We start from the raw sequence: 133,549 nt of genomic DNA, 5'->3' as shown, positions 1-133,549 counted from the left end.
TTCAACATGTCGTAAAAACGTGTCATATGATGAAATAATGTAAAGGAGGCCGTGAAAAACACTCCAGAAAGGTTTTCTTTGAAAAAAATTATCATGAATTTTGGCACAAAAAAACGCCACAGTATACTATGACGAAAAATAAATGAGATTTTTCAACATGTTGTAAAAAACGTGCCATATGATGAAATAATGTAAAGGAGGCCGTGAAAAACACTATAGTAAGGTTTTCTTTGAAAAAAAAATGATGAATTTTGGCGCAAAAAAACGCCACAGTATACTATGATCGAAAAATAAATGAGATTTTTCAACATGTTGTAAAAAACGCGCCATATGATGAAATAATGTAAAGGAGGCCCTGAAAAACACTCCAGAAAGGTTTTCTTTGAAAAAAAAATCATGATGAATTTTGGCGCAAAAAAATGCCACAGTATACTATGTCGAAAAAAAAATGCGATTTTTCAACACGTTATAAAAATGTGCCACACGATGATATAATGTAAAGTAGGCCGTCAAAAACACTATCTATACTATGACGTTTCTTGAGCGATATGCTATCCTATGACGTTTTCAGAGCGACATGCTATACTGTGACATTTGTTGGACGACATGCGAAACTATGACATTTTTTGGACGACATGCTATACTATAACATTTTTTGGACGACATGCCATGCTATGACGTTTTTAGAGCAACATACTAGACTATGACATTTTTTGGACGACATGCTCTACTGTGACCTTTTTTGAGCGACATGCTATCCTATGACGTTTTGAGAGCGACATGCTATACTATGACATTTTTAGACCAAAGTCTATACTATGACGTTTTTTGGACCAAAGACTATGCTATGACATTTTTAGAGCAACATGCTATACTATGACATTTTTAGACCAAAGAAATTACAATACTTTTACTTGTGCAATGAAATATTATTCTATGGCATTTTGTAGATGACATATACTCTGATGTTTTCTTGAATAACATACTATTTTGACAATATACTACACTATGACATTTTTTGAACCACATATCATAGATGACAATTTTAGGCAACATCCTATCATTTTGCACTTTTTTGAACCACATAATAATCTATGGGTTTTTTTTTGCCGACATGCTATACTATGAACTACAGGCCATACTATGTTGATCTTTAAAAGTATACTATACTTTGACATTTTCTGAACTACATCCTATACTATGACGTGATACACAGAGTGCTTTGGTTACGTCGATTTATAATCTAGATTTTTTTCTGTTTTGTTGTTTGACGGGATTACCACAGACCTGACCGTGAACACCGTTGACACCCACCTGAGGGAGACGCTGCCTAAGATCTCAAGGCTGCTTGGTCATGGTCTTTCTAGCCCTGCTCCAGAACGCCTTCTTCAACTACGTCTTCTTTTGAAGAGGCCCTCAGATGCTGCAATCTCTGACCTTAAGGAGGAACTGCTACTTTCACTCTGTAACGAGACAGCGGTTATTTTAAAGACCCAGCTCCTGGCGGCTTGAAGTGAAAGTTTAACACCCATCAAAACGGAACTACAGACAGTTAAATCTGAGCTGTTGGTCAGTATTTCAAACATCAAGTCCGACCCAGGCGCCCTAAAACACGCTGTGGGTGAAACGGAAACTTCACTCTCCACATCACCGACGACATCATCACACTCCAAAGCAGAGCACCTGTCTGCTGAACTTTTAAAAGTGGACTATAAATGTGAAGAATGTGAGCAGCAGCAGCCCGTGAGCAGCAGAACAGATGTGGTCAGAAAGAAGTCATTTTCTTTTTTCTTTTCTTTCTGGTTGACTTGATGCTGTCAGATGCAGATGTTGGAGCTGATTCTGATCTTTCAGGACAAAAAGCTGCTTTTCCTTTCCTTCACAGACTTTTCAGGAAATTAGTCTCTCAAGTTCTCTCTGCTATTTATATTTTTATTATCTGTGATTATTTCATTATTGTAAAATAAAGTTTTAGGCATAAAGACTCATTTAGTTATTTTATTCCTGAAATCTTTGACGTAGCAGAACTAAACTTCTATTTTCCTTCTTGTACTTCTGATACTAGAACTAAACGTATCTTCAACAGATGTCATTTAAAACTATCAGAGTCTGTTTTAGTGTCACATTAAAGCTGATTACTAACAACTAGAACATTAGCATTACTGTTTTAATCACATTTAAGTTTCCTGAATGTTACATTAACGTCAACCAGCCACAGTTTTATGAACTTAATAAACCACATTACAGCAACACAACACAGTTCAGCTGTTGACAGGAAACAACACAAACATCGTTAGCTTGATGCTACATGTAGCTGCTAATCAGGACTGGTCAGCTAACTTGGTTAGCATCGCTAATTCACATTGAAGCTAATATTCACTGGATGCTAACTCTCTTCTCTGGTCAGTACACACAAATAAACTCCACCAACTCCTGGGGTTCACTGCTCACATTATATCTGACTCTGAAGTTGAACATAAAGTTCATTAAAACCGGCACCGATCAGTAAATGATCATTTATTACCAACCAGCTGTTGGAGTCCTTCAGTGTCTGTTGGTGCAATCAGCCGAAGGACTGAATTACTGAACTGAAAACTGATTAAAACAAGACAATGGACAGTAAAACTGTCTTTGGAAAATGTGCTGCTGCTCCACCGATAAATATCAACAAACTAAAACAAATTAGGTGGAAGTGCTGCTTTTAGTGATTTTTTAATAAATAGCAAATATGAGGCTTTTATTTTTCTGGAAGTAAAAGGAAACGTTGCTTATCTGTAGTTTCGCTAGCTTAACTTTAGCTGCACTTTAAAGGGATAGTTCGGGATTTTTGACATGAATCTTTATGGCATCCCTATCATTAGTAACGTACACTCTCACTGTCTTACCCCCGACAGTGTCCCGTGAGCCGAGTTCTGGTCCGGTTCTGGTCGCGGCGAAAGTAGTCCGGCAGGTTTCCAGGGTCACTTAAATAAAACGTATTTCTTCTAAAAACAGCATGTGTTCAAAAGAGTGATTTATTTGCATCACAAAACCCATTTCCACGAAAAAGTCACACCACGTAATCACTTGGCACTACTTCCTGTCCCGTCGTATCAATGCACGCTGTCGTCCAGCTGACTGCTGCTATATGTGTTGATATCAACAACACATGTATCAATGCGCGCTGTCCTCCAGGCAGCGCGCAGTCTATGCACCGTACTGTTTGGCTCCACACTTGCTGATGACCACTTCCAGTCTCAGAAAATGAAAACACTGACCTTTTTTCTTTTCTGTCTCTTACTGATTTTACTTTTTTGTTATTCTAAATATAAAATGAAAATCAAAGCATTTTTAAAATTTTGTATATCCCTTTTTGATCATGAAAAGGAAAAACGCCTTGTATTTCAATTTTAATTTTTGTATTTTAAAACAAAAATCAAATAACCACTCGTTTTTTGCTTTTTCCAACACCTGTTTCAGAACGGAAAATCCAATTGCCAAAATATACACGGACCATTAATGAAACTGACCTGAACTGATCAGAAGGGGAAAAAAGGGGAGATTTGTGCTGAGAATGATGACCATTTTTAAAATGTGATTTAGTGCCAGAAGCAGAACCAAGAGCCAGTAGTGATGATGGGATTGCTCCTGTCAGCAGGGTCGGATCGAGAGAAAAACTAATAGGGTGGCAAAGGGGTGCCAGATACATTTTAGGGGGTGGCATATATATGAATATATATACTCTGCCAAGGAGGCAGAGCCTTGGTGTTATCAAATTGATGCAAATACTGCTGAAATAAGTATGTTAAATAAGTAAATATCGTTTGTATTTGTCAGCCAATCCTAAACATGAGTTGTTCTTATTAGCTGTCAATCACAATATGTGATTTGATATGTCTAGCAGAAAGAGGAAAAGATTTAAACTGAAATAAAGTCAACCTTATACACTTTGAAGAAACCAAATGCTAGATATGTTAAAAATGTTTCTTAAATTTAGCAACAAATTAGATTAAGACTAGACAATGTCTCTCTTATGCACTGTTTTGGGAAATCTGCATTTGTGTGATCTATGCTTATGTTCGGCCTGCCTCAATGATTACATTATCAACTCATTGTCTTAGATTTGTGGTTGTATTTTTTGATGCTCTTTATTTGAGACATTTCTTACAATAATTCTATAATTCCAATATTTGGAGTTTCTTAAGAAGTAATGATCTACTTATCATCTTAAAATTAAAAGACTAACTACATCAGATAATAATTTGTCCAAAAAGGTAATTATTGCGACAGGTGTACCTCTTCCTCAGATATATAATACTAAAGCAATATTCATACCATGTTGACCAGTTGGACCAGAGATAGTCTGATTTACCTTTCGCTGTCTGAGCTCTGCATGCCTTCATTTCTTTCTCTCTCTCTGAACTCTTCCTCCTCCATCTCCTCTCTGGGATGCTCTTCCTCCTCTCTTCTTTTAGGCTGGGAAAAGCTGCTGGTGGTTCCCTTCCTCTTCATTCTTTACCGTCTCCTACAAGAATCACACTGACTGAACTATGTTTTTTCCTTTGATAATTTTCATTATTAACTATGATACAATCTGATGTGTACAATTTAAACCTTTAAAGAGATACTTAACATGCAAACGTTTTTTGAGCTGTAAACTAAATGATATGACTGTACTATAATGAAACACATCAATGTTGGTGTTATTATGATCTTGACACCAAAATTCTAAAAAAAAAAAACAGCATTAAACAAGCAGGATGTAGTTTTCAAACAGTGCATGAAAACCTGGTGTGACTGGGGGTTTGGTTACACTTTAATGTCATGTAAAGTCTGAGTGAATGTGTGATTCTTTTAACTTACAGTCTGTTGTCAGAACCACAGGATGTAATTATCAAAATAAGAGAAAAAAACTTCCACAGACGATCCCCCACCATCCTTCTGTGGCTGTTCTCTAACATTAGCTAGCTACATAATTAAAAATTAGCAAGGCCCAGGCTCACTGGAAACCGTGGCTCGTCTCACAAGCAAACACTTTATGTGAATTTCGACACTGTTAGCATTTAATACATTGTGAACAGTTATATTACCATGTAGCCTAACCCAGTCTAAGTAGCGTCTTACTGTCACGTTTTGCCGGCCACACCGAAGTCCAGCTGTCATCCACATGAGTGAGGTCTAAGAGCAGCTCCCTCAGGGGGGCGTGTCGCCTCGTATCTGTAGCAGCATAGACTGTACAGGACGTTACGTCTACATGGTGCATTCGAAAGCACTCGGACATCGGACCTTCACTCGTTATTCGTCTTTCCTGGACTTTTGCTCTTTACGGCCGGCCACAACCTTTCATATACATATTTTTGAATTAGATCGTTCAGAACTGGGGTGGCAGCCGGGGTGGCAAGGCATCTTCTAGGGGTGGCAGTTGCCACCCTATGCCACCCCAGTAGATCCACCCCTGCCTGTCAGTAAAGGAACAGGTGAGCTGTTGTAACAGAGTGAACAAGCAAGCATTAGTTCCAATATAACCACTTTCTATGCCCAAACGATAGTAGTGACCCGTTTTATTTTTCATCATTAAAAGATAGTAAATACACAAAGCTCACAACTGAAAGGGAATAGGATGAAAGCAATATGAAATAAGCCTGCAAATTTTGCCATTGAAAATATCTTAATAGGCTCAGTCAAAATGTGTTTTCCATATCAAATGTGCTCAAGCCTTACAGATGATTAATATTTATTGTGATACAGGTGCAGGCGAGTCTAGGGAAACTGGAGGAAGTATAAAAGGAGAGCAGAGTCTACTCAGGGACCGAGCACCGAGGCAGCAGCTCAGCAGCAGAACCCTGGACCACAAGTTCGGGATCAGACAGATGAAGATGAGTCGGTTGATAGTTTTGATTACTTTGCTCTGCTCAGTCACGGGATACACACACATACATTCTGATGTTGTAAAGAATGGTGTTGGAGATTTGCCCTTTAACTGATGTTCTCATATTTGTGAAATCTAAGTCGTCATGTAACTGTTTCCTTGCAGAGGAAAAAGAGATGATAGTGTTATTAGAAAGTGCAACATTCTTTATTTTATTTGTTATTTTTGAAATTTATTATTTTTATTTATTCTTTTATTTCGTTTTCACGGTTTGGTTATCTGTGAACACTTATTTGAACAGAATATAGATTCTGATATTGTTGCAAAGAATAATGTTGGAGACGTGCACTCATGTTGAAATAAATCCACGTTGTGAAGCAACCCTCACTTGCATTGAATTGGAAATATTTTAGAAAAATACACTGAATTACAGGCTTTACAGAACAGTGCGCTATTGTAGATTTAACATGTAAGGTTATAATTACAAGATTATAGTAATAATAGGTTGTGATCAATGTTCCCTCTAATTTTTCATGAATCTTAGCAAACACACAAACTCCCTGAGCGTCCCTTGGACCACTGTGAGCAACATCAGACGTGTGCACTGTGGTCACACCAGCATCACATCCATTCAAGTTACATGGTTCATTAAAAGAATCAAATTACAGCATTTACATTTCTGTTAAAACACTTTGTCAACAGGAGCCAGTTGAAGGCTGCAGTGATTTTAGTGACACTACAATGTATAAGAGTGAAGTTATTGAATATTTGTCTCTCTTTACTGTTGCAGTGGTTTTGCAAATTGCAGACGGACCCTGTTCACTCCATAGACACCAATGTTATTCCTGTAGCTTGAAAGACAGCTACTTTTGATCAAACTGGGCTTGTAGCACATTGTCTGCCTTGCAACAATGGGAAAGAGGCACCGTTTATGTTTTGACAACTTATATCTAATGAGTTATTGATGCTGGAAGTCCGAATCTGTGAATATCTTTCCAACTTTACTGAACTTGGGGCCACTACCACCTAAGGAGTGATATATTTAATTATGAAAAAAAGCATTTAGCCATACTTAAAGCTTTAAGTGCTTTATTAACACAGAACAAAAAATTTTGTATTGTTTAATTATCACAGGTTCTGTCTGAAAAGAGGTGGCATCATTTTAAACAGTGAAATCAAACTTAAAAAATGTAATGACCAACCAGTGAGCAATACTGGATTCTGCAAAAACATAAACAACTTTTTTTTAATCTAAATCTTATCTTAACACAGTTAATGTATTAACTTGTTTTTGTGTGTATGCATGTATTTATTGATTTATTTAGTACTGTTAACATATCAGAGTTCTGAGTGAGTTTTTCTTAAGATAGACAAAGGCCATTTATTGATTACATATAGGCTCTTAAATGTTTATTAAAAACTAAAAAGCACTTTTAAAAAAAACAACTTAGGCATTTATTGAGTCACTAAAATACTGTAGAGTACAGACCACATCAGCATGATTATAAGCATCCTCTGGTAAATTAACAACCAGATACTGATGTCTCTCACCATATGGACTTCAGGAGATGACTGGGGGATGATAAACTGTGACCTACTGGTTGGGTTCTCTCTGTTCTCATGTTTCTTATATGTTTGTCCCCTGACAGCCGGGTCCTAATGTTTTTTGAGCAACACACCATACTATGACGTTTTTACAATGATGGTTCTACTATGAAACCAATTTGACATGTTCAGGTGTTCTTTGTGTGAAAACTCAGAGATTTCAGGTATCAGAAGGTGGTTTTCAACTTTCTTTGGTATCTTTTTGCTTCAACTTTAAACTAAATTTCCTTCACTAACCCAGCCCTCTGGACTTCCAGGAAGCTGTGTTCCTATTGGCTGTCCAGGTGGCTGCTTGGTGTTATCAGGAACACCTGAGCTGCTTGGTGTTATCAGGAACACCTGAGCAGCTCAGTGTCTTCCTACTTTATTTAGCTGCAGACAAACATTTCCTCTGCTTCTCTTCACCACTGAACCGGGTTTGACTCTGTTGCTTTAGTTTGTTTTTTAGGCGTTGGCTTGCAGCTTCCAGCAGTAAAATCGTCTTTAATGTGTCTCTTGGTGTGTTTCAGGGCTTTGTACTGGATAGCTGTCTTGGTAAATGTGGTTCTTTAGCCACAGTTAGCACATGGTGCTGATGTTTGCAGTGATTAGTGGATTTGGTCCAGCTGAGTTGTGTCTTTATCTTGGCTGTAGTGAGTCTTCAGAGGTTTTTGGTCAGACACATTCTGTATTCTTGTTTGAGAACCAATGTTGGTTGTCCAGAAGGTAAGAGTTCCTGTCCTGATTCTCTGTTCTCAGAGGTTCTCTGGTAGGCTGCAGGAGACTTTAGCGTTTGGGTTGTGCTAGTTTGGTTTTTGTATGGTTTCATTTGGACGACTATCTTGAGGCCCCTCCATGTGGTTTAGTGAGGTTTTCTGTAACAGTTCTACAAAGCAACCTGCAGCAGAAGAGACTTTGAGAGTTTTTAGGAAGTTCTGGAGACCAGACTTTAGAGCAGCAGAAACATTTGTCAGCAGTTTGAGCAGGAGAAGGTGAGCTTCAGAGTAGAAATGAGATGGAAACCTTCTTGACCCGTGTGGTGAGGTCCTGTACCAAGAGTTTGAGCAGGTTGTGAAGAGTCTGTAGTTCTTTGGTTTGAAAGCACAAGAAGAGTCGACTCATTAAAGGAGAAAACAGGAGATATTGTTGGTTCTTCTGTTGCTCTGCAGTCTCCTTAGACTGAATATCAAGTTTATATTTTAAATGATTTCCCATGTGAGCCCAAGAAGACTTCAATAAACTCCCTCCCTCCCCTGGACACAACATATTTTATTACCATGTTAAATTTTTTTTTTTTTTTTTAAATGTTTTTGAGCTTTAATCATAGTTTTAGCATAGTTTTTTCTCTTTGCTTGTTTAGTTTTGTCATCTGTGTAAAAGGTGCTAAACAAATAAAGTTGAATTGATAAACTGAATAACTGTTTAACTCATGATTGTGACAACAGAAGTGTTTTCATTGTGATTTAAGGGTTTATTTCATTTTTAAGGTTGGGGTTAAAATCTTGACAGAAAAAGAAGATTAAAGAAATAAACTACATAACAAAAAGCAATTAAATCAAAGGAAAAAAATTAATACAATAAAACTTTTTAAAAGTTTTCTTATTAAAAAGATTTAAGAAATTTAAGATGTAATTTTCTAATTAAACATTTAATTCTTTAATTAAATGTTTTGTGTTTTTAAGGGTTTAATAATCTAATCAAATGTTTTGCATTTTTTTAAATGTTTAATATTATTCTTGTTTAATTTTATTTTTTAAATGTTTAATTATGGAAAATACTTTATCTGTAATTTTTAATATTTGTATTTTAAAAATTTTGTTAAATTTCATAATGATATGTAGTTTATCTTGTTGAATTATCTAATTCAATATTTTGTCTGTTTAATAGAGTTAAACGTTAAATACAATTAAATTATATATACATATACCACCTTTTAATGTTTAGTTTTCTTTTTAAATGCTTCATTGTATTTTCTGTTTAATTCCTATTTGAAGTTTTATTGTCTTTAAGATGTAATTTTCTAATTAAACATTTAATTTTTTAATTAAATGTTTCGTCTTTTTAAGGGTTTAATAATCTGATTAAATGTTTTGCATTTTTTAAAACGTTTAACATTCTTCTTGTTGAATTGTATTTTTTAAATGTTTAATTCTGGAAAATACTTCATCTGTAATTTCTAATATTTGTATTTTAAAAATTTTGTTTAATTTCATAATGACATGGACTGTATCTTGTTGAATGATCTCATTCAATATTTTGTCTGTTTAATAGAGTTAAACATTAAATTACATTAAATGATATTAAACAGACAAATATTGAATGAGATCATTCAACAAGATACAGTCCATGTCATTATGAAATTAAACAAAATTTTTAAAATACAAATATTAGAAATTACAGATGAAGTATTTTCCAGAATTAAACATTTAAAAAATACAATTCAACAAGAAGAATGTTAAACGTTTTAAAAAATGCAAAACATTTAATCAGATTATTAAACCCTTAAAAAGACGAAACATTGGTGCCCATATAGCTCAACGGGTTAAGCAGGTGATTCATGTACAGGGGCTGGTCCCCGACGCAGCGTCCTGGGTTCGATTCCCGCTCGCGGCCCTTTGCTGCAAGTCTTCCCCCGACTCTTCTCCCCCATTTCCTGTCTGTCTCTTACTATCCAATAAAAAGCTGGAAAAGGCCAAAAAAGACAAAACATTTAATTAAAAAATTAAATGTTTAGTTAGAAAATTACATCTTAAAGACGATAAAACTTCAAATAGGAATTACACAGAAAATACAATAAAGCATTTCAAAAGAAAATTAAACATTTAAAGGTGATAAAACATTTAAAAAGAAAAACCTTAAAGATTTAATCGAAACATTAAATATTGGGAAAGAAAAAGAAACTCAAACAAGCCGATAAAACATTTGAAAAAACAATTAAACATTAAAAAGACAAAACATTTGGAAATCAAATCAGACATTAGAAAATAATAAAAGGTGAGAAAAGAGCAAAACTAAACATTTAAGAAGAATCAAACTAAAGATGAAACATTTGAAAAGACACCAGTTAGACTTTAGAAGATCAAATTAAACAGAAGAGACAATAAAACAATCAAAAAGAGCAAAAACTGTCTTAAAGCGTTTTCTATTCTGAAACAAAAACATCAAGTTGTTTCTTCAAACATTTCCTCTTTCTATGTTCTTGGTTTGATTGTGGACAGATTTACTAAGAACTCATTTCAGAAAACTGCTTTCCAGATAAAGTCTACTAGTAGTTGAAGGCATTTATCAAACTAATGTTACCTTCTGATCTCCACAAACTTTACTGTTCAGTGAAGAGAATCAAGGTTTGTTGAGGATTTCTCAAAAACCCACAGGTGAAGGTCTGAGAAGAACTCAGATGGATGGTCTAAATGTGAAATCAAGACTCATGGTCACAAGTTTTAAGGCTTCTGTTAACCAAAAAGTTCAAACTAACAGAGAAGTACTGAGAAACTTTTAAAATTTCAGTCCTCAGACTGTCTGAAGGTTCAAACTAACAGAGAACTACTGAAGAACTTTTAGGTTTTCAGTCCTCAGACTGTCTGAAGGTTTAAACTAACAGAGAAGTACTGAGAAACTTTTAAGATTTCAGTCCTCAGACTGTCTGAAGGTTCAAACTAACAGAGAACTACTCAAGAACTTTTAAGATTTCAGTCCTCAGACTGTGAAGGTTCAAACTAACAGAGAAGTACTCAGGAACTTAGAAGATATCAGTCCTTGGACTGTCTGGAAGTTCAATCTAACAGAGAACTACTGTGGGACTTAGAAAATTTCAGCCCTCAGACTGTGTGAAAGCTCAGGTCCTGAGGACTCGGGAGGTCTGGAGGCTTTCAAAGTCTTGGAAATGAGGGTTCAACCCTCCAGCACAAAGGCTGAAGCCCAACCTCCAGAGAAAAACGGTTGAGTCGAGATTCAAGTTAAAAAAAACCTCAAAAATGGCAAAAAAAATAGATGAGAAATGCGCAAAAAAAAGAAGAATTAGTATCTGAGCGAGAAGCTCAGGGGATAAGAAGACAGACTACCAAGTGGAAGGTAGTAGGTTCAAGACCCACCACTGGCATTTTTCTTTGTCTTTGTCAGGATTTTGATAAAATTTAAGAAGGGTCTGGTCTTGAACCAGCGACCTGCAGCTCTACAGGTAAACCCTTAAATCACTGAGCTACAGATCAGATAAAAAGAAGTAATTTCGTCGTCCCTTTGGCATCGTAGTTAATAAAGTGACCACATGGGTGGAGCCAAGGTGGAGTCTGGGTGGAGTCAGGGTAGAGAGTAGGCAGGGAGGTGGGTGGCGGCCTCCCACCTCTACAGACCTGACCGTGAACACCGTCAACACCCACCTCAGGGAGACGCTGCCTAAGATCTCAAGGCTGCTTGGTCGTGGTCTTTCTGGCACGTACTCTTCCAAGATGAGCCGGGAAGTTTAACACTGATGGAATGACACCAGGTCTAAGCCGACAAACTTCCAATTCCTCCTCAACCCATAGTCTCTGGGAAACCTACATGGAGTAAGAAAAGTAGACAGAGAAGTAATTGTCTGTACACAACATATTAAAAAGAAATCATGCTAATAAATTAAGTACAAATAACCGAATTCGCCAATATACTGGAGACCAGAGCTATTTAATTTGATAAGTATAACCTTGTTTAGTAACATTTCAATTATTTGACAGCAGTCCTAAAGAACTGCCTGTAATCCCAATCATAAAATGGGTTTGGAGGTACAACATAGATAGTAATCTGGATATACATGAGTAAGGCTTTATAACTACTATTGGTAGTATTGGTGGTAGTAATAGCAATGTGACTACTACTAGTAGTAGTGGTAGTACAGTAACTACTGCTTCTGATACTGGCACTGCTACTACAACTTGTAATACTATTACAAATGCTGATACTACTTCTACGACTCTGTCAGCTGTTTATACTACTACTGCTGCTTGTACTTTTAGTATTACTACTACTGCTTGTACAACTATACTACAGCTACTATTAATCGTCTGGTATTTGCTTGTCAAGCTGCTAGCTCGCCTTAGCGTTTTGCTAGTGGCTAACTAGTTAGCTCTCATAGACTGGAAGCTCTCAACAAGATTTCATCATGAAAAAAGAGCCAAAAACTATTCTTACCTATGAAAAGTCATTCCAAGTTTCCTTGTCTCAATCGTACGACGCAGTGTGCAATTGTATGCAGCACAGTGAGATGGCATACTTGTTTCCATTTTCACACCATCTACATCAACGGAATGCACTGAAACTTTGCCCCCACTAGCTTAGCCTCGCAGTAGCACGCAGCTCAAAGGGGCGTGTCCTATCTACTCATTCATATCTATGAGAACAGCAGTGGCTGCACATAAGGATACCTGACGATGATTAGCTGCGTAAATACCATTATATACAGTCTATGGTAAATACGTATGTGAATCGCATCATTGGCTGCAGCAGTCAGTCACCGTCATTCACTGACTCACATTGAAAAATATAACAGAATGAATTGTTACGTGTTTATTTTATTTACAATTTAAGTTGGATTTTTTTTTTGTGTGCAGCGCAGATTTTCTGTGCGCGGAGACCGTGTCAGCAGTGCGCAATTGCGCACGCGCGCAGCTTAGAGGGAACAGTGGTTGTGATCTAAAGTGGACCGGTCTGAGGCATGAAACTCCAGGGCTGAAAATGAGTCCGACTCTGGCCATGCCTGGTACGTGTGCGTCATTTACCTGGGGAACACATGGCACCAGGATGCACTATGTGAAGAAGGCAAGCTGGCGGAGGCAGTGTGATGCTGTGGGCAATGCTCTGCTGAGAAACCTTGGGTCCTGCCATCCATATGGACGTTACTTTAACACGTACCACCTACCTAAGCACTGCTGCAGACCATGTACACTCTTTCATGGAAACGGTATTCCCTGATGGCTGTGGCCTCTTTCAGCAGGATAATGCACCATGCCACAAAGCAAAAATGGTCCAGGAATGGTTTGAGGGGCACAAGTTTGAGGTGTTGACTTGGCCTCTACATTCCCCAAATCTCAATCCAATCAAGCATCTATGGGATATGCTAGACCAGTGGTTCTCAAATTTTTTCTGTCGGGCCCCCCTTTGGAGGACAAAAAACTTTCTTGCCCCCTCAATAACTTTGTGTGTGTGTGTGTGTGTGTGTGTGTGTGTGTGTGTGTGTGTGTGTATGTATGTATGTATACATATATATATATATATATATATATATATATATATATATATATATATATATATATATAAAAATAAAGATCAGGGGTGTCAAACTCATTTTAGTCCTGGGACCACATAAATCCAATCTGATCTCCAGTGGGCCCCACCAGTAAAATCACAGCATAATAACCTATAAATAACCACAGCTCCAACTTTTCCCCTTTGTTTTAGTTCAAAAAAGTACATTCTGAAAATATTCACATTTAATGAACTATCTTTTTACAAAATATTATGAACCTGAAATTTCTTAAGGAAAACAAGTTCAGTTTCAACAGTAGCCTATTATGCCTCAGTTCATCATTTACACATGCATTGTAACTGCCAGATAACAGTTTATCTACAAAAACACAAAACATTCAGTCACAGGTATCTGCAACGGAACAATATAGTATTTTACTTCATGATCAGAACAACTTGTCAAGTTCTAGAAATTATTTTAAATTTACAGTTTTACAAATTTACAGTTAATGTTGTTGTAATTTTTATCATTTGTAAAGTCGTCCTACGGGCCGAAATGGACCGTCTGGTGGGCCGGTTTTGGCCCGCAGGCCGTATGATTGACATTGCTGGTAAAAAATAATCGGAGGAGATGAGCCGAGTATGTGACGTGATCAAGTACGCTGGTGTTCCGACTGCACATTAACGATGCGTTCTCCCGTTCTCAGGAGTCTGTACTTCGGAGTCTGAACGGCCAGTGCATATACCATAGGTATATACAGAAGATCATTATTATTATTATTATTTTTATCTATGGCATATACAGTCTATGGGGCCAGCACAATTTCAGTATTGTTGTACGCCGCGAAAAACAGGCCGACGTTAAAACAATAGTTCAGCTAATTAGTTCCGTGATGAAGGACCTTTTCCTCCCAGTCGCCCGCGCCCCCCTTGACATGCCCCACTATTTGAGAAACACTGTGCTGGACAAACAAATCCGATCCATGGAGCCCCGACCTCGCTACTTAAAGGATCTGCTGCTAACATCTTGATGCCAGATACCACAACACACCTTTAGGAGTCTAGTGGAGCCCATGCCTCGTTGGGTGAGGGCTGTTTTGGCAGCGAAAGGGGCACCAACACAATATCAGGCAGATGGTCATAACGTTATGCCTGTAGCTGTTGCACAGGATTCTGTTTCTTAGTAAAGATTTTGTATTTTTGCAGAGAAAACCTTTGTTTTGAATGTATGTGAATTCTCTGGAATATTATTGGCGCCTAGTGGTCAAAATGTGTATTGCACTTAGTGAACAGCATGCGGTGTTCACATGATCACCTAGAAAAAACTGTGAGTTGGAAGGAGCTACTGGTATAGCAAGACACGGCAAAGAGGATGCTTTGTAAGTGGAAATAATAAGAGGACATTTAAAGACCTTAACAACTCCTAAATTTCTGGTCAGAAGGCGCACACGGTATGTGACTGTAATTTTATTTTGTATTGACATTTTGTTTAGGTTTGTGTTTTTATTTTGTGCTGATAAAATACTTTTGTTTGTATCATTAATTTCTATTAGTTTTTCACGGTGTTTGCTGGTGAAGAGAAGATTTGCTGTGGCAAAGAAAAGAATAAATACTGGACAAACATCAGTTGGAGCGTGGCTTATCTGTACCAGAAGAAAAACTTTGGGAGCAGTTACAATGCCTGATCAGTGTAGAGTAGGAGAAGTGGAACACTATAGAAATATTTCAGTACAAGCACATTGCAAATTGTAGTTTGCCACATTTCACCAACTCTACAACACAATACCAGCTACCTTGCCATAGACCTCAATGTGGGTTCTGTTTTATAACTCGAGGCCTTGTCTTTTAGAGTTCTGGGTTTCAAAGTTGTTTTTCCTTATTGACAAGACCTGAAGTTGATTCTGAAGTTTTGTTTGCTTGGTCTCATGCAAGAAAAATTGTACAACTACGAGAAAATGAGTAACAGAAACCTTGCATGTATCACTGGGTTAAACAGATAAACGTAACTGTAAAAGTAAACTCTGTTTTGTACACGACGTTAAGATCATCGTGTCAGTGGTGTAGTGTCAGTGTGCACTTACTGTAAGACAAAACACAAAAACACAGCCTTCTTCATGAAAATTTGACATTTTAATGGAAACTAAAATTGTGAACACTGGAGTTTTCTTTTTTATTGACTCTATTACATTGTTTGGAATTTGAGGGTTATTTATCATGCTTTAAAAAAAGAACAAACATTGTAATGTGACACTTGTGTTAAATTCAGAAAAAAAATTAAATAATCAGACTGCTCACTTAAAAACTTAAAATGCCAACCTGTAAGACATTTGAGAAAGAAATGCTATTGCCTCGTGTTTTAGGGGGGCAGGAGATGGAGAAGTTGTAAGAGGAGGAGCAGACCAGAAAAAAAAGAATAATAGTAATGCATCAACAAGCACAACAGCCATCTGAGATGACACAGAGAAACAAAACAAAAAGATGACTCGGCACAACATATCATCTCTTATCATGACTGAATCCTGTAAAGACACGTCGCCTTGTTGACTTTCCTCCTCGTGTGGAAGCAGAAACACTGTACCTCTCAGGTGTCACTGAATAACAACAAAAAATTTTTAAAAAGCGCCCCCTAAATTAAAACATTTCCACGAGAGGCAGTTTAAAGGAGGGACAGTTTTTAAGTCGAGCACAAACACCAAGTCCAGCATTTCCCATTGCAGATGACTGATTACTGGATGAAGAAGCAGCACTTTCGGCATTTGTTTATCTTGTTACAATTTCTCCTCACTCTATTACGATGCGCTCAAAGTGACATTCAGCTGCTACAGTAGTGACTTCTCATCTTCTTCATCGCCCTCCCTGTCTGTGCCATTCAGTAGCTGAATATCTGAGTAGTGTACCTTTGGCGAAAGCAGATTCAGAGTTGTTGAACTGCACGTTAATACCTCACTCCCCCTCACAACATGATCAACAACACGACAACGAAATAAAATATATATTACGAGGAACTCTGGATGCAGTGTATTTCAATGCTCATCACTCCATCACAACTATCTGCAGAAATGCAATAAAGTAAGTTGTATAAAATCTGCTGGAAAATAAAAAAGAAGAGTAACTTCAAATATATTAACATTGCTGCTATTGGGGGGGGGGGGGGGGAAATAGGTCTACATCAGCCTTAATCAAAAACTAAAACATCTAAAGCTCATCAAAAATGAGACGTCTTGATTTTCTTTATCCTTTATTTCCATTTAGTCTCATCCTACGTGTGCATCTACGGATAAATTAGGTTATAACTCAAATTTTTTTTTTAAAAACATATGTTAAAAGATTAATTTGTTAAATCAGTTTCAAATGAATTATGTGCTACTTCAGACATTATCTTGACAATGGACTGGCATGAGTATACACCAGCAAGCAGTTATCCATCATCCATCCCCATTCAAACCGATTTTGGCTTTTAGGTCACACAATTTCCAAGCCATTAAAAATTCCAAAAAACCTACGAAACACATAAAATTGCTTTCAGCTGCATCCATGTTGCTTAAAAGGAGGAAAATTAGGATTAGCTGTAAGAAAACTTAAACAGCATTGCAAATGTTACAAAAAAAGAAGAAGAAGAAAGAAAAAATGGCACGGATATATGCTGGAAGCAGATCTTAAACAATCAAAATTGCTGTAAAAGTTTTTTTTTTTTTTCCTTTTCCCACACAGGCACCTGAAAATGAAACAACAGAAGGGGAGGGACAGGGAGGACTTTTCTTTTTTTTGAAATATATGAGGAACTTGCATATAATAGGAAGAACTTGCTATGCACACACCCAACAAACAAACTTGCCACTCGCAACCTGGAAGCCTGCATCAGCATCCTTGAGGTGATTGCACATCCTGAGGGGGTGGAAATAGAAACTCCACATGATCAGGCTTTTTATTTTTAGTTTTTTTTCTCTGTTCTTTCTTTCTCAACAACACCAACAACAGTCAGTCGCCCCCACCCCTCAATCACTTGATTAACCATCTACTCAGCTTCAAGAACCTGTTTTTTGGTTTGCAGGCTACAATGCTAAATAATAGTTTTATCTCAAAAAAATGCATATTCAGCATAGCCTCGGTGCTGTATTAAGTGCTTGAAAAAGAGGATTCTTGGGGTGGGAGGTTAGGTGATTCGATTTTCCTGTACCAGGACAGTTCTCTCCAAAAAATAAAAAAAGCACAAGACAAAAAGAAAAAAAGTATTCATTGTAAGACTACAGTAACATTACATACTACTCATTTTGATCACCCTGTTTTACATTTAGAAGCCTAGAGATGCATCGCTGTCCACTGTTAATACTTTCAACAATTTGGCATATGGTCACCTGATTATGTCGCTTTCTTTGCGGATTATGGGGGAATCAGAGGAAATTAGTTTTTCGTGTAGCTTTATGCTAGATTAAATGTCACGTTCAACAACATAAAAATTCTAATGGACAGTATCTCCTCAATGGATTCCTCGTGGACCAGGTCTGACAGAACTGTTCTTATTCAGAGGGCAGCGTCTCATGATTCGCCTCATCCATCACACGCCGTACAACAGAAGCCAAAACAAAAGCATTTTAAATACCAGAGAGCTGACTGTGATTTGGACGCGGAAGTTAAATGTCAAGATGACTTGTACAAAAACATGGCTGCAGTTGCGGCTTTCCCTCTCGGCATGAGCTACGGTGCTGCCTAATCAGGACACAGTGGAAAGAAGCATACTTGAAAGCTCATATCCAGATTACAGCGACCCCCGAAGAACGCACCGCTGATGTTCAGTGTTAATAAATCAAGAGGTGCTTCGCTATGAAGACATGCAGGAGAAAATGAACCGTCAAAAAGATTGCAGGGAGATTACGGTCTAGTATACAAAGAAAACAGCGCATGGAGCAATGTGCTTGTTTTTGTTAAAGAAGGGAGGAAAATAAACTTATTTCAGAGCTCAAAATGATCAATGACAGCACCTCACATGCCATGACAGTCTGCCTCGAAAGTAATTATTTGGTGTGTTGTCACAACATCATATGAGACTCTGTATTGTAGGACTCCAATCCAACATTTCCAATGGGAGAACGTTACATGACAGGGGCCATTTGGCAAAAACAATATTCAACACAGTCATGGCTTTATCAACACTACCTGAGTTACATTTAATAATTCTGTATTTAGCAACTTTTTTTCTGAAAAGTAACAGCCCAGAGCCATTCTTTCAAGGAGTATTTCTTGTCAGTACATATAGATTTTTCTAGTAATTATAAGATAAAAGCAATTAGTTTACATAAAGTGCTATTAATCCACACATTAACCAAATCATAGCTTCTAGAGAAAAGAAACCCAAACAGTTCCTTTGTTATGTTGATTAAACCAATTTTGATTTGGAGATGGTGATAAAAGTGATGTCACAGCTGGCCAGTTAGCAGTTAGCAAATTTGGGCTCCCTAGACTTAAGGAAATCTTTCACCGTGAGCGTCTTTTTTTTTTCCCCTCACCAAAGAGAAAAACTAAAATCAATGTAGAATTTGTGCAACAAACTGAACACGCACCTTAAACATCCTGAACAAACTAAACTGAACTGCAGGCCACACCAGCATCGTGGGTGATGATTTTGTAGCTCCACATAACCCATTTCACACGCATGGATCACACGGTGTTATTGCACACTGGTTTGCAAACGTAAAATGTTATCCACAGTAAAACATAAAACTCTAACGCATCTTCACATTTCGACACAGTTTGACAAAGTGGCTAGTTGGGGAGCCTAGATTAGTATTGCAATGGTTGTGTTACTGTTATCTTTACGTGGCGATGAACCTCTGATTCATTCATTTCCACTAGTAAACATGCAAGAAATACAGTGCCGTAAGGCAGTAAAGACCAAATGCAAAAAATAAAATCAGAGTTGTAAAATGCAACACATGTTCCTTTGACAAGAGGAATTGAACAGAAATGTAGGCAAAATAATGTGTAGACATCCTGAGTCTTGCTGCTGAACAAAGAGCACAAGACACAGAAGACCTCAATGGAAGCAATGTCTCTTGTTCTTTCTGAGCTTATTCTGAAGTGCAGAATTCTTATATTAGAAAGCGTATGAACCTGAATTGAGGAACAGTCATGAAATGTATGAGAAGTTTCAAGATAAAAAGGGTTTTGAATTTAACGGAGACATGACTTTAAAATCATTGACACGACTAAAACAATGAAATGAAGGGGCGTGGCTTTCCTTCAGACTGGGCACTTCTGTACCTGTGCTCTGCGGTTCATACTACAATGTAGATAATACTCATGATGTTAGGTCATATGAAACAGCATAAAAGAAAAAGCGAACATTTCATTTCTGGGCTCTGATTTTCCCTAAAGGATTTAAGACAAGGTTCTCCCTTCCTGGATGGGGCCTCACCTATGAGCTTCCTCTTAACTTACAGTTTAACAGGACTCCAAAGATGTTTCTTCCACAACTTGAAGGCATTCTTTGCAAAGTGTCTTCTCCTTTCATTCACAATGAATTCAAGCTTGCACACAGATGTGTATGTATAACATCTAACATATCTACAATGAACTCATCTGAACGTGTGAAGAAAGAAAATGACTGAGGCATCCCATAGTCACGCTGACGGCTGCCGCAGTTCAACAGGATAAAGGCTTAGGGAGGTGCAGTCCAATACACCTTCCTTTGTTGAACTCCTGAACATCATCCCTAAAGAGCCGTGAGACAAACGACTATCACGGCTCAAAGTTGCAAGAGTCCATTCATCATGTTGGAGAGGCACCGATCAACTCCTTTAACGTCCATCCAGAACATGTGTTCATGTGTGCGTTTGTGTACGTTTGTGTTTTTCTGATGCCCCGAAAGAAGTCTGTTACTCCACTCAAGATTCCAAGGAAAATCTGACATGCTAAACTATCAAAGTTTTCACAGTTGTCACTTTTATCTATCCAACAGGATTTGTGATTTCCAAGGTAGATAACTGCAGCACCCAGAAGAGAAGAAGGTAAGTACTGTAGACGATCTACCTCACTGATCAGGTCCATCCTTGGTCTCATCATAAATCACTACTCTTTTTGGATCTGCAGCAGAGAGGGGAGATAGGAGGCAAAAAGTTACATTGTTTAACATGATCCCAGTCATGTCGGTATATAAAATTCATGACGACATTTGTCAGAAGAAGACAAACAACAAAAATGTCCAGCAAATACTCTGTACTCATTTTAAATTGAAAATGTAGAGAAGATATGTTTAGAATTTGTTATGTGTGAACAACTTTTAATGGCAGTTCTACTTGGTTATGACACTGAGACCAGTATCAGGATGCAATGCAAAAATCATACACAGCCGAAGAAATAATGGCATACTTTCCTTTAGCTTATGGTTGGATATTTCGCTAACACAGCCTCAAATATCACTGAACTCATGTCTGAGTCGATATCAACAGACTGTTTGGAATAATTGCTGTATTTCAGTTGCCAGCTGGCCCGACTGCAGTACCAGAGGACCATCCACCAGCAGTATGTCACACTCTTTAACAGTGTGTCTGCTGGCGATTACTCCGAGTGGCTTATGTTTCTGCGGTTTAATAATAAACAATAATAAAAACAAATGTCGTCTTTTGTCTTTTAAGCTGTTACTATTACGTGAACTTGGTTGATGCTACACAGTCAGTTGTCCTCGAGAGCCATTTTGGAGACTTTACTGCAGCTTTTGTGCACATTTCCAAACTAAAACCTTTTTTTTTCCATGCATGTCATCATCATTTATAATAAGAAGTAACACAGACACGCTTCAGGACCTTTGAGAACAGGTAACTGGTATTTATAACTAAAATACTGTTAATGCATGTACGCAAATAATTTCATTATTAACATTTGGGGAAAAAACATTATGATTACATGACAGTCATGTTACCAGGCTGTCTTACAGCTTAGGATGGATTGTCTGTGTTTTGAGATGCGACTATGTGCCGCAGTCGTAGTCGGTTCCACTTTCAACAATTCAACAATTTCAACGGTTCAACAATTACATTTGGATCAGGACTACCGGGTTTTTCCTGGCTCAGAAAGTGCCTTTGGGGGGTGATTACGAACGACAGTAAGAATGATCGGTCTGCGTACAGTTAAGGAAATGAGTCTGTGTTACCTTGTTTGACCAAAATCTATGCATTTTCCTGCCATTTATGCTTGGGCAACGCTAAACTGGTATGCTGCCTAAACATTTCTTAAAGCAGAGGTCAGACAAAAGTAACATCATAAAGCTCAGTTTACCTTGTTTTCGCAAGTTGAAAATGAATTCCATTTCTGTTGAAGGAAAACAAAACAGATATTACATTACAGATATTATTTCACAATCTGCAATAAGTGGTCATAAAGAATTATTTTGAGAAAATCTAAAACCGATCTTTCCAAAAGAATGGAGTATAAAATTATATGTAAACATTTCTCATTTTTTTTTCATCAGCAGACACATGAAATCATTTGAGATTTGACAGTGCTTAAAGTTAGAATGCATAAGAAAAGGACTGAATGTATCTAGAGTCGGAAAATATTTTTCTATATGTTAGTCCTAATTATCAGTGAAGGGGTTCAACATTCCTGCTCTGAACTGAAATTGCCACAACTGCCAAAACATAGCCGTCTTTTATTGCGTAGCTCTATCAAAATATGCAATATGTCTGCCACCATGGTGAGTTTTAAGCATTATGTTCATCAAAAATGAAATTTCAACATTTTTTTCCTAAGCAGATCATTTTTGATTTTTGTAAGGGAATCATGGAGCAAGCTGGAGAGTCGCAGGTGTATGCATTCAACTCCTCAGAAAGACTTTAAAAACAATACTGTTACATGCTCCTCTGTAAAGTGGAAACATACTTCCACATTTGTGCAGAATAAAATCAAATTACAGTTACTGCAGACCAACTTTGGTTTACCTGTTTGGTAGTGCTGAAACAGATAAACATGCTGCTCTTTTGTAATATGTCTGACAAAGTAGCTGCTCTTGTAATGTTTGTAGTATGCGCAGCAAAACAAACAGAAATTCAAGCTTATGGATTACAACTTTGATGGTAATACAGAATAATATGATTGAGAATGTAGTCAGTCTTACCTTTAGTGTGGTAAGTGACAGCAGCTTTAACATCAAAGGACCCCCAGCTACACCTCCTGCCAATGTCTTTAGAGTGAGCCTGTTCTTTAGATGAGCCAAACAACAAAGTGGTTAGCTGGCCCTGTGCAGGCTTAGCACCGTTGTCTTTACTAGAGGCCGACGCAGCAGAACCTGCACCCTTGGCCTCTACTTTTGTCTTGTCCTGGCCACATGGCTGCAGCTTGTTCTCCTCCTCAACGATCACACAAGCAGGAGAACAAGCATTAGACACATTGCAAGGGCTACAAGTCCTTTTCTCAGGGTCTTGAGCCAAAGTGCCAGGCTCTAAAAATGATGGGCTAACATCAAAGCAGGGCTGAGTAGCCTTGGCTGCTGCAGCCTCACACTCGCTTTGAGATGTGACCACAGTAGTCTTGTCCTCTGCAGGCGCCTGCCCATTTCCTCCTTCTGGCCCCAGGTTGGGCTCATTGATGAAGGAAAGCCCCCACTGATTCTGGAAGATGTCTCCCAGGGCTTTCTGATTTGTCTGAGCAGCCGGTGGGTCAAGGTGACGAGCGCTAGGGAGCACAGGTTGCATATTTAAAGGGTAAATTAAAAGAGTACACTTTCTAAGCTCATATGCTTCTCCATCTACAGGACTGGTTGTAGAGCTACAGTTACTTTCCAAAGGAGATGCTACATTCTCGCCACTTGGGATAGATGGGGCTGGTGGAATACCACTAGCAGCAGGAGCAAAGAAGGTACCCACTGATGGGCAGCCGTTTCCATTTCCAGAAACAGGACCATTAGTAAAGCTAGCTGAGGTGATAGTTTTCATAGCAGACATAGGGACCTGTGACAGTCTAACAGGAGGAGGCAGTGCCTCTCCTCCACCTTGAGCTACTTTGTTGAGGTTCTCTTTTACTTTACTTGCATAACTGATCTTGGGAACAATTTTAGCACTGCTATTGTCCACAGGAAATACTGGAGGGGGCTTAAACAAAGTCCACGAGTCCTCTTTTGAAGGTGAGGAAAGCTTGCCTTTGTGCCTTTCCTCAGATTTTTTACCAAAGGTGCCAACAGTTTTGCCGTCAGAGTTTTTCCTCTGAGATTCACCCACTGAAGCCTCTGACACAACAACCCTTCTAGCTGCTGACTGAGCTTCTACTTTATGAGAGGCTCTAAAGCCATCGAGTCTGGAGGTCATTCCTTTCTCATTTGTCTCGAGATTAAAAGCCCCCGGCTCCTGTGTACTGCTGCCCTGCTGCATGTCTTTTTCCTTTTCTCTTATCACATTATCAGAGTTCTTAGTGTTGTTACATCTGGTCTTGCGTTTCTTCGGAGTAGTATATCCACCTTCTGAGCCGCTGCCATCATTGTCCTTGCTAGAATAGCCATTTGTAATTAAGCCACAGTTTACAACGCCATTTTGAACCAACACAGAGTCCTTCTTATCCAAAGGCTGACCCTCATGATGAGTCAAATCCAGGGCCTTTTCCTTGTCATTTTTAAGGTCCATATTCTTCTTATGGTCCAATCCTTTGCTGCTCACTTTTGGAACAGTCGTGTACAGCTTTTGCGTTGACTTCTGCTTCACATTTGAATTACTTATGTGTCTGTTACCATTGCTGTTGGGGGGATGCGACATTCCCACAGTATCAGACAGATGTAGATTCTTCTCCCCCTCCTCGTCACTGATGTTTACTTTTTTATTGCCTGAAAGGGGAAACAAAATCAGTTCATTCTGAAATGACAGAACACATCAACCACCATCTACCAAGCATAAAACTGTCATGAGCACATCTACTGTCAGTTCTTCTAACCTTTCACAGAAAATAAAGGAAGCTAAGAATCTGCAGCACATGTAGGCATTAAATTAAATCATCTTGGTATACTAGAAATATCTATGAGCATGAATGGACACTGAAGTTCACATAATACTGTACCTGAAAAATCATTAAGACCATACAATCAGGTACGCAACATAATCAACCTTATTCCATATATTAAAGACCCATATTTTACTCACACTTGACATAAATAGCTTGTCTCTGATATCTACAGATTAAACTGGTACTTATGTCAAAAACAAAATGATACACAGAAAAATTTAAAATATAAACAAAGCTTGCTCAGAGGAGATCCAGGTAATTTTTGGATTTGTTGGGTCTTCATGCATATTTTTGCTGGGTCATGACTAAGTTCTTAATCTGTCAGATTAATCTCCCTGACTAATAACATGGTAGGCTCTACGCCTTAAAATGCATTACAGCAGGTAAAGCTGTATTTTATTTAATGTACTGGGGGGCTCGAAACCTTAACATTTAAACTGATGAAATCACACCATATATACCAAATGTGGAGTCTAAACTTCAATGTTCAAAATTGTTAGGTTAATTTGCAATGCCAGCATTCCTTTTATGTAGGAAACTGCTTCAGCTCAATTGTGCTATATACATAAACAATGACTTGATGTCCTACTTAAACCCCACCCACAGACTATAAGCTTGATAACAATCCATTTATTATCTCTATAGTGTTTCTGGAAAATTTACCTCCTGACATATGCCAAGATGACCCTTGTACTCACTATATATATGTATAAGCAGGTTAGAGACATGTAATAACTGTCACAACTGTCATCTGCAACAGGAATTTTAAGCTTCTTAACTTTCTGGAGAATATCTGATCTGACATCAAAGACCAGTTGTTAAAAGGTGTATAAGTAAGGCTCCCAGTAACATTTATGATGAACATATGGACTGGCAGTGAAACATAAATAGGCCTGTGCATTGCACTAAGGCATGGGAACTGCTGTGTCAACGTGGGGCTTCCCATTGAATGGTGCTGCCCCCATGTCTGTAAGCACATCATACAGCCTCTGTAACACGGGGCAGCTTCTTGCTCACTAGCACGTTAATACAGCAGTCAGCTAACAAAAGATCGATGCTCACAGTACCTGTTCTGCTGCAGAAATCAACATCAAGTGGTCACAATCGAGTGGCTGCGTGGCTTCAGTGGACAACATGCAACAGGCCTGTCAGAGACAGCTAGCGTTAGCTAATGTCAACTAACCAGCGGCTCGTTTGCCATTAACACGCCCTGGTACCGACAGTTGGTTCCGCAACAGCCACCCAACAGCTGCAGCCCATGTAGGCAAAACACGACAACGACATGCCACAACGGCAAAGTACCGAGGTTGTACAGCATTTCCTAAGCAGCCAGGTAACTATAGCATTAGCTCGCAGTGATATTCTAACATGGCCGACAGGAAACGGCAGCTCAGAACATTCCAGTGGAGCCGGCTCGGTTTCCTAAACTGGACACAAGCATGCTGATAGGAAAAAGATAAAGCTTTGACTACTGCTGAGGACGATTCGCCACGTAGTTACAGCACTTTAACAACACACCCGACAGGCTTTAACGAAACGATTTAGATGCATTTGAAACAGAAAAATGGGTGGCGAAACCGGCGCACAAGGTCAATCCCCGATATGTCAAACCACCACCAGCGACAACTGTCACGCAACGTCAGCTAGCTCACTAGCTAACATCATGGTTGGTTTCTGGTCCGACAGCGGCCAACTCAGCCGGCTGCTCAACAGCTCTAACGTGTCCTAAATTATCCCAAGCAACGACGTGCAGCTCGAACCGATAGCTAGCTAGCAAGCTAAACCCTCAATCACATTAGTTCACATTAGTTAGCAAATGCTAGTCGGCTCGTTGACATTAGCTGACCAAGGCTAGCAAGCATTAGCTAACTTTTCCGGATGGCCCAACCTGTTTTCTTCGTCTGCGTTTCCTGATGCTGGCACTGGAGGTGGCTCTGATCATTTTTTAGACAAGTTGTATGTTGAATAGAGTTCCTGTCCTCTCCGTGGTGGTGGTATTGCCTGTCTTGTGCCCGATCTTTGGGCTGTTCCTCCATTGAAGTGAAGAATGTCGGACTTGTACAGCCAGTATGTTAGCTCACTCAACTACAGGACAGTCCAATCACTACCAGTGTACAACGGAAGCTATTTGAAGCCTCTGTAAACGTCAGCAGTAAACGTCTAAAAATGGCACTGTTTTGGGTGGTAACCGCCACGAAAATCCATGTCTAGTGTTTGTGCTGAGTTATGCAGGAGCGATTTCGCAAGACTTGATGTGTCTGTGCATAAGTTTATACTGACATTTCATGCTGAAATAAGGAACAGCCGATGGTATAAAAAAAATTTAAAAAAAAAAAATCTTTGCAGGGTGGGCAATAACGGGGTGGGGTTCGAGTATGAACCAAAAATCATATGACCGGAGGCGCTGCCACGTCTCCAGCCAGTGGACACACAGTGGTGGAGGGTCACGGAGGGACCAACCCCACTCCCAAAATGGAATTTAGTGCAGATTCACTACAGATTCATTGTAAGTATTGGAGCCACGTTCAGCAATATTCCTGTTGCTAGTTTATGCATTTGTGCCAAAAAGAGCAAACAATAATATTACAATCAGGATACATGCACACATGTAAGTAATGTGCATCTCATTCATCTTCTACCATATTTATTATTATTATGATTATGATTATGATTATTATTATGATGATTATTATTATTATTATTATTATTATTATTATTATTATTTTGCACATTTTAATCAGACAATTAAACAATGATTACATTATATCACTAGGTTTGGGCTGCATCTCAACAACCAGCCGAGACACATTTTGCAGCATCTGAAGCAATTCAAAACAAAAGAATATTAATATTTATAATAATAGTATTGCATATTTAAATGTTGTGCAAAAACCTGCTAAACTGTAGGAAAAGAATGATTTGTTTGCCAACTACTGTCACATATATAAATGCCATGTAACTCAGTAGTTGCTTATCCTGTGGTCACAATCAGCAAGAGATCCTCACCTCACACTGAGTAAAAAGGAACGTTTCATGTGCTGTGTGTGATCTGGGGTGGGCAAAGTGTGGCACAGTCAGTGCACCGTTTCTTACATGTGACATGAACGAGCCAATAGCTCCCTCTTGTGCCAATAGGTGCAAAATCTCAGCTGTTCTATATGAAGTGCTAGCCGAGACTTGAAATGCAATCAATAAAAAATACAGTTTATGTACAGTGCCGCTGTCTCTGGATTGGTCTAAGCTCTGGCACACAAATAAAAATTGATGAGTTATGTGAAGATGAGTTTGATGTATGATTTATATGAAGCTGCATTGTGTGTTGCTGAAGATAAGGTTGATTTAAAGTACAGAATAGTGTACGAAAGCATGCAATACTCCAAATAGTATCATCTGACAGCAACTGCATTACTTGTAATATGAATAGTAGCTGCTTGTTTGCTGTCACGTAAAATTAAAAGCTAATAGTGCAAATTTGCTGTATTAAAAATACAGACATGAACTCAAACAAAAGCCTTTTATTGCTCAGATTCAAATCTTTTATTTTTTCAAAACTTTGCATGTCAGCATTTATTTTTGATGACACACTCAATCCTTCTTTGCATACGGGATACCAGTAGTACACAGATTTCTGCAGAGATGTTCTGCCATTGTTCAGAGACACTTCTTTCTGCTGCTTTTTGCCGGAGGTGTTATGTTGCTTTGGCTTTCATTTTAAAATACCCCAAAGGTGTTCTATTGGTTTTAAGTCAGGCGACATACTTGGCAAGGTCAGGTTTTTACTTGTTTCTTTTGTAAAGACTCCATTGGGATTTTGGCAGTGTGTTTTGGATCGTTATCATGCTGGAATATTCCTCTTCTGCCAAGCTTCTGCAGACTGGGAGTCTTCTTATCAGCCACTATTTTGGTATCTATTCAGGTATTTATGGTGCCATCTATGAATGTCATGTACACCGTTTGTACTCATGCAGCCACACATCATCACACTCCTACCCCTGTGCTTCACTGACAGGACTATGCATTCACTGTGGTCATCCTGGCCTGATTCACACCAAACACGTTGGACACCATGAGTGCTGAACACATTTAACTTACTCTCAAGACACTCTTTTTAGTGATACCATAGATAGTTCTATATCTCCTGATTACTGTTGCAACTGTGATCTGACAGATTTTTAAATGGTCTCCAATCTTCCTGTATCCTCTTCCCAGCTTTACTAAGAATCACAATCAGATTTTTCTGTTGTTCTGGCAATTCTTTTCTATGTGGAGCCATGATGCAGTGAAATTTCTGGTGTTCACATGTTATTTTATAACCAGCAGTTACGGAAATTAAAGCGGTACTAAATTTTGTTTCAGTGGTCACAGGTGTTTTCACTTTTGTTGCACTGAGTTTATACTTTGGGGATTGAATTTTCAGTGCAGCCTTTCTAAAGTATCTATTTTTTGATCGTTAATACTCAGAGAAATACTCAGCTTAGAAAGAATGATATTTTTGAGAGGATGCAATCTGAAATAATTTGACATTTAAGTAATTTAACAGTTCAGTATCAAGGATCCTCTGATCATGTCTTTACTGCTGTCTCGAAAAGAGGCCAGGCTTGTTTCATACATACTCCTATAGTGTTGATGTATGCAACCTTGCACCTTCTACTGTGCATGTGACAGCTACTTTTTTAAATGAAATATTCATGTGACATCTTCATTTTATGGCAAGATTTATTTTTAAAATGAGAGGTTTCCAGTGATGCACTGGTCTCCAGGTATAAGCACACAGAAATGCTAGTGTAGCAATAGCTTACAAATCCATACACTGTGAGCTACTGAGCGAAACATGGGAAGAGCTCAAGAGCCAGTTGTTGCAGTGGCATTTTTACCACTTGAGAGGAGAGTGAGGATTGATAATAAGCTTGACTGAGAAAGGTGTTAGAGGCAGGAGAAATGTAGGGAAAACTGGTTCAGTGTTGGTGAGATACTGTTGGCCTTACAGGGAGTTATGGTTTAAAAATGAAAATATCATAGATGATGATTAAGTATTCAAATGAAATGCAATCCTTAAGTTTGCTGTTACATTTTCTGTCATTGTACAAAAGGAAGGCTGCACTATTAGGAATTCAGTGTTCAAAATTAAAGCATCTCTTTATTCAGATGTACCAACAAAATGGTCCAGGGATATTTTTTTTCTTAAGAAACAAAGCACAGGGACAATTTACTCTTGCTATCAAACTTAGCTGGGCTATTTAAACACCAATACCACACCCATTCTGCAAGCTTGTACACACTAAGCAGTATCTTTAATAACCATCTCATAAGCCATTCCTGCAATCAAGTAAGCCAGTTTCCAACAAAGTGAATAAAACATTTTTTGATGTACACTACCATTCAAAGGTTTTGGGGGCAAGTTCATGTTTCCCATGAAAACTCACACTTTTATTCATGTGCTAACATATTTGCACAAGCGTTTTCTAATCATCAATTAGCCTTTCAACACCATTAGCTAACACAATGTAGCATTAGAACACAGGAGTGATGGTTGCTGGAAATGTTCCTCTGTACCCCTGTGGAGATATTCTATTAAAAATCAGCTGTTTCCAGCTAGAATAGTCATTTACCACATTAACAACGAACTGGATTTCTGATTAATTTAATGTTATCTTCATTGTTTTAAAAAAAAATGCTTTTCTTTCAAAAATAAGGACATTTCAAAGTGACTGGTACGGTTGATGTAAGTAGTTGATGTACTGTCAATGAAAGCTAATTGTCATAATTCACCACTCTCCAGAGCTCATTAGTGTCTAAAAATGCTATATTAATTACATCAGCATGTTGTTACTCTTATTGTTGTTGACTGATTGAATATTGATGATTCGGCTAATAATAATAACAATAATAGCAATTTTAAAAATTGATTATGTGCCTTCCATGGCATTATATCAATGTACAGTGATGGCAGTAAATATTTTTCTTTTAAGTTAATTTTAGGGATATTTTATGAACAAACACATTTCAAAAACATATAATTTCAGTCTCTATTACAGATAGGTCTTCTATTGGAAGGTTCTTAAACTAATAACTGCTATGAAAGATAAAAATATGTTTGTCATGAAAAAATAGCATTCAATCCTTGAGTTCTGCAGCCTAAAATGGACCTAAAATAATATATCAATCTCTTCCCTAGGACTATAAAACATAGTTAAGGTGAGAAACACTACAGAGATAACTGTAGTGATATACGTTTTACCCCTGTGATAATCTGTGACATGTAATTTTGGACTCCGTCAACTATAACACCTGTAAAATTAGTGCACAGTAGAAAGTGTGGACCTGGTAAAGATGCACTGCAGTCCAAATACAAGTGAAAGTACAGTAATTGCACATAGAGCAATGTTTCCATAAAAGTGTGAATTGACATCATTGAGATGCAAACTGTACACACACACACAGTAAACTGATGGAGTAAAGCATCAGAACTAATAAAAAGTGCATTTCTTTGAAAGTATTAAAAATTTAAAGAAACCGATGGACTCTCCCATGTCATGGAATTTCCCAGTGGCACTGGACATGCAGTCATAACGCATCTTGCATGGCTCAGCTGAGAACTCTCAGCCTGTAAATGTTTCAGTGAAGAGAGCAGAATTTAAAGAATCCACCGTGGTCGTAGTCCCCAGTCTGTACATTGTCACAGTGTGGCTTGGACGTCTTCATGTCGTAGAACTTTGTAGGTGAGCCAGTAGAGGACATTGAACATGAGGAAACTCATTGGGAAAACAGCTCGGGAGATGGTGTCGATCCTTTTCGCCCGATCCACGAAGCGCCTGCGTATGTCGTAGAAACCCAAACCAGGAGGCAAATCAGCAAACACCGGTGTTGCATCCATTTCTGGTGCACTACCTGTTGACAGTGCCAGTCCATAACTCTGGAAGAGAAAGCCCTGCTGTGCCAGCTCCTCCTCCTGAAAGACAAAGACACAGCAGAGCATAACTGCACTCATTGAGAATCACACAGTTAAACTGCTGACTTTCTTCTTTTGGAGCCAGTGAGTGGCTGTTGAACAAGGCTACAGTACTCACCCTGGCACAGGCGCTGCACTGCTGGGCTGCGTTCCCATGAGGAGCATTGTTTCCTGACATGTTGTTTCCTTTTGCCTTACTGTCACCGGTGCTTGCCTGCTGATGGGGAAAAACACAACCCATGAATTTAATCATCAAACAGAATGCTCTGAATGAACAGTTTGTAATCGTGACACAATTCTGCTGTGCTGCGTAGATGTTTCAAATTGGAGTAAATTTCAGCTGCATTACATGATCCCACTTATTAATAAATTCAAAGGACTGAAGCAGATGTTTTGTGTACCGTGGTATAAATATTAAAAGGTGTTAATGAATCCTGCAGCTTCTGTCACACTGATTCGTTTAAAAAGTGTGATATATTTTAAGACAGTCTGGCCTATTTTCTTTCCCCTATTTTTCTTCTTCTCATGGTATCCAAAGTGAGGCAGCAAGACATTGAGAACATTCAGCTAACAATGGAAAAAGGTGATGGCTTGGATTAATTACAGGTCAGTGGTGTCTGCGTTTCTCGGCCAGAATGCAGCATGCAACTGAGTTGTAGCTCGTGCAAAGCTGGGCGTAGGGAATAGCAGGTGACAGCTGCCCGAGGGGCTGAGTGGGTGGGCTGCACTCACAGCTCTCTGCCGCTGTTGCTCTTTGAGCTTCTTCCTCAGTCTGAAGAACTCCTTGTGCTGACGTGAAACGAAATTAACAGCTGCATACTCCAGGAGTGCAGCGAATACGAAGAGAAGACACACTGCCATCCAGATGTCTATGGCTTTGACGTAGGACACCTGCAAAACCGTGGAAATCCAATCATTCAGTTACATTTGCATGACATTTTTAGGCAGTGAAATATGCTATAGAATCCCAAACTCTATGTCTAGAGGTAAATGTCACGTTGACATTCAACCATGGGGGAAGAAAGTATCACATAAGAGAATTTAGAAAAGCTACAGTGACAAAGCACTTTAGACTATAAGTAAAAATCTCATTTTCCAAATTTTACTCAAGGTGCAATTATTATCAACAAAATGTACTTTAAGTACAATTTATTATGATATATTTATCCATCCTTTATCATGCAGAACATACTCTATTATTGTTATATTTTATATCATTGTTGTGCTCCATTAACGTGTAAGAAGCACTGGAACAATGGAGCTCAATGTAACTTTTAGCCGCATAGTTAAGTGTCATTATATATAAACTTATTATACCATGTTTTATATGTCCAATTTGTTAATTTTTATAGACACAAGATATAATCAGCTTCCTATATATGCTATGTAAGTAGTTTGAATTGAACAGTGCATGAAGCTCCTCATCTGGTGCTTTTATTCAAGCAAAATTGTCAGTGCTTTTACTTGTATCAAAATCAAAAATTTTATTTATAGAGCACTTTTCATACAGTTAAAAATGCAACGCAAAGTGCTTTACATTAGAAACATTAAAAACAAGAAAACCCATCCCTCCCTCCCTTCATATATACATGTATGCACACAACTGCAGAAGCACACACACATACCCCCGCTACATACACACCCGTACATACACAGACACACATGTCCACACACACACACACACACACACACTCTCACCACTGACTGTAGGGACACATGGCGTAGGGGAGTATTTTTACACTGTGATATCATTACTTCTATTTAAGCCCAGGATCTGCTTCTCCTGCTTTTTCTTTACCTTTTACACAGTCATTAAAAGGCCAATTAGTTCTTGGGGAATTGCCAATAAAATCTGGGATTGAATTGACTGGAACAAATAGCTTCATACCTGTTATCAAACGCTAACGTGGCTTAATTTAAAGCTGTTAACCAGAATTCTGGGTGTTGTAAATGTCTCCTCCTACTCGAAACAACATTGTGGGTTTAATTTCTCTAGTTTTAAAGGCTGAACTTTAGCTTTTCTGAAATGATTACAGACAGCTCTCACTAATGATAAATGATAAATATAGGACAGTGATCCAGTACCTCTATTTGTCCCATGTTGGTGTCATAAGTTTCTCTTTATGAGTAAAAACTATTTTAAAATAAACATTTAAAAGCTCTCTCTAGTTATTGACTAGACCCCTAATAACCCATATTTGTGTCCCAAAGTTACATGTTTATTAATCTTTTTTCCATTAAAAAATAATCCCTTCCTGCCTTTAAAAGATTTAGATGTAATGCTACAGTGTTACTCCCTCTAGAAGATGCAGATCCATGAAGTCCCGTCCACCCTTCGCTGCAGATCAAGCACAGCAGCACACCAGCTCACATTGTGTAACACTGTAAAGTGCTACACACTGGCAAGTTGTAATATTGGAGTAATTCAGCCATACACATGCAAAACAAGAAGCAATCTCTGAGGCTGAAAAATTATTCCTACACAAAAGTTCTTCGAATCCAAAAGTGAGACAATCCCCATAGATGCTCAAGGTAAAATGTCCAACTTTCCAGCCAAGGTATGTTTGCAGCCTGGTACAAAAACAGTTTTAGTCTCTACAGTTACTCTCCCCATTTATGACTACTGTACAGGGGGTAAATGTTATATAACTTAGTCGTTTAAATCTTTTTAAGGCTGAAAGTTATGCATAATTCAGGATGTGACCAATTTAAGTCCTAAGAGCTTCAGCAAAAACATAGATGCTGTGGTCAGTCCACAGGATTTAGGGGCTGCCAAGATGGTGGCAATTGGAACCACAACACTGAGCTTCAAAATCACTCCTCGGGAAATCTATGGGTGACAATGTGCAGGGTTCAACTGTCTTAATATACAGTCAATGGTTTGATCTGGAAATTGTTTCTGAAGAAGAAGCATAATATGAAGATGACATGATTGCTTTCATGGGTTGGTTACGTAAGAAAGTCTGGCTGACTGAATCTCTGTTTGTGAGACTAAGTAGTACACTCAGTTTTAACGTAGAAATGTTTAGTCATGGCGCTGATTGCTAATTTACTCATGATATGCTTTCTTTCTTATAAAAAAAACCCCACCATATAGACATCCATCCATTATCTATACACCGCTTAATCCTCATTAGGGTCATTGGGGTCTGGAGTCTATCCCAGCTGACTTAGGGTGAAGGCAGGAGACACCTGGACAGGTCACCAGTCTATCACAGGACTACATATAGAGACAAACAATCACACTCACATTCAAACTTACAGACAATTTAGAATCACCAGTTAACCTCAGTATATTTTTGGACTGTGGGAGGAAGCCGGAGTACCCGGAGAAAACCCACGCATGAACAGGGAGAACATGCAAACTCCCCACAGAAAGATCCCAGAAAGGCTGGGACGCGAACTGGGGATCTTCTAGCTGTGAGGCAACGGCGTTAACCACTGAGTCTCATATAGACATGTTAGGTTAAAAAAAAAAGTTTTTCATCACAGGAGGTCTTTAAAAGCCTGAAAAGGTTAATATAGACAATCATTCTGACTATTTTTCCCTGAAAGCATCACAGAATTCATGACAAACATAACTCCATTTCCCTCTGACCTTTGGCAGGGACGCCCTGGAGCCAGAGCTCTGCGTCGTCATGGTGAGCACCGTGGTGATTCCCAGTCCCACTCTGGCCGGTGCCGCGTCCATATTGATCCAGAACGACACCCAGGACAGGATGACGGTGAGCAGGCTCGGTATGTACATCTGGATCAGGTAGTAGCCCATTTGGCGCTCCAGGTAGAACTTGACTTCGATGCAGGTGAATTTACCTAACCACAGGAGAAGGTAGAGGTACACACTGACAGTCTTATTAGAAGCTGATTGGTCATGTGTATGGAGGACGTAGGACGGCAGGTCGTCATATGTCATATACCTGTGTTGTAGTGCTTGGTGCAGTAGCCGAGGCCTTTCTCCTCTTTTAGCACAAACTGAGGGAGCATCAGATCATCAGCAACCTGCACTGCTCCCACATCCAGCCACTCAAAAATGAGGTCATTCATAGTGTAGCCGACTAGAGGAAAGAGAGACGGTTTGCAATGAGTTTACAACAAAATCTAAAAGTGATGTTCTTTTAGCCTGCATTGAAACATGAACTCACAGCTTTCAAGCTGCATCGTGCACGTCTGGCTGTCCATGGGGAAGTTTTTCAGATCCATGGGACAGGAAAGAGTGAGCGTGAGCCTGGAAAAGAGATGCAGCAACACCATAATGGTACTGGAATGGTGTGTAAAATGAAGAGGTGGCACCCTCACTCTCTCTAACCCATGACTAGACAGAAAGGTGAGTGGATACCCAGCCAACCGCTACCTCCAAACCTCACAGCACCAGCTTTTTCTTGCTCCGGTGTCACTCAAACCCTTTTTGCACACTCACCCTACATTAAGGGTTATATCAGGCTGCTCAAACCTCTTTGGCACCTGTCCTCCTTTCCAATCTTTCTATTTCACTGCACCCAGTACGAGCTGCAGAAAGGACTGACAGGTGCTGACAGACAAACTGTCAGTCTCTATGGTGGGGCTGATGTAAAATGGGCTGAGAACACAGCACTATCATCAGTGAAAAAAAAGCTAAAAAAAAAATGGAGAGTGCTTCCTCTCCTCTCAGGACATAGAGATCAAGATAAAGGAAAAAAATCTGTACTTAGTACAGGTTTCAGCACTTTACTGATAATGCATTGAATTTCTTTAGCTGTCACAGCTTTCTTTGTCAAGTCACAATGCCTTTCATTTCACTTCTTTTCTTTATTCCAGCAAAGACAAAGTAAAACCTCTCACACAAATGAGCAATATTGCAGAGAGGGGGAGTGAATGAGTTCATAAATATTAATATTTATTGATTTAAGTTTTTATAACCCTGTTATTATATGGGTATGGGTGTATGGGTTTAAGGTTCAGTATCCAGCGGTGCAGCTGATGATCTGGTTCGTGTCGCTAATAGATGTTTAAACAGTGCTCCCCATTTCTTTCAATCTAATTATAACTCCTCAACATTACGCTACGATTCACCACTGCTTTAGTGCCACATTACTGACCTGATTCTGTTTTAGCCTGCAGTTATGGTTTAACATGAAGTTGTTCACAGCGTGTGCTGGACAACACAATTACAACTGAACTGAACTGGAGTGAAATAAACACGTAGTGGACCATATACTTCGAGTGTAACTCCTAGATGTAGAAGTTCCTATTCACTGGGCAACCTAACAAACCGCTCACGTGGCTTCATACTGTGAGATAGAGATACATTCTGGTGCATTAGCTCAGAAGGGACTCGCACTTTAAAAAACAGATCACCTGATGCTGTAGAGGACATTTCCATTCTGGAAAATCCGAAGCAGTTTGTTGTCTGTTGTGACCTCATGGAAGTTTGCTCCTTTTTCATTTGCAAAGAACAGGTCAGGCTTCCAAATGGAGTCCAACATCGAGGGGTCCAAGTCCAGGGAATCATCTGGGTACTCCTTATATGCCAGTCGGGGGTCATTCCACTGCTGCCGTAGAAATACGTTGAGCCGGTAGTCCTAACGCAAAATTAGAAATGACACTAATAGTTAGAAATACCTGAAAGTGGCAAATTGGAATTCATATTGTAGTAGAATTTTACTGAGACATACAGTGTTCTTTCACCTATTCTGCAACATTTCACTATTTTGCATATGTCTGCGCATCTTATTGGAGTGAAAGAAAGAAGTCACAAGCAAGAAACAAACAAACCTGCAGCATCTGTCAACACTTGAGGGGCACCATAACCACACAAACACTGACTGTGTGAGAAAACACTGACAAATGGAGCCAAGTGCTCATAATCTCAGCGACAGCAAACTCCACTTACAATCTCTTCAATTAAAATTTGATGTCTCTCTCTCTTAGTCATATTTTAGAAAAGTCTTCCCAACTCTAAACTTGAATAAATCAACAAAACACAGCCATCCTCAGACACCATACGTAAATATGGGTTAGCTCCTTATTTGACAGAGACAGAGAAATGAGGGAATCATTGCTGACACCATGTAATGAACTTACAAGATGGTGTTTAGAGACATTAATTAGTCATAATTTAATGACAGTATGTTTAGGCATCATGAAACTTGGCCTCTGCAAACAGCGAGAGGAGCCAGAAATGCTTCAGAGGAATAAACACTAAAGAGACTAATGTATCTGATAAATGAGCGTCAACAAGCCCTGTTATCCAAATAATATAAATTGAAACCCTTACACTGGCAACAAGTCAAACCAGAAGAGAATTTATTAAAACACAGTTAACGTATTTAACCTCCCAAGTTACTGGATTTTCCCAAATTCAGTCGGTAAGAGCTATAAAACTTGAGGAACAAAAAGAAAAACCTTGAGATCTATTGATGAGACGTACATTGCAGTAAGTCTCACCGTCTTTATCAACAGGCAGGAGTGAGATCCGACAAAACACAGCAAAAATGGTCAGTTTTACTGCTGCCTAATCAAATATGTGAATTGGAGACTAAATAACCGCCTTTTAACAATGAGTGAGTCGATGCTGATGTTCTGAAAAGCCTCAGCTGCTAGATTTGATGCAACAGAAATGGAACACAACAACCATTTTAATCACAGTGGTGTTACTGCTGTAGCAGCCTCTTCTGTGAAATGTGCCACGCTCAGCAACTTTTAAAAAATGGTGGCAGGCTGCATTTTAATAACAGCAACGGCTCGGTCCCACTACAGAGACCTCCAGAGACAGATAAGAAACCAATTAGGTTACTTTTACTGAACATTAATTCAAGATTTAGTACATTAAGATACTATTGACCTCACATACATTATCGGAGCTGGTGATGATGGAGCAGATCGGACATAGTTCTGCCTCAAATCTGAACATTTAGATGTTTTTTTAGAGGCTGTAATGGAGTAAATTACTACAAAATGCAATCAGCAAGAAACATTCTGATGTGTTATTATACATTACATATGTTACATGATGTCTGCACAAAAATGCATTAATAATTCTAATCTAGTTATGCCATTTTTTACCGTGAAATGGGCCATTCGCTGAGTACTTTAAGTATATTTTGATGCTAATATTTACATACGCTGACCTAAGTAAAGTAGTGAATCTGGGATTTTGACATGCAACAGTTTCTTTCCACTGTGCTGCTTCCATTTAGACTGAGGTTAAGGACGTTAATCTTCCACCACTCTGGTAAAACATAATTCTTCTGATCATATATTCAAATAGAAGCCTGAGTTGTGCAGTTTAAGGATCATGAGGGATTATTTTGAGTGGCAAATGTTGAGGATAACAACTCAGGGACAATAATATAAAATATTTATTGGACAATAATATAATATGTATATTATATACACTACCATTCAAAAGTTTGGGGTCACTTAGAAATGTCCTTATTTTTGAAGGAAAAGTAGTTTTTTTTTTCAATGAAGATAACATTAAATGAATCAGAAATACAGTCTAGACATTGTTAATGTGGTAAATGACTATTCTAGCTGGAAACAGCTGATTTTTAATGGAATATCTCCATAGGGGTACAGAGGAACATTTCCAGCAACCATCACTCCTGTGGTATAATGCTACATTGTGTTAGCTAAAAGACGAATTGATGATTAGAAAACCTTTGTGCAATTGTGTTAGCACATTAATTAAAGTATGAGTTTTCATGGAAAACCTGAAATTGTCTGGGTGAGCCCAAACTTTTGAATGGTAGTGTATATACAACAGACCTTGAGCACAAAGAGCATATCAGGGAGAAGTCCTTGATATCACCATCCTTTACAGTAAGACAGAAGCTCACTAGAGGACCAAGTCCCAAAGCACAAAGTTGTCCAGTCAGAGTAAAACAAATGCTAATACAGATACATGAAGAGAGCAGTTGCTGCTGAACTAAAATAAAACCTTAATTTAACTGTTGCCCATACACAGAAGAGCAAAATTTGATATCTTAATGTATACTGGCCTGAAGATCAGCATCACTTACTCAAGTACTGTACTGAAGTGCATGTTTGAGGTCCATTTTATGATACCTTATACTTTTACTTCACTGTATTTCAAAGGAAAATATTGCATTTTATTATTTGACAGCTTTAGTTACTAAGATGGAGATTTTACACACAAACTTTCAAAATACAGTACATTGGTAAAGATTAAACCATTGTTTTCCAACCTTTTTGGCTACTAATACAGTATCTTACAAAAAATGTGTAACATTTTAAATATCTATGAGTTGTGCAAATATCTCAGCAAAAACTTTTTCTTCTTTCGTTTTTCTTGTTTCTGTTTGTCAAACTGAATATAAAGTAGTTCAAACTAGCTCCACTTGCAGCAGCTACAACAGTAACATGCTGCTGACACACTGATGCTTCAGTAAAAATGATCTAATGATATAAAGAAAGTATGTCAGTCAAAGGAGCCAAACGCTAACTTTTACTTGAACGCTTTAACTTCATTTTGCTGCTAATATTTATGTACTTTAACTTAAGTATGATTTTTTTGCAGGACTTGTCATTGTAACAGAGTATTTCTACATTGTGATATTGATAAAAGTTCCAAATACTTCTTCCACAACTTGTGTTATCTTTAAAAACAAACATTTAACTTACTGGACATGTACCATAAAGCAGAAATTTCTCACCATAGTAGTTTCAGTGATGGATCCGAAGCTGTTGATGAAGATGTTACAGGTGACATTGACAGGAGGACCTGATAGGAACAGACTGTCATCACACATCGTAGTAACACTGATTCCTTAAATACCACTGATGATGTTTTCTCACAAGGCCATGCACATGAAGTATAGAGCAGGTAGAGAGCAGAGCACTAATGTAAAACAACATCTGCTTGTTCCCTTTTTAATGTGCCACACTGTGTCTTGATAAACAGACTCATCTAAGATAACCAGCATGAAATTGTGTTGTCATTTCTAGTACGCTCCCATTAGCGTGGTCCATCTGTCAGCCACTAAAACTTTAAATATTTCAGCGACTCATTTCCTAAGAGGCAATAATTTATTGATTCTGCTTTAGTTACATTAGTGTATTTATAGATAATCATCCGGGATTTACCCAGCATGCACCGAAAAAGGATGTGGAGCAAGGATGAAATATATATGAAACGCGACCCCAGAGGCTGAGGGGGAAGTATGTCAGAGAGAATCTGCTGGATTCACTCACTAAGGGGGATCAAGATTGGACTGAAATAGGCCTATGGGATAAAATACAAGGGTGGCTGCACATTTCTGTCAAGAAGAAAAAAACTGATCTGAAGGAGTGGTCTGTGTAAAAAGAAATAAATAAAAAAAGTCATAACCTCAGGCTGTGGGTCAATATACACACAGTAACTAAACATGACAAAGAAAAAAAATAAGACTTCAGTGTGAAAACATCTTAGCCTGCAGCATGTCTCACTTCTGACCCATCTGTGAGTGATTTGTGCCACTTCACCGCTCAGCTTGTTATGCAAATTGAGCGGCACACTTTCTCACACCTGTTTCTGAATTAGATCTTGCAGCTGCACGCCACCGTGTGTTACCTTTGAAATTTGGTCTGATGCGAGCGTCATAGCCAGACGTCCGTCCCATCAGTTTGTCCAGAAAGTCAGACGGAGAGGGGGGCTTCGGTGCCCTGCTGGGGAACTTCATCTCCTTGCAGAGCACAGACCTGCCAGGACAAGCAACTCTGGATGTGCTGACATTTTCCTGTGATTTGATTTTGCTGCTGCATATTTAGTAATTAAAGGTGTCCTGCTCACTCAGGAGAAGTATTTCTAAGTAGCCCTCAAACTATAAAATCATCAACAAAATCGTTTGAATCTTAGGTCTCTTTTTAAATCCTGCTTTTTTTACATCAATGCCCATTTTAACTTAGTAAAACTTGTCTTTTAAACATGAAATATTAAATGCACCTTCCCTCATACTTTAAGAGAACTGCAACATTTACAGTCTTAGTAAAAAAAAAAAAAAAGCAAGTATTATTTTATAGTTATGGTGTCAAATCATATCAGCCAACACACTGTCAAATAAACATGCAGTCTAAATAATATATTTACTAAAGAAAGGTTTCATATATTCCAACTTGAAACGGTCTTACCTGCCTTGTAGAAAAATTCCAAATGAAGTCCACAAATGGAAGATGTGCAGTAGCATTCTTAGTTGGCAGAGAGACAGTAAGAACTGAAATTGGAGAGAAAGAAATCGGAGATGCAGGGAACTTCTTGTTGCTCCTCCAGTCAGACTCAGTCTTCTGAACTCAGATGAGCCTCCCTCCCTCTCTGCAGGTGTAAAATACAGGAAGCTGCTGCTGTATAATTCAAAATCCCAGGGAAGTTTTTTTTTTCTTCTGCCCGTGTTTGTGTGGAGACTCCAAGCTTTATCTCTTTTTTATGGCCATATGCATGCTGAAGGAATTACTGCAAGAATATTTAAAGAGACAGCACCGTTTTCATAGCTGTGGCCACACATTGCTCTTCATCACAGCCACTGACTATTTGACTTTTCTTAAAAATTAGAATGTGTATAGAATTTATTTCATAAAGTTGCTATGAAAGGTTAAAAAAAAACATAAGGGACCATGTTTTAAATTTCTGTAAAAAAAAACACAGACTCCAACTGATGAAAGTAAAACCACAAACTTAAAGAACACCAATCTATATGAAATAAATTCTGTATTTATATAACTCTTCCTACATCAGAATAAAAGCATTTACAACCTTCACATTAAAGCGACCATGAAATCTTCTCTGCATCTATCAAGAGATCTTATCCTTTAAATCAAGACTAAATTGCATCAACCTGTAAGAATACATAATCAAAGCATCCAATAAGGATGCAAACAGAAGACACAGGGGGGAGAGAAAAAGGTAAACCACAAAATTGGCAAGACTGTCGGTGAATGCAAAAGAGAAATGAGACAAAGGCATTAAGTTCCAATTAATTGAAATGTAACACATCTCTGAAAGTGTCAGTAAACAGCCGGAGGTCATATTTAGCACTACTGTCTAAAGTTTCTGGTCTAATTATTTCATCTTCAAATCGCCAGACAAATTCAGATATAAATGTGGAAGCTCATGTTTATTCCTCCATACAGAGGGGGAGGCAGTGCAGCCATTTACTCATGTAAAATTAATGTCAAAGAAAGCGATGGGACGCTATGGCTGCACGTGTTTGACTCACACTTGAAAGGCCATTCCACACTTCGCTCTGGAGCCCACAGTGTCAAATAGGATAAGTAATGTGTGAGAGTATAAAACATGAATGCATTCCTAATAACAAGATGCCTTGAGTAAGAAAAAAAAAATTCTGCATGCTTGCGCATTTTTACCTCCGGACAGGATAAGTAGGCCAAGCTTCATTTTAATGTTATTTTGTTGGACTGCACATTGGATTTTCTTAATTAGATCATACTTCCACACAGTGTAAAATGAACTCATCAGGTGCCTTTATACAAGCCTGCTTGTCCCCATTTAATCTAACAATAAGTGCTTTTAGCTGAGGTCAGACCTTTGACTACTCAGTTTTCATGTCCAATCACTACAGTTTACATGTATGACCACAGCTAATCTGCCAAGTAGAACACATTATGCTTCAGGACAGATGAGCGCGGCTACACAGACTTCAACAACCATCAAAACAATCGCAGCTCAGAATGATGGTCAATTTGAGTCAGTGCTAATATCTAGAAGCAACTCCAATTTAAAAATAGCTTTTATTGCAGCTTTTCTCAGACCAAGCTGCTCTGATCACACAGAGGGAAACAATCAATGGACAGCATTTTCAGCCTGGTGGAGGGGAAAGCACATAGACAATCACACAAGTCTGGTGGTGGCAGGAAGATGATTTCTCTTGAAGAAAAAAAACAAACAAACAAAAAAGCGCAGCAGATACAAATTCCAAATATGAAAATATTTCAGCGACGTGACAGAATTTACATTGATACTCCCATTTGGTATGCATGACCAGTTGTGTCTTCGAGAATGTGGCAATGACTGCCTGAGTTCAGTCTTTACATGAAGAGCAACTCGCTCCCATGAACGTGAGCCTCCGTCATCTTAATCCTCATGAATGTTGAACAGCTTGGCCACTTCATTCAGATCTGCATGTTCCTCTCCATCCTTGATAATCTACAAATAACAGACACAAGCAGTTTTACAATAACCAAATCCATATTTAAATACAAACAATGTCACAAAGCATAGCGACTGTGCCCACCTTCCTTGCAATGGGCATCCTGTTGAATACATTCCACAGGATAATGCCCACCACCACTTTGTCTCTCAGGTAGAAGATGACTCCTTTGCCATAGTCGTCTTTGTGCGCCACAGGAGGAAGGGGTGTCACAGAGGCCACTGGGCTGGTGGCCGTGTCCTCTGTTTCACTTTCTGAGCGGATCCCAGTACCTGCAACACATGCACAGGTTTTAAAGAGAGGCTCAATCTGAACCATTGTCCATAAAGTCACCTTTTATTATTCATTGACAGGACTAAAGGGTCCCATACTGTGTCTCTTTTCAGCAAACTAATCAAAGTCTCACATATCCCACAAATGTGTCTTTCAATATCAAAGATGGTTCAACTATTCATTATAGCCATGGTTTAAATGGGCCGTTTCAGTGTCTGTAGCTTTAAATGCAGCTGAGCTGCTGCTGTCCACATCCCCTTCAGGAGGAAAATCTCTTTCTGTCGCTTCCAACTTTTTCTCCGAGCAATAATTGGTTATGAAAATATTGCAGAATACGCAGCAGTCGTTGCCATTAGCTTGTGTATAGAGTGGAAAATGGCTGTGAATGCCTGCTAGTCAATATGTAGCCTTTATGGGCTTCATTTCAGTCACCACTTCACACTCATTCTTATGTGTGTGTAATAACAGCTTTATTAGGAATTCAGCTGTATCCAAGAGCAGAATATGTGAGCACAGAGAGCAATAGAGAAGCAAACAGATGTAAATGTTAACCGAGTTGAGATTGCATGGAAGCTCAACTATCCACATGAAAACACAGTCAGTACTTGTTTACTGGTTTCACACCAGTTTCTGCCATCTCTGAATATCCCTTAGCATTACAGTTTCCACAGAGCTCTGCCCAGTGAGCATACAATCAAACCTAATGGTAACATTAGCCTCATTAGCTTCTCAACACACTAAGAACTTTCCTGCTGTTGTGTGACATTGCCAATATAAATTTAAGTAATCCACTCAGTATGCTGGGAGTGCATGAAGGCTCTGGTGTTCACTTTTGGGATTTTTTTTATTCTTTAACTTGCCAATGAATGTCCTTACCAGACTTTTCTGTAGCAGCTTTCGGTGTGTCCTTGGCAGTGGCTTTGGCAAATACGCCTACTGTTGGAAGACTGCTGTCAACGATCCCGATGGCCTCGTAGCCTACATCAGGACCCAGGTCACTCCTGTGAGAACAGACATGAGAGCTTGTTGCATTCTCTCTCCTGTGATTCCTGTTATTTTAACAACTTCCAATTCCACATGGAATTGGAGATTAACTCAAACAACATTGTTTAAAACAATGCCTTTTTCTGACATCCTAGTGATTGTTTTAAGTGTTAACGAATTCCAGTGTGTTTCAACCTGGTGTATTTCCCATTAATGTGTCTCCAAGTGTCATGCTAACTTTGTGCTTTTTGTCTTGATTGTAGAGATTCAGGGAAATATTGTTCAGCAGGGTAAAAATTGGTTTTCTTTAGAAGGCTGCAGGGAGCTCATGTTAATTGCCATGCTTTGTGCCATTCACAAGCTGTTTTGTGCAACTGCTCACTTCCTTGAATCTACCTCATCTGGAGGTGAAGAGTGCAAAGTCACATGACACTTAAAGCTGACACATTAATGGGAAATACATTAGGTTGAAATAAACAGGAATTCTCTTTTGCACAATATACTGTATACTGAAACTAGGCATACAGTTATTTTATGCCAAGAAGTTTTGCCTACATTTTCCAAGGAAAAAAAACATTTTTTTTTTACTGTTTTTTTTTCTTCCCAGTGTGAAGTACAGAAACTGCCAGCTTTTAAAACTTTACTGTCAAAACAGCTTCCCAAACACAGACTGTTCCTATTACAAACACACACACACATACACACATATATATACACACAAAGCAAACAGGGCTGAGAGGACACTTGTTAAAAATTAAGCTTTAAGCTTCACTGACAGCCCCCTAGAGCTGCTAACTGATGAGTTTCAAGATAGCTAATGACCTGAAGTTATGTTACAATTCGCTGACCTTCACAGATTACATGCTGCCCACAGAGCCTGTACACTAACTCTACTAATTCAGAGCAGTCCAGACCAATGGTTTGTGGGGAAATCTGCTGACACATTTTCAGCAATACTGCTCCAGCATCCCTATAAAACCTTGGAAAGCATTTTCAAAATTGTGTAGTCATGCAGAATCTAAAAATGAATGGTACATTTCATATACAGCATTTTACTGAAAAAATGCTTCTGAAATTGTTCAGCCTTTGATTTTAAACTGTTACAGGATATGGATAATGGTTTACAACAAGTTGTATACATGAAAGCAGTAATTTACAATGTGAAATGAACTAACAGATCACTGCTGCAGCAATGAATAAGTGTTTCTTGTCATTTACTTTAACATATGTTCCTCATGATTATTTTCATCCTGATTACTCTTATTAATAGAAACAGCAGCATACTGCCTGAGATGATCTGCTGGTGCGTCAGCTATGCTAATGTGTCTATTTTTTGGACAGCAATGAACCTTTGTTATCAGTGGAACGTGGTATTCTACCAACTATGACTAACATGAAGTCACAGCATTGGTCTGGGTAGTGAGAGCTGCATTCCACATTGTAGTTCAACTGTGGCAACTCCCTCATTATCTGGTAGACTCCTCCTGTGATCTTATCAGTAATGTTGACAGAGTTAGATCTTTTTCAAGACTATACTTAAAGTACCATCCGAGTAATACAGCCCTCTGCTGGCAACTCTTATATTAATGTCCTCTAAAGGCATTTTAAATATTTTAGACTTAAAGGTATTCAGGACTTCAAAGCAACCATGCATGCTCATCTGACTTCTAAAAGGATTACATCTCAGTCATTTGCAGAGTTGTACATGCTAACCCGTTGTTCAATTATTTAAATGTATTCAATGAATGTGGTCCTGTGCGGTCAACAATTTAGACGGACTCTTTCTTTCTTGAATACTTTCTTTAATTTCTACTTCAAACTGGTTTCATTGCTTGCAGCCACAGCCCTATTTTGGTTAACTGCTTAGAATCTGTGACCGATGAAAACCTCAAGTTTGCATTGTGAGCAAGAAACTAATACCCACCAGAACATAGACTGATGCCAGTAGGGTTTGCTGGCTCCTGTCATGTTCTCTCCTGCTAGTCGACCACTCACAACAGCGTGATCGTGGTGCTCCACTCGTCTGCGGCCGAGTCTGATGTCGTAGAAACATGCAGCATCTCCTGCCTAAATAAAGACAGAAGGAATTGATTACAGATTAGAATGTGTGCTTATCAGTCCATGCTAAAAGTAACAGAAAAGTTCTTATTGTTTAAATAAAGCACTAAACTCAGAGGAGTCGACAGACACTACTGACAATACAGTCCATTATGCGTGAACTGTGACCTGCTTTGGCCTGAGGAGGGCACTATAATAAAAGATCAGGCTTAAAATATCAAAAAAAAAAAAGCACAATTACTCATCACATACTATGAAAACCTTTCAATGAAAGCTGTTCAATGTATGCGTTATTGGTCTGATTTGGTTGAACGTGGCTGAGTTGCATTACTAAATGGCTGCGACCTCCATGACAGCAACTCAATCTATTTTGAAAGGAGATTCAGCCCTATAGGGTTGAACTGACAGTTAAACTGCCACAACTAATGACTAGATTCACTAAATTGCTCTAAAATGTCCAAAGTCCATCAAAATCAGCACAGTACATCTACTGTCACGACACTGAATCACTTTGCTACTGTTTATGGAATACTTTAACTTCCACATGAACATGAACTTACCACCCAAATATTGGACCTAGCTTGCAGTTCTGCATTGACCCGATAACCACCAAAGTCAGAGTCCACCTCCAGACCTGCTGACTTGGCAAGATCAACATTAGGCTCCAGGCCAACAGCTGCAACAATGTGATCAGTTTTCACCTGCAATATAAAGCACATGATGATCAGTAACTAATAAGCATTTTGTATTTACTGATTTAGGCTCCATTTGGGTAGTAATGTAAACTTACCAATCGGCCATCCTTCAGATGGATTTCTAACTTATCATCTTTGCAAGTGACAGATTTCACCAATGCTTCCGCGATGACTTTTACACCCTCTAGAAAACCAGGGACAGAGTATCATTACATATTATTTAAAAAAGAGAAAAGATGAGATTTTTAGGGAAAATCTTATTTCTAGTTGTAAGAAATGAAGTGGGACATGAACCTCTTTTGACTTTTTCCGTTGTCCAGTTGCTCAGATACTCAGGCAGCACTTTTCCCATGTTACCCTTCTCAGGGAACATCTGTATCACCTCCAGGCCAGACTCAGTTGCTGAAAAGAGAAAGCGGATGAGCGACGACTAAGCAACAAGTTAATTCTGTTAAACGTCAGCATTATCGTCTACTCTGTCACTTTCTCGGCTTGTCGGGTCGTCTTACATCTCCTGCCAAGGGCACAGGCCAGCTCGCTGCCCAAGAAACCGCCTCCGATGATTGTGATGGACTTCGCGTTTCTGGAGACGTTGTCAAGTGATTTGAAATCCTCAATCTGTGGTGAAAAACAAACTTTACATCAAATTTACAATTTTATGTGATAATGATATAGTGTACTTTACAAAAGACATGTTTCATTATTAAAAAAAACTATTTGCATTATTTTAGAGGGACTGCATGTTAGAAAGACTGTAAAAACATGTATATATGTTAGAGAAAAATGTGTTATCACCATTTGTAAAAAATCAATTTAAAATCAGTAGTATTTTCCATGATGCTGTGCCGTTCCTATTAGTCCAACAGCCAAAATACAGTAAATACAGGATACCATCAGTCAAACACATCCAAACTGATGCACAGCTAGCACCTCCTTGTGGCTGATCACTGACCTTGCGGAACAAAGTTGTCTTCTTCATCACCTCCTCTCCAGCTCTTTCGATGACTTGCAGATTCCTTGGAACGCCGCCTGAAAGCAGGAGATCACATTAGTTTGGGTCAGGTTCAAGCCACATGCTATAATTGAGAAAAGAAATATTTTAAGGCAGCTTGCCTGTAGCAATCAAACACTTGTCATATGAAATCTCAGTATCATCGTCCAGTTTTACTTTGTTTCCTCTCACATCCATGTGTACCACCTAAAGCGGAAGAAATATTTGTGTTTACAGGTTTACTCATCACTCATTTTAATGAAGTATATTTATTTTTTCCAATTTTCATCTTTTACTGAACAGTTCCAAAATAAGCACAGCTGTAGTGGCTGACTGAGAAACAAAAACACTTCTGAACAAACCTTTTTGCCAGTGAGAACAGCCACTCCCCCATTTTCTGCACTTGCCAATTCTTCTGAATTAATGTAGAATGATGGTGGCTGGAAGTAGATACTGAAAAATAAAAAATAGTAATAAAATGATTTAACAATTTTCTTATTAAAAACAGATTTTCGCAATGTTTCTACGACATTGCTGAAATGCCTCCACTACATATTGTACACATTCTAGTTGGTGTTATGACTTTGTGTCCATCAGGTCTCACTTGGTGAACAAAATGTTTGCAGTACAGGACAATTTGGATTGTGGCAAAACCCAAAAAATAAAGCAGATTCTGACAGAGTACAAAGTTATAGCCATGACAGTAGACTAAGCTTCAAATATGGATGCAGCTGCAAAGAAGCCACAATTTGTAACATGGATGCTTCACACACAGGGATGTCATGATACAAGATTCTTCCCACGCAATTACCATGACCAAACAAATTCTCCGTAATAATATTATTATTATTGTCATTATATTGTCAACGTAAATGCACTGAATGTTGTTCCTGTGTCAACCACATAGTTACTGGCGCTGCATAATTTACAATATTAGCATCATGATGTCAAAAATGTTAACTTTTTCACACAGCTTGTATGATGGACACCCTTAATGCCCAGACACTCCGGTTCACACTCATCTTCAACCTCGCAGCACAGAAGATTTGTACAATCACCAGAGTGGTGACCAGAATGCTCATGATCTCCCCTTCTGTTCCTGAGTTCTAGCATTGAAAAATGGCCAGAAAAGTGTTTCAGCAGAACATTATGTCATCACAGTGAAACGGACATTTGACCTTCTGGATATAAAATTTCATCACTTCATTATTTTATCCTATTAGACATTTCTGTGAAATTTTGTCATAATTAGTGTAGGAATTCTTGAGTTATCATCAAAGATGTGTGACCTCTGACCACCTAATTAATCCAAGTGGGCATTTGTGCCAGATGCAACGAAATTCCTTTTGGGCATTGTTGAGCTATTGGGCTGGATGGATGAACAAAGCTGTGGCCATAGACATTACAAAAAATAATAAAAAGAAGTTTCACAGAACAGGACAGTCTTATACTAATTGGGATAGACATAATGAGACAATAAAGTCTAAGGCAGACAGGAGGAACTCATGGCAATAAGGGTAAACAAGCTGAGAACATATTGGAACACTTCAAACACACCTTCTTTCTTTTCCATTCCATTGTTTGAAACGCAGTGTTTCAGTCACACTGGGATCATCAGAGAACCACAGCTCTTTTGAAAGAGGTGGTCTCATGTATGGAAGGTCTGGCTCATCAGTCACAATCAGTACCTGGAGCAAAAAATTAAAAGGGATTAAATGCTACTACATAAATGTAGCATGAGAAAAAAAACACACAAGTTTGACACAGAAGCTCAGGTCCAACTAGATGTATTCAAATCTGAATTTAGAATGAATACGGAGGGTTGACTGACCCTGGCGCCGGGGTCTCTGGCTCGAATAGACCGGGCAGCGGCGAAAGAGGCAGTGCCTCCACCAATCAGAAGGTAGGGGCTGTGTGAGGGTACTTTGAGAGAGGCAGGGGTGGAGTCCGCTGCTGGAATATGCATGAGACAGCGACAGCAAGCACAAGAGAGAGGGACAGAGAGAGAGCAAGACAGAGCAAGGCAAAAAGCAAAAGAGAAAAGAGAGACAGTCAGTAAATGATCTACTGGTATGCATGACTTACACAAACACACCTGGGAGAAGTTAGGGGACCTGGTAAACAAAAGGAATTCAACTTTTCACATGGGTGACATTAACCTTTATCATTACAAGAACCCAAACAAAGTGAAAAAGGCATGAACAGGGAGAGAGGAAAGCTGTAATGTGGAAAAAAGGTTAACATAAACAGGAGAAAATGTGTTTGAAATTAACATTATCAAAAAAGGGAGAAATTATAAGGTCATGTCTGCCCACTTCAACAGACGCTGGACTATGGTCTTACCACTCTCTGCCACAACTTCCGGCTGAGGCTCGGGTGGCTCTGCTGTGGGTGTTTCTGCTGCAGCTGCGGGTTCTGTTAGTATAACCGAATCATTAACCAGTCAAAATGAGACAAACGTTGCCCTCAGATGTGGTAAAAGTACATCACGGCTTCCATGCACAGCTCTGACTGAGTGCTTACCACTCTCCACAACCGGCGCCGGGTCAGATTCTGCGAGCTCGGCGGGGGAAGACTCTGCGGGCTCGGCCGGGGCAGATTCTGCGAGCTCGGCGGGGGTATGCTCTGCGGGCTCGGCCGGGGCAGATTCTGTGAGCTCGGCCGGGGCAGATTCTGCGAGCTCGGCGGGGGTATGCTCTGCGGGCTCGGCCGGGGCAGATTCTGCGAGTTCGGCAGGGGAAGACTCTGCGGGCTCGGCCGGGGCAGATTCTGCGAGCTCGGCCGGGGCAGGCTCTGCAGGGGCAGGCTCTGTGGGCCCGGCCGGGGCAGGCTCTGCGAGTTCTGCTGGTGCTGCTGGAGGCTCTGATGGCGGTGACGGTTCTGGTAGCATAGTGGTAAATTTCTATAAAAACCTCTAATGTGAACTTCAGCTAATCTGTGAAAGCAATTTGAACTGAGGTGTAGTCTGTGTCCACTTGAAACGCAACACAAAAGGAAACGCAGGACACCAGTGAGCAACCATTTAAAATGGTTGCTAATGGAACAAAACATTTTCATCGGTTTCACCGGTGCACCTGGCATTTAGCAAATCTGTCCGTGTGCATCTCTGGCTGACCAGGCCTGCCCTGGTCACTAATTTTCAAGAGAGAAGAATCCCACACTAAAACCTATTACTTCACTCGTTTCAAACACATTTGTGGCCACAGGCTTGTTTGAACTGCTGTCCTGTAGTTTCTGAGTGGATACTAGAGGCTCCTCTGTGCACTACTGCCTTATAGCCTCTACTTATCCAAGTGAGGTGTTTTAGGAACATAACTAAATTGTAAACAAACTGTAGCATCTACTGCCAGCATGGATATGCGGCATTAAGGAGACATTTGCAAATTGCAGCTACAAAAAAAAAAAAAAACCTGGGTTACACTGTCCTCCTTAAACTACAAGTCTATGCATGCACATCAGTCACAGCTGGCCATTCACTACCACAAAGAAATTTTCAACCCATGGAAAACACTGTGATATGATAACAGTCGGCATTAAGCATTGCATTTATGCAAGGAGTGCAGCATAAGCTTTGCTGTCAAAGCATGAACTTTCTGAATAAAAATAGCACAACTCGTCGTGGCTGGCTGAACAAATCTGCCTTTCCAAAGTGTTTCGACACCAGACACCAACAAACCCCATAGGTGAGGAGTCAGAAATAATACTGACAAAAAAATGACAATTAAATGTATTATTCACAGTGGGGGAAAAAAATCCATCCATCCATTATCTATACTGCTTAATTCTCGCTAGGGTCATATGGGGGGGGGGTTGGAGTCTGACTTTGGGTGAAGGCAGGGGACACCCACTCAGACAAACAATCACACTCGCACTCACAACTACGGACAATTTAGAGTTGCCAATTAACCTGAGCATGTTTTGGAGTGTGGGAGGAAACCGGACTACCTGGAGAAAATCCACGCATGCACAGGGAGAACATGAAAACTCCATGCAGATCCCAGGAAGGTGAGGATGCAAACTGGGGATCTTGTAGCTACAAGTGCTAATCACCAAGCCACTGTGTAGCTCCGGGTGAAAAAAACATGTTATGTTAACAGAACTGCTTATTTATATTATATATTTATACATTATATAAAAGCTTAATTTAAGTGCTAGTGCACGTAATGAAAAGCTTAGGTGCACCAGTGCAACCAATGTAAAAAGTTAGTCTGGAGCAAAGTGGATGTCACAAAACTATAAACAAAATTTAAAGCAGTTAAGTAATCTGTCCACATAAATCTTACCCTCCTCAACTACAGGTGCAGCAACCGGTGTTGCTGCCTCTTCTGGTGGTGCTTCTACCACCGGCTCATCTGCTGTTGAGGCAATGCATAGTAGGGGTTTAAAGTAAACTCTTTAAATAGTATTGAAAGGGGAGATTGTCAGGATCCATGCATTCTTCAGCTTTACCCTGGGAAAATTCTGTAGCACATTCACACTAACACAATGACAAGTGGAAGCTGCCCAATTTGTGGTTCAATTCTACAGAGTTGTACAAATTGTACAAACTGTATTTTACCCAAAATTCTGATGAAGAATTTAAGTTAAGTTAGAAACTTCCACATTAAAGGGCAGTTACCAATTATGAACATCACATTACAGTTAAGGGTAAGAAACATGTATTATCCCAAGACATTGCTGAGCAAAGTTGGACAGTAAGAGGAAATGTCAGACAGTACAAATTTCATTATACCTTAAAATATGATAGCAAGTAAGCCAACATATTTGTAACAAATACTGTCAACTCCAAACAATATTTCCCAAAAGAAACAGAAATATCTACAGTTCAGACAGGAGGTGTGCATATGAGTTTCCACTGAAACTGTAAAGGTCTCATTACCAAGGTTAAAAAGAACTTAAATCCAGTAGAACATAAAGACAACACAGCATGCAACGCTAAACGCAAAAGGTTAATGAAAAATAAACACATGCAACACAGAGGAGAAGTCACAGATCGTACAGTAAACTTCTCAACCTCTGGATGTAAATGACATTCACACAGACAAGACAATACAAGTTAGAATATTCTAAGGACCTCCCGTATAAAATGCGTCATCACCATAAATTTGTATTTTTAACATATGGACAGCTGTGTTTTACAGCCTGTTTTTTTAGAACTGACCTGACTTACCAGTTGGTGTCACAATTCCTAATAGCTCTCTTCAAAGTATGTTATGCGTACAAAGTGTAGTATTATTTGACATCTAGTATATTCTAATTTTTTTCCCCACCACTTTTTTGGTTCAAAGACACTCTTTATACAGGAGGCACATGTTAAACATGCATGTGTGAATATAGTAGAGTAAGCAAACAACCTGGAGGCGGTGCAGTTGTTTCACTGGGGGCTGCAGCTTCAGCAGGAGCAGCTGGTTCTTCAGCAGGAGCAGCTGGAGGGCTCGGCTCCTCTGGTGAAGGTGCTGCTTCAGGTACTGACTCAGGGACAGCTGAGGGAGAAAAGAAAAGAAATATTAACTAATATACAAATACAGTTTTAAATGCAGTTTTTTTTTTATTCTCAAAATCTGATGTTTACATGGAAATAAAGAGGAAGCTAAACCGTGAGCTGCAGAGTCAGCAGATTCAAAGCCTGCTTATACTGCAAGTAACCTTCAGCTATGACTTAAAAACACAAACCTTTCAATCAAACGAGTGACGCTGCAAATTTTATACAAGCATTGCCCTTAAGAGATTTGTAGCTTATCTGCTAGGGTTCTGATGATTGACCAATGTGTCCTGGTTAAGCTTAACTATGTACTAAGTTCTTAAAAGGTGGAGTTGGGTCTATAACTCTAAAAAAACTTTCTCTCTACTCAGACATGACAAAGAAAGCCCTCACCCTCCGTCTGTGTGGCTTCCACAGCTAAAACACAAAAATAATCAAAATGTGAAATTCGTAATAAACATGGACATTATCACACTTCTCAATGGTATTAAAAGTAAAGGTGCAAGTTTTACTGTCCCTAAAATTTTGTTCTTCAAATCTGCTCACCAGGTGGCTCTGATTGAACGGTTGCGGCTTCTTCTTTGGATGACCTCTGTGATCTGGTTGTAATTTCTTCAATACGCTCCTGATATCTTTTCTGGTCTCCCTTCAACAGGAAGTACGCCTGTGGGAATGAAAAATGCACTATACTTAGCCACGACCATTTCAACTCTTACTTTACGAATGTGTCAATCAGTGCTGACTGGCATCTTTCATCAGTGAATATCAGAGCAGGGTGGGCCATTCCGGATGACACACGTGTACTAACCAGCAAAGACAATGTTATTTCCTAATCCATAGATTCTTATGCATAATGCAGTACTGGGACAGGTGTTTTTTCAGTATAAAACATATTCTGCAGCATGAGGATATAACTCTAAATATACAGCCAGAGTCCTAAAGAACTACACTGTGTTTGTGTGTTTTACGCATGAGAAATAAGCAGTGCTGCAACAGATGGTGTAACACTCACGGAGCCCTGATATTAAACCTCATGAGGAGGTTATACGCACCTAAGAAAATTCAAGCCATTTTTAAGGCATTTCATATTTTCTGTTTTCTGTCCTTTTATGAAGTTGACTGAAAAATATGAACCATTTGTGACAATATTTTCGCTGAACAGGTTACTCACATATGTCAGACTACCAACGCAAGCTGCTCCAACCATGATGGTGTACTTCAAGTTGTCTCCACCCAGTCCTCCCGGCCCGGTGGACATGTTGGCCGCCGGTACACATGTTGGTATTCTGCCATTGTTTAACCCTGGAAACAATGTGGCACATAACAAAAGCTCAGACTAATTAAATCTGCATTGATTTTAAAGATGCTCACAGATGTTATGCAATTCACTTGACCACTTTACTTTGTATATAGTACTTTGTTTGATTCTTTTTATTTTTTAAGAGTATTTTTATCTATTTTTATTCTTATTTGCACTGCTGCTAATTGTCGAGTTCTTCCAAACAAATTTTGTTGTGCTTCTGCATAATGACAATAAAGTCTCTTTAACTTTAGATGTTAGGGATTAAAAGTATATCTCCCAGTGTTGACTAAAAGTGGTGTATTTAGCAATCTTTGTTAATGCTCATCAGGTTTATTAGTTCCAGCTATCTGAAAGACAATGCTACTTAATTAAATTCTGTATATATATTTACAATTCAAGAAATAACATCTCAATTTTGATTTAGCTTGACACCAAAAGGTTGAGGCGAGATGTAACACACATGCCACTAAATGTTGCACCCTCTTTTCTTTAGTTTACACTTGATTAAAATGTGTGGTTAATACATGCAAAAACAATAACACTGCCATTATAGAGTGTGCCTTGTGCAACCAGCAAGCCATAAAACATGTAGATGATTGCTACAATGAACATGAACAACTAGTGACTGCCTGATAAGAGATAACTAGCAATTAATTTCATTGTCAAATAATCTGTTCACTGTAGCCTAGATTATTTGTTTAATTGTTTGGTCTATAACGTGTCAGAAAATACTGAAAAATTTGGTGTTTCCCACAGTTCAAGATTTTGTCTACAACTCGAAGATATGAAATTTACTGTCATAAAGGAGTAACTTTATAATAATTACACTGAAAAAGCTTGAATTTCAGAGGAGTTAGACTTTTTTCCTTAAAAATGACCCAAAATGATTAAATATTTATCAAGTGATAGAATAACTGTAGCATTCTAATAAGAGAGAAACACTTTCTGAATTGTTAAACTACTGGCATGTTTCTGGCTGTATAAATCTATTCAGAATATGCCTTAATATATATTACGTTTATGCTGATGTGTGAGGCATCATGAATTTCCACCTGCGAGTGGCAAAAAAGTGGAGGTATGCAAAGAAATCCCTGTACTTGCAAGTGACCACACACACAAATATAACCAATCTCCCAGGACTGTTTACTCCTAACAATACCAATGCAATATACTGACATGAGTAATAAGCCCTATTGTACCTTTAAGCATGCTGTGCAGAGGGACTGTGCTGTATTTATCCTTTTCTGGGTCACAGGGGGCCGAAAACTCCTCTGATCCATGTCAAAGTCGGCCAATGCAACATGGCAAACTCTGACGGGTCATGTAACATGGTGCAACACCTGCACTGCAACTGGCATTAAATTAAAACATGTCAGTAACACGTGCCCCTGTTCATTAGCGGCGTTTACTGACAAACTTCCAATGAAAAACACCGTAGTTTAAGTTAGCTAGTCAAGTCTGCTGCCAACGTCAACATTTGCTAATTAGCCCAGTTAGCTTTCTAGCCACCATACGAAGGTCAGAATAGTTAAAGTGAGCTCAGCTAACAACTCTACACCCTGTCTGTTTTACTGACATTACTCTGTGTAATATCGTGCTCCTTGTGATGAGTTTTTGGAGGGAGGCCAGGCAAGCTAGCAGGACAAGTTACTGTGAGAAGTTACTTACCTGTTCTCTTCACATTCTGCCGGCACAAAGTGGACGAGCTTCTAGCAAGAGGTGCGAGCTTCTTCCATACAGTCCGACATTTCAGCATCGTGGCTCCGCTCCGCTGTAACGGCTCCCTGTTTACTAGCCGACTAGTCGGGCAGAAGCACCAGCTAGTTACTGTTAATCAAGTCCAACCGCCAGTAAGTACTGACAACCAGCCGCAACGCGCCGCACGCCAAGGCCAGAGACAGGTCATACGTTCCTGGGGAACCATGGGTAATTGTAGAGACTCTTAAACATGAAAGATTGGTCACCATCCAGAAACTAAGCAGGGATACGCCCTCACAACAAAGATGGCGTCGCCCCTGATATCTGTGACAGCGGCGACTATAAGTGTCGTAAAGATTAAAACCACTCGACACTGTATTTTCTGTTATTTTGTGCCAGAGCACAACAGGGCATTTTATTAATACTACAGCCAACAGCTACATTATCAACACTCATGTAAATCCAGATCTCAGCCCTGTGTTAAATGCTGTTACACGGAGTGGCTGCTGTTTCGACATCTTTCCCTCAAGGCTCTTTGGTAACTGCCGTAAACCTGGTTCTTGTTCGTGACTTTCTACAGATAAAATGCTGCTGCTGCCCTCCACAGTTTATTGAACAGCCACAGTCAGGGACGACTGTCCAGGAAGAGACAGCAGAGATGAAGATAACAGAGACGAATCGTTATGAGGTTGCACATCCAAAAACACGCGAACATAATAATACTAAAAAAAATAACAGGGATTTCATAATTCACGCAAAACACACGATGTTAAAATAAAATGAAAAGAAAGAAAATGCTGTTGATGGGGTGGATTTCTATTTTAACTCAGTGTATACATTAATATCATTGCACTGTAATGTTGTGTAAATGTATGTGCATGCATGAGGGTTTAATGCAAATTGTGTATGCAAATTGTCACTGGATTTTCAACACTGAGTCATGAGTTATGAATTTTAAAAGGGTCTAAGGATTGACAGGGCGTCTTGTTGCCCTCTGGTGGTAACTTAAAAATGTAAAGAGACACAAGATTGAGGCTGTTTTTAGTATTGACTGACTGCAATCAACAGCAAAATGCAAATTTTGAAAGTTTATAATGTTGTCTTCTGCAGCAGCCCAGTCAAATAGGTCAGACTCTAATGCAGCTTAAATCAGTATTGTCAGGATCCCCCAGTGACAGTCTGTGGGAGTACCGAGTGTCTGCAGCAGAGGAGGCTGCATTTTCAGGACCACATTTCTACAAACCTTTGTTTTACATGAATTCCTTTTTAGGACAGATAACATGATGAGCACTTCTTTTCTCCAAAGAGGTAGCTTTTCTAGCCCACAGACATTAGCAAGAAAAAGAACCATGCATAGTTTTTTTTTGGGTAGAATAAGCATTTAAACCCATAACTTGTCATACAGAAAGTTGTAATTAGGATAAAATAAACCTTAAAAACTGTAACAAAATTATTATAAAGTACTACTTAAATGAAAGGAACCTTTAAATCATAACTTGGAAAGTACTGTGTGGATGAAGAATAAACCTTTGACTCTATAAGTATTCAGAAAGAAGATAATATTTGTAGAGCAATAAACCTTTCAAACTGCTTGCACAGAAAGTAATATTTGGGTGAAGTAAATCTTCAAAACCATATCTTGGTTAGTAGATAGTACAATAAACCTTTAAAACTATAAATTCTTGTTCAGAAAGCAATATTTTGGGTAGAAAAATTCAGGGAGAAGCTGTCCTCTCTTGTTTTATCGACAAGCTTCCCATTCCAACAACTTACCTGAACATCTGGGTCACACTTGGGGAGAGATGCCTGAAAACTGAGATGGCACACAATAACATTTCACATTGCAGTATATTGATACTTAACAGCTGATGAATGCTAACATCAATATTCTGAGTGGGCTAATAAGACTTTAAGCACTAGTGCAGCGGCTATGATGGCAAATTTGCTGTTAACAACAGTTCACTTCAGGCAAAAGAGCTGAAAATGTTAATATGTTAATATTAAAGCAACTGCTTATTTTAAAATGGGAAATACTTTTGATTTTGATAAGGATTTAAATACTTCCTTTTACAGAAAGTTAAAAAGGTAATAAGATGTGCATGATTGGTGGGCCCCTTGTTCTGACTGAGAAGTTAACAGTGTACTTCCCCCAGGATGAAAGATGATTTCATGGAAAACAAGCACTTGTGTTGCTTTAAACAACACACTGACTGTGCTAAATAGGCCCCTGGTTCATTGCAGGGAAGAAAGACAGAAAGCCTTTCACATTCACACACATCTACAGCCAATTTAAAGTCAATTAATCAATCTAATCTACTGTGGGAAGAAAATAGAGCACCCAGGGGGAAATAAAATCACATATGCATAGGGCTGAAAATGCAAACTCCCACAGTGAAAAAAAAATGCAATTTTACTTAAATTTTCCTTTTTACAGGTTAGAGTTTTGAAATACACAAAAAAATCAATAAAATGGCAAAAACAGACTGTTAATGAGCATGCCTAACATAAAATAACCTTCAAAAAAAATAGAAAATCTAGCACCATGTTTAATTATAAAATTTCAATTTTATGCACAGATAGCTAATTTCTGTTTATTTACATCCAAGCTTAATACTGTTAATATATTTCTAAAATTAGATGCAATTACTTAGATATTCTGTATAATTACATTTTCACAACAAAAATGTCTAATTAGTTTTTGTCATATGTATATTGTCATGTATATGTACACACACACACACACACACACACACACACACACACATACATACATACATACTTACATACGTACATACACACAGGTTATCATTATCTAAAACACACAATCTCATGTAAAACTGAGGCTACAAAATGAATATTTGTTATGGAAACTTACTGTTATTTTCTGTTATTTGTTATATTTTTGCAGCCTAAACATGTAAGTTTGCCTGTGCAACCCTTCTTACCCCAAGTTTCCCAAATGTGGAGTGGGGCTCTAATATAACAAAGATATTTTACTTTCGAAACCTGTTCGGTAAAGAATTTATTAAATGTTATTAACTTGCAGTGAGGGCCAAAAAACAAAACAAAAAAAAAAAAAAAAAAAAAAAAAGCTGTGCTGGCCCTGTAAATATTAAATCTTTACCAGGACTTTTTTTTGAAAGCTTATCTGTTTGTAGACATGTTTTAGTTTATCTTAAGCATCAAGTAGAGCAGGAGGGTGATTTCTGCGGACCTCAGTTTTTTATCACAGATCTCCCAACAGCATGTGACACTTCTACACATTGTGTGTTGTCAGTCTCATTCCTCAAATCTCATTATGTGTTGTGTCTTTCCTCTTTGGCCAAGAGCTCTGTCTATTAACACATAATTCTCTCTTTCTCTCTCTCTCTCTTTCTCTGTTGCTGTGATCAATTTCTTTACTTCCTCCTTTTGGACTGGCTGAGCTGAATACCAGAACACAGGATATGCTTCACACTGCTCTCAGTTTCACAGCAGCAGCGGCGGCAGCAGCAGCAGCAGCAGCAGCAGCAGCAGCAGCGGCGGCCGTGAGGACGACACGCTCTGCAGTCAAGATGAGTGCTGGGGATGTGGTCTGCACGGGCTGGCTCATTAAATCCCCTCCGGAGAAAAAACTAAAGAGATTTGTGAGTAGGAGTACACATCGGACACTTGTCTTTTATATGTCCTCTGCCAGGAGGAGGAATGCCAGGTTGTGCTGCTGAGCCTGTGTGTGTGTTATGATGTGGAATGAGGATTGAGAGGCATGCTGACTTGAATGTGTGCTTTTGTTAAACTGTAATTCAGTCTCCCTCATATGATCTTCCTCATTTCTATTATAACAGCTTACTTTTGTGTGTTGGCTTGTGGAGGCATTTCACACTTAAGCCAGCTATGTGTTATTCTCATAAGAATACATCTCACTAACTGCAGATGGACTTCAGACAGAAATGGACATGTTTCTATACATAATTGCTTACATGAACAGCATCCAGCCTTCACTGTTTTGTGGTTGTTGGGGTCATGTGATAACACTGGGCAGGCCACTCGCTCTGTGTATGTGTTTGTGTGATGAGTATTGTGAAACATGGGAAGTAATGTCAGCAGCAGTCAGACACTTGAGCGACAAGCAGAAATAGCCAGCTGTATGATGGCTGTTTGTACTTCCTCTGTACGAACGAAAGAGGTGGAGGGACATTTGTCAACAGCAGTGCAAGGAAAGGGTGGGTGGAGGCATGTGTTGACGGGGTTCGGGGTTCGGGGCGGGAAATAGAAACTTATTTTAGCATGCTATGCAAATCCAGTTGATGCTGTGAGTGTTTTTTTCAGGGAGTTGTGCAGGCAGGTATTTGCTTTATTCAAATATCAGGTGGTGGAATGGAAATCTTAATTATCCTGGTCAGAATTACCTTTGTATATAATGTCTAAACAGTATTAAGATAAATGGTGGTGCAAGAACGTGGTTGTTGTGTTGCTCAGAAACAGAAACACTTTCCACTATTCGCCCTCGTAAAGATACATTTAACGGTACAGTGTGTGATTTAGCAGGCATTTATACTCACATGTGCTTGCATTGTGTGTACTGATGTTAATTGTTGCATTAAAGCTAACAGAAACATTACCAGAGACCCTGCAAAGAAGAAACTAGCCACCTAAAGAATCCTAGATATAAATGTATAGAAGAATTCCGCCAGAGGATGCCGAACATAGCGGTTGTATGACACACGTACTGCCCCCCAGAAAAACAATCGTCTGCTTTGTTACAGCTAAACTGGGAAACATTGATCCAATTGTGGTGTCATGAAGCCATGTGTAGCAGATGTATAGTCAGACCAGATCTCCACAGTGCTGTAAAATAGTCTGACTTCACCTCAGTTTTTTGTATTTCTCTAAACCAATCACAATTGTATTGGCAGGTAGTGCTAAGCCCAGGATGTAGCAATGGTGCCCCTGTAAAACAGAGATGTTGGAATTGTTTTGATGAAACATTTGCACACAGGGAGCCAAGCGCTGTCATTAAAATGGCCTTATTGATTACAAATCTTTAGCGAAAGTTGAAATTTTCAGTGTGTAGACTGCTGCTCAGAGGCTATTAGGTTATTTCCTGTAGTGAAGGGGATTTGGAAAATAGTAACACACAAATAATGGAAAGGGAGGAGAAAGCAGGGTGAAGTGCATTTACTAAAAGGCAGGTTTGTACCCAACATCTACATTTGGGAAGTCAGATTAGTTGAAGTATAATCTGCGGAGCAAAACACTTTTTAAACCTTACCTTGGGGCTAAGTCACCAAACTTGTTGGCTGTTTTTTTTTTATTGGTGGGGGTGATTATAGACACACAGTTTTTTTTCCTGGTGAATATTTTAAATTGCAGTAATGGCTCTCTGCACATTAATGTAGATAGGGGCCTGATCATGTTCGCCCCATACTACTACTACTGGGGTGTTACCAAGATGACTGCTAAATGATGAGACTTGCCTATAAGGACATAGACACAATCTTTTTCCATTTTTTTACAATTTGTATCACTGATAGTTTGAAGGCAAGATATTTTATTGTTTTTAAAATACAAAAGAAAACTTTGAGATCTTACAAACAGATATATGTAGACATCTAATATCTCCTGCAAGCATTGCTGATGGGAAATCTTCAGATAGTTGAGCATAGCATTTTATCCTGTCATTTACTAACAACTAATAATGGTTGAATTCCATTAAACTTCTTGAGTAGAATAGAAGAGACCTGTTAATATTATTAACACCTGTACTTTTGGAGCTTTGTCTATTCTATCTAAGTTAAAATATCTGTTGTGAAAAAGGTCTGTTGTGTTTAAAGTGGTGCAAATATAAACCTCAGCTCACACGTGGTTTTTAGCTTTTTATCTTGAAAATATTTATCCCCCCAAAACAATCTCAGCTCAAGGTCTATTTATTCGTGAGTTTGCACAGCTGTCACCAAGTATGACAAGAGTTTCATTCTTAGGTCACACAATGGCAGATAAGCAAACTTAATATGGTGAGGAAGATCATGAGATGTGGTTGAAAGGCTTGGAAAAATGTAGTAAGCAGGCCTGTTGAGCTTCAGATGAATGTAAAATAATCTTTGTGATTTTTTAATTAAACATTGATATCCACAGTCTGGAAAATGTATATAGAAAGGGATATACAGAAAAGCTTGGAAGTCCACTTTAATGAAAAAAGTGACATTATAGCTCCATATTTATTTGCTTTATATTTTTTTCTAACATCAAAATATAACAAACATCGATTAGTGTCTGCACTTGCTTCTATTATATTCACCTAGGTGGACACTACAGCTCATTTATTAGAGTGAAAATACTTTTCATATTCAGACCATCTATAGGATCAAATTGCCATCTGTCTAGTTACGGTTTCCTCTTAAACTTGGCAGGGTTATTGGCAGCAAGTGTGGTGTGTCTAACCATTTCCTGGTATGTACACATAAATTACCAACTGACTTGTGCAGAAGCACATTACCCACATGCAGAAAAAGTGCTAATGTCAAAAAAAAATAGGAGAAGCTCCACCCCAACAAGCACACAAAGCCACAAAACCAAGTGTGAAATGATACCACCTTAACATGCAGCTTTGTTATTCTTGTTTAGTTTTTTTTTCCTTACGTAATTACTATTTTTACTATTGAAAATTGACACCTTTATGACCAGGATAGCACTCTGTCTGCAGTGAGCTCTCAGTTGTTACTTATTGCAAGCAGATCTTTGCAGCTAAAAATACCTTTCCGGACAATTTCAGTACTAAGTTTTCAGTAAGTTTTCAGTATAAACCAGTGAAGTACTGTATAAATACCTCTTTCATTCTGTTAGACATTTTCTGCTAAATACAGTGAACTTCCTCTTCTTTGTACTTCTGGGAAATGTGAGTTGAGGTTCCGCTTACTGACCATAACAAAAGCAAAAAATTGAGTTTAAAGTTGCGAAGCTAGCTGCCGTGCGCTGGAGCTGTGATCAAATTCTCATGACTGGTGATGACTAATGAAACGGTGGAGGTGGGGGACAGGGAGATGTTGCAGCTAGAGCTATGAAGCACTGTGCTTCAAATGAATAATAATTTAGTAGATGTTTAAACTGACACCATGAAAAACTCTGTTCCTTTCGCCTGCAGGCCTGGAGAAAACGCTGGTTTGTGCTTCGAAGAGGTCGCATGAGCGGTAATCCTGATGTGCTGGAATACTACCAAAGCAAGAACTCCAAAAAGCCAATACGCACTATTGACCTGAAAGAGTGTGAGGTCGAAATGCTGAACGGGCAGCTTCGGATAAAGCGAGACTTCCACGGGAAGCACCTCTTTGTGGTGAAGACCTCATCCCGCATTTTTTACCTGGTCGCCAAAACTGAGGAGGAGATGAACAGCTGGATCAGTAGCATCAGTCAGATTTGCCAGTTTGGGAGCCTGGAGGACCATGGTAAATACAGAAATTGTTTTCAGTTTGACATGTGACTGTGGTAAGATTTTCAGTTCTGAAATACACCCGAAAGTGCTCGAACAGATTCACCTCAGCAGTCCCGAGGAAGTCAGTGTCACTTATCCCCACAAAGGAAGTGGCGCCCTGAAAAGCAAACTTTTTGAGGTCAGAACCAACTGTTTGTTTGGGGCTTGATGGTTTTCGGTAAAAACTTCACAGGCTTGTCAGGTTTGCACCATAAGGCTGCAGTTTACAGGCAACAAAACTGATTATTCAGTATTAAACTCCTCAAGTTTGCAGTTATATCCTGCTTTAATCATGTCCAAAGTGTAGCTTTAAAGGTGGGTTAAGCCCTGCTAAGTTTTTGATATTTGAACTCAACAGCAAGACAAACACACCCAATTTCATGGATATGCATTATCATATAAACAACAGTAACAACTGCATTCCAGCCTGATCGGCGTAGAATTACAATTGTGGCCTCTTTCACTTAGCTGAAGCACAACAAACATAATGAAGCATCATCAAATGAACAACATGCAAGCACAAAAACATAGCATCTAAAACACAGTGGAGTTAAAAACAGTGAGAGTTAGTTGTTAGAGAACCGTAGAACCACAGAGGCTGCAAACACCATCCTTTCCCCAGTGGAGCCTGAGCACCAGCAGCAACTGGAGGAGCCCGGTGGAGGTTGGAAGTCTTACAGTCTGTCTGGGGAAAGAAACAGAACCCTGCGGTGCTAAAACCAGCTATCCTTTCTACATTTTCCACTGCAAAAAATAACGAAACAATGTTTTCAAAATTTTGTTCTTCTAGTCTTCTGGGAGGGCTGTACAGTGGCGTGGTGGGTAACACTATCGCCTTGCAGCTAGAAGATCCCCGGTTTGCATGCTGGTCTTCCCAGGACCTTTCTGCATGGAGTTTGCGTGTTCTTCCTGTGCATGCATGGGTTTTCTCTGGGTTCTCCAGCTTCCTCCCACAGTCCAAAAACATACTGAGGCTAATTGGTAACTCTAAATTTTTCGTAGGTGTGAATGTGAGTGTGATTGTTTGTCCCTGTGACAGACTGGCGACCTGTCCAGGGTGTCCTCTGCCTTCACCCCAAGTCAGCTGGGATAGACTCCAGCCCCCCGCGACCCTAATGAGGAGTAAGCGATGGATGGATGGATGGATGGATGGATGGATGGATGGATGGATGGATGGATAGTCCTCTAGGAAATATGTAGGGAGTTATAGGACTGTTCTGTGGCCATGGCCTGCCTGTACATAAGCAGGAATGCTCCCTGCTGCTGGTTTGATCAACAAGTGAGCATGGATTGGTCCAAGATACTTTGCCATTTACTGAGCCAACTCTGAGTAAAAACACCAACTAGAGAACCATGAGGAGATATTTGCTCAGCTTGACATAAAGTGATATTGGACTAGAATCACATGCTCCACCTATAAGTGAGAATTTCCACTTCCACTTACATTAGTAGAAATGACTGACTAAATTTGAAGACATAAAGTAAACAGTATTTGCATTATTTTAAGTTAAATGTTATAGTGTGGATTTCAAATCACCTGAGGGACAAAAACTAGATTTGAAGAAATAAATTGCAATCATCCATCTGAATGATCAGTGCTTGAAGGTGTAGTGGCCTTCAAAAACACTGGAATGGCAGAAAACATCTAAAATAAACAACTGAACACAGTGTCCTTACCACAAAGCTGTGGTCCTTTCAGGTTGCCTAGATAGGCTGATAACTTTCTCTGTAACTGGGCTCTGAGAGCCACACACAATGACACATTCTCAAACTGTGGTTAAAACCATTTGATTCCGATCGTACTTGGTTCACTTTCCACAGAATCAGCAGTAGCAACAACAACAACAAGTAAATACTGTAGTTTTTTAAAGTTTTCATCCATGTCAGCCCCTTTGGATACTCACCAGTATCAAACAACAGAAAGATCTGTAAAGAAAATCTGAAAAGCAAAATGTATTTGACATTAACATTTTTATTTGAAAAAATCCACAAAAAACAGTGCATCATCTGCATCACTGTACCAGTGTTAAACTGGGAATACACAAACTGTACAGTCTGTGTGTAAGACATCATGGTGGCAGCTTTTGGTGCGGATGATGCAAAGGAACAACTTCCTTCGAAACTGCAACCGATGACTGTACATCAGACGGAGAGTCAGCCACAGACGATGATGTTTGGGCTTCCCAAATCCAATGCCTTGATATATGCAGTAAGGGCTGAGTTCATACTTTGCAACGTCACAACACAATTTGCTGATGACTGTAGCAAACCACCTGACTGAACTTTTACCACACATGGTGATGCAAATTTTTTATTAACCCATATGATTTTATGCATACAATGCAAAGGATAGAAAATCACTATGATTTACGAATTTCATATGAGTTGACACATTTGAACATTAGAAATAATAGACTGTATGTAAAAGATAAACATAGTCACCCTGATGTCACCCTTTGGTGTCTTGTGTTTAGAATTTGGCCGTCACCGTTTCGTTTTTAAAAAGACAGACATCACAAATGAAAACTGAATATGACTAAGAACTTGATGACACATATGCTGATATGGTAGCGACACCAGCACCCCCAGCACCCACTCTGCTGTGTTGTCAATTTTACTCTAATGGTACAATAATTTACAAAATGAACATCATGACGTATTGAAGGAGTCTTGAGACTAGCAACTGAGAGCGTAAACTGATTAGGAACATTTTTACTGAGTTAACAAATCAAACAAGAAGTTGGGTCATTTTCTTACACACTTTTGTACAATCATTTGTCTTTTTGCAACTAGAGAAGACCCCCCCTGCTGGCTTTTAGAAAGACTGCAGGTTTGTAGTCTTTCTTGCATTGACTTCACTTTTCAGACTCAGAGGCTGCGTCCATCTTTTACATTCAGTCTGTGTGAAAATCTACTAATATTTTCATTACTTTTTATTCACACAACAGAAATAAATTCAGATGAATGCTTTAGTCAAGCAGTGTGATTAGTTAAATGACTGCAGGACAAAATGTAATCTCACGTTTCATCAGGAATTCAAGTGTTTTCTGTGTAAAAAGGGCGTTTCCAGCATGTAAAAACGTTGTAGTGCTACATGCTACTTGTCATGTGGCTTAATGCTGCTTTGATATCAGAGGAGATAACAGCAGATCAACAGGAAGCCACGGAGTTTACATCACATTTAAATAAACATTTTTGTATTACTTCCCTGCTTTGGGAGTCAGTGTGAGTTTTTGTAACTCGTCAAGTCTTACTTTTATTACTTTTAATTTCTGAGTTTACACCATCACTCGACTGTGCACTGTCAGGCTGCTTGACTCTATGAAATGAAAGCAGAATAGGGATGTTTTGTTGGGGGGCTTTAAGACTGGTCTGTTACAACACTGTTATCTGCATGAAGGAGATAGAGCAACGGCACAAAAATGCTGATACCCTGCTCTCCATGTTACTGTAAATCACATATGCAGTCAGAAAAACACACACATAAGTAGCGCATTTTAGTGGAAAAATGATATTCCACACACAGATTACTGCTGTAGTTTTGCAGACGTGTTGCTTTTAATTTAGGCTTTTTCTGAGAATGTAGGACAGCAGCAGTGTATCCTGTCTAGATCTCAAGAGCTCTGCGAGGCAACACCTCATAACTTTTGCAAAGGAATATAAAAGGTTGTTCTGCACCCACAAGAGAACATAAACATCTATTAAGGGTAGCAAATGTTTCATGGGAACTTGCAAAGACTTTTGGATTTTCGTTTTTTACCACACGGTTCAGCAGGGACGGCCTTGACTCCGTGGCCTTGACTGAAATGGAATGAAACAAATTTCTGAGCGAGGGCCAAACTGACTGAAAGAGAGAAAGAATATATCAACAAAAGAGGGAACAGGGCTCGCATGTGTCTACTTTCAATAAACCTGCAAAAAAACACCTTTCCTCTTTTCAAATTCACCTACTCTGTTTATATGGAGCAAATACAGGCTGAGTGAAGCCATCATGTTGTCAGTGGGACTGCAGTTTCTCTTCACTCCTTAGTGGTTGTGACATTTCAGAACTACATTCTCTCTGTTTGTCTTTGCCTCTTTTTCAACAGAGAGCTCAGAAGAAGGCTTCCCTCACACTCCCACCTCCCTCCAGCTGTCACCTGACAGTCCTGACCGAGCATCTGTAGCAAGTCAACCAGATTCCAGCCATCCGCTGGACTACCTCTTTCTCTCGCAGTGTGAGACGGGGAGTGTGAGCACTAGTAGGTATGTACAATCTGCAAAACCTCTGACACAAGTTGAAGTGATAGCAGTAGTTCATATTTGACGTATGTGTTTTCATTTTTCCTATATCCTTAGACATGACAGCTTTTCAAACTCTGACATCTCTCTGGAGCAGAAGTCATCAGACGATGCTGTCAAGGACATTTGCACTGACTGCTCTTCATCCTCCATCTCTCATGCCAGTCCCAGTCCGTGTCTTTTCCCCAGCGGGAGGTTGACTAACCCTCCCTTCAGCGCTCCATGCATCTCTATAGCTCTACCATCATCCTCTTCCTCTCCACTGCATCACTGCGCCACAAGTGTCTTCCAGTTTGACAAACCCTATTCTTCCGCATCATTTGAGACACCTCCTCCGCTGCCACCCAAGCCTAATCACCTGTCAGAGCAGCTAAGTGATGAAGGAGCTCACAGGCCGAGGGCGATAAGTGTGCCGCATTTCTCAAGCAACGGCGCATTATTTCCCCGGAGGACCTCTTTGTCGAGCCTGGACCATATCAGAATAGGTAAATCCTCAGTGTGTAAGTAAAGAACAGACCAGAAGCTGAGGAAGCTGCTCCCACCAACATTAAACATAAACCTGGTGCTATTACACTGTAAATAAATACCATTTTTCAACAGTTTAATAGTTTAATTGCACATTTTTTTTCTGGTTTGTTAAATTACAGATAATATCTATTACAATCACAGGAAAAAGTATATAGGCCAAAACTATAAATAATGTCAAAATCTGTACTTTAACAAATGCTAATTAGTCTTTTTTAAAATTTACATTGACAATTTTTACTGTATTTAAATCATCTATCTATAACTCTATCATCTTTAAATATCATGATTTTGAAGATATTTGCCATTATTTCAAAGAAAAATCTGTTTAAAAAGTGGTAAATATCTTTTTTACATGTTATTTTACAGATTTTTGCTGTTTTGTGAAATTATAGTTATAATAAAGAATGAAGTATTAACTTAAATGTTGACTGCAAATAAAGAAAACAAACAAAAAACAGCTAAAACTATAACATCCACCTTAAAAAAATCTATATTTTTACTAATCATTCATGTACAGCGTGTAACCATAAAATGAGATTGTTTTTCTGTATTTAAATCAGCTACAAAATATTATTCTTCTACTGATATTGTCATTATTTTCACAATTTTTACAATGTTTATTACAATTATGTAATGCTAGGGTGATTTTACAGTAATCTGTCGCTTTACAACCTATTTTGCTAGCAGATTTTAACCATTTTTATGGATTTTTTTTTTCTTTTACATTGTGCAATAAGGGCTGCATATGGATTAATAAAATAAAGTTGCTGATTAAATAATATCATCTCTTTTTTTAGGAGATGCTGATTGCAGACTGATGAGGAACAGGAGGCAAAGTGTTAATTTGGTAAGAGGCTCATCAGCAGCATTTAACACTTTGTTTAGACATTTTGCGCTAAGCTAAGCTAACTAGCTGCTTCCCGTAGGTTTGTCTTTATTATACAGACATAAGAGTGGTGTCAGCATTTACATCTAACTTGGCAAGAAAGCAAATCATTTCTCAAAATGTTGAACTATTCCTCAAACTCTGATACCATTTCTATATAAATAAAAATAAGAGATAAAAGTAATTATATTCTACTCATGGCAGCGTTTACAATTGTTCCACCTGAACTACTATGACAATGTAGTGCACTTTTCCTGATCTCATGATGCTTTGTCTTTCTGCAGCCTTGTTTAAATATCACACAAGTTCAAAGCTACCAGGACGAGTCATATGTCCCCATGGCGTCCCCGTCTCCTGCCCTTGCTACTGTCGAATGTGATGGTTACATCCCCATGAGCCCCATGGCATTCAGCTTCCTCAACCCAAACTGCAGCGTGGAGTCCTCTCCATCGCTCAGCCAGCTCATGTGTCCACCTGGAGATCTTGCACCGCCTCCGATTCACCGGCACCTTAAGCCTCATTTGAGGAGACGTAAGAGCTCTCCCAGGCCCAGCTGATTAATGATTTAAATGTTTGGCATTTTGTAAAAAAAATAAATAAAGTGAGCTGTAATTTCATCTTTGGCTGGAGGTTAGAGGATGGTTTCAGGGTCTGTGAACTTGAAACGTGTTAAAGAACATGATTGAAACTGGTTGTGATTTGGATCCATGTCCTTTTTCTCCCACACTGTCACATGCTAATTCATGGGAAATGTCAATACAGAATTCACGCAAATGTCAAATACAGATATTTTTGAACTTTGCTACCTCTGGCCAGGCCTTTCCGTGCCACATTACAAAGTTCTAACCGATCCAATAACCCTCGTCCTTTTCTCGTCCACAGCTCGACCCCCACCTCTTGACTTGAGAGGCCTTTCTACAATCACAGAATGTCCCACTCATCTCCCTTTGAGCAGGGCAATGACCGAATCGTGGTAAGAAGAAATAAAGTCTCTTTTATAAACCTTCATGTAGAGTACATAAATGTGGCAGATGACATGACCGTGGTAATTTAACACTCTCAGTTTTTGACCATGTAAATTTGAACAAAATTCACACTACAGAGAGCATATTCTTTATTTTCTTCTAAGTCCGAAATTGAAAATGTAAACATGTAGGCTTGCACTGTATGGCCGTGTATACAAACACTGCAAATTTACCCTCCATAGTCATGAAAAAATGTCAATAACTCAGATTAAGATGTTGCCTAGAAGTGGGAGTAAGAGCAATTTCCTGTCATGTGTTTTGTTATGAGAGCTAATTAAAGATGATGATAAGGTAAACCTAATCCTGACTGCCAAATATTTTTCTGTTGATTTTTTCAGTTTTTTTTCTTTAGCAATCTAACTCAAATTCCTCACATTTTTATTTATTGTGTAATTGCAGCTTTTCAAAGAACTGTATACCTCTTGAAAGAAGACTTGAAAATGGGGACAAATCAAGAGATGAAGGCACAACCTCCTCCACAATGGTAAAACTGGAAAACATATTTTTACAGACTGTAACTCAATCTTGCAGTTTTCTTTAAAGCTATAGTATCTTTGTCTTCTTTAGACATTAAAGAGGACCTTTGCCCTGTATTTCATTCAATGCACTAAAAAGATGTTCCGATCATCTGGGTTTAGTGGCATAAAAAGAAGCAGAATTTATTTTTTCTCCAGCTTTAGCAAGGACCTAGACATTATTGACAATAGTTGGTCCTTAAAAGTACCTCTGATGGTAATGTATACTCATTGTGTAGCTCATTAAATCAGCTTACCTCCATTGTCATGTAGCTTGTATCAGCATATGAATCCTCCACTTATAACTGGTTAAAAAACATGAAATTTGATGTAAATCTGTGTGCCATCGCGTATTCTGATTATATTGCAGTGTTTGGACAGATTTGTATATGCATACATCATACATTTAATACCCATCGTGTATGCAGAAATAGCTGAATTATTGTCAATGGTAATATTAACCACATCTGAACAAAACATGACTTCATTCTGCTGTGTTTTTGCTTTACTGAGCCCTTAAAGAACGTTTAAAAAAAGAACAAAATCTGACACTCTTATAATTCTAGGGTGATTTGTCAGTGGAAAAATGTGCTCAAATCTCACAGAATGTGGGTGTGGAAAGTGACTACACATTTCTAAAATGTTATTCTCAGTTATCTGTATTTGCACATTTGTAACAATGAGATTAGGTTGTTTTGCTTTGGAAACTGTCCAATTTACACCATTTTCTGAGGAAAAAAGCTTTGAGCAAAGCATATTAATCACACGTGTCTCTAGACACAAATAGCTTCTTAGGCGTTTCTAATGCAATTTGAAAATGAAAACAAGCCACATCTCCTCTATGTACTTGAGTATTTAATGTAAATGAGAAACCAGTGAAACTGAATTTTTAGCTTATATGTGTGTATCTAAGTATTTCAGATCTTTTAAGTGGTGAACAGTTATGTTTATGCAAGGTCCTCATCGGTTTGTTTGTCTGACAGGAATCAAGGCAACAGTTCTCTCTTACCTTTGATGGAGCAGTTCAGCCTTGGGTGAGAAGATCAAACCTAGACTATTTATCACTGGATTTCAACTCTGCATCCCCCTCGCCTGTGCAGAAGGTATGCTTTGATTAGACAAATGGCATAAAAGAACTGGTTTACTTTTTGAATTGTTTCAGCTGATGCAAGATTAAGATGAAATGTTTTTGTGCATGATCCAATTTATGATGCCCAAATTCGTCAAGAGAATGAATAGTAGGATGAATTAAACATGACTGATTGTGTGTAGAGGTAAAGCAGAACCATGTTAATTTTGGAGACCCTTCTTAAAACGTTGCCACATGGCATCACTGTCTCCTCCTCTGTATGTCCAGCAGAAGCCGTTCCTGTCTGATGAGCACAGAGTGGATTATGTGCAGGTGGATGAGAAGAAGACTCAGGCACTTCAAAACACCAAAATGGAGTGGACAGATGTCCGGCAGTCAAAAACATGACCAGAATATTCACAATGAAAAAAAAATCAGGAATATTCACTTGACTACAAAAGGACCAATAGTAAAACCAGCAATTAGGTTTTACTTTGAAAAACAGTATTGAAGTAAATATACAAGAGTATTTAAAGTTCAATGCTCCTTCAGAAGAGGAAACACAAAACTGCACTGTTAAACTAAGGTAACTCTCTGTAGAGGGGAACTGTAAATACTGCCTGATCATGCACTGTTCACAGTGATTATTGTAGCATAAGGATTTACCAAATGTTGAAAATGGCTTCATGTTGCTTCACTGCAAAAAAGACTTTGTTGTAAATGTATGTATAAAAATATGACCGTGAAGAAGTTTTTTTATGATAAAATGTCTTTTTAAAATATTTCTCTCTCATTATTATCTTTCATTTCTCATAGTATCAGTACCCATGTTGACCAATCTTCATCTTTTGTAGGCGTTTTCTATAATTTCTCCACCAATCAGCAATGTTTCAACTGCAGCCAGGAAGATCATCAAGGGACTCTTGTGTGTAATAGGGATCCAAGTAATTACTATTTTAATTTTTTATGAATCTGATAATTATTTTCTCAATTTATGAATTAGGAGTGTGAATCACCAGATGCTGGTTAACATTTTCTAAATTCCCTTTTCCACATAAAAGTGTAAAAACAGCCTTCAGGCTATAACCTACCACACTGATTTTAGGGCGAATTTGGATCTTGGATCATGCAATAATGCAGTCATGCTATTTTTTTAAAGTATTTTTTGTCTTTTTTTTCTTCTGTAAATTAGCAAATTTTCTACCAAAACGATTTCCCGATTTGTTATTTTGATTGGTCACCATCAGCACCACCAACGACGACTGTGATTGGTTCATAGGAATACAAACAAGCATGAGCTTTTATTTCTCCTGCAGGAGAATGATAACTAGGTGCAGTGAAATCATTCTGCAAAATGCTGTGTCAGCACTAGAAAATGGTCTGATTAATGTATTAGCTGTTTGGGCTGAAAATGGTAAAAAATAAATAAATAAATAAATAAAATTAAATAATTTTTTTTAAAGTGTTTCCCAAAGCCCAAGAGGCCATCCTCAAATTTATTGTTTTGTCCACAACTTAGACAGATTCAGTTTACTGTCATAAAGAAAGAAATGAAACATAAAATATTGTATTTAAATGATACAATACTAAAATAATATTTTTATTATTATTATTTTATTTGATTTTGATTAATTCTCAAGATAGTTGGTGATTAATTTAATGGATAACGGCTAATGGTTACATTTACATTAAGAAAATGTTCGTTCACTGCTTTGTTGGATTTATATTAAAAATACATACATTATTTTGTAATCAATTATGTGTATTTTCTGTTTTACGCTACGCTTTCTACACATGTTGCGTCACTAACATGCGCCGAGGAGAGCAGAAAGGAGATTTGGGAAAATCACCTAAGTCGGGAGAGGAAGTCATCATCCCGCATTTAAATGCTGCCTTTTTTGTTAACATCTGAAGCGAATTCGGCATGCGTGGCTGAACTAGACACAATAATGTAACTCCGGGTCGGCTGCTCTGCGTGTTTTTCCCGTGCATTTTTGCAGCCGGGTGGTTTTAACGAAGCCGCCGCTAGCAGCTGTCAGACACATTAGAGCCACGAACTGCAGGACACACTGCTGACTGTGTTGTTAGCAGCACCGCAGCTAGCTAACGGGAGCTGGAGACAAATGAAACCGTACCTGGGTGAAGCTGCTCCGGGGCCCGAGTCGACCACAAGCCACTTGCTGTTACGCTAAAGTTAAAGCCAAGTTAGCTTTTACCAGAAAACATGCTCTGAGAGATAACTCGGTCTGCTGTTGGAGAAACCGACACCAGCTCCGTGAGGCAGGAATTTACCTTCTACTTGGTAAGTTTGTTTACCTCATTACTCAGTTCCGTGGTAAAGCTGTGATAAAGTTGCATTTATCTCGTTTTACACGGAAACTACGCTCTTTGTGTAAGTTTGTTCGTAGAAATGATTTTACACGAAGCTGCTGTCTGTCGTCTTTGCTTTTACAGTAAAATAGTAATAGATTTTTAACCCACCTCAGAGCAAATGTGCAGCTGCAGCACCATGGTTACCTTTAGCCAGCTCCTTTGTCAGTTGGGCTTTGCCTTTAAAATACCTGGGGTGTTATGTTAACTTTAATATTTACTCCCCTGTGTTAGTAATTGCATAAGTAACATAAATGCACTGGATACTTTTACTTTTTTCTGTCTTTCACTTGCTTGCATGAAAGTTTGAATATAAATACAATAAGACTGCATTTATTAGTTGACTTTTTTATCCTCACTAAAATATTAATGTTACATATGACATAGTTTGAAAATAATACACTTAAGACACAAACACTGGACACCCATTTGAAGCAAATATGTTAGTTTCAGTATGAGTGTAGGATACAAAACAAACAAAAAAAGTAGACTAATCTATGTACCATGTTTCTTAGTTTCCTATATATATAGCTGCTATAAGCTTTTAATCAATGATGTAAGGGAATTTACTGGTTTTGCAGATGCTATACAGCACTTTATTTTTTGGTCTTTTATACCCGTTAACTAGATTTCTTGTCAAAATAGCATAACAAATTAGACACATATTGATATTGCTTTTCTCGGTTCTCACAGTTTTAATGCAGAAAAGTAACACATTCATGTAAAAGCACTAAAATAGGACAATGCACATACAAGAGTAAAAGCACAAACATAAAATCATGTATGGGTCAACAAGATCACTCTGTGCAAGCATCCCAAAACATTTGACTACACAGACTGTGCATGTGCCAGGAAAACAAAAGGAGTGTCAATCACACCTTTATAATTCATCATTTTAAGAGTTGTAGTTGAAATAGTCACCTCCAGACTTTGGAGATGCATTGATTTGTAAATGTTTCCATCTGCAGAGCCCGAACACAGTGTGACGCTCCAAATTCCCCAGAAATCCTGTGTTATATCTGCCCACTGTGGTTGGCAGACATCAGAAATAACCACCGTGCTATAGCCAAGTCTGTAACTAGATAATGTATCTATTTTTTACGTTGAATGGAGCTGCATATGCTGTGTGATTTCACAGTCTGCATCGGAAAATGAACTCCAGAAATGCATAAAGACAAACTTGGACCAGGGAATACTCCAAGACAATTGTACATGTAATAGATTCCAAGACAAAACCGTTATTAGTAATACTAAAAGAAACAGTGACATAAGACAGCAAATAAGACAAAACAATACTGCTGTAATATCCAAATTTTAATCAGTCAAGTCAGGCCTGATGTTCACCGTTCACAAGTGAAATCTTTGCAAGTCACATAAAGATACTTATAAGCATTTTGGACCACAGATATAAATGTTACAAGTTTGCATTGTGCTTGCCACATATTGGTGTATCCCATGTTAAATTTTAACTGATTGTGGTCTCAACTTTCTCAATACAGGGATCATCAGAGGGAGGAGAAGCTCATTGCAGTCATCCCATCGACTGATTGTTAAACTTCATCTATTATGCCTTCTGTTAGAATCTTGCTTTTGTAAATGTGGTAGCCATGGCTTCTCGCAGGGTAGACGAGCTCTCAAGTGACACCAAGGATTCACCTTCAGCAGCTGAACAGCTTTCCCGACGTGGCTCTGATGACGCCGCAGAGGAGCTTCAGGCCCGATACAATGAATGTGACAGTGAAATCTCAAAAATCTGGAAAATTCAGGAGGACTGCTCTGACGTTTTTTGGAGTTCGTAAAGGTATCTGTATTCTGCCAAGCTTTTTTGGAGGGAGGAGTAAAAATCAGAGCAAGTGGTCCTCTAAGAAAGGAATCAGCAAAAGCAGAACACATGATGGGTTAAGTAAAGTTAGTCATGACGACAATCTGAGAAGCGGGTACGCCTCCGCTGGAGACTTTGAGTACCACGGCCAGAGGGACGCTGCTGGAGAGCTCCACAGTTGCTGTCACAATGAATGTAGTCACCCCACTGCTGACCAGAAATCACTGACTCTTGGTCGGCAAAGAAAGGGTTTGAGGAGTCTTTTTCACAGTTTTAAGCATCACAGAAACCATAGAAATGTTGGACTGGATAAGACTGAAATGATTGCAATGTCCTCTCATCATTGCAAGAAAGAGGTGCCTGTTGTCAAGGACAACACCAAGCAGTATGTCACAGAGTGCCTGGGATCTGAACCTGACGTGCCTGACTTTGCAGATGTTATATGTGATATTTCCATTGGTCCTGAATGTAGTGATGTGGATGCATTAGAGAAGAGTGTGGAGAAAGAAAGTCCAAAATCTGAGCTTGATGATCAGTTGTGTGATGATCAACTGGAGGAAATGAATTTGATGGCTGTAGTTTCCAGTGAATACCAGGAGCCTTCTAGAGGACACAGCGAGCCTTGTTTGAAACTTCACATGATGTCTGATCCTGTATTGAAGTCTGAAACACCTGCGGGTTCATCAGATCAGCTGAACTTGATTTTTGGAGACGTTGCATCATTAAAGAGCTTTGACTCCCTCACTGGCTGTGGGGACATTATCGCTGATCAAGAAGATGACAGCATCACAGAGAGCACAGTTTCTGGAGAAAGGAGCAGAAATGGAGGAAAGAGGGCCTCCTGTTATCTTACTTATCAGGGTGGTGGTGAAGAAATGGCCTCACCTGAAGATCTAGATGAAACTTGTCTTCAGGATTTCTGGGAAAATAACGCTTCAGAGGAAATCTGCTGCACTTGCAATCAAGACCACACAGACATGACTGCAGAGCTGACAAGTTCTCACAATATGGACTTAATGAATAGCAGCAGTGCACAGCAGGCTGGTGGCATGGACACTTCTTCAATTGCTGATGTCTTAACTCCTCAAAGTGAGCACCAAGAATCAGTTCCAAACAGTGATGAGGGCTACTATGATTCCACAACCCCGGGGCCAGAGGAAGGGCAAGAGAAAACAGACAGATTAAGGACAGGCAGATTACCCAGGGACAGTTACAGCGGTGATGCTCTCTATGAACTTTTTGCACCTGATGAGAGTCTCATCAGTCCACATTATGAAAACAAAGCAAAACTTCCCAGTTCAAAGCAGTGTGACTATTTAAGTGAGCCAGTTGACGTGAGTGATTCTGCATTTGTTCCGGAAATGAATCGATTACAAATAAGTGCTGAGTTGTATGAAATTCATGACTTCGTAGAGAGGCCAAGCACATGCAGTAAATCCTCAGAGTTGACACAAAATGTGGTGGGTCAGCAGGAAATTGGTGTGAATATAAACTGTAATTTGAATTTAAAACCCCAAGCAGCAGTCAGCATGAACAATGTAGAACCAGATATATATGATGAAAAGGGAGCTGTGCTTGCTTCCACTGAAAAAAGAACAAAACCCATGAATGCTGAGTGTGAGAAAAGGCACAGCAGCTTATCATTTGGAAGCACATCTGATCCAGACTTTGAAACATTCTGTGAACCCAAAGAGGAACATCTTGAGGAAAACAAGCCTGTGGCTTTACCATACAAAAATATCAGTTCTCAGTCACAAGACTGTAACAGTGACTTAGATGATGGGCAAACTGTGTGTTTCTCACAAGCACTCGTTGACTACACAAAACACACTCAGATGCTGAGTAACTTGCACAGCAGTGTGGATGATTTGGAGACGAACTCTGCCTTCACTCCAAACATGGAGGCCTTACCCGCTATAGTCACATTTGATGTAGTGGATATGCATAATGAGGGTGAATATGATGAGCAGATTCACATGGAGCTGGAGGAGGACATTTCGTCACCTTATCAGGAATTTGAAGAAAGCTATCTACAAAAAGATGCATTTGCGGAATGTGATTATCAAATGTTAGATCTGTATGAACAGAACCTGATCAGTAACACATGGGCAGTTGCTAGTCTCCCACGGCACCTAGGCCTTACAAGAGTCAGTCAGTCCATGCCTAATCCATTGTCTCTAGACAGGAGAAGTAGGTCTCTGGACACAGAAAGCCTCGAGTTGAAGATGCCTGACACATACCGGGAGAACAGAGCTGCTATCGTTTCTTGCCCTCAAACTGAAAAGGACTCAGAGAGAGATTCTTCACCATATTATCAAAAGAATGTAGTCCCGTCTGCATCAGAGCTTAGAGACAGTAACAGCATTATGGCCTTATCATGGCATTCAAGGTCAGAAATGGCTTTAAGCCTTCCTCTGACAGATGGGGAAATCACTGAAAACGTACAGAGTCTCCGTCAAACCCAAGTAAAACACAAAATATTTTGTAGCTCATCGAGCAGTGATTTTCCTACTGGTAAATCACAGCGTCTTTGCTCTAATGTGTCTGACAGAGTGTCTTGTGATTTAATTTCACAGAATGCAGAGCTGTACAATAGACAGTGTCACCTTCCCGCACAGTCAGATTCATGTTTACCTCATAGCACCTTTGTTTATTCTGAAATGATGGAGGAGGTATCCGATGATGCTGACACTGATGGTTTTTGTAAGGCTGCCACTAATTTGCAATCCTATAATCAGTGTGGAAAAGGCAGGCCTGTGCCTAGCAGGGAAGGTACATCCCATACAGGGAGTCCTCTGAACACAGGGGTGGCTACAGAGGAAATGACCATCCTTAGTGAAACAAGACCGCCCAGAGATGTGGTTTGCCCCGTGGCCTGTAACAATCTCCCTGAGGCAACTTTTAATTGAAAGGCTCTGTCGTACTGTTAAGACGATCACGTCTGTGTGCCAATGAGTGCTTTTATGTTCACCCAAAGGAGTAATTGTTGCTTAATTTTCACTTGCACAACCGATTCCTTTGAAATATCATACACTGTGATAGAGAGTGGAACTGCATTTGAAATTATTCAGAAAAGTGGAGTCTGTGACATCATATCGTGTCACGTACAATGCTCGGAAACCAGATATTCTGCATTCGCACAGAACAACGGCTTGCTTTACACAGGTCACATAGATGTTAGTCCATCAAAAGTATTTAGCAGAGTAATTGCTTCATTTGCAGTGGAAATGCTCACACATTCATCTCATTAAGCTATCTGAATTTTACTAGAATGTTTCTACCCATGTGTAGCCTCAATATCCAGGTCTCATCAGTAATGCCACACTTTGTTTAGTTAGTATTCATCAGCCTGGTTTCCATTGTACAGCCAAACAAGGCTGACCCAGTCCTGCTTACTTTGCCAATTGCCTCTAAACACATGAATGCTCATGCTTTAAATACCGGCTTGTGTTTGTGTTTACAGCTTTTGAACAGCCTCTCTTTGCTCCAGTCAGGTTTATGTTCGCCTGTCATGGTGCTCAATGTAACAGTTGTATTGTTATACCTAAGTTCAGGCTAGACTGGGTTTAGAAAACAACAGCAGGGTAGTATTTGCGAGGGTAATATCTCAATTCATGTAGAATCTACAATGTAAAACATGCTTCTTGACATCTTTATGGGGTATATTTGAAATGCATTTAGCTGTTACAATTTATGGCTTAATCCCCACATATCTAACTGCTAGTTCTCCCCACTAACCCAGAACCAGATAAGCAGGTATAGAAAATGTACAGATGGACTGATAGCTCTTGCATTTTCATTTCAGCTGCTCTTTCATTTGCATACTGTCGATAGCTTTGCAAGGCAAAGCTCCTTTATCTGTAAAACACATTTCACGTGCAGATACCCTGTGTGTGAAAACGTTTTACATAAGACTTGAGGAAACTGCTTCGAAGCAGTGAAATATCTATTAAATGGTCAAGGAAACCAAATTGAAGAAAAACACTGGGAGTATAGAGGAGTCTCAGACTTGCTGTGTTTTCTTCTGGCATCTCCTTACAAACCAATCTGGCCTTTTCTGTCTTAGTTTTTTTTCTTTCTTTCTTTTTTGTCTCATTTTCCAACCACCACCTGTGAAGTGCAAAATTCTTACTGAGATCATGCACTCTGTAGTTGCATTACTGTAAGCTTGCAGAATGAACAAGTAGTTTGATTTTGTTTGGATTTGAAATGATACATCAAAAGATAAACTTGGTATTTTCACCTTGTATCATTATCTTGTGAATATAATGTTTCTTCATAGGTTGAACGGTCAGATGATGTAGTTTTTTATAGCATAATATTGAACAAATGTCAAAGAATTTGTATTTATATTTGTACACTGTAACGTGTATTCAGAATGGTTATCAATATTGTTTTGGTTTGAGTTCTCATTTTTTTATTTAGAATTTTTTTAAAAAATTGTTTCAGAGTTACATCCATGTTACACTAGCGGATTCCTCTTGAAAATCTGTTACTGTTTTGTCTCCAGTAGAACACTGCCTTACACAAAAATAAACATGACAAGACATCATACTTTTCCATCTTCATTTCAGTTTTCTTTCACTTGTTCCTTTTCAGGGTCATGGGAAAGTGATAATTTATTCCAGCATACATGGGTCCAAAGGCGAAAAAAACCTCAGATTCATTGTCTGTTGTCTTGCTCACACATAAGCAAATACATTTACACTGAATCTTACGAGTAGTTTAGAGTTTGTTGTTCACCTGAGTGCACATGAAAGCCACGGTTCAGATCTAGATCTGTGTTGCAGAATGTCGACACAAAGTTTTGCCATGACAGCACACAATTTGTAAATAAGTGGTAACTGTCTATGCTGCTTGTACACTAGACATACTGTATTTTATAAGGAATTACATCCCAATTTGGTTCCATAATAAGCAAGAAAGCATGTTCATTTATAGTTGTGAACACAAGTTTGCATACACTGATAAGACCATGTATATCATGGCAGTGTTGAGTTTCCAATGACTCCTTAATTTTCTATGATGTAATCTTTGAAACCCAAGCGTCTTTGTCACAAAGAACAATTGTGCATTTTGTTTTTTCATATATGGGTCTTTCGTTTTGGATCATCTGGAAAAATGACAAAATGCTCGTTCAAAAATATACATACAGCAACTTGAATTATTTTGGTCATGTAGAAAGCTGTGTAAATTCCTCTTAATATCCTGTGAGTGATTACAGTTGACAACTGCTGACTTCTTTGAGCTACATTTAAATAAAGCCCATTTAGTACCTTCATTTGACTCTGTCACAAGCGCTACAATGGGAAAGTCTGAGGAACTCAGCACAGATCTAAAGAAAGCAAATCAATGACTAGAACAAGTCAGGAAAGTCACTTGGAGCAGTTAGAAATCCCAAAAATTATTTGTGAAACAATTGTAAGAATAAAGTGCATGGTACAGTGGTGTCAGTGCCACAATCAGGAAATGAACAGGGGGAGATATTTAGTCAGGATGGTCAAGAGACAACCAAGAATCACCAAATAGGACGTCTGCAATAAATTTGAAGCTGCTGGAACACAAGAGTCAGGTGTGTTTTACATCACCATGGACTAAGAGGCTGCCTTGCAAGAAGGAAACGCTTCCTCAAGAAGTGGCACCTTTAGACTAGACTCAAGTTTGCTGCTGATCACATGGACAAAGACCTTCATGGGGAAAGTTCTGTGGTCAGATGTAGCAAACAATTTGCTATTTGGCCACAATAACCACAAATGTGTCTGGAGGAGAAAAGGAGAGACTTTAAACCCCAATAGCACCACACCTACTGTTACACATGGTGGTGGCAGTATTATGCTCTGGGGCTGTTTTGTTGCCAGTGGAACTGATGATTTACACAAAGTAAATACCTAAAATAACCAGCCGGGAGGTTGCATCTTTGAAACAGTCAGATGTTTCAGCAAAACAACGACCCCAAGCACACATCAAAAGTGGTAGACTAAATCAGGTGAGACTTGCCTCCCCAAAGTTCTGACTTAAGCTGTATCAAGAACTTGTGGACTGTGCTGAAGTAATACGTCCGTGTCAGAAAGCCAACAAATTTAGTTGAACAACACCAACTCTATTAACAAGAGTTGTCAGAGATACAATCAGAAATTTGCCAGAAGCTTGTGGGTGGCTACCAAAAAGTGCTTAGTTGATGTGAAAATGGTCAAGGGTCATTTAAGTTAATATTGGCATTGCTGTATGTATATTTTTGACCCAGCAGATTTTGTCATATTTCTATGAAAGGACCAAACCACATAATTGTTTTTTTGTTACCAAGACACGTTTCTATGATTTTTGTCATAGAAAATTAAGACTGACATGAGTCATTGGAAGCTCAAAACTGACATGATATACATGATCATTACATGTGTGTTAACTTTTGTTCACGAATGTATATTTCACCTTTCACACATAGAGGCTACTCAAAGGTTAAAAAAATGTGAAAGATGGAATACAAATAAAATTATTAATTAAATAAATCAAAAACTACAAATAAGTTGAATAAAATGCATATAGATTTTAAATATTTTAAACTGTGACTAAAACAGCACAAAAGACCAAATATGAGAATAGTAAAAATATGTTTGAGAAATTAACTAGAACGTAGAACTTAAATGAAATAAACAAACGTTATTAATAAAGTTATTCTTATAAAATGTACTTCTGTAGGAATTTTTTTAAAGTCTGTCCTTGTGGGCAAATCTTGTTATTCTGGGAGATGTCACTTATTTTCAGAGGGCAGTATTAACACAGGTATGAGATAATAACTGCTCTCAAACTGTCGTTACAAGCCACAAAGAAAGGCATCATGAAATACTTGATAATACATCCGGCAAAGTAGCGGGAGGCAGAAATCAAGTTCCTACCGGTGCTGTGACCCCGGTGTCTTTTTACAGTTAGGTTACTTGTTTCCCTGGCGTTATCTGGCAACCCTGACCAAACTGCGACAGCGCCAATGGCAGCAAAACATAACTGTTACAGGCGAGGAGGATGACAGCAACAAGGTGAGATGAGCACCGTTTGAAGTCAACGATGGCACTGATATACGAGCACAATATGTAGAGAATCCTAATGTGTCGCTCTTGCCTCAGCTACGTCTGAAATGTTAAATGATCGTCAACTTTATCTCAAGTTACTGTAGTATTCCGGCAAATATGTTAGCACACGCTCAGGAACTGAAGCTAACTAACGTTAGCAACCAGGCGTTTAAGTTAGCCTGTGATGCCACTGATTTGGCTGTTATTGCTGTGTGTTCGCTAACTAGCTTTACCTAGCTGTGCTACTAAATAGAGACCAGAGTGGCCTGACAAGCTTTGTAGTTATTACTAGCTGGTAGTAAATGTTATCTAATGGCTTTCTAGCCATTTTGCAACAATTTAAACCGAACTAGGCCGGCGACATTATGTAGCTGAAATATTGTCTCTCTCCAGTTAGCCAAGTAGCTTGCTAGCGTATGCTAACCGCAACCCGGGGCCTAAGGGTGTCAAAGCAGTTGTCTCTCATCAAATTCAGGCATAAAGGCAGAAAGGTGACGTCGGATGCAGTAATCGTGTTGTTACGTTATTCGAAAAAATGTATTGTAAGTATGAGATGTCTTTTACTGTCACATTGTTTAACCTTTCTCCATTTCATCCTTCTCAACTCATGATGCTGTTGCTAAAGATATCAGGCACTTCAATTTTTCTGGATTGACGTGCCAACTTGTTAGCTGAATGGATGCAATAACAGTCCAGCAAAGTCAATTTAACAGTACTGGAAGGTCACTGTCATAGAGGACAATTTCTGAATTTAAAGTTAGTTGCACATTCATGCAGTTGGTTTTCTGTAAAGGCAAAAGCTGAAAATTAAAGTTGTAGCCTCACTTTTTATTTCCTCCCCTGCCAAAGGAATCATTTCATCAGTTTTTATTTCTAATAGTTGGAGTTTCTAATGTGTTTCATCCAACACTTCTTATTTGGATATGTCTGTAAATGTTCAAATTTGACTTCTACAGAAGAAAAATAGTAGAGATTAGGAAGAGCTCATATCGGTAGAACAGAGTTGGTAAGAAGAGGAGGTATGCATAAAGTTTGAAGCAAGGTGTAGCCCTGGGTTGTATTTGTGCTTGACTTTCTCATACATGTATTAACTCATACATTTAATGAATGGATGCAACTCTCTTGTCTGTGTTTGTAGCAGTTTGTACGACAAGGCAATGAAAAAAACTAATTAAAATAATTTAAATTGTTACCTTCCTTCCTGCTTGACTTTGCGCATGAGTGCTACAGCATATTTTTAATGCAAGTAAATATGCTGAGCATCCAAATTGCAAACTTTAGGGGTTTGTACTGAGCGGTATAAGCTGTTAAGAGTCTGTTGATTTGAAAAAGAAATTAGGCTTTTATCAGTGACAACAGCATGTATTGAAGCATTACCCTGGCACACTGGGATAGGGGAATGTAGAATATTTCGCTGTCCATGCTCTTGTCTTGTGTGCGTAAGATGACCAGTAAACAAATCCTCTAAAACTGCAATGTAATGATTATTAGCCAGTATTCAGTCTTGCTATTGTAGCAGCAGAAATGTCATCAGGCTAATGAGTCAGATGTTTGGAGCATGGTGTCAAAAAGGAAATAAGATCATATTGTTTGTCTTGGTTTTATATTATCATGTTATTTGTCATCGCTGATTGTGTTTTTCTCTGGTTGAAGCTTATTCATCACCAAAAATGTTCACATTTGTAATAATGTTTGTTGTTCTCACCCCGAAAGAGGAGTTCTTTTCCAGATAATCCTCAAATGCCCTTAGTGACTTAATACTAAACTGCTGTGTTCTTGCGTCTTGGTAGTTCCGAATGCACTAATAATTTTCTAGGGGAGCCACCATTCAGTAGTGTTTCAGTGCTGCAGATGTCAAGTGATGGGACTTAAAAGTGGTAATGAAGCACACTGAAAGTATATGTCAGAGCTTTCTACTGTAGATTTCTGAAAACTAGTTGGGCTGATTGTGTTTTTGCACTTTGTGTTTAGAAAGCATAACTGCAAAATGAGAAGATAAATAATAAACCTTTCATCTTTGTCACACTGACTTTTTCTGTAACATAATGTGAGTGATGCAGACACCATAGTAACAATTACATGCAATTCTGTAATAGCTAGGTAATTTTTCTACACTGATGTAACAACAACTGAATGTAGTGGAGTTTGTCCCTGCTCGATACTCTGCAGGGTCAGCAATGTAAAAGATGGCTTCATGGGCCTGCTTCACTTGTTGCTATGAAACAGATCCACACGAGCCTGTGCGTGTGCAGAGATAGTCCGGAGGCCTTGCTGAGACTAAGCCTGTGAATCTGGAGGTGGAAGGGAAAGGAATGGAAGAGCTCTGCTCCTCTAAACATGTATTGATGCGATCATAAAATGTCTCTAATGGCAGTGGATTTTGTGAGCCTTTGCTCTGTGTTCGTCACTAATCCTAGAAGTACAATAACAATGCCTCGACATCCTCCCTTCTCAGCCGTTTGTTAAAATATTGTTCTTCTAGTTCTGCATCATTGTCATACAAGTCGTGAAACTATGTGCCGCTAACACTGGAACCCCCCACAAAACACTGACATTTAAAGGTACAATTGTTCAGCCATAGATTGACCCTCAAAATATACACTGACCTTAGTTTGTGAGTCTCAATGAATGTGGGGGTGTTGCCAGTAATATAGTATTACTACAAGAACCAGTGCTTAAAGTCAGGCAGTTTCTTTGGTTAACATAAATACATGCTGGATTTCAGATTGACTTTTCTTTTTTTTCAATGGTCAGCACTGACCAAGGTCTAGGTTTTTTATTGCAAAATATGCTGCCTCAAGAGTTTTGGCGTAGAGTTGTAGTGTAGCTGTAAGTGTTCTGCATTTACTGCCTGCATGAAGAGAGATGATGAGCCGTGTTTGTGTTAGTCGTGACTGGTAAAAGGAGTTAGCTGATGACAAGGCTGTGTTGCTAGGCAACGCACATCATGGGCTGTGCCTCTTGAAGCTCGAAGCTGGCTGTATTCAGCTCTCTGCAAGGCTGGGGGAAAGTGTAGTCTAGTGCGTCTGTTCATTAAGGCATTTGCTATAAACATTATTTTGATTGCCAATATCCATGTGTACAAAATGTACACTGGGAGCTCTTGGCAATGTTGCATCGTTTATACTGCAGACTCCTCCGAAGCTCTGCACTGCTTTACCATAAAAAAAGCTTCCCTCTGGAATTCTGTTCAATTCAGATTGTCTGTCAGAGGGCTGGAGGTGCAGGGATACACTGTTCAGCCCACACTTTGTCTCAGGTTATGTTAACTCATGCACTCATCCCATATGTGTCTGTCTGTAATGTTGCTTGTGAAACCAGCAAGTCGTTTGTGCTCATAGAGATGAGGACTGTTCTGCAGAACATTTTGTACCGGAACACTGTAGTTTTCATTTTAAAACCAGTAAGCTGTAAATGCAGGGAAATTGGGTGGAGACTTAGTTGTCTGTTATGTCTGTGTTTTTCCACATGGTGCCTACAACCAATAGGAGAGCAGTGACATTGTTTCGATTTGTATGGACACTACCAGTCAAAAGTTTGGACGCACCTTCTCATTTAGTGGTTTTTCTTTATTTTCATGACTATTTACACAGCCTGGAGGTGTTTTTGGGGTCATTGTCCTTATAATAAATGATGGGATGGATGGGATGGCATATTGTTGCAGGATGCTGTGGTAGCCATGTTGGTTCGGTGTGCCTTCAATTTTGAATAAATCCCCACAGTGTCACCAGCAAAGCACCCCGACACCATCACACCTCCTCCTCCATGCTTCACGGTGGGAACCATGCATATAGAGACCAACCATTCACCTTTTCTGCGTCGCACAAAGTCACAGTGGTTAGAACCAAAGATCTCAGATTTGGACTCATCAGACCAATGCACAGATTTCCACTGGTCGAATGTCCATTCCTTGTGTTTCTTGGCCCAAACAAATCTTTTCTGCTCATTGCTTTTCCTTTGTTTTGGTTTCTTAGCGGCTGTTTGACCATAAAGACCTGATTAGCGTAGTCTCCTCTGAACAGTTGATGTAGAGATGTGTCTGCTACTAGAACTCCGTGTGGCGTTTATCTGGGCTTTAATCTGAAGTGCTGTTAACTTGTGGTTTCTGAGGCTGGTGACTCAGATGAACTTATCCTCAGCAGCAGAGGTGACTCTTGGTCTTCCCTTCCTGGGGCAGTCCTCCTGTGAGCCAGTTTTGTGGTAGCGCTTCATGGTTTTTGTGAGTGCACTTGGGGATACATTCAAAATTTTTGCAATTTTCTGAACTGACTGACCTTCATTTCTTAAAGTAATGATGGACTGTTGTTTCACTTTACTTAGCTGATTGGTTTTTGCTATAATATGGATTCTAACAGTTGTTAAATAGGGCTGTCAACTGTGTACCGACCTGACTTCTGCACAACACAACTGATGGTCCCAATGTCATTCAGAAGGAAAGAAATTCTACAAATTAACCTTGACAAGGCACACCTGTGAAGTGAACCCATTTCAGGTGACTACCTCATGAAGCTCATGAAGAGTATGCCAAGAGTGTGCAAAACAATAATCAAAGCAAAGGGCGGCTATTTCGAAGAATCTAAAATATTAAGCATGTTTTCACTTATTTCACATTTTTTTGTTGACTACATAATTTCATATGTGTTCTTTTATAGTTTTGATGCCTTCAGTGAGAATCTACAATGTAAACAGTCATGAAAATAAAGAAAAAACATTAAATGTGAAGGTGTGTCCGAACTTTTGACCGGTGGTGTATGTATTTGCTTTGTTTGAAAAATTGCAGTGTGCCATGTTAAATTCCCATGCTGCTATGGTCTAACATTAATAAATATGCATAGATCCATTAAGGTTTGTTGGTAACAACACTTACGTCAAACAAGTTTATGAACACCGCACTGCTGTAGATGTTTTGCTACAGTTCAAGCAAAACCATGCAGTTAGTTAAGCTTATGGCTTGAACTACTTCATGTGCTGTAAATTTTTACAAATTGGGAGTTTGTGGATGTGACATGCTGCCATTTTGGTTTCACATGCAGCCAAAATTCAGTGAATTGTAACTTTTCATAGGTTGCACCAGTGTGAATAAGATTAATTCTGTCTCTTGTCTGTTTGCTCAAGTACACAATAGCATTTGGTTTCAACATTGCTAAAGCTGACATTACAACACTTTATTTCACTCTTTTAAAAAAAAATATTTTTGCACACATACTTATCTGAGCTGCTGCGCAATATCAGCTGAGCAGGAACTAAAGGCTTCTCACCTAGCTAGCATCTACCAACGCACATGAGCTATTTGGGGAACTATGGTAAACTGTAATGTCTACCAATGCACGTGAGGCGTTAATGAAATCTCAGTAAATTGTAGTGTCCACCATTGCATGTGAAGCATTGAGATCATGGATAAATTGTATTGTCTACTGAGAGAGTACATGTGAAGCATCGTGAGAATGTCAGTAAATTGTTGCTTCAGAAAATGACCTGGATTACACTCCCTCTCCTCTTAACCACATAGGTCTCTGCATGCACATCAGTCATACTGCACCACTCACCACCAAGTCAATTCTCAACCTGTGGGAAACACTGAGATATGATAAAATTGTGGCCATTGTGTATTGCACTTTTTGCAAAGAGCATAGTCAAAGCAAGGCTGGAAATGGTGCTTTTGCTGTTGCAGCATCTGGGTTTTGAAATGAAACAATTACCAAAAAAAAAAAAGAATGTGCCATGACAGGTGCATGTACGACAGAGTGGTCCTTCTCGATGCAGTGTTTTAAGTGCCAGACAGCAGCAAACCTATGCAGTGAGGACTTAGAAACAATCAGAAATTTTAACACTGCTTATGATTTGGCCAAAAAAGAGAGATCATTTAATTCTCACTTCCAGTTGATCCTCATGAAAAGGAACAGGTTAAATGTTTTACAGTCATATGCATAATGTATTAGAAATTGCTAAAGTTTAAGGCATATGACAAAAAAGGCATGGTGAAAAATGTTGGGTACACATAATATATATGCTAGTGCACCTACAAGAAACAGTTAGATGCATCATTGCAACCAATGGCAAACGTTTATTTGGAGCCTTGACATATGATATTGACGTACTTAAATGAGAACAGGAATGGCAGGCAGACAGAAAGTATAGCCTGCAGTCTTGGCAGTAAATGCCAACTCTTCAACCAACCAGTTTGACTGAAAAATGCGAACAACTATGCAAACGACTACCCTCGATTACTTTTGGAGTTTGTGAACCACAAACACCAAAATGCAGTTAGTTGTTTGGGCAAGTGACTAATGTGGTCAATTTGCCGGAATAATTTTGTCACTTGCCCCAGATAGCAAAGTTTCCCGCAGGTGAAGAACATAGTGGTCTACCGCAAATAGAGTGGAGGGTGGGGACGTGAGTCTGAAGTAAATTACTCAATCAGCAACTTCACAAGCAGTTGCTCAGGAATTTATCATTCAAGTAGATTTTATGTTGCTACATTTTCATCCTCTTTACCAAGCAGACTTTTAAATGTCAGACATGCATTGATTCAAAAAAAAAAAAAAAAAGTTTTTGTGTGGACCAGTAAAACAAATGTATGTGAACATAGCCAAGAAACTTGTTTCGAAATGATTGTGAGGTGTAATACTGACCATTGTGTTTTTCATCTTTTTCAGAATTACATAATTTGGTTTTGCCTGCGTACTTAAGTGAAGATCATATTACTTTGGCCCTACACAAGGAGCCTGTAGCGCTGAAGTCCAACACTGAGTATGATTCCCTGGTTGCGGTGGAGGTGAGGAAGCATGGGGTGGAAATCTGAGGTGTCAGGACAGACGTGATGACAGCATGGTCCATGGTGGAGAAGCTCAAAATGGAAAAACGCCCATGCAGGGAGGACAACATTGACTCAAGCGAGGCCCAGCATGCCACTGACGAGTCTGAAGATGGAAGCAGCTCAGAAAGTGAATCGGAAGAGCAGCAAGCCCAGAGGGTTCAGGTGAACAACAACAGCTGTAAGAAAAGGGAGCCCTTGGCTGTCACAAAACCCCACCGACAGCTCTGTCGCTCTCCATGCCTTGACCGGCCCAGTTTCTCCCAGAGTAGCACTGTGCACGATTTTGTGCAGGATGAGACCAGCGCAGTACCAGGGATCAAGCTTGCCAGTGAGAGAGAGTACCAGACCAAGATGGAATTTGCTTTGAAGTTGGGCTATTCAGGAGAGCAGGTGGAGACGGTGCTCAACAAGTTGGGGGCTGCTGCACTTATTAACGACGTTCTTGCTGAGTTAGTGCGGCTTGGAAACAAAGTAGAGCCTGAAATTCAACCCTGCAGCAGCACGGCCATGTCAATATCACGGTCGCCCTGTGTTAAAGAGACTGTTAGTCCAGAAGTGTCAGTGGAAGATGAACCTGTGGATACCTTTGATAACCTCAGGCCCATCGTCATTGATGGCTCAAATGTGGCAATGAGGTAAGAGACTCATTAACATACACATATTTAATTGGTCTGTGCTTCAAAGAGAATGTTATTGTATTGAAACATTTTCCTGTAATGCATGTCTGTTCCGTGATGTGATATTATATATATATGATATTGTGTTTTCCAGCCATGGAAACAAAGAGGTATTCTCTTGCCGTGGTATCCAGCTTGCTGTAGAATGGTTTCTGGAAAAAGGACACAAAGACATCACTGTGTTTGTCCCTGCCTGGAGAAAGGAGCAGTCAAGACCCGACGCTCTCATCACAGGTACTTAAGCTATTTTTAGGCAGCAGCTGTGCATTCAGATTACTTATCTATTAACATAACATTGGTGCTATCTGTGTTTAAATTTTCATCCAAAATAAATAAACTTCATACATATTTCTTTTTCAGATCAAGAAATATTACGCAAGCTGGAGAAAGAGAAGATTCTGGTTTTCACCCCATCTCGCAGAGTCCAAGGCAGGAGAGTGGTGTGCTATGACGATCGCTTCATAGTGAAGCTGGCTTATGATTCTGATGGAATTATTGTGTCAAATGACAACTACAGGGACTTGCAAAATGAGAAGCCAGAATGGAAGAAGTTTATAGAAGAACGTCTCCTGATGTACTCATTTGTCAACGACAAGTAAGAAACCATGATGCTTTTTTAAGGCAGACAAATTATGCAAAATACACTCTAGGACTGTTTCACCCCATGGGTGGAGCTATAAATTCTGCTAATAAGGTCTTTGTTAAAAAATTTGCTTTCTAATTCACTTAAACACAAAGTATTTTCATGTTTTTATTGTTTAATAGTATAAATGTTCATTTATTTAGAAATCTTGGCATGATCCTTGTGTTACAATCTGAGGTTGGAGAGACTGATTTCTATTTTATGACAGGGTCACTGTGTGCTGGAAATAATTGAGTTTATATTTATTAGTGAATACTTTTATTCATAATATTTTTAATAGGTTTATGCCACCTGATGATCCTTTGGGGAGACATGGGCCGAGCTTAGAAAATTTTCTCAGAAAGCGGCCTGTTGTTCCAGAGCACAAAAAACAACCTTGCCCCTATGGTAAGTTCCTTTTGAAAACAGTGTTTCTTGCCTGTCAGTAGAATTCAAGTGTTACATTTCATTGACTTGCTCTGTTCTTTCTTTAAACAAGGGAAAAAGTGCACATATGGACACAAGTGCAAGTACTATCACCCAGAACGTGTCAACCAGCCACAGCGGTCTGTGGCAGATGAACTACGGGCCTTTGCCAAATTGTCTGCAGTGAAAACAATGAGCGAGGGGGCTTTAGCTAAATGTGGTACCGGTCCAGCAACTGTAAAAGGGGACAGCAACTCTGAGGCCAAACGTGTGGCACCCAAACGTCAGTCTGACCCCAGCATTCGCTCAGTGGCCTGTGAACCTCCAGAGGCACTGTCAGTTGTTAGGAAGTCTGAGACAAATTCAGTGCCTTCCCTCGTGTCTGCTCTCAGTGTGCCCACCATGCAGCCTGTCAAGAGCCATGCAGCTGGGGCCTTGAACACACGATCAGCCAGCAGCCCAGTTCCAGGTTCTTTGCAGTTCGCTCATAGTTCCCTGGAGCACATGTCTAGTGTACAGTACCCTCCTATTTTAGTTACTAATAGTCATGGCGCCTCTGTAACATACAGTGAACAGTTCCCAAAGTATGACTCAGTTAGCGACCATGGATATTATTCACTGCACAGTGATTTTTCAAATATGAGCATGAGCAGCATGCATAATGTTGACAGTTTCTGTAGCATGGAGCACGAGCATGTGTATCAGAGAAATCCCAGCCACTGCCCTGAATCCTGCCTCAGCCATTCAAACAGTGACTCGTTCTCCTCTTATGGGGACCTGTATCCAAGCTCTGTGGACAGTAGCTTAGAGGAGAGCATGAAGGGGCAGCAGCCGTCTCCTGCACAGGGTAGGATGCAAGCTTTTTCCCATGGGTTTCGTCATGAAGCGCTGACTAGAGTACAGAGTTACGGGCCAGAGGAGCCCAAACAAGGCCCCCGTAAGCAGTCTGGATCTCATCTAGCACCACATATCCAGCATGCTGCAGTGGGAGCCAGGTCCAGCTGTCCTGGAGACTATCCCCTAACTCAGAATGTCCTCCCGCCTTTGTCCTCACAGCCCACACGGTCTTTGGGTATGACTCGTATGGACAGCATATCGGATTCTCGGCTATATGATAGCAACCCAATGAGACAGAGGCGCCCTCCACTGTGTCGTGAGCAGCATGCAAGCTGGGACCCTCTCCCTTGTGGTAATGAGTCCTACGGATACCATTCATATCCACTGAGTAACAGCCTGATGCCATGCTGTGAGCGGGTGATGGTCCGCAGCATGCCAGACAAAATGGAACAAATCTGGAACTCACCATGGGACACCCAGTCTGCAGCGGAACACCAAGAGCGGTATGTTATCCCAGACCACCAGTATCAAACATATAGGAACCTTTGTAACATCTTTCCTGCTTACATAGTCCACTCAGTAATGGAGAAGAACCCTCATTTGACGGACCCACAACAACTTGCCGCTGTCATTGTCACAAAACTGAGGTCATGCCATTGAACAGTTGATCGCAAAGATAGGCACTTGTTAAATGTTGCTGCATGTGCAACATCTGCCCTCAGGAGTTAATCATTTCAAATGTCTCTAGTGGGGAGTCTGGAAACAGATTTTACTCTACTAAGATGGCAGATGTAATCAACATAGAATAAGTTTTTATATGAAGTGTGGTGTAGTTGAGAAAAGGTAACACATTAAAATCTGCTTCATAACACATTCATACCACCTGAGCAGGAGCAGCATAGCAGTGTTTGTTCAACATGGCAGGTAATTCTATAAGTTATATAGAATAATCTGTCAACAGTTGGCAGGACTGTAAAATGTCTTTAGAATAATTTTAAATAGGTTCCTTCTCTAAAGATATATATATGTGTGTGTATATATATACACACACACACACACACACACACACACACACACACACACACACACACACACGGAGCCCTAGAGTGTTCGGTATTAGCTAAATATGAAGTAAGTAATCACATGAATACATTTTCTAGATTATATTTTTAAAAATGTAATGTGTGAAACAATTGAAGAAATAATGAAGTGTTACTTAATCAATCTTATTCTTCTTTGTTTTTACATTTCCCAAAATACCGTTTTTCAAAAGTGTTTCCTTATTTAGTAATGGAATTTTGCCAAGAATAATTTTATGCTATATGACATAATATGAGAATATGACATAATGATGTCAGTTTTTATTTCACACTGTCACTTTTCAGGAGAGGAATGTCTCTGCTCTCTCACCTTTCAGCCAGTCACATGCCTTCTGCCAATCCTAAACCAGAAAACTCAACAGCTGCAGCCAGATTTTAGACTGTTAGTTCCTGGTAACTAGAACAACGCTGTCAAAGTCATTAAGAATTAGCAGTGAGTTAGCTGCTACCATTTAAAAATGTAATATGCAGACAAAGAAAGTTAATATTCCACTACATTTTTTTAAATACAAGACAAGCTACCTACCTGGCTGGTTACTAATTAGGGTTGGAAGCATTGATTATGACTTAGGCATAAAGTGAAGAGTTTTTCTTTCCTTTTTTTTAATGTATTAATCCAGCAGGATTTGTATAACATTAGCTAAAAAAGTTTAGATACTGCTTATGTATGTAGAGGCAGTCTCCAATTTGATCACTTTGGATTTGTTGTTGCTTTGATGAACAGTTGCTAACAGGCTAAATTTAGTAGTGGCTGTTAAGTTTGCTAGCTCCCGGCTGGCTGAAAGTAAGAATGTTGTGACAAAATCAATGTCATAAACAGTGACACCATGAAATGAAGTGTATCATTATGAAATAAAACGTGACATTAATCAAGTGTCACTGGCAAAATGCTATTCAGAATTGAAGACATGTGAGCAAAGGGTTTTTCGAAGGAAAGGAGGTTACTACAATAAGACTGATGAAACAACCTTTTGTAATGAACTCACTAAACTTCCAAATCCACCAGCAGAATAGAAAGGCTTGCTGTCTTTGGAAAATCACCAGATTTTCTGACAATCCCTGAACTAGTCATGTGTGACGTGCCATTTGAACACTCATTAACTGTTTGCGCCAACTAGATTCTGGTGCTTCTCGTTGCAGTCAAAAAGTCATCACTGACTCAGCTGTGACTGACAGTTTAGTAAAAAAAAGTTCCAGGACCTTTCGGCTGAATTAAGCATCAGATTACTACAGTATGCAGATCAACCATTTCCCCCAATGTTGTTCACACCTGTGGACACTTGGAAAAAAATATATATGTTTGAACATAAAGTTTTTTTAAAATGATATATGGCACTGTAACTTTGTCATACTGCACAAAGGGCATTTTTGAGTTCTAGCCATGGTTGTGCTGTGCTCGTAGAGGTGTAGGACTTAATATTGCAGTGAAAAATGAGCCCACAGTGAGTTTATAACAAAAAAAAAGACACCCAGAAACTGCTTGGGGTTCTGAGGCTTGATAATTTCTAAAACTTTTTCACAAATTTTCTGATTAGTTTTCTACAGTTTGTTGATTTATTTCATAATGTATTTTATGTATTAATCTCGATTACAAGTAGATTATTGATGGTGGCCAAGTTTTTACCCATCAAAACTTGAGCCCAAGTTGAATCCTAATCAAATCCTACTTAATGTAGCTTGCTAGTGGGAGTCAATGTGAACTAAGTGGATACATAAATGAGTTAACTACATGGCAACACAGTCAACATAGGAAGTAATTACTCAGCAACATCTCCCACATTTGCCTTATTAGATTTGACATAAAGACAAGTCAACATTTGTACACCATGTAGCTTTTATGAAGATCTTGTTCAGGCCCTGTGAATGTGTTATGAAAGGCATCTAAAGTGTTTCTGGTGCAGTGGAACTATAAATAACCTTGCTTAGGTCTGCCTCTGCTGTAAATAATTCTTGTGTTTTTTTTATTTTATTGGTGCATTTATTTTAAAGATGAGTAAGAGGGAGGTAGGTATATACCTCACAGCATGAACTATGACATTTTATGGCCTTATATCTGAATGACCTCACGCTTTAGTCATTGTCTGATTGGTTTCAGTGAAAGTCTTTGTCATTGAAGCCTCCTATTTTCATATGTAAAGCACTATCTCAGTATCTAAAGAGATATATTTTCTCAGCCTCACTTAACAAAGCTACTATTTTGGTAGAATTTGACAGTGCACAAAGCAAGCCAAAAATGAGATTTGACTTGTATACACGTGCACATATTTATGTACATATATTCATACAAAAGCCATTATTTCAAAGTCATTTATAAGCTGCTAAATAATGCCAAAAAATACAGAATTTATATAGTGTCAGTAATCTACATAACTTTACATTTTGGTTCACAGAATCAATTGGATTATAATATAAAGTAACATCTGTTTAAATAATTTCCTATGGTGTACTGTATAGTTACATTTCAGATTTTATTGGATGTTACATCCAGGATTTTCCTATTTATATATTTGTCAGATCTATTGTGCTGATTCTTTTCAATGTGAAATTATTCAAAGTATCTTTGTTTCAAACAGTAGCTCTAATGGACTCCTTCAAGTTTTCAATGGAGCAGTTTGTTTGAGGTGCAGGTTAATTTAGTTTCCGACTACTTTTACATGCACTTAAGTAGTCTGATGATTACCAGCTTTTGTCATTAACCTGATTCCTGACCCATAAATGAGAAACATAGTCTCCTTTAGCAGTTTAAGGCATTAAGTGCTCATGTGCATGACAGAGACCAAGGACAGGGAAGGTATCATCACTGTGGTAGTAATCTTGCAGAAAGGCAATATTGTGACATATAAGGTACATACATCCAAAGTCCAGTCAGTGATGAGCAAACCTTTTGATTTCCCTTTTATAAATATAAATAGTTTAGTTTATTACATAGGTTGAGTCCGTTTCCAACGCGGCACAAATTAAAACACATGCACATAGTAAAACATGCTACCCTATGATAGAGCCCATCCTCTCAATTTTCCATTAATCCAAATCCTCGAATCAAAAAAAAAGTCAGTGTACCAGTGCCCTTTTATTGACCAAGTTTCTTATGTAACACATTTAGATCCACTCACAGTGCGGAAAAGTTGATTCCAACTGTGGAGGAGGGATAAGTCATCCAGTTTCATACCTTAACCTGATTTCCGACAGTTACCTGGTTTCTTATGTGCATGTAAATGTGGTGAAAATTGAAGAATTAATTTCTCTGAGCTGTGATGTAACTTAAGTAGGGACAAGTCGTAGAAATTTACTATTAGAGATGGAGACAGTGTTTACCATCACAGTTTAATGTTTGCACAAGGAATTCTGCAACAGACTGAATATTTGCCTAATGTTACATTTGTCAGATAGCTAAAGGAATCTGGCTGTAAGAGTCAGGATTGATGGTGAGTTATATATTGTGATATCTTGTAGAGTTTTAGGTTTCAGTAACTGTATAATAAAAAAGACTAAATTAACTAAGTTTAGGTGAATGCTAGAAAGCATGTTGGAGATGAAATTTCCTGTATGGCTTTTTATGGGAGGTCAGACTGCTTAAATACACATGTACAATATGAGAAACGTGCAGCCAGTCTCCAAGGATCATGGAAGGGTTTGGCTGTGCCTTGCAGCACATCGCTCTCAGGATGCTTTCAGTTTTCTAATTTTGAGGTTTTTTTTCCTGCCAAAAACCTGTGGTTACTGGCAAGAGTGTACTCTGATCTAGTGATATATTTTGTGAACATCCTACATGTAACATGTAGTACCTTAAAGTTAGTTATGTACAGTTGAAACATGGATATGGCATTGCAAAACTTTGTACTTTTTGTGTATATCCTCTTTATGCACCTTGAGATCTAGAAGAGTTAGCTAAAGGGTGGATTTATGTGGTGCAGCTTCAGTCAGATGAAGTAATGCTGGTTATCCATGAGGGTGTCCATGTTGCCAAAGACAAACATGGGTGTATAAAAAAAGCAAGAAGACACACTGATTTGCCTATTTTTTTAATATGACAATTGCAAGTGTAGAACCAGGGATCCTGACTGGGCCTTTACATTTTTCCCATTAGTAAGCCTAAAGATGGTAATTTTGGATGCTAACCAGGAAGTTTGGTGTGACCCCCAGGTCATCCAATCAAACCTATCACTTTTTCCCAAAATGTATTACCTAATGGGGGCACATCACCATCAGTTTTGCTAGTTCATGCTCCCATTAGGTTTAACTCCCTTGATTTGAATGATCACTTGCTTTTTCTTTACTCACACCCTCAGGACAAAGTGCTGCATGAAACATTCAGCCTGTGATTACAGAGAGGTTGTACCATATAAAGCCAGCCCTTATAGCAGGACCGTGCTTTGAGTACATTTAAAGGGAAATGCCACTTATTTTCAGGATTCAGGAATGGTACCTCTAAGCCTGCTATTAAATTGCATGACTAAGCACTACAAATTTACAGTATTGTATCACAAGAGTTTCCCACTTAATGTTTAATGTTCGATTTGTAAAAAAGAAAAAAAAAAAGCGTGAGTAAAATAACAAAAATGCATTAGTGTATGGTTTATTGTTCGGCCATTTTACTACCTTAAATAATTAATAATATTTGAAAGTGACGTGGAGCTCAAATGCAAAATACACAAAATTCACATTTAAAGTGATGATTATAAAGAAAAATTGTGAGAATTTTTAAAGTGAGTGGTATTACTCTTTAACAGGGCTAATTATGTGAGCCTAACTATGTCTCAGTGGTGGTGCTTTACAAATATATATTTCTTTATAATGTTTAGGTACAACAGTGGTATATGAACAGACATAAAGAAAAAAATAACTGTTGAATGTGTTTTGCCCAAAATGAATTTTGGGCGTTGCTGACTTTGTTTTTTCATGAAAAAAGACGAGGCCACTTTAGGCTTGCTGTCTGTTCATGAGAAGGTGAAACAAACTGCCTAAATGTTTCTTCATGTGAAACAATCAGATTGCAAGGCTGCTGTCAAGGTTGTTTCTGGCATTTGGCTAAAAGTTTGCGTGCCATCCTTTTCCCTTGAGATAGCTGAGTTATCATCTCAAAAAAAAATGTGCCCTCAGTGCAAAGACTGAAATGCTGCATGCTGTCACTGATAGAAGAAATTGCTCTAAAATGACTATGTTAAGGTATCATTTGTTTTTCAGTGATAATGAGAGCCTTCTTTAACCTGAACACTGGAATAGTCTATTGCCTGGTGAATAAAGACTATATGTATTTTGGTGTGTTAAGGAATTAATAACTGTAAGGCCAGAACATAAATCTACTGAAATAATTATAAGTCTGCATTAATAGGTGAATCGGTGGGCACACTTATACTTCAACATCTGTGACAGCTGTGTAGCAGTTTATGAAAAAACAAACTTTGTTCAGCTATAATTGGATTCCTGGGCTGCTTACAGTGCATTAAATGAATGTTGAATCAGTTGAAATCTAATCTTGGTACTGTCCTTAAAAACCCAGTTATTTTATGGTTTTAGAAAGATACCCACGCATGATTTAATTTTAGCTAACTTTTTTTTTTTTTTTTTGCTCACAAGCTTGTAGATTACTATTTCTGGCACAGTGCCACATTGCTTTCACGTCACTGTGATTCGATAAAATGTGCTCATGGATAAAGTGGACCCAACAAAAGTCCATCTGGATCAAAATTTTGTTCTGGTTTCTGACAGCTTCCAAAAAGATACCATTTTCACTGGGCAGTATACTACTTCCAGGATAAAAAATAAAACCCTCACTAGCACTACAAAATACTTTCAAAGTACCAATCCTGTATTTTGCTGCTTTGCCAGAAGGTTAAACTAAAAGGCTACAATGGTGGTTCATAGTCCTTTCCCTTCCTTTCTAAGTGCCGCAAACAACTAAGCCACAAATGTCTAGAATTGACTTTTGCTTGTTGATACAAATTGTATCTATACCTTGAATGTAACAAAATATGAAATGTATAATATGAAAATAGTTTTATTTAAATAAAGGGGAAAAAAATCAATGCCATAATGTTTGTGACACTGTGTGTCACTGGGAGTAGCCCATTGGTATGTACTAATTGTTACTGGGTACAGTAGTTAATTTACAGGGACATTTACGTGCTACTTAAAAGTGCACAGATACCCTGTGTACAGCAGTAAGCATCATGTCCTCTTTGTACATAGTCACACGTGTGTGTGTATATATATATATATATAGAAAGCGATCTGTAAATGTAACAAGTTACTTAAGTTGTTCAAATACTTCAGATAATTTCTGTGTTGTAACCTGTGCACCTTGGTTAAGTGCATCTATTTCCTCTGAACTGACATGTCTGCTTTATGCTATTTTAATGGGAATTTAAATATTTTTGGATATATTTTGCCTAATAAAACATGCCAAAGTTATTCTTGGGTGACTTTGTCAAAAATAATTTCTTGAGGTCCAGCACATGGGTTGTCATGCAATGAATTCTATATTTCCGAGGACAAAGGGTTTCTGTTCCACGTGCTGTGAGCTAAGAGAAACTAACACCAAACACAAATCAGTGTCAGACTTAGTGGTTAAAATGGTTCAAAGTATATACAGAAATTGCAGTCTATTGTCAACCGCATACTGACTCTGAATAGTAAATCTAGTGTCAGTTATTACTCAGATTTGTGTTTGATGTTTGGTGCTCTTTTCAGATACAGATGTTATTGAAAACTGGAGTTTATTGGAGCGTTTGGCAGTTGATTTAATGACTAACTCTCCATGTTGACAAAGTAGAAGTGTATTGAATTGTGATTTCTTTTACGACTGAATTATTCACCAATTGTAATTTAATAATTTCGGTCTTTGAGACCAGCTTGCATTAAATTAGCGCTATTTTGAAAATGTTAAAGCTGATATTGTCAATATTGTAATAACCTAAGTTCAGAATCAGTTGTTGTTAGCTAAGATCAAGACCAAAGTGATTTGTGATGTATATGCATTGCATACTTGTTATGATAATTGGTTCAAAGAGTTGTGAACTCCCTGATGTCTTGCAGTTTGGGCCAGCACATGAAATTACTGGTGTACAAAATGCCATGACAAGAGGCACACACAATTAAACGGGATTGTACACATACAGTATACAGTGTAATACTCAGGTTAAGTCACACAAACATTTTAAATCACAAGCACTCGTATTCTAATATTAAGAAATTCAGTGGTCACCTTTCTGAAGTAAGTGTAGGTCTCCTGTTTAACTAGACCATTGTGTCTACAATGTAAAAAAGGGAACTATAAAGCAAGTTTTTTTGTGTTGTGATGATCTGCAGTATTGTAATTCTCACTGACTGGAAAGCATTGCTTTTATAGACCAAAATATACAAAAATAGACTATTTGGGTCTGTTGGCTCAAACAAAATGTAAGTCTTAATGACAAACTGTGTTTCTCTCCATAATAAAGCAAAATTCTGTTCAAACTGTGTTTTATCTTTCTTAATGAGACAACAAGGCCACAACCATCCTCATTTATGTGAATAAAACTTACTCATTAAAGTTGTCTGAAGGGAGAAATGGTAAGAACGGGTTTGCTTTTATCAAAATCCTCAGTATGCTTACTGACCAAAATGTTCAATACTCCTCCTGTTACTGGAATCTGATTCTTCTGTGTGTACCATTTATTCAAGAACTGTTGGGTAAAAGTTGCATGAGTTCATTATGAGTTTTAGTCACACTGCAATAATAGCATCATGCCTTCACCATGACAGATGAATAGATGGCTTGAAATAATTGGCCATTGAAAATAGTCCCCATTGTTTGTTAGAGGAAGGTGAAGCCAACAATCCAGCCAAAGAATGTCATATCTTATTTTGGGTATGAATGGCTTGGTCATGGTATGTTAAAGCTGAATTAAAAGGAACTCTGAAAGCAACTACATAAGCTTCATCCTACCACATGTAGTCAAATATCATTGAAAGATGCAAATGTTTTGCCAAAATGTAATGCTGTTCTGTTGTTTATTTTAGTGGATTTACAGGTCAAAAGTTTTCATACAGGTCTTTTGAAATCTTAGTAATCAGAACATTTGAATTAATCTGAAATCATGTCTTCTTCGTAGGTTAGATGCAACCGAAACTTTGTTGTTGATATGTTTATATCCAGTGCCTTTTACCCTTGATTATGTGCAGCAGCTGTAGTTGTGCAACAGGTTACATGGCACATGTACACTATCTGCTGGCTGAATGCTGTAATAGCTCCAGGCATCTGTCAATGACATGCAGGGATTTAAAGTGACGTTTACCATTTTACATGAATTCCTTTAACAAACCCTCTCTGGTAGAAAGTAACAATATACATTTACTTCAGTACTATTTTGAAGTGCTTTAGCTTTTTAGTTTTCCCATATGTTTTTGCAACTTCATACTGCAACTCCACTACATTCCAGAAGGACATAATGTACTTTCAACTCCACTGCATTTTTCTGACAGCTTTAGTTACTTTTAAGAAGAAAGGTTTACACAATGGATATTAAAACAAGCGTTTAAAATACAACACATAGTTAACGATTAAACCAGTGTTTGTCCAACTTTATTTGACTTCTGACGTCTTACAAAAAGTATGTGTGTAGTCAGGGTCACACATCAGATATGTATGACTTGTTAACAGCTCCACCAAATAATGATCGCTTCCCTGTACACTTGTCACATAGTTTCATTTCAAGAAATGGTCCAGCATCTCATCAAAAATCAAAGATTAGAGAAAAACATCCAAAAAATGAAAACTATTTTGTGTATAAGACCTTATGATCACACCTGTCAGATATGTTAGTAAAGGGTAAATGATAACACATTGGAGTCCTTTGAGTTTATACAGCCTCCCTGAAGGGAGTGTTGAAGTCAGATTCCTGAGTATTAATATCAGCTCTAAAAGCATGCTGACCTGAGATAACATTCTGTTCCACAGTAGGGCTGCAAATTTGGTCGGAAAGGTAAACCGTTTCATTTGTATACTGCAACAAAACTGTCTTTTTAAATATGTAACCCTGACATGCTCCTGGGCTGCACAGTGGCGTAGTGGTTAGCACTTTCGCCTTGCAGCGAGAAGATCCCTGGTTCGCGTCCCGGCTTTCCCGGGATCTTTCTGCATGGAGTTTGCATGTTCTCCCTGTGCATGCGTGGGTTTTCTCCGGGTACTCCGGCTTCCTTCCACAGTCCAAAAATATGCTGAGGTTAATTGATTATTCTAAATTGCCCGTAGGTGTGAATGTGAGAGTGCTTGTTTGTCTTTGTATGTGGCCCTGTGACAGACTGGCGACCTGTCTAGGGTGTCCCCTGCCTTCACCTGAGTCAGCTGGGATAGGCTCTAGGCTCCAGCCCCCCCCCCCCCCCCCCCCCCCCCCCCCCCCGCGACCCCAGTGAGGATTAAGCGGTGTATAGATAATGGATGGATGGATGGATGACATGCTCCTTTCAGTGTCCCCTTTACAGAAATACGAATATGTGGGCAATTAAATTTTAATTGAGAAATCATTCCAAACTTAAACTCATATATTTCTATTGGATTAGTTTATTAAAACAGTACTTTCTTTCCAAAATGAAATAATGAGTTCAACAGCTGTTTTTACACCCCTTAGATCAAAAGAGAATTGGACATTGTGACCCAATTTCGCAGGTCCGATCAGCATGAGCCTTGATTTTACAGAAATACACATCGCCTTGCCTTTGATTCAACCCAAGGATGCAGCTCATTCAGTGAGAACTGAGAATGTGGGAGGTCATCCTGCCCTGGGAGTGCAGGGATGAGTCAACATACAAAACACAGTGACGTCTCCGTGCTGCGCTTCCTCTGGGAGTATTAAAGCACCAGCCAGGCTCCAGGGACTGTAGTCACTGCTGGTTTCCTTTTACTTTTAAAGGATAAAACTTGTCATCATTTCTACCTGCACATTCTACATACACACAAATGCCATTACACTCTCGCTTGTGCCTATATTTTGATTGGGAAATGTCATTTAAATATGAGCTACAAACAAAAATAACTAATATAACAAATAATAACTACATAAGCAGCTTGGATGATACTCCAATCAGCCACAGCATTAATACCACCTGCCTGATACTATGTAGTTTCTCTGCATGCCACATTCTAAAGGCACATCAACGTAGATGCCAGGACCCAAGGTTTCCCAGCAGAACATTGAACTGTTGTGTTCAGTGTCATTCACTTCACTCAGTGGTTTATAATGCTGTGGCAGACTGGAAACACGTTAAGCCTAAATCAGCTAGGGGCTGCTGTGGAGGTAAATCTGTGCTTATTTGACAGTCTGTCATAATCAAATAACAAAACAGTCAACTCTTTACTGCACTAAACAGAAATTCTCACTCTGGGCTGAAAAGCTTTATCCATCTAGAAAGTAGAGACCAACTATAGATACTAGCTGTAGAGCACCAACCATTTTTACACACACAAAAATCCTACCTCTTGAGGTTGAATTGGTGCAATTTTTGGTTTAGTAAGCTGTTGAATTCAGTGTGTCATTTGACAAATCACTCCTGCTCCATCTGTTGTACAGTAACAGGAGTTAAGAGGCTTGAAGTGATGTTTCTCATCGTAAAACATGCTGGATGTTGTTACAGTGATCAATACTTAGTGACACATTTTAGGTCAGCTGATCCAGTGATAGACCAAAATGAATTCCAGTAAACACAAAGTTCTTCTAAATAATATGCTTGTAAGTCTTTACAGTAGCATTTCTGCCCTAAAGGCAGTGGAGTTTCTGAGAAGATACTATTAACTTTAAAGAGGAACTTGTAGCTTGTTCAGAGAATAAATATGTGAGGAAATGAAGCAGAAGCTAGACTTTGAAGAAAATATGTCTGTATAAGAACTATAATAACATTTAGAGTAGTTTTTGCAACAAAGTTTCATCATAATTCTCCACATTTTTCATTACGGATGCAGCGCAGAAGTCTCTTCATCTGCACTATATATATATATATCTATATATATCTATCTATATATATATATATATATATATATATATATATATATATATATATATATATATATATATATATATATATATATAGATATATATATATATATATATAGATAGATAGATAGATAGATAGATAGATAGATAGATAGATAGATAGATAGATAGATAGATAGATAGATATAGATATAGATATAGATATAGATAGATAGATATAGATATAGATATAGATATATAGATAGGTAGATAGATAGATAAAACTGATGTCCTGACAGGCATGAGTTTGTGGCACATACAGAAACACAATAATTCACCATGATGAAAATGAGTAAAATGCAAGTAATTAGCAAAAAAACACAAACTTTCTAACTCACAGCTACTCAGACTCACTACCACTTGCTACTGTAAGGTGTGCTGGGGCTCCCTTTTGTGACGGATTATGATGCAATGTTCAGAATATGTACAAGGAATATTAAGTATAAATTCAACCTGCGAGTGGCTCCTGACTAACACACTGTTCTCTGTTGCTGCTGTACGCATCACATCATAGCCCAGCTACAAGTTTGCAGAGCAGTGTTTGAATATTTTCCATCAAGACCACAGTAACAGCAAGTCTTTCAACTGCATTACGTTATGTTGTTTCTTTAGTGTTGGTTTTGTTGAGTGTATAAGTATATGATGTGCAAGGAGTTCAAGAAAATACTGGAATATCTTTTTAAAAGGTTTTAACTTTGATATAACTTAAATATTCTTTCTACCTTACTGTTGCCCATACAAGCTGAATAACAGTGAGCAGCCACACTCCTACTGCAACTTTTGTGGAGCTCTGAAACTTCATACCTTATTCATTCTAATATAACCCAACCTTACACAAGTGAAATTGTAATTATGTTACCTCACAGCTAACTTAATTTCACATGCAAGACAATGTGTACTCCCATTACATGGAGGTGAAGCACCTCTGCAGGATCTCCTCTGATGACAGACACTGATCTTTTTGTTGACTTCATACATACCTGAAACGAAAAGAACACAAATACCAGAGTCAGACGTACTGAAAATGATGAGTGGAAAAGTTAAATGTGGATGACCAGAATGGATCCTAGTGGTATTTAAGCAGAAACACGGTGACATCTGTGATTCTCATGGTACATACATGTGGTACAGTATTTTATTAGGGCTCAATTGCAATGTTTACGAGTAAATAAACACCAGTATTGGTCTTAGAATGAATTATATTCAGATATATATATATACAGACAAATTTAAGGAAAAACCAACATCTGTGTGCCTTATGGACGAAGGCACTGAGGCTATTCCCATCAAAATGTAAATGTTTAATTATTTGCCAAAAGTGATCCCTCAGAACAGCTTTATATTGATTTGGTGTGATCCTTCCCTCTCAAATTGACAACTTCAATTTGTCACCTGTCTGCATATGTTTATGCTCGAATATGATTAAGCACGTAGTTTTAGTTAAGTCTGTGAAGTTGGTTTTCATCTCCCACTTGTTTGAGTGTTTTAACTGCAGAGCTCCTCATGCTAGAACTGCCTTATGATGATGAATACAGGACTAGCAGATGAATGCAGGACTAGCAGATGAGTGGTATTCACCCTGTGTGTGTGTGTGTGTGTGTGTGTGTGTGTGTGTGTGTGTGTGTGTGTGTGTGTGTGTGTGTGTGTGTGTGTGTGTGTGTGTGTGTGTGTGTGTGTGTGTGTGTGTGTGTGTGTGTGTGTGTGTGTGTGTGTGCTGAGGGTGGGGGAGCAGCAGCCATGATGATGCGGTGGGCGGGCGGAGTCTGCTGCTGGCTGAAGCCTCTCCTCAGTCTGGCTGGCTGCTGTCCTGTCATCGGGCTGGGTGTGGTTTTTCAGCAGGCAGCGGTACCGTTAGCAGGAAACCAAGCTACAGTCCATTTTACTCTAAGGCGAAACAAAGACAAAAAAGAGCAAACACTCCCACCAGCGCCCGCGTTGACAATAGCTCGTCGTAGTCCAGCTAAAAAAGTACCGTTAGTCTCCTTGACACGGGAGGGCGTTTGGTTGGCGCCGTTGTTCTGATGGGAAAAAGTTTTCTGCTGCTCGTCTGATTTAACAACTTTTTTTTTTTGTCGACAGCGAAAGGAAAGATGCCGAAAACGGTAAGACTGGAAACTACATTCTCACATAAAAGCTTGCTGCGTGCCTCCTTTGTCTTCTGTTAAACTGACCGTTTTGCTCTGCTGCTAATGTTAACAGTAGGTCCAGCTCCGGTACGTTTTGTGGTGTTTTTTAAACAATCCGTTACATCCTTTGAAACTCACCGAGGATTACTGTGGTACTTTCCGTTAAGCGTGTACGCGTGCGCGCTCCCGCCGGCTGTTTCACTAAAATGAGCGCCTTCAATTAAATCTTCACACTGAGGCCTTCAGGCTCCGGACTGGACTCTAAAACGCGGTTTTAAACTAGCTTAAGAGGCAGAAATTCCACTTTTTTGCATCGCTTTTTGTAGCGGAAACTGGGGCCTGCAGTAGCAACCAAGCTAGTCCTGCCAAGGCCTCTCTTTCAGTCCAATAAGGAGGGATTTGAACTGTCACTGAGGCCAGCTGTGCTGCCCAAAATCTGCTGCAAATGGAGGCAAACAGCGAGGTGGCATAAAGGAGGCACTAAGATCCTTTGTGCCACACTGCAAACATTAGAGAACGAGGCTAAGAAATAAATCTGAGCTGTGATTTCAGATGGAGAAGCACCCACACCTTAACCAGAGACACTATACTTGAATAGGGTGATTTTAACTACTAAATATCCTCATTAAACTCCCCCAAATGATTACACACAATAAGACAATGAATTTCTATTGTGTCTCCTGAAACTCAATGTTAAAAGAGGTAATATATATGGAAAAATGACCTGAAATCTGAGCATGGCAAGTCAAAGGTTTTTGCAAGTAGTTTCATTTTTATTGTCTATTTTCATCATCTACTTGATTTTTTTAAAACTTTATTTTATGTTAATTTCGTTCTCTGTTACACTTTATGTACTTATTATTTTACTTATATACTATTATTGTAATTTTTAGCCTTATGTTTATGCTTTTACCCTTTATTTTATTCCACTTGTTTTTTCCCTTTTCTTGGATGTAGTATATTATTATTTTATCTGAAAGTCTTTTACCATGTCTGGAGTGACTGGCCTTCTGTTTTTCAGTGCTCTTCCTGAATAGTATTCTTTTCTTTTTTTGTCCTGTATGTAAAGCACTTTGCATTCTGTTTTTAAAAGGTGCTATTTAAATAAAGGTATTATTATTATTATTATTATTATTATTATTATTATTATTATTATTATTATTATTATTATTATAAATCTATCCAATTTTAGCCACTTTTTAGCAATAAAATGTTCTATAAATCTCTATGAATCATAAATGAACTATCAGAGTATAGATTTGGTGTACGCAGGTGCTACTGAAGTGGAAATGTCTGACTCAGAATATGAAAAAGAAAGTTGCCTTAAAAGATATGTGCTATAGGGGAAATCTATAGACAGAAAAATATCCACATAAATACATTTTTTTCCTATAGCGTCTTCTCTTATTAGATTTGAAGCTCTGCACAAAGAAAAGAAGCAGGGCTACGTAATCACTAGTCTCTCGTTTAAAGACTCGCCCAGTATCTCTGCTAATGCCTTCATCAGTGGGAAAACTGAATTGAAAGTGGGGTCACACCCATCTCTTCTTTCTCCCCCCTGTTGGAGGTGCTGTGCTTTGATTTAGTTAAAATGCTTTTTGGATTATAAAAGGCAGTGTGGGTGCTGTGCAATCTGTGTACAGTCATCCTTGTTATCCAGACTTTGTTCTGACATACTCACATGTACAGTCTGACAGTACGAGGAACATGCTGCTACCAGACGACTGACCCATGACCCATGAGATGAAGGTGATCTGTGCACAAAGACATTTAGATGTCACAGTGCAGACACTGTACGTCATTAAAACACTATCACACTTATGTTTGTAATGGAGCAACTTGAGATTATGTGTATCTGGGTTGTTCCAATTTGATTACACAAACTTTATTGTTTTAGGCAGCAGGCAGCCCTGGTTCTCTGTGTGATAGAGCTTGTGGCTATTGAACATAATAAGATGTATTTTTATCACTGCGGACTGCCTGGAACATTTCTAAATTACAACCAATAATTCTGTTCAAATGGCTCCAAGTCTTCTGTCTGCTCTCTTCCTGCAGTATTGTCTCTGCTGGTACTTCCTCGATATTTTTTCCAGCTGTCATCCAGACAAAAAGAAACGTTATGCATCCTGGCATTTAAAATGCGCAATTAAAGCGCCTTCACTACCCTCTTCTTCACAAAAGGAATTCCTCTTGTCCTGTCAGCATTGTGAGCTAAACTTTACAGGGCAGTTTTGTGTAAGTCAGCTGTGAAGTAGTAAAGGTCTATTAGGGCACATATTGTTTTTTTCGCTAAAGAAAACAGAACAACATTTTAAAAGTCATATGTTAATGATCAGAATAATTGCAGGTTTGTGTGTAGTTTTCTGAAGCATTAACATGATTTAGATATTTTACAGCGAATGTTTACTGTGCTCCTGCCATGTATTTTTAGTCCATCACTTAGCATTAGTACTTGGGCCAAGTGTTTGCAGAGTGCAGCTGGGATGCTGTTAACCTCAACAACACCAGACTAGTAGCCTACACTAGATGCAGCAGCTTCTGCAGAAACAGCGAGGGACCTCAAACACCTCAAAATGAGCTGTTTCGCAGTCACAATCAGATCACAGTGGAAAGTGCAGTAGGGGCTGTAGCCTGTATGTAATAAGGTGATAGAAAACAGGAAACTCATATTGGACCGAATAGGTGCTCAAGAGGAAGCAGCAAGATTTTGTCAGATTAAACAGACCATTATAGGATCTAATGCTCATTAATGAGAAGCCTAGAATATAAGCTGGGGAAGTTGTTTTGTGTTATTCGTGAAGATGCAGTAAAGCTCATATAGGTTAGAAATCATTGCACCTGGCAAACGTGGGCCCAGTGATGAAGTTGTTCAAACTGAGACTTATTACTGCAACATTCTGTAGTCTGTTTCCTTTTCTCAAGTTTGTGGCGCCAAATGATGAAGTAGACAAAGGCATATGAAAGAAGGAAGCAACAGAAAGTGATTCAGCAAAAAGCCCACAAACTCTCTACACCCAGTGAAAGTTATGCTCCAGACTTGTAGTCGCATCCACAGCAAGCTGGCTCAGGGAGAACAAGATTCTTGGTTTAAAAATAAATAAATAAAAAAGATTTTTTTTTCCATTAACTGTTTTGCTGCCTTAGTTTTTCTAACAGTTTATTTATCCAGTGTTTAAATGACATTTATAAACCTTAATGTTTCTCAAAAGCAGTAATTATTGAGAAACTCTGCCTTTGCTGGACGTCTCTTGGCAGTCCTACTGTTTCCCAAGGAAGTCATGTTGTGACTCAAGGTTTCTGCACTTACATCAGTTCCTTTCTGGTAATTTCCTCGCCTGCAGCCTTATATGGACTTTCACATCACAGTCTGGCTGTACTCCTCCCTGCTTCCCCCAGCGTGGTCCTCAGATGCCATGCTCCACTTTAGATTGCATTACAGCACTGCAACAAGTACAAGATTTGCTGTATGCCTGTGTTTATCAGCCTTTGAAGTGTTATTATACATCCCTTGGCAGCTAAATTATTATTTGTATTATAGCATTTACTGTTTTTGCCTGGTGCTGTTATGTGTAATTGCAGCTTATGACCTGCCTCATTAAGGAACTACCACTGGTTTACTCAAAATTACCTTCTGAACAGGCCATTCTGTCTAAACCACTAAAAACAAAAGTAATGTTTGGTTTAACTGCTGAAATCTTAGCCCACAAAGAGGTAGTTTTCAACCTCCCTTAACTACAGAAACAATCTGTTCTCTTAATTTCCTACTTGCTGTTTGAACAATAGCACCACTTCACTCTTGGTACAGCAGACAACCAGCCTGTTTTTGAATCAGGTTTTCATTTTAGCTCCTAATCCCTTTCTATTTACAAATACAGAGGAGACCTATTATTATCACACACAACTCCAGAATAACTTACCGCTTTAGCCCAAGATGTAGAAATCCTGACAGATGCAGTTTTTCCCGTTAGAGGAGCAAACTTTTAACAAGTGTGTCTATGGAGACATGGTAAATGGAAAGACTTGGAGGTATGCAAGCAGGGGATTAAATGGGTCTGTAGAGCACATAGCAGAGCAGATTAGCAGTGTTGAGGTAGAGCTGGTGGACAAACTGCAATCAAAACTTCTGCTGTTTTGATGTTTTCTGTTTGGAGGCTGTGAGAAAATCAAACTTGGGAAAGTAAGTAGTTTGTTGTTGGTCCTTTACTATTCTATTGTTATATGCTTATTCTGATTTCTGTAGCAGCTATTGTAGTCAAAGTAAATTACCTGTTCGTTTTTAATTTGAATAGTCTCAACTTTTGTATTGAATGTAATCCACTGCTGCATATGTTGCAGTTTAATGATTCTGTAATATTAGGTGCTCATTATAATTACACGATAATCAAAGGGCATCAGCAAAGGCTTTAGTCAACATAATTACTGCCCGCTGCAAACACAAGAGCTGATGGCTTATATAAATGTCTTTTGCTTGGGAGGTAAATGTGTCCTGCTCTCAATCTGCTGATGAGCCAGAGGCCTTCCTCCCAAACCAGTTTGATCTGTTGTTGATTGTTACGGCAGCCCTGCTTTATTCAAGTTTATTCTTGAACTACTCTACTGACCTGCTAAAAGACGAGTTGGCTCTGCTGTAGTCGAAGGATTACAAATCATAACACCTCACAGATAGAGCAGCTCACTTCTGTACTGTATGTCTACATAGTTATATTAAAGGGACTCTGGCAATTTTGGCAGCTGCTGGAAATGTTGGAAACATGCAATTAGGTATATAAAAATCTGTATTAAATAGCAGTGGAAATATCGATATGGTAATACATTTTGTGACTTTCTTCTTGCGATGCATTATCAATACACTGGCAGAAAATATCAATATTTTTATTAGAACATGCAGTCACTCTAAACGGGTTCCCCATGACCAAATTAACTCGCTTACTTGTGACCACTTGTGGTATTGCTAAGTGAATGAAAGGTAAATAACCTGCTGTGAAGAGGTAGAAACTTACAGGAAAATACCACTATTTAGTGAATAAAAAGATTTTTTTTCTCATTATATTAGTCTACAGTTGCACAGATATCATGATGTATCGTACATGATTATCTTGCAATTAGGGATGATCGAAGCAATTTGTTGTAAATGTGAATCATTGCTTTTCTTTGTACTGCAATAGCAATTAATAGCAGATTAATTGATACCATAAGTTCACCAGACTTTTTCTTGGTGATACACTAATATCTGTTGCAAAGTCACAGGCACATACTATGGAGTGCAAATATATTTGTTACATATGCCATTGGAGTGTAGGGTTGATGCTGGATTTACTACATTTGCGCTGGTCAGAGGTCATTTACCCTCACAAAGAGTTTGTCATGGTGCCCCTTTACAAGCTTTACCCCAACAATGTTGCCTGTCATCTCTGGTCGCTACAGTATTAAACAATAAGACACTCCACCTATTGATGCAACCATGTACAGCAGATAATCTACAATACTTGAAGTGTGTGTTATCTAGAAAAATTGTAACAGATATTGCAAGATACTAACTTAAAAAACTTAATCAAGAATCTTCATACTTTCAGTGTATCGTGTATCGCAAAATTGTATTTTGTGTGTTCTAGTGTTAGTTATTCTGTGATTCCTATCCAGTGTATTACGTATTAGAAAATGCATTCTCAAGATCATAATGAGACCAGGATTAGTATCTCTATGTTAATCCTGAATTGCATTTTGTTATGTTTTTGCATATATAACTGTAACGGTATTTTATTTAAACTGTAAAACAGACTTGACAGACAATAAATCAGACTGTACTCACTAAATAGGGAAGCTTACTTAATGTGGAACAGGTTTGTGAACAGGTAATAAGTTACATCACAGACATTTGTCTGTCAGCAGCATCAGAGCATGACGAAGCAGCTCCATGACCATGGCTGCTGTTACTATGAACAGGGAAGACTCTCTTTCACTATGCTTGTCGTGACATTTTAAGAAACAGTGCTGGTGGGAAACATTTTGAAAACCCGCCATCTCCCCAGTGTGTGTGTGTGTGTGCGTGTGTGTGTGTGTGTGTGTGTGTACATGCACGTGTACACCCTGCTCCGAAAGAAACCTCATCCTCTTCTCCGCCCTCGCTCTTCCTGTCACTCAGTTTGAACTCTCAGCCTTAAGAGTTTCCTCAGCGAGTGCAAGGACGCATTAATGCCTAACTGCAGACTAACCTGTATAGAAGAGATGAAGACATGTTGAGCCCCAAAATTGAGTCTCAAAAACACTGAGGATTACCAGTTAAATCTAAATATATTCTGGCTGACAGGTGGTACCCAGAGTACCACAAGAACAGGATTCATTTCTTAAAAGACTAGGACCTGAATTAGTTTTTGCAGCACTGATTTTCCCACTGCAAACTCTGTACACTGTAGAGGATAATTTATGTATATATCCGCTTCAGAGGACATAAACATGTTTCTTGTCTTGCTCACAAGTCTTTTCACATGATTTGTACTGCTGTTATTGGCTCCAAGCGATAACACAACACACATCGCCTTTTCTCACTTTATACTCACTTAGACATCACCTAAAGTGGTATTTTGTCTTCACATTTAAATCTAAAGGTTCCTCCCGACTGGATAGAATCTGAATTGTGAAGGATTGTACTTTTGTTGCCACTGCCTGGACATGCACAGTTTGTCTTTGAGATAAGCTATAAATCAGGTAGGGGCAGATATCAGAAGTACAGTTTCTGTGGTTGCCAAGAGGATCCATTGTTCAGGGCTTGTTGAATTTAGTTGGTGACCTTGTGGCATGGCTCAGACGTATGACTCAGATTCATGAACCGTCATATGTACAGTTACTTTGGTTATCTTGGACCACACTTAAGACACAGTTGAAGTATGTACAAGTATAGCTTGTTCTGAGATGTGCTGTTTGGTTTGCAAAATAAGCCTGCCGTACCGTACACTGTGATGAGGACCCTGATGCTGCTGTGCCACCTTAAAGAACTGTCAGTCACACGCATTCTTAGTCAACTGCTTGGTTCCTTCATGCTCCTAAAACCACTTAGCGTTATCTTCTTTGTTGTCTTGGTTGGGGTTGTGAAGGGTTGTGGTCTTGAACAGCACGCTGAGATATCTCTGGTGTGGGAATGTAAGGGCGGCAGGTCTGTATGCTGGGATGTCAGATGCTCCCAGTGAGTTTAAATCCATGTCAAGTGGTTTCTGTCACATGTTTGGTGCATATGTTTTAAATATACAGAGGATGCTTGTTCAAAGTACTCATTGTAGAAAAAAGTTCTTTGCATCTCTATCTGTTCTAGACTGCGAGACATCTTTAAATTACACTTTTTTTTTAAACATTGTCAAACTGACCAAAACCTTATAAACCAAATAGGCATCTGTCCCAATAAGCAAAATGATAGGTATACAACATTTCTAAGCTTCTCAACCCCTGAAACTACGCTATAATTTAAGTGACAAATGTGGTTTCAGTAGTTTTGCTTCCTGCTCCTGGCATGGTGACCTGGTTTGTTTCCCATGTTTCACCTTTCAGTTTAATGCTCATCAGCGCATTTGCTTTTTGATGGAGATACAATTAAAAAAAAAACATGTTTGTACACTTGCTACAAGTGATAGTTGATGCTTTAAACTTCTCTTTCAATTGGGCTAATGCAACTTTCTGTATTTTGTTAGTCATTCAGCTCTCTTATATTTCCTGTTTATGCACTCTCTTGTGTGCCAGTTGAGTTTTCAGCATTACAGTATACACGAGAGCAGTCATTGGTTGTTTGCAAAGAAATTATTAGAATAATTCGTGGATTGGATGGCTCACTGTGAAATTTGGTTGTGAAATTTAATTGATACCTTCATCATCCCCATAAACTCTTAATTATTGACATTCGATGCTGACTGAGGCTGATGATTAGAAAATCATAGCATGTTAATGCTAAACTAAGATGCCACTTATGGTAAATATTGCTCCTGCTTAACATCAGCACATTAGCGTTGTCATTGTGAGCACATAGCATGTGGATGTTAAGTAGACTCATACTGAAGGCACCAAATGTCAAGTCAATCCCAGCCAGTTTTTCATTGTTTGATAAATTGTTAGTGATGTTGAAAACACGGTGTAGCTGGTGATTGTTCACTCCAATCCTGTTGCCGTATGAATGTGGTTTTTATGTGACTTTCTTCCGCATTATTAACATCGTTGTCATGCCGACATTAACTGTTGTGTTGTGTGTTGCTTCCAGGTTTACGCATTTATTCCTCAGTACACAGTTTCTACAGCAAGTGCAAATTTAATAATGTCTCTGAGTCAGAAATAAATATAGATGGACTGTCTGGACCGTATCTGGCTGTTTTTTTGGCACAAGAGACGTGATGTTTATGATGTAGTCACACGTCAGAGTTCAGGAGGCACACTGATGCATTGATCGTAGGCAAAGAGGGGTATCTTGACTGTCTTGAACTTAAATGCATGTTGCTTTAAAGTTATAGGCATGGAAGCAAAATGTTGTTTGTGATTTTGGTAATAACTTCCAGAACCCCTGCTCCACACAAAACAGATATGGTTAAAAAAATTATATACAATAATATACTGTAGATGAGAACCTCAGTTCAAGATGGCTTGGAATTCGTTCACTGAGTAAAAGACCAGTCATACTAAGAGAACAAAATGCCTTTATGATTTCCATCAGGCCAGTAGTATAAGTAGCACACAGCGTTACGAGTAAGGATAAAGCAAATGGAAGTGTTTCTTGAAGAAAGTTTCATATGACAGGTCATTGAATAAGCCACGTTTTTTTAAATACAGTGGTGTCACAAAATCGGTCTTGTTCTCCTAAATGTAAAGCTTGTCCGAGGTAAGGGATTTATTTTTGGACAACGGTTTTGGTGTGACAAGAAGCTGTTCAGAAAAAGTCATGGAAACTTGACATGTGGGCCTGAGAAGGGTGTTTCTGAGCATGTACTAATAATAGCGTGCTAAGTGTTTTTGAATTCGGGCCATGGGAGACACACCCTAACCAGGCAGAAAATTTGTAAGCGTAGTTCCTTTTTCATGCAAGATTAACCAGTCTGACTCAGGAAGTGAAACCGCTTACACACCAGCAGGGTGGTCATGAACCAAACTCTCATCTGTGCAAATTTTTTTGAAAAACAAATGTTCATCTGAGTTCATAACTGTCAGTTTAAAAACTGCTGCGTCGAGATGACTCTAGACAGCTCTGTTAACTGCTGGGGATGACAGGATGTGGTACAGGGGCAAGTGTCCTGAGCAGTAAATGGGGTCCTGCTGACATGGATGGGAAAGAACGCAACTCTAATCAGCCCCACAACTGGGAAATAATGCGTACCATTGTTGTTCAGGGCAGGCGTGGGCCTCTGCCTGCACAGTTATTTCCCAATAGACATGCATGCTGCTCTTTTAGTCATCTGTAAGAGGACAGAGAAAATGAGACATTCCTGCTTGGACAGTTTACAAAGTACAGAATGTTTTTTTTCTTTTCTTTTTGAATGGGACTTAAAGGTTAAATACATGCATTCAACTTGTGACATCTGATTTTGCAGCACACAAACACTGCAAGTCATTTGAATGGCCTAACCAGCTAAATAGCCACATAAGGTGCTACCTGAATAGGAAATCAGCCTCATTTAAAGCCTTTTCACAGTGCACTAGTTAAATTCTGCTACAGCAGATAGTTTCGCAGCTGACAGGTTTCTTGATTCATGGCAGGATGTAGACAACTCTCATGAGAGCTCAGTGTTTAGCAGTTGTGCCTCACAAGGCCCAGCCACCAGAGGATGTGGTTACTTCCTGTAGATAAGTTCTTTACTGAGACGCAGCCAGATTGGCACATTTGTCATGCGCAGTGTGGGACATGAAAAGCATGAAACCTGGTATTTTATCGACTCTAACGATGTCAAAATATAATATAAATGATATAAATGATGGTTTGGTTGGCTAACTGTTCACAGCAGACCTGTTAGTATTGTGGTGCCACCTTGTTTTCTGACAGAGATGGTCTAATGTGTTTCTTGCAAACCTGTCCAATACTTTATTTTTTGGCTTAGGTAGTAATTGGATTTCGGATGCATGTAGAATTTTCCATAATTATAACATACTTTCAAGTTTATATGTAAACAACATTGCTTTCTTTTCAGTTTAGCCATCCAATGTTTTCATATTTTTCCATTTCAGTATTGAAGCTTTCATTGGCTTTTTTGTGCAAGAGATGTGTATACTGTAAAATGACTTAGAATGTTTTAAAAGGACATATGGTAAGAAATGAACAGTAGAACAGACTTCTTACATTCATCTGAGAGTTTTGATGCATGTGAATCTGTTCTTATAATGAGCCCTTTTATTAATACAAAGGATTGTTGTCCTTTAAGTTCTCATTTTGTCAAGAAATGCAATGTTAATTTCAAACGGTGTGTTCATTGAGATTTAAAAAGTTTTATTTTTTTAATTTGCTCTGTTCCTCAGATTAGTGTAAGAGTAACCACAATGGATGCTGAACTGGAGTTCGCCATTCAGCCCAATACAACAGGAAAGCAGCTCTTTGACCAGGTATGAAAAATGACTTCTTCTAACCAGTGTATTATGCTTTCCAGTCACAGAAACAAACTTTTGAATCAAATAATACTGATATTGTTGAAGATTCTGTGTTTTCTGTATTTTTTACCCTGAAGTTATAGCTAATAATATCTAACGCTACCAGTAGCAGTATCTAAGATTATTTTGTATTATTTCACTGTCTGACAAATACTATGTCAGTACTTGTAACTTAACTGATAGGATGGAATACTGCAATGAGTGAGTGAAATAAAGCAGCGCTTTAAGGATTATTTGCAATCATTTACAATAATTTGCCAATTATTTTCTTAATCTGTCAGTTATCATTTGGCCTATTAGTTTTTTTTAAAAAAAATGTCAAAATGTCATTTACAAATTCCCCAAGCTTACTGTAATGTCTTCACAGTGTAAAGCTGTTCGATTTACTGCAATATGTTGCACAGAAAAAACGCACATTTAAGAAGCTAAAATGAGCGGATGGAAAAAAGCTAATCTATTATCAGATGTTAGCGGAAAAAAATGTGGTCAACTGAAATATTATAGACTCTGCAGTTTAAAAAAAAGTCTGTTTTCTCTAGATGAACTGATTAGGTCACCATGCACCGAGTGGACCCGAGCTTCACTTTTGATTCAATTAACATGAACATGAAACACCTCCATTATAGATCTGGTTTTCTGTTTTAAGGTTGTGAAGACCATTGGACTTCGAGAGGTTTGGTACTTTGGACTCCAATACCAGGATACAAAGGGTTTCTCTACATGGCTGAAGCTCAATAAGAAGGTGAAATCTTGAGTATTTTGCCTTTTACAACACTCTTTGGCCCTTCTACTCAGTTGAACTCAAGTCTGTTTACAGAAGTGTAACCTCTAACCCTTCACCTGTGTCACGTTTTATTTTAGGTGACAGCCCAGGATGTGAGGAAGGAAAGCCCGCTGCTGTTTAAGTTCCGTGCCAAGTTCTTCCCTGAGGATGTTTCAGAGGAGTTAATCCAGGATGCCACACAACGGCTGTTCTTCCTGCAGGTGAAAGAGGGAATCTTAAATGACGACATCTACTGCCCTCCAGAGACGGCAGTCCTCCTGGCCTCCTATGCTGTTCAGGCCAAGTATGCTGACTACAACAAGGAAGTCCACACACCAGGCTATCTGAGTAGTGAACACCTGCTCCCTCAGAGGTAAGGCAGCTTTTACCACTGTTTTAATCTCGCATTTAATCTTAGATCTGATCTTCGAATCAGTGTGCTATGAGATGTGTTCCTCTGAATGACCTCTGACACTCGGATGTTTCATATTTTCAGAGTTCTGGATCAACACAAACTCAACAAGGATCAGTGGGAGGAGAGGATTCAAGTGTGGCATGAGGAGCACAAGGGCATGATAAGGTGACCACTGGCACACTTGTTCACACAAACATATGAAATGATTGGCCCTTTTAATAAGTGTTGTTTCTAGAGAATCTTTTATGCTCTAAGCCCAAAACCTTACCTGAAAGATTTGTGTATATTTAAATGCCATAAGTGTATATTTGCTAGATTATTGCACCAAATTTGTGTCTTTGGTGGTTTCACTAATCACTGGGTTCATATCTATCTGTACTACCATGAAAATGTTAAGCTCTCCTGTTAATTGTCTTGTTCTTCTTGTGGCTTTTTAGCTTTGTTGCTGTACATTTCACACAGCCCTGAGACATGCCACCTTGAGCTTGGTGTTGTCTGATTAGTTCTGTGTGGTGGTGGTGATCAAGTTTAAGCAGTGCATAGACTACCCTGTGCTTCAAACTCTAGCCTTTCAGGCTATATGCTCCTGAATTAGACTCTTTGAAGCATTAAAAATTGGACATGTGAGACATAAAATTAGCACTAATGTAGCAGCAAACAACTTTTTGCTATGCAAAAATGTAATGGGGTGATGTCATAATCCCTATGTGTGTGTTGTAGTTTATGTGAGCATGTGAGCTCCTCCCTTTGAAACGGTCAGCCCTTCCTTGTCAAGTACAGTCCAGCGTTTAGTCAAAGAACTAAAGTATTTGAAAACAAAATGTTTTATTTATGTTATTCATCTATTTTAAGTGCACTTATTTCATTTCATTTTAAGTGAAAGTTTCTCCAGTATTTAGTTGACCATCTGTTTAATATTACGAATTCATGGTGAAACAGACACAGGCTGAGCAGAGCAGACATGAGTACAGGCAGCATTACTTGAGTTGACAAACACCTGTTGGAGCCATTCTGTGTATTATGCAACACTAGTCAGGGATAAGGATTGTGGCTGGGTTATGTTTTGCTGGCTCTCCAGTACACAAAGTTTCTGGTTGTAAATGAAAATGCAGCGAGATGGGAGGTGTGGTCAGTGTGCCTGTTTATTTTGGTGTGATGCTCTAACAACAACCAGTGCTTCTAAATGTCAGATACAGCACCTTTAAAGACACTGCTTGTCTCTGCACAGAGAGGAATCCATGATGGAGTATCTGAAAATCGCTCAAGACCTCGAGATGTACGGAGTCAACTACTTCAACATCAAGAATAAGAAGGGAACAGAGCTGTGGTTGGGAGTCGATGCTTTGGGTCTCAACATTTATGAACAGAATGACAAGTAAGTGATCCCACAACAGTGTAGTTGTTTTAAAAAATGGGATTACTGTTGCTAATCGCTGTCCTATGAAATACTGACCATGCTGACCAAGGGTTTTTGTTTGTGCACGTCATATATCAGAATGACGCCGAAAATTGGATTTCCTTGGAGTGAAATCAGGAACATTTCCTTCAATGACAAGAAGTTTGTCATTAAGCCAATTGACAAGAAAGCACCAGTATGTCAACTTCTACTAACAAATACATTAAAGAATCTGTCCATATTAACTGTACTTGTGTATGAATAAAATAATAATGTTGCTGTTGTAGGACTTTGTCTTCTACGCCCCGAGACTTCGCATCAACAAGCGCATTCTGGCTCTGTGCATGGGCAACCATGAGCTGTATATGCGCCGCCGCAAGCCTGACACCATCGAAGTGCAGCAGATGAAGGCTCAGGCTAGGGAGGAGAAGAATCACAAAAAAATGGAGAGGTAAGAGTCACACGCTGCTGGAACCCTACACTATGGGTTATTGTTTTTGTGAGTTTTGTATAAAATAGTATACATTCAAAAGATACTTGTTTTCACTATACAGTCCAATGCACCTTCATCTCTTTCCTGAATCTGTTTCCATTAGAGCTCTGCTGGAGAATGAAAAGAGGAAAAGAGAAGTTGCAGAAAAGGAAAAGGAAAAGATTGAAAAGGAGAAAGAGGAATTAATGGAGAGATTAAAGCAGATTGAGGAGCAGACGAGAAGGGCTCAGCAAGGTGGGAAACCTGTCAGAATTCAAGAAATCCTTGTTGTGGTGTTGTAATGAACTCTGACAGTGTTTTTTCTTACATGCGCTAATTGCTAGTGTTTCTCTCACAGAGCTGGAGGAGCAAACACAGAGAGCTCTGGAGTTGGAGCAGGAGAGGAAGCGAGCTCAGGAGGAGGCTGAACGCCTGGAGTCTGACCTGAGGAGTGCTGAGGATGCCAAATTAGCACTGCTGCAGCAGTCAGAGAGCCAAATGAAGAACCAAGAACACCTGGTGAGCCTTAAAAACACTGTTTGTCTAATCATACATACAGAAACTAAAAGAAATAGACAGTCAGTGGAGGAAAATTGTGTGTTCTGAAACTTCAAATGTCAATAGAAAGAGTCACCAAAAACAAAATGTTGTTCTTTTAGGCCACAGAATTGGCTGATCTGACTTCAAAGATTTCCCTGCTGGAGGATGCCAAGAAGAAGAAGGAAGAAGAAGCCATGCAGTGGCAACAGAAGGTTGGTCTGAGTTCTGTTTTTAGTGTAACTCAACAGTCTCTTCTACAATGTACTGTTAAATGCTCAGCTTTAGAACTCATGACATGAGCAAGTCATCCTAAAAGCAGATCAGTTGTTACTGAATCACCCTAAAATTACACTGAAAAATCTCCCAGAGAAGTGTTTGAACAGGAAGTTTCATACACAGTTAGGCAGCTCCACTTCTTACTCTTCCTCCTCCTTCCAAAACTGAAACTTGTGCTTTACAGCCATCGTGTGGTGAGGAGAAAGACGGACAGCCAGGTTACTCTTACAATCCTCAGATAAATGTCTTGTGTTTAGCACATCTCTCAAGATGAATGCTAATATCTGTGTTGCTGCAGTCATTTTTTTGTGCCTGTGAAGTCATCTGACAGATTTGATTTGTTTATTTATTTTAATTAGTTATGTAGTTAGTCGTCCCCCCCCCAAAAAAAAAATTTAAAAAATAAAAAATCCTTATGTGATACCAAACTGACAATTTGGAGCTTCAGACTGTTTTAAACCTGGGTTTTAGTAAACTGAAGCAGCCATTTTTAACTGTTTTCTAGCATTTTCTGGAACACTCTGATTGGCTTTAATTAATTTAAGAAAATTATACTTAGTTGCACCTCTAAACATAAATTGGAATTAATGGCACCTGTGTCATGTGATGTGCTAAACTGACTTTCAAACAAGCTTCATGTGAACACACCAACATAATCAAAGATCAGATATTCTCTCCCTCCTCTCAGAGTCAGGGCAGGCATGCCAGGGGGAGGGTTCAAAGCTCTCAGCTCGCCTCATGTCTTTTTTGGTAAAAAACAAAAAGGCCCATTCCAGCCCTTTCATTTTTTTTTCCCTGTGCAGTGTGACTCATGTTGTTTGTGTTGCTGACGACTGCTGTGTCTGAAGGAAATCCTGTTTAATTCTTCAAAGCCATTATGATGTTCTGGCTCATAAATGACTGCCGTGCAAATTTGTGGTTTCCATATGCTGCATTTTTGGCAAATATTCAAGCTGGCATTCCAGTCTGACGCATAACTGGCTCTTATTCCACAGAAGAAATACTCGGAAATATACTGTATTTTCTTTTTTCTTTCATTTAATAATAGCATTCAAGATATAAAGAAGGAGAAAAGAAAATTAAACAGGAAAACAGCTTCTTTTTTGTCTTATGTCCTTCTAATGTCAGTTGGTGCATTCAGTGCTCTTTTTACATATTCCATAAATAAGTTAAAAAAAAAAATAATGAAGTGGAAAAAAAGAGATTAAAAACCCAGCAGAGTATTGGACATTTAATAAGAATGAGTTCTTGAACATTTCAGCTCCATCATTTTTACAATAATGAGGTCCAAACTGCAGCGAACTCCCTCAGTATAACACAGCATCACCTATCATTGTGTTCCTTCAGGCCACCACGGTGCAAGACGACCTGGAGAAGACCAAAGAAGAGCTTAAAAACAAAGTGATGTCCGCCCACGTCCAGGAGCCCCTCAATGCAGAGAACGAGCACGACGAGAACGACGAGAGCAGCGCCGAGGCCAGTGCCGAGTTCACAGCCGCCGCCACGTACAAGGACCGCAGTGAAGAGGAGCGAATGACCGAGGCTGAGAAGAACGAACGCCTGCAGAAACATCTACTCGTAAGTCCAGCCATAAGAGCTTTGAATCAGAAGGTCAACTGTAGACATGCGCCTTTTTTAGTGACTTTTAATCAACAGACCACAAAAGTTGTCCAAGGACAGTTGTCAGTATGTGAGTTTTACACTTGTTCAGGTGAAAGTAATGTGATATGAGATTGAATCTTTGTAAAGCAGGTTTTCATGACAAAATAAGAAATGAAAGTAATGAGAAGCAGAAGACTTCGAGAAGTAATATCTTAATATTGATTTCAAAAATATGATTGTCAATTGGTTATAGTCATGCAGCCCTAGTCAGTTATTTGGAAATATTTTGGCTACAGAAAGGATGTTGTTGACAAAAAACAGGTGTTTTGTTTTGTTCTGCAGTGTATTTAAATCAGCACCACATAACTGTATAATGAGTGAATGCCATCTAAAGTTTAACACTATTTTGTAGGCTTTTGCCAGTGTGACACCCTTGTAGAAAGTTCCAAACAATTTGTGCTGAAAAAGGTCTTAATAGTAACGTAGTCTTTCATTTTTTATATTATTTTTAATAATATATGCAGTAGCACTCCCTCACAAAATCATCCTAATCATATCTCCAATATGGTGCAGCCCTACTTTGTAACATTATGCACATTTAAAGGTACAAATAAGTCTCTTGTGGTAATTGTTGCATTGTATTAACGCTGTGATGATCTATTTCCAGGCTTTAAGCTCAGAGTTGGCCAACGCTCGAGACGAGAGCAAGAAAACGGTGAACGACATCATCCATGCAGAGAACATGAAAGCAGGACGAGACAAGTACAAGACCCTCAGACAGATCCGGTCAGGAAACACCAAACAGCGCATCGATGAGTTTGAATGCATGTGATGTCCGCATTCACTATCGCAAAAGCCCACAGAGCTGGGCCAATCTGCCTGGACTGCAGTCCTGCCTCACTCAAAGCTGTTTTTTCTCTGTACCCAAATAAATCAGATCCACAACATGACGTGGCCGCGAAAGCACAGCACAATGTACAAATACGGATCTGGAAAATTCCATTTGTTATCATTCCTTAACTTCGATTTTAGGCAAGTCACTGGTTGAAAAGGGACATACTGTATTTTATGAGTACAATCCTCACAAGGGGTTTATGTAGCATATTAGTAAAAGGCTCACGCCTGGTTTCATGACACATTGAGCAAACATTTTTAATTTCTTCATGTATTTCTTTGACATTTTATGTCATGCTTTCAAAATACAAGGCTGAGAAACCAATCCAAATTTGGCACTATTTGAAAATGTCCCGTAGACATATTTCTGTTGTACACATGCAACAGTTCTTCACAGCAAACCGGATTTGTGCTTTTCCTCGCGTCATGCATTCTGGTAGTTTTAAAAATAAAAGCAGTAGCACTGTAATCCACATACTTTTAGTAAGACACTGAAGTGTCTGTGTGGAGCGTTAATAGAGCAGTATTACTTTTTTTTTGCAAATCTAGAGTTTATTTACTTTTCAGTTGACTGTAATGAGAATTTGCCAACTGTTTGAAATCATTACAGTATTTGCAGCCCACTCACAATGTGATATTAAAGGTTGTTTTCAGTTAGAAGTTTCTGTCTGTTTTTGCATTTGTCTTTAAGCCAGTGTGCAAATACAAGACTTTGGTATAAAAGTTGAATGTCCTCAAAAATCTGCATAGAAAAATCCTGAACTGTGGACAAAATGAAGTTGATGTGACAAACAAAACAATCTGTAATTGTTATGCATTACCCACAGCTTGCCTTTTTCCATGTTCATGCGTGAAGGTTGCATTTGTGTTAGGAAGCATCTGGTGGCTGTAAAGCACTGTTTCATACACTGAAGAAGTGAGGTTCAAATCCAATTTAGATGTGCAAAAACATTCAGTTGTCACTTTTTCAAAACTTAGTGCCGTTCGAATTCAGCGAACTGTTCAATTTACATGCTTGATGAGAACATTTGTAGTTGATTTACTGTACCTTTAATTGTTTTATCCCTCTGCTTTTATTGTTAAATTCTGCTTGTCAGTGAGGATGTTGTTTGATTATCAAAATGCTTTTTCCTTTCCATTGATATAACCAATACACGAGGACTTACACTGTAATTTGCCAATTTGGCTTCTGTTGCTGAACAAATGCCAATGAAGTCATCTGTAAAGGTGAAAGTTGAAACTGTTTTTCCCTACAAAATGGTAAAACGCATAAAATAAAATGATTTCATTAGACATGCACTGGAAAAATCAGTTTACCTTTATAAAATGAGTCAAAACATACTGTCCTAGATGGACACTTTTTCCAGCGCGTGCATTTTTGATATACTGTATGTAATTACATTTGTGTATTTTGTAATTGGGATTTTTCAGATGTGATAAAAAATGTAAGGTGTACACAAAAAACCACACCTCTGAGGGTATTTTTGTATTATAGAAATGTAGAAATACTTTGTGTTCAGAAGGAACAGCATTTTTGCAGACAGTATTTTAACTAACTGACCAGCTCGCTACTGTTACAGTCAGCTGATGGAACAAGCAACACCCAGAGCCTGTCAGAGGACCAGTGAAACACCAGACGCTGCAGGACATTCCATTTATGATGGAACATACTGATGAAGGCAGGTGGTTATACCATGAGTTTTAAACCACGCCCCCCAAAAATGAATTTGCCCTCAAATGACCTTAAAGTACTTCCTTGTGCCATTGTTCCACTTTTCATTTTGACATTGAGACATGCGGAGGGTTTTGCTTGTTCATAGGTTTTTAGAAATTAGTGTTTGAAAGATTTCTTTACACTATTTTGCAAAAAAATAAGTATTTTAGTGATAAATATTTCAGATTTTGTTTTTTAATGTCTTTTACTGAAGGAAAGTTTGTACCAAGATGCATTTTCATATACAGTATTTGCCCATTGTTGCGTATACCTGCCATTAAATATAAGAATGTTGCTGTTATGGAAACCTTTCCATGCCTTGGACAGTAGCTTTTTTTTATTGTTGCACAGTGTGTTCTACCCAAAGCATCATGTAATTGCAGCCTAATTTGATCTTTCAAACTGATTAAAAAGATGCTACTCAGTAATTTGTCTTGAGTCAGAAAGGACTGACTAATATTGGAAAATGACAGACAGTGCCTTGCCCAGTTTATTCATCGGATCTTGCTGCTTAAAGTCTTCCTTTCACCAATAAATAAAACTTAGATCAAAGCATTTTTTCTTTTTCTTTTTTGTGTGAAACTGTTGCTACTGTTTCTGCACCTGTATATAATAGAAAACAGGTTGATATAACCTACTGGTCAAACATTTGGGCACACATTCTCATTCAGTGGTTTTTATTGAATTATTTTGTACATTGTAGATTAATACTGAAGACATCAAAACTATAAAAGAATACATATGAAACTATGTTTAAACAAAAAATGTTAATCTTCAGTAAATCTACAGTGTAGAAAATAATGCAAATAAATAAAAAGCATTGAATGAGAATGTGTGTCCAAACTTTTGACTGGTGGTGTATGTAAAGTCTCATAAGCATCCACAAGGTGGCTCAGTGCCAGTGGCCACGTCATCCACAGTCTGCACCGAGGGTGACATGGCAACGATCTGAAAGGGATAACTGAACAATTTGTCGACATTATACAGCTGCATTGTTAATAATTTTAAAAAGAGTCACATTAAACACCAGTCTGCACATAGTATATTTGCATATTTAAAGAAATGTGACTTGTAATTTAATTGAAAACGGACTCAAAGTTGAGAACCAGCACACAAACATGGATGGCCTTTAAAAACAATGCAGACCCATCTACCTGCTGTAGTTAGGCAAAGTATTTTTCCTCAAATGGCAAGATAAGAGAATTTTTTATTGCTCCCCATGTCAGGGGAAATTCACATTGTTACAGCAGTAACATTTTTACAGCCTAAATAAACATGTATAATAATATGTACAAGGATGAAAATGAATAAATACAGTATTAACACACTGTAGACAAACAGCAATATGAAGTGGCTTGTAAAATAAGTGTTAAAGTGGAAGATACATCAGTGCAAAAATTGCAGCGCAAATTTTATTGCTCTGCCAAGGAATGCGGTGGAGTTATGTGACGATCGGCATACGTTTGTCTGTCTGTGCACAACATTACTCAAAAATGGAATAACTGATTTTGATGAAATTTTCGGGGAATTTCAGAAATGACACAAGGACCACCTGATTAGATTTTGGCAGTGATGTGGCTTATAGTCTGGATCCACGGATTTGTTAAGGATTTCCGTATCATTGCGAGATAACGGCAAGCGAACGTCACGTCCTACAACGAATCAACTGCTGCGGACTTCTCGGGATTTATCCGTTGGAAATTATATGACTGAGCAGCCTTGGCAGAGTATTGCGCCCTCTGAGTGCTTTTCTTGTTATGGTCTGAGATGATGCTGATGATATAGGTCCAGTTCATGTTAACATCAGCCAGTGATGCTCATGTTGTACAGTCTTACAGCAGATGCTATGAATGACCTGCGATGGTGTTCCTTCTTGCAGGGTGGGCGTCTCAGTCTGCTGCTGACAATGAAATCCCACTTGGAGTGCTCCAGAGTCAAATAAATAGCAAATCGAGTGACTGACAGGCAAACAAACATGACACCCTTTAATTTTAAGTTTAAGCAGTTTCAGTTTAACATTTCACATTTTGTCACTAGTAGGTTTAAAAACAATAGAAAACAGGATTCTCTCCATTTCTGGATGAACAGCGCCTACTTGTCTTGGTTGATAAATATTAGTATCATAAATTTATAAATATTAAATGAACCCAGCTCAAAGAATTTTCTGTTAATTTTGTAAAAGGAAATTGAACAACCTTGAACACCAAAGGGAGGTGGTGTTTTTCATCTCTAACTTCCCTTATGTTTGTGGTCTCAGTGGCCTGAACGGGGTGTTGAAATGGTTCACACTCTGAACTGCCACTTCGAGATAAGCTGCAATGAGTCTTCCTGTATGAACCAAGCTCACTCAATATACTTCAGTGTTTCACATGCAGTGACTCAGGATAACTGTCATTGCTTCCAACACTGTAAAACAAATTCTGTATAAAAAGAAATGGTTGAAGTCTGGCAGCAAAGTTGCCAGAAATATACATGAAAAAGCAGTGGAATACTGTAACATTCAAAAACTGTGGAAACGGTGAAAATAACAGAAAATACCTGCAAAATAATTGTATTTTTTAGTTTATTTAGATAAAGTAAAACTGTAATTTTACCGTCATACAGATTACTATTTTTAAAAATGCTATTTTTTTTCTTTTTTGAACAGTTAACACGTAAATTAGAACTTTCTTTTTAGCGATTTTGCGAAATAGTTTTAACAACAGGAAAATTCTGTAAAATAACAGTTAAAAAATAATTTACTATTTCTCACTCCTTATATGTATTTTTTTCTCTGAAACAATGGGTAATGTATGTAAAATAATAATATATTTGCTGATTTAAATGCAGTAAAAACATTTATCAACATTTACAGTAATGTTTTAAAAGAATGAATTACCATTTTTTTAAAATATAGATTTTTGATGTGGATGTTATTTACAGTTTTTGCCTGCTTTTTTAGGTTTTTGGGGGGTTGTTTGTTTGTTCTATTTTTCAAGAGATTATCTGTGATTTAACAAAAATCTCACAGTAAATTGTTCAAATGTTCATTTTTTTTACAGTGCAGGTTGTCAGATGGCAACTACTACACAGTGCTTCATTGTTACATCTCATTCTAAATCTTATCAAAGTAGAGTTGTGACACTTATATTCTTTATCCTTTCACAGAACTGGTGACTCATTACAAGTCACAGGAATCCTCCACTTTGTCCAGACAGTGTGGATGTTCCTCAAAAACCACACCTTTGAATGAGTCACTTGCTTTGGATCTGCCACAGTGTATTCTCTATTCTGTTCAACTGGCCCTGCAGCAGCATGACTTTTTTTATTTTACTGTACACATTGAATTTCATTTCACTTTAAGGATTCAGCTGATGTGAACTTCTATGAACTCGTGTACATTTGGATATCTTTGTATATATTTGTCCACAAATAACTAAGCAGGTAAAACATGATCTGATTTCTAAAAGGCATAAAGCTAAAGATGACACATTTCTTTAATGTTGTAAGCAAGATCAACTTTTTATTTCTATCTTTTACCGTTTAAAGATAAACAAAACAAAAAGAGATGAGGAAACACTTTGATCAGTACTTAGTAACATCCCCTTTGATAAGTATCACAGCTTATAAATGCTTTTTGTAGCCATTTAAGACTCCTTCATTTCTTTTTTGAGGGATTTTTGCCCATTTATCCTGTAAAAGGCTTCTAGTTCTATGACATTCTTGGGCCCATCATGCATGTTCTGCTCCTTAGAAGTCTACTTTGTGCCACTTAAAGTAGTCCATTGTAGATTTTGAGTTGTATGAAGGACATTATCAGGGTGTAGAGGGCATCCACTTTCACTCTTCAGCTTTTTTTCCCCACAAAGTGTGATGTTTGCCTCTAGAATTTGCTACTCTTTAGTTGAATAAGTGAAATATTCCCTTTGCCACTGACTGCAGCCCAAAGCATGACTGATCCACCCCTGAGTTCAACAGCTAGAAAACTTTGGATAAATTTTTTTTTATGTTCATTGCTTCCAAAAATCTATTTTAAAACTTAAACATGACTGATACCTAAAATACATCAGGCTTCTTTAGAGTTTGTCTGCAAACTTCTTACACAGAATTTTAGAAGTTTGGATTGAGCAGTTCTCTGTGATGGTTTTCTTGGTCTTCCAGACTTCAACTTGACCTCCACTACTCCTGTTGTCAGCCATTTCTCAATAAATTAATGAACTGAGGAAACAGCTGAAATTGGCTTGCTATCTTCTTATGGCCTTTTCCTGCTTTGTGGATGTCTGTTATTTCAATTTTCAGAGAGCTAGGCAGCTAATCAGAGGAGCCTGTGGTCTTTTCTCATGATGATTGTGAGCAAACCACAGATCTAACAAGCTAATTAAGGTCTGAGAGCTTAGCTCAAGTTATCTTAATGGTTAAATCTCTTGTGGAGGCCAAACCTATGCGTAGTGCCTTTGTTTAGTTTTCATGTTAAAATTGTAAAAGACAAAAATGAAACACAAATCTTTCTTAAAATGCTGAAAAGAATGTGTAGTCTTAAACTTCATGCTTTTTTTCAATTCAAGGGCTGCACGGTGGCTCAGTGGTTAGTACTGTCGCCTTGCAGCTAGATGATCCCTAGTGAGGATTAAGCAGTGTATAGATAATGGGTGGAAATCAATTCATTTTCTACTCAGCTATTAACATAAACAGAAATTTTGTGAAATTTTGAGTAAACGTGTGCATTTACTAAAGAGGATCCCTGAGTGCAGGTGCTGTCCTTACAGACTGTGCAGGATTTAGGGCATTTGGGAGGGAATCATTTCAAAGATAGAGCTTCTAAAGTGCATGCATTGATACATGTTGATGTGGAGACTAAAGATGCATTTTTCCAACATTTCACTCACCAAGTTACCCCGGATGGAAGTTGTTTCTTAAAGGGCAAGTTTAGTTTAGACTTTTTCCACAGCCAGCCTTTATCTTTCTCCTCCCTGCTCTCTTGGTGCTCCCTCCTCTGCTGCAGTCCACTCCATAATGCACTCTGACCAGTTAGTTTACAGTACATATAATGTCCAATCACTTCACGTGTATAATGGAAACCCAACATACAGTATGCTTGTAGCTGTAGAGGGAAGTCCAGCAAGTGATTCATGGTACATTGGCTCAGAGTAACATGAGGAAGTTGTTCACAGCACATTCTGGCTGTTGCAAAAAATAGGGTGATAATGCGAAAGAGTATGGCGATGAAAAAGTATCTTTTCCTTGTGTGTCTCTTTTCCTGCTGAGGGAGGTCAACTGACAGATGGAGCAGTGATCAGCAGCATGGAATAAACACTGATACATGTCCTGGGAGCAGAAACAGGCATATGATCGTCACTGAAGTTTAATAATAGAGGAGACATGCTTGAATGTCACAACAAATAATACAGGTGTTGGAGTTAACACTGATAGACCTCATATTCTCCTCATAAACACTATACACTAACTTATATACAAGTCTACTTCATTGATTTTTAATACTTTCCACCAATGCACGCACAGTTTTTTGAGCACTTTCTGCACACAGTAGTAAGCAACCACCACAAAATGGCGGAGCAAACTGTTGAATGTGTCTCAGCAAGCCTTTATCGCAAGAACTGTGAGCCATTAAAGCTTTCAGTAGCATTTCACAACCATGACATGTTGACACTTTATTTCCACATATTTCCTGAGAGCTAGCTGTGCACTTATCTTCCTTGTTTTGACTTCCTCTTTGCCGCATTGAAGCTCAGTGGTCAAACCAACTGTCTTGTGCACAGTGTCATCATTGCGATCTCTCAGGAGGGGAAAGAAGAGTGCTGCTCTCGGACTCATCTGCAGGTAACAGACTGACACTTCACACTTGAAAGGCTGAGAATGGAAATATCCACATGTAAAAAAGGGGGGGGGGGGGAAGATGCACATTGTATATTTCTGTAGTATCTCTGATAATGTATGTTTGGAGCCGTGTCAGTGTCTTCTTCATTTGTCCTACAGAGCCATCCTTGATCTGACCAGAGATCAGGCCCCCCACTTAGTGTATTTGACAAGCTGAGTTGGACACTCTGTATTAGTGAGTGTCAGTTTGTCAAATACCCCAAGTGAGGTGTCACTTGTCTACAGATTAAGGTCACTGCACAGAGTGTACAAGGAGGGATCCAACATGCAGAAGAAACTGAAAACTCCAAGGTAACATGTTTTCCCAATGCTTTGTTTGTGAGACTTTTGAAGATATTGAGGAGATTAGCGCTGGATCATGTAACATTGAAGACGTGGATCATCTTTACAGCTGTCAAATTGCTCTTATAGAGATATTTGGTTTAATAACTAGAAATCATGTATTTATGTTATTCAGATCTTTAATACATATATCAACAAAGACTTTGTAGACATGTTTTCTCCACTTAAAGCACAAAAACAACATGACTGTGTTGTCTGATATGTTAGTGCAAATGAGCACAAATGGAAATTCACCCTCTTCCTGTATCATGTGTATATATGTGCAATAAAAATGTCATGTACTGGGATAAAATGTCTGTATATGATCAGTTTCGGAGATGAAAGATTAAAGTCATGATCACCCTTCAAGAAGACTGTGCACCTGCAAACTGTTTAGACATTTTCTTCATTCAGTGTGGAGCCGCATGTCTTTTAAATTTCACAAGTGAAAATCAGAATGCGACTTGATCTGCATGCAGAGAGGAGGATAGTCCTATAAAACCATGGAGCATCACATGTTCGCTAAGTTTTTTGGAAAGACTTTTTTTGTGATAACATGGTGTGTCAAAAACGATTCAACAGTGCACAATAAAGGTCACTGAAATGTGATTTTATTTAACGGACTGATCTGTGATCTCGTGTTTCATGTTTAGTGTATTTATACTCTGAGGCCTGTGACAGTGCTGCAAACTTAGTAACTGAACTGACTTCTCAGAGACCAAACTATGTGGACTGCCTTCTGTTTCCTGTTTCAGTGCAAACATGCTGCATCGCCTTTAGGCTTAAGAACAAATGTGTATGCCGGTGTGACATCCAAAAAGCAATAAATTGACATTTGAACAACCCTAATATGGCACC

General features: G+C 38.8%; 7 protein-coding genes and 1 long non-coding RNA gene across 23 annotated transcripts; 4 read left to right on the top strand and 4 right to left on the bottom strand.

Moving 5' to 3' along the window:
• Window positions 1-15,756: 15,756 nt before the first annotated feature.
• nufip2 (nuclear FMR1 interacting protein 2) lies at window positions 15,757-26,853 on the bottom strand. 2 transcript variants are annotated; one of them, XM_023293986.3, is made up of 4 exons: window positions 26,517-26,853; window positions 22,758-24,452; window positions 21,920-21,952; window positions 15,757-20,728 (listed from the first exon to the last, which is right to left on the bottom strand). In XM_023293986.3, exons 1-4 carry the CDS (start codon window positions 26,662-26,664, stop codon window positions 20,676-20,678), a joined length of 1,929 nt encoding a protein of 642 aa, XP_023149754.1. In that variant the 5' UTR covers window positions 26,665-26,853; the 3' UTR covers window positions 15,757-20,675. The 2 variants fall into 2 exon arrangements, with proteins under 2 accessions (XP_023149754.1, XP_023149765.1); XM_023293997.3 differs by lacking the exon at window positions 26,517-26,853 and adding an exon at window positions 25,696-26,507.
• A 2,885-nt stretch (window positions 26,854-29,738) lies between these two features.
• glra4b (glycine receptor, alpha 4b) lies at window positions 29,739-41,932 on the bottom strand. 2 transcript variants are annotated; one of them, XM_035940894.2, is made up of 10 exons: window positions 41,685-41,932; window positions 41,128-41,255; window positions 40,232-40,299; window positions 36,912-37,135; window positions 35,720-35,802; window positions 35,495-35,632; window positions 35,176-35,390; window positions 32,310-32,468; window positions 31,696-31,794; window positions 29,739-31,577 (listed from the first exon to the last, which is right to left on the bottom strand). In XM_035940894.2, exons 1-10 carry the CDS (start codon window positions 41,738-41,740, stop codon window positions 31,305-31,307), a joined length of 1,443 nt encoding a protein of 480 aa, XP_035796787.1. In that variant the 5' UTR covers window positions 41,741-41,932; the 3' UTR covers window positions 29,739-31,304. The 2 variants fall into 2 exon arrangements, with proteins under 2 accessions (XP_035796787.1, XP_035796789.1); XM_035940896.2 differs by having other exon boundaries at window positions 31,696-31,791.
• A 1,347-nt stretch (window positions 41,933-43,279) lies between these two features.
• Window positions 43,280-57,414, bottom strand: aifm1 (apoptosis inducing factor mitochondrion associated 1). Of its 11 annotated transcripts, XM_055017009.1 has the most exons (22): window positions 57,172-57,414; window positions 55,372-55,502; window positions 54,747-54,864; window positions 54,594-54,617; window positions 54,073-54,201; window positions 53,002-53,073; window positions 51,381-51,598; window positions 51,242-51,332; window positions 51,062-51,133; window positions 50,550-50,671; window positions 50,276-50,406; window positions 49,081-49,171; window positions 48,841-48,925; window positions 48,680-48,756; window positions 48,237-48,345; window positions 48,022-48,129; window positions 47,823-47,911; window positions 47,593-47,733; window positions 46,899-47,041; window positions 44,867-44,991; window positions 43,802-43,989; window positions 43,280-43,713 (listed from the first exon to the last, which is right to left on the bottom strand). In XM_055017009.1, exons 1-22 carry the CDS (start codon window positions 57,257-57,259, stop codon window positions 43,642-43,644), a joined length of 2,424 nt encoding a protein of 807 aa, XP_054872984.1. In that variant the 5' UTR covers window positions 57,260-57,414; the 3' UTR covers window positions 43,280-43,641. The 11 variants fall into 11 exon arrangements, with proteins under 11 accessions (XP_054872984.1, XP_023149789.2, XP_035796816.2 ...); XM_023294021.3 differs by having other exon boundaries at window positions 51,242-51,598; XM_035940923.2 differs by having other exon boundaries at window positions 50,550-50,668; window positions 51,242-51,598.
• A 3,255-nt stretch (window positions 57,415-60,669) lies between these two features.
• Window positions 60,670-74,456, top strand: gab3 (GRB2 associated binding protein 3). 2 transcript variants are annotated; one of them, XM_023294059.3, is made up of 10 exons: window positions 60,670-60,827; window positions 64,322-64,622; window positions 68,737-68,893; window positions 68,987-69,414; window positions 70,255-70,304; window positions 70,628-70,874; window positions 71,226-71,316; window positions 71,768-71,852; window positions 72,867-72,986; window positions 73,241-74,456. In XM_023294059.3, exons 1-10 carry the CDS (start codon window positions 60,756-60,758, stop codon window positions 73,358-73,360), a joined length of 1,671 nt encoding a protein of 556 aa, XP_023149827.3. In that variant the 5' UTR covers window positions 60,670-60,755; the 3' UTR covers window positions 73,361-74,456. The 2 variants fall into 2 exon arrangements, with proteins under 2 accessions (XP_023149827.3, XP_023149835.3); XM_023294067.3 differs by having other exon boundaries at window positions 73,244-74,453.
• Window positions 74,457-74,767: 311 nt separating this feature from the next.
• amer1 (APC membrane recruitment protein 1) lies at window positions 74,768-81,696 on the top strand. Its single transcript, XM_023293867.3, is given in 3 exon segments — window positions 74,768-75,254; window positions 76,822-77,040; window positions 77,042-81,696. Coding segments are annotated over 2 exon segments (3,123 nt in total). The 5' UTR covers window positions 74,768-75,254; window positions 76,822-76,929; the 3' UTR covers window positions 80,054-81,696.
• Window positions 81,697-83,953: 2,257 nt separating this feature from the next.
• On the top strand, window positions 83,954-102,142 carry zc3h12b (zinc finger CCCH-type containing 12B). Of its 2 annotated transcripts, none has more exons than XM_023294010.3 (6): window positions 83,954-84,175; window positions 90,865-91,660; window positions 91,797-91,936; window positions 92,063-92,297; window positions 92,626-92,732; window positions 92,824-102,142. In XM_023294010.3, the coding sequence occupies exons 2-6, from the start codon at window positions 91,029-91,031 to the stop codon at window positions 94,245-94,247; spliced, it is 2,538 nt and encodes an 845-aa protein (XP_023149778.2). In that variant the 5' UTR covers window positions 83,954-84,175; window positions 90,865-91,028; the 3' UTR covers window positions 94,248-102,142. The 2 variants fall into 2 exon arrangements, with proteins under 2 accessions (XP_023149778.2, XP_054872983.1); XM_055017008.1 differs by lacking the exon at window positions 83,954-84,175 and adding an exon at window positions 84,223-84,750.
• Window positions 102,143-105,811: 3,669 nt separating this feature from the next.
• LOC118469158 (uncharacterized) lies at window positions 105,812-111,826 on the bottom strand. The gene is made up of 4 exons (XR_004845984.2): window positions 111,737-111,826; window positions 111,127-111,260; window positions 109,501-109,573; window positions 105,812-106,673 (listed from the first exon to the last, which is right to left on the bottom strand). It is a non-coding gene; the product is annotated as an uncharacterized LOC118469158 (long non-coding RNA).
• Window positions 107,494-127,051, top strand: msna (moesin a). 2 transcript variants are annotated; one of them, XM_023293902.3, is made up of 13 exons: window positions 107,494-107,795; window positions 118,296-118,379; window positions 119,071-119,166; window positions 119,286-119,560; window positions 119,684-119,767; window positions 120,831-120,977; window positions 121,098-121,194; window positions 121,286-121,449; window positions 121,595-121,725; window positions 121,829-121,989; window positions 122,130-122,222; window positions 123,634-123,864; window positions 124,556-127,051. In XM_023293902.3, the coding sequence occupies exons 1-13, from the start codon at window positions 107,784-107,786 to the stop codon at window positions 124,718-124,720; spliced, it is 1,740 nt and encodes a 579-aa protein (XP_023149670.1). In that variant the 5' UTR covers window positions 107,494-107,783; the 3' UTR covers window positions 124,721-127,051. The 2 variants fall into 2 exon arrangements, with proteins under 2 accessions (XP_023149670.1, XP_023149675.1); XM_023293907.3 differs by lacking the exons at window positions 107,494-107,795; window positions 119,071-119,166; window positions 119,286-119,560 and having other exon boundaries at window positions 118,321-118,379.
• Window positions 127,052-133,549: the final 6,498 nt, after the last annotated feature.

Source organism: Amphiprion ocellaris, chromosome 14 (assembly GCF_022539595.1).
Source record: "Amphiprion ocellaris isolate individual 3 ecotype Okinawa chromosome 14, ASM2253959v1, whole genome shotgun sequence".
Lineage (NCBI taxonomy): Eukaryota > Metazoa > Chordata > Actinopteri > Pomacentridae > Amphiprion > Amphiprion ocellaris.
Note: the sequence above shows the minus strand (reverse complement) of the source record. Positions and strands in the feature narration are given on the sequence as shown.

Bases quoted from the DNA above. Each gene is read 5' to 3' on its own strand.
- glra4b (XM_035940894.2), bottom strand. From the start codon at position 41,740: ATGCTACTGCACATCTTCCATTTGTGGACTTCATTTGGAATTTTTCTA. The intron at 37,136-40,231 runs GTGAGAAATTTC...ATTTTGCGTTAG, and splicing joins CCATCACTGAAACTACTATG to GACTACCGGCTCAACGTATT. The intron at 35,633-35,719 runs GTGAGTTCATGT...TCTTTCCTCTAG, and splicing joins CACGATGCAGCTTGAAAGCT to TCGGCTACACTATGAATGAC.
- zc3h12b (XM_023294010.3), top strand. From the start codon at position 91,029: ATGACAGCATGGTCCATGGTGGAGAAGCTCAAAATGGAAAAACGCCCA. The intron at 91,661-91,796 runs GTAAGAGACTCA...TGTGTTTTCCAG, and splicing joins GGCTCAAATGTGGCAATGAG to CCATGGAAACAAAGAGGTAT. The intron at 91,937-92,062 runs GTACTTAAGCTA...TTTCTTTTTCAG, and splicing joins ACCCGACGCTCTCATCACAG to ATCAAGAAATATTACGCAAG.
- aifm1 (XM_023294021.3), bottom strand. From the start codon at position 57,259: ATGCTGAAATGTCGGACTGTATGGAAGAAGCTCGCACCTCTTGCTAGA. The intron at 51,134-51,241 runs GTAAGCACTCAG...TTATACTAACAG, and splicing joins GGCGCCGGTTGTGGAGAGTG to AACCCGCAGCTGCAGCAGAA. The intron at 43,714-43,801 runs GTGGGCACAGTC...TGTTATTTGTAG, and splicing joins GGATGCCCATTGCAAGGAAG to ATTATCAAGGATGGAGAGGA.
- msna (XM_023293902.3), top strand. The intron at 119,768-120,830 runs GTGACCACTGGC...GTCTCTGCACAG, and splicing joins GAGCACAAGGGCATGATAAG to AGAGGAATCCATGATGGAGT. The intron at 120,978-121,097 runs GTAAGTGATCCC...GTCATATATCAG, and splicing joins ATTTATGAACAGAATGACAA to AATGACGCCGAAAATTGGAT.
- gab3 (XM_023294059.3), top strand. From the start codon at position 60,756: ATGAGTGCTGGGGATGTGGTCTGCACGGGCTGGCTCATTAAATCCCCT. The intron at 68,894-68,986 runs GTATGTACAATC...CTATATCCTTAG, and splicing joins GGGAGTGTGAGCACTAGTAG to ACATGACAGCTTTTCAAACT. The intron at 71,317-71,767 runs GTAAGAAGAAAT...GTGTAATTGCAG, and splicing joins AGGGCAATGACCGAATCGTG to CTTTTCAAAGAACTGTATAC.
- nufip2 (XM_023293986.3), bottom strand. From the start codon at position 26,664: ATGGAGGAACAGCCCAAAGATCGGGCACAAGACAGGCAATACCACCAC. The intron at 24,453-26,516 runs GTTGGGCCATCC...TTCCCCTTTCAG, and splicing joins AACGCAGACGAAGAAAACAG to GCAATAAAAAAGTAAACATC. The intron at 20,729-21,919 runs GTAAACTGAGCT...TCTCTGCTGCAG, and splicing joins TTTCAACTTGCGAAAACAAG to ATCCAAAAAGAGTAGTGATT.